Below are 128,503 nucleotides of genomic sequence, written 5' to 3' on the forward strand. Positions count from 1 at the left end.
TAGTCAAGATTCAAGGAGCTGTGTCTGTCAATGAACGTAATAGAAATATGGTGCTGGGAGAAATGTGTTAAAGGAGTCTATCCAAACCTTTTTTGGCTAAACTTCTCTGTTGGGTCATGGGAATGACCCAGAATCAACTGACAGTGGGCTAAAGTCAGCTGTCCTCACAGAGCTGCTCCAGGCTCTGGAAGGATCTTGACAATGATGGGATCCCCCCAGATGCCTGACCAATAACTGGTTTAGCCTTTCAGCCTACTGTTGAGAGCCTGAGCCAGCTGCTCCTGCCTACTCTTCAGCAAGAGCTGGATGAGCAGAGCACAGTGACTAACAGTCACTGCTCTCAGCTCTGAGTGAACTGAGCGATCAGTGGTTATGTGATTGCTCAGTTCTTGGGCTTAAAGCCGGCAGGGGACAGCTTGCAGCATCGCACCGATGCTGCAGCAGAGAGGTGAGAATCAGTTTTTTTCAATCCCACACTTCTCCAATAATAAATTAAATAAATATTAATAAAGTGAGCACTTTCTAGGGTTCATTATCTGGTTTGAGGTTGATCATGGTGATGAATCTCTACCATTAAACTGGCTGGTAACAAAGGGGCGCCCAGCAAGAAAAAGGCCAGGAGTTCAAAAAAACCTCTGTGTATTTCTATTTTTAGGAGCAGCTGAAATTAAATCCTATAATCTTGGTTAGCAACAAGTGAATTAAACTTTTGTTCCATACCAATCATGCAACCCAGGGTGAAGATTACCTCTACTGCCCGTCATAATGCTTCTGTAACAATTCTTAAGAGTTTGGAGCAAAAACTAAAACATTTACTTTAACTGCAGAACATGACTTATTTATCTGTTCGAATTGTCTATCTATTTATATTTTTAAAAAAATTGTCCATCGAAAGAACCCCACATGGTTTCTAAAAAAACTCTAAGACACGTAGTAAGAAACAACACTTGTATTTAAAAAAAAAAAAAAAAAGTCACTTTAGATCTTCAAATGACAGCTAGCATCGGCCTCCATCATACAGTCACAGCAAATCACTTGTGGAAAACAAATCACAAAAAAAAATATTTTTAAAAACTTTTTGTTTGTAAACTCTTCTGAGCTTATTCCATTAGGCAGTGCAAAAACCTTCCAGCAATAACAATCAGTTTTAATTATTACTGAAGTCTGAAGTTGTTGCACTGTCTAAATGTAAAAAAAAAAACAATTGTTTTCATAAAAATTACATAGAGGGTGAAAAGCTTTTCCTTTAAAAGTTTTACTTGACATAAATATTTTCCCATTTCACTATTTTTAGGTGAATTTGGCAACCATCCCATGGCGAGTGCAGACAGCTCCGGGTGACCACTCTGTGGTAAATTTGAGACGTTGCTTGATCGCCATTGTTTCCCTGAAGGTTAGCTGCTGTGGAACCTGTCTCCTTGCACTTCTCCCCTCCACAAATGAGCATGTATGGCGGAGTAGATCATTCATGTTCAAACAGTTCTGCCTGACAGTGACTGAATCATGCTTGAACACCTTAAAGCCCCCTCCATTTCTACTTGCACCTTTAGAGGGAATCTGTAAAAAGATGTGTGTAACCATTTCTTTTTAACATGTTTATCAGATGGATAAGATATTCAAGCGAATATTCTTTTGGAGCTAGCCATACTAGTGTGTAATGATAGTCGTTTAAATAAAGCCTACAGCTAAAAAGTCTATAAAGATTTGTTATAGACTACTCCATAGTTGTCCAATTAGTTCAATAAGTCATGTTTTGTTGTTTGCGTGACTTAAATACCATTTCTTTTACTCTGAATAGCAAGCACCTCTTTTAAATGTACAGTTCCAGCTCATGGGACCTCCAGCTCATGGGACCACTCGCACCTTGGCATCAGTGGCACTTTGTTTTTTTGTTTTTATCAGCCAGTAATCCAGAAGTCTGTATTCAGCCATGTGGCCTCCATGAAATGATAGAACGGTTTGTCAGTTTTATTTTGAATGAAGTGGAAAAATGCACTTGTTCAAAATGTTCTTGGCGTTCAGGCTTTGAAAGTCTCTTACATGCCATACAACAGCTTAACATTTCTGGTTCTTCTGATTTTCAAGTTCTTGTAATTTATTTCCCTACCACTTCCCTCTTTTGCTCCAGTCCTTAGGAGTAAAGTGCAGACATTTGGAATCTATCCTGAGAACCCTCTTCAGCATAGCTCTTTCGTGACCTTCTACAATGTCTTCTGAAAGTGTAAGAATGTACTGACCCTGCAAGAAAAATATATGCTCCGGTCATTGAGGAAAATAGTCATGCTAAGAAATACGTTACAATACAGTCGTGGTCAACTTACACGATACAAGTGGCCTTAAGTGCATTCCGGATATCACCAAAGGGCTGCACATAATATGCAGTGAGTATAATGCCAAAGAAAGTTGTCAGACTACAGACATGCAACAGAACAGAGAATGAAATTTACAGGCAAGTCAAAATTCTGTTTATCCTAATCATATAGTACAGGACACAGGCTGGATTATCAGACTCTGAGATGTACCCAAGCAATGAATCAGAGGAGTGGGCAACAAGAAGTGTCAATAGGCCCAACAAAAACAGGAAAAAAAGTCAAAGAACTAACTCAAGAGTGCTGCTGAGAAAACCTTGTGGCCAAAGGCTGCATCTGCAGAGGTCTGGACATCTACCTTATAGAACTTGGAGGAAGGCATGAACCAAAAACCAGGTGGTGGCCTGATTAGGCTGGTCAACAGAAGCTTGATGTCATAAAGCCCAGGAAACTCCAACAGATCATATAGTTTGCGCACATAGAGATAATGGTGATACATAAACTCTTGCGATTAGACGTCTTATTGATCTAGCAATTGTGGGCTTAAAAAGAGGGTATCCTTTATGAAACCCAGTTGGCATTACTAAAATAGAGTCTGTTTTTCGAACTGAGACAGTGGCTTTCGGATGAACCCTGACAGCTATGACCATGTCCAAGCAGTGGAGAGCAATTAACTTTGAGATGCATTGGAGCAGGGAGCAAAGAAGGAAGGACAATGCCCTCATTAAGGTGGAAGGCTGAACTCACCTTGGCTAGAGAGGTGGCTCTTCGATTCAAGACCACTTTATCCTTGTGAAGAATTAGGAAAGGAATGAAAGAGCGGCTAACTCAAACAAATCTGACAGATGTGACTTTGCAGGAGCAATCACCCAATGAGTTCAAAGGGTGGCTTCTGCACGGCAAAGAAAACCAAAACTGAGACCCCAAGGAAGCACAAGGTGCTGTAATAGTTGCTTGATCCATAAGAGCCTTTGAATGAAGGTTCTAAAGCGAAAGAGAGGCCAAAGGGTTCTGGAAACGGATGGATACCCCTGAAACCTGTCCCTTAAAGCGGAAGTAAACCCAGCCATTTAATAGTTTAAAAAAAAAAGAGAGTTAACATTCCTGGCATGCCCGAAATGCTAGCTGTCACATTGGTTGTGCTCTCAACCAAACTGTCAAATGGCCGGTGTCATAATGAATCACCTACAGCATCATGGCAGTTGCAGAATAAACAGAGGCAAAGATGGCAGCTTCCTTGGCTGAAAACGATAGGTAGGAGGGTTTACTTTCACTTTAAGAGTACCTAAAGCGATACTAAGCACACACTTTTGGATTTACATTGTCCTTTCAATTTCTGTAAGTGGATGATGACACTGTAAATATTTTAATTAAAAAAAAATCATCTAAGTATCTTTTTATCTAATCAATATACAATTGTCACATGACCCAGATCTTTCCCAGCCTGTCTGCAGGGAAACATAAGCAGGAGCAGCTTCTAGTCTTCTGCTACTGGTCACATGTTCAAAAAAAAAAAACAAAAAAAAAAACAGCATTTGGAATACAGAGTAAAAATAAATTATTTATATCAATAAAACGGTTATAAATTATCACACAAATATGTATTTGAAATCAAATTCTTTATTATTATTATTAACATGGTGTGGCCAGATTTTTGCCAGTCATAGGCACCCCTCCAGCCTGTGTCTTAGAAGGGAGGTGAAGCCTCAATTAATCTACATGTAATATCCTACATCCCATTGTGTTTAGCTGGTTAGTGGGCATAGAGGAGGGAGGGAGGGAGTTGGCTGTCGTTTACTACTGTGTATATGCCTACATGTGTGACTCTATAGTCACATGGGCTACTCAGATGTAATAGGGAGGACATACTCAGCATAGAAACTCACTGAAAACTGAGCATGTGCAGAATTGCCACCACAGCTGCAAAATCCCTAGCTGAACTGGGGATAAGAACAAAAGGTGGAGATAGAGAAGAGTAGGATCAACTAGGTTTTTTTTTTGCAGAATACAGAAAATTAATCTCATAGTGACTGAGTATGAACAGCATGTAATACAGCATTTATTGATAGTTTTTTATGATGTACGTTTAGTGACACGTTAAGGCCAAATGTGGGTCAAGTACTGACTGTAGGAAGAACAACTTTGAACTAGGCTACCATACAGAATCTCACAGAGGGATATATTTTTGATGGGAAGGTATTTTAAAGAGGCAAGTTTTTTTTCTTGGAAGAAAAACCTTGGCCTGGTCTAAAATACCCAGTCTTAAAAATATTTTAAAATGAGGGGAAGACTAAAAAGCAGACTTTTAAAGGCTGATTTCCTAGTTGAAGGCCTGAGGAATCTGTATAGTCTGAACATTTGCAAATAGTTTTTTTATGGGGATGAATCCCTCAGAAGAAGTCATCTAGATATGCCATGACCTGAATGCCCCAGGTTCTTAGGAGGAGCTTAGGGCAGCTGCAAACACCTTTGTGGAAACTCTGCAAACTGATAATAGTTTGAATGACAGCAGAACAAATTGAAAGTATTTGTCTATTACTGCGAAGCACAGCAAGCGCTGATGAGGTGGGTAGGGTAAATGGGAAAGTGTAGGTAGGCATCATGAATGTCTTCTGATGCAAGATATTCTCCTCCTTGTCTCAGAGATGCATTTACTGACCTAGGGGATTCCATGTGAAACTTTGTAACATAAAAAGGTAATTTTGGGGTTTTAGGTCCAGAATAGGACAAATACGCCTATTGGATTTTGGTACTGTGAACAGGTTTGGACAGAATCTTTTGCATTTTAAAGGAACCAGAATGACCACTCCCTGGGACAAGAAATGGTTCTGGGCAGCCTGCAAATATGACTTTTGGTGGGTTTGAGATAAGAAAAACCGTGAGGGGGCAGAGTTTGACACTCTATTTTGCACCCTTCATAAAGCAACTGAGTGAAGCCAAAGGTCAGGTATGTCTGGGACCCAGAGGGATGCAAACTGCAACAGACATCCCTTACTCTTAAGAGTGAGGGTGTCCCTTCATTGTGAAAAGGGCTTTGGGCAGACTTGGTGGACTGTGTGTTCAAAGTCTTGCGTCAAAGGAAGGGCTGAATTCTTGCTTTGAAAATGAAGGCTGGAAAGAGTTAAGTGATGTTCTTTGTTTAGAGGAGGTAAAAGCCCCCGAGCAAAGGGGTTTTGTAGCCTTCTGTTGTGGAAGAAGGGCTTTTCCTTCTGGGACCTCCTTTTTGAACTTGTCAAGCGCATCACCAAAGAGACTTGTTCCTTCAAAGCACATATGTGTGAGGCAACTTTTACAGCCAGCTTCATTCTGTGCATATGGACAGAAATGAGCCAATGTGGAAATTCGTGACATGACTTATTCTAGGGCATCAACACAGAATAGTGTAGCAGAAGGCAATGTGTGTTCATTTTTGCACCAGAACTTGGTCCTGGAACAAAGGATCCTGTTGATTGTTCATTTCCCTAGTCCAATTAGCTGCCATTTGATAAACCAAGATTGCAACTACAGAAGTACTTTATTCGTCATAAATTGCCCCTCCTATTTGTTCATAAATGAGGAATGCCTTCTTAGATTTTACAGGTCTCTTACTATTATCCAAAGAGGGATGGTGAGATGGACTCAAGTGTACCTATCCTGAGGTGTTTGCACACAACAGAAGTGACCATGTCTATATTAGAAAGCAGTTGCCCGGGTATCGTGTTTAGGAGCCTGAGGGCAAGGGATCATTCACAGCCTCCTCTAGCACTGATTCCAGGTCCTCCTCATTTTACGCCATTTCTACCGCTTCTAGAGTGAGTAGATTCACTTTTAACTTAGGTAGAGAAGGTGGACATAGTTGCAGAGAAATTCTCCTTGGCAAGATAGGCAGCTTGATGTGAGCTGATACTGCTAGAAATGGATGTAGAGCTCTGGTGCAAGGGGAGCAACGTCACAATGATTTTCCATCATTGCTATCAGTGAGGATATTCCCTTTTGGGGTACTCACGGCGTTGGGTGTGGAAATGGAGTAAGCACATCTATAGTAAGGTGAACAGTGACCAAGGTTTTGACTGTCTTGCAGCAAAGTCATTGTGGCTAATAGGCATGGGGAAGTGCCTGAGTATATTATAAGGTCTCTGGGCAGAAGTTATGGTAGAGGTGCCACCTGTGGTGTGATGTGATGTAACACCTAGTCATCCACCTGTGAATAAGCTCTGAATAGTGGAATTTTTACCACCAAGTGGAAAGTTTAATTGCTTGATAAGTGAATAAACTTAAAACTGCGGTGTCATGGATTTGATTCAGGTTTTAGGGGCTTTTGCCCAGGGTGTGCCAAGCAAAGCTTTTCCAGTGTCCAATCACCTGAAGGTCGTAACCTATTAACCCGAGGTCTATGAATATCACACTGTGTCCTGTACTGTGCGATTAAGATAATGACTTTGACAATCTCATGTTGCATGCCTGCAGTATCAGCAATATCCATTATTACAGATCTGAGGTTAAAAAAAAAAGAAAACGTCTTCTCACTATCTGCAGAGGCCCCAAGGGCTGTACAGTAAGTGTGCCAAAGGGCAGCAGGCTGACCACCTGGGCTTTGCATACTACCAGACTCCTGGGATAGATCTAGGCATCAGGGTACATGCAAATAATTTGCTAATATTAAGTATGAATAACTTAGCAATGGGCTAAGATGGAAGGATTTAAGTTTAGAGATTTACCTTGTAATAATTGATGAGATTTAGGTACTGCAGTGTAGATATAACATCTTCCTTCTTTATGCTGGTTATTTCACTAATTTCACTATAAATAAAAAAGCCCATATTAGTACATATAAACAATTTTTTCTCATTAGGGTAATTTCTGTATTATACTACATCACCTGTACACATCACTCTATGGCTTATAACGTTCATCATTACATCTTACTTAATAGTGATCTGTGGTCTTTCTCCAGTCTCAGTCTTCAGTTCCATGAGGATTTCCAAGATTGTCTGAGACCAGTAGCTACGGTAAGATAGAAGACCCAAATCCGAGAGTGGCTTCTCCGGCGTGCCCGTCTTTCCCTCTACTTTAGACAACTCATAACCTGCCAGAAGTAAGGAATTTAGTAAGTACATTTCAGATGAGTACACAAGACCCAATAGACTAAGAAGTGTTGTAGGCTACTTACTGAATTCTATAAGTAGTTTTCCATATCCTCTTCTTTGGTAAGGTGGTAAGGTAAGTATACAAGCCACGTTATAGTCCTCTGTAGACTCTTTCTCCTGGAAAGGTCAACAGAGTAGAGAGTGGTAAATGTTCTGTGTTACCCTAACTATTTTAGAGTACAGCTGAGCTTCTTGGTGCAAGGGGTTACTATTAGCACCACATCCCCAAAATAAACATGTACTGTGCCTAACTTTCTTATAATAGTGGGACTGTTAACAAACCAGAAAAAAAGGTTTTCAACTATATAGTAAAAGAAGTTACACTATATTACAGCTTCAAATAATAATTACACAAAAACATTATTAGAGGACAATTCCATTGTAATTGCCTTCTAACAATATGTATTTTGCACACATTTTAAAATTCAGGTTTATTTATCTTGTTTCTCAGCCACCCCTAACTACATAGGAAAGTGCCTGCAAATGCCACCCATAACTGTATAGCATTTTTACCTATTTGAAAAATCCACTTCATATACAACATTTAGAAACGGTAGAGCTGTGTCTAATAGATATAAAAATAAATACAGAGTAGCTAGTTACAGTAATCCAGTGGGATCAAAGCTGTACCTGCAGTATGGTATGGACACACCACTGTGCTGGGCTGCGGGGAGGAGACAGTAAGCACAAGCCAATTACCTCAATGTGGACAGGTGTTTAGGGATGCCTGAGGGATGGTAAAGCAGTGTTTCCAAACCTTTTTTCAGTCAAGGCACCCTTTACAATTATGCACAATCTCGAGGCACCCCAATTTAAAATGTAAAAAACAAAACAAATAGTTTTACATAACACAGCGACATCCCCACACGGGACACCCAACATTAGACATTATTTATTCTTCCAAAGCAAATACACCATTGCACACTGGTGCTGATTAGAGTATTCCAATGTTTCTCTTCTCCCTCAGTTTCTCTCCCTCACTCAACTAATATGACCTCAGTGCTGATGGAGAGGGGCTACCACAAGGATGGCGTGCAGGCTAGGCTTGTGACGGTATCAGATTTTCATGCTGCGATTAATTGATTAAGGTTTTGCCACGGTATACGGTATTATCACGGTATTCTATTATTAAATTTAAATTATTAAATTTCCACCTCACTTCAATTTCATTGCTGAATTTAGGGGCTTTGGTTCACTTATGCACATTATTATATAGTCTGGAACAAAAAATAACCCCTGAGGATTGGGACTTTCAACGGCAAGAACCAGGACTTGAGTATGAAAATATATAAATTTTATTACACGTATTACAAAGATGAAACATACATAATCACACATAAAATATATAATAAAAACAAGGTCATAGATACGTCTTGGAACCAAGAGGGTCTGAGGTGTCTGGATCGGACTAGACGCGTTTCGGTCCAATTGCCTTTCTCGATAGTCCAGAGAACACCAGAGCTCAGACAGATATGTAAAACCTCTGTGGAATCCAGGACGTGAGACCAAAGGGATGGGCCTTGGTGGATGAGAAAAAGGCCTTCAATTGTCTATGGCCGCAAGTAGTATACGCCAGTTTGGCTGGGTCTATGCAAGATAGGCTCAGAACAATTTATTAATGTTGTATGGGCTTCCAAAAGGAGATTTGAATGGTTATAAGCCAAATACACAGTGGTTTGGCAAATGACAGTGAGAAGAGAGCTCCACGATCAGAAATTCCCACGAGGATCTCCAAGGTAAGGTCAAAAACACACAGATCATCTGTGAATTAGTAGTAGAATGGAGGTGTCCCCCGATAGATATATATATATTGCCGCCATTACTCACACATACAGGGCTGTACAGGTCAACAGGGATGCAGTGCTGGATACGTCCCAGCACTATATATCTATCTCTTCTCACTTTCATTTGCCAAACCACTGTGTATTTGGCTTATAACCATTCAAATCTCCTTTTGGAAGCCCATACAACATTAATAAATTGTTCTGAGCCTATCTTGCATAGACCCAGCCAAACTGGCGTATACTACTTGCGGCCATAGACAATTGAAGGCCTTTTTCTCATCCACCAAGGCCCATCCCTTTGGTCTCACGTCCTGGATTCCACAGAGGTTTTACATATCTGTCTGAGCTCTGGTGTTCTCTGGACTATCGAGAAAGGCAATTGGACCGAAACGCGTCTAGTCCGATCCAGACACCTCAGACCCTCTTGGTTCCAAGACGTATCTATGACCTTGTTTTTATTATATATTTTATGTGTGATTATGTATGTTTCATCTTTGTAATACGTGTAATAAAATTTATATATTTTCATACTCAAGTCCTGGTTCTTGCCGTTGAAAGTCCCAATCCTCAGGGGTTATTTTTTGTTCCATATTCATTAGGGATGTTGGCAAGATTCCAGGTTTAAAACACAGAATCCGAATTTATCTTTTCTGATTATTATATAGTCAGTCAGTACAGACTCTGTGAACCAGGCCTAAAATAGGTCATCAAGCAGTGTATGGCCTAACTGGTGATAACTGGTCCTGGCACTCGGCTCCGATCCGATGGCCTGGTCATTAAGAGGGCAAATCCTTGTGGTCAAGAAGTGGTTAAACCTGAAGGAGGTGTTGTTTATAAATTACTTTACTATTGCTTTAGGCCTGGTTCACATGTATGCGGGTTGGTGGTTGACATGTATGCGGGTTGGTGGTTCACATGTATGCGGGTTGGCGGTTCACATGTATGCGGGTTGGCGGCCCACATTTGCACAGGCATAGCAGCCCATTGATTTGAACGGGCTGCTATGCCCTCATTTTCTGCAGAAAAAAGGTGCATGCAGCATTTTTTTAAAATTCAGTGGCCTTGAAATCCATCCTGCTTTTGCACCATGCGACTAACCTGCAGTTCCTGCTCTGGCAAGCTTTCTGCATTTTTTGTATACGTGGGCAAGGCATTTAAAAACAGTTTGCGTGTGCAGCAACGGCAGGTAAGTCGCATGGTGCAAAAGAAGGATGGATTTCATGGCCACTGCATTTTTTTAAATTCTGCATGCACCTTTTTTCAGCTGAAAACGCAAGCATAGCAGCTCAAGCCCATTCACATCAATGGGCTGCTATGCCTGTGCAAATGTGGGCCCCCAACCCGCATACATGTGAACCAGGCCTAAAGCAATAGTAAAGTCATTAATTGGTTAAACCTGCAGGAGGACCGGTGTTTTTATCTATTAATGACTTTACTATTGCTTTAGGCCTGGTTCACATGTATGCGGGTTGGGGGCCCACATTTGCACAGGCATAGCAGCCCATTGATGTGAATGGGCTTGAGCTGCTATGCCTGCGTTTTCAGCTGAAAAAAGGTGCATGCAGAATTTAAAAAAAATGCAGTGGCCATGAAATCCATCCTTCTTTTGCACCATGCGACTTACCTGCCGTTGCTGCACACACAAACTGTTTTTAAATGCCGTGCCCACGTATACAAAAACTGCAGAAAGCTTGCCAGAGCAGGAACTGCAGGTTAGTTGCATGGTGCAAAAGCAGGATGGATTTCAAGGCCACTGAATTTTAAAAAAATGCTGCATGCACCTTTTTTCTGCGGAAAATGAGGGCATAGCAGCCCGTTCAAATCAATGGGCTGCTATGCCTGTGCAAATGTGGGCCGCCAACCCGCATACATGTGAACCGCCAACCCGCATACATGTGAACCGCCAACCCGCATACATGTGAACTGCCAACCCGCATACATGTGAACCAGGCCTAAAGCAATAGTAAAGTCATTAATAGATAAAAACACCGGTCCTCCTGCAGGTTTAACCACTTCTGGATCGCAAGGATTTGCCCCTTTAAAGACCAGGCCATCGGATCAGAGCGCCAGGACCAGTCATCACCAGGTAGGCCAGACACTGCTTGATGGCTATATAATAATGTAATGTGGGCTGCTATGCGTGTGTGTGTGTGTATGTATATATAAATATATATATATATATATATATATATATATATATATATATACAGTGGGTACGGAAAGTATTCAGACCCCCTTAAATTTTTCACTCTTTGTTATATTGCAGCCATTTGCTAAAATCATTTAAGTTCATTCTTCTTCCTAATGAATGTACACATAGCACCCCATACTGACAGAAAAACACAGAATTGTTGACATTGTTGCAGATTTATTAAAAAAGAAAAACTGAAATATCACATGGTCCTAAGTATTCAGACCCTTTGCTCAGTATTTAGTAGAAGCCCCCTTTTGATCTAATACAGCCAGGAGTCTTTTTGGGAAAGATGCAACAAGTCTTTCACACCTGGATTTGGGGATCCTCTGCCATTCCTCCTTGCAGATCCTCTCCAGTTCTGTCAGGTTGGATGGTAAACGTTGGTGGACAGACATTTTTAGGTCTCTCCAGAGATGCTCAATTGGGTTTAAGTCAGGGCTCTGGCTGGGCCATTCAAGAACAGTCACGGAGTTGTTGTGAAGCCACTCCTTCGTTATTTTAGCTGTGTGCTTAGGGTCATTGTCTTGTTGGAAAGTAAACCTTCGGCCCAGTCTGAGGTCCAGAGCACTCTGGAGAAGGTTTTTGTCCAGGATATCCCTGTACTTGGCCGCATTCATCTTTCCCTCTATTGCAACCAGTCGTCCTGTCCCTGCAGCGGAAAAACACCCCCACAGCATGATGCTGCCACCACCATGCTTCACTGTTGGGACTGTATTGGACAGGTAATGAGCAGTGCCTGGTTTTCTCCACACATACCGCTTAGAATTAAGGCCAAAAAGTTCTATTTTGGTCTCATCAGACCAGAGAATCTTATTTCTCACCATCTTGGAGTCCTTCAGGTGTTTTTTAGAAAACTCCATGCGGGCTTTCATGTGTCTTACACTGAGGAGAGGCTTCCGTCGGGCCACTCTGCCATAAAGCCCCGACTGGTGGAGGGCTGCAGTGATGGTTGACTTTCTACAACTTTCTCCCATCTCCTGACTGCATCTCTGGAGCTCAGCCACAGTGATCTTTGGGTTCTTCTTTACCTCTCTCACCAAGGCTCTTCTCCCCCGATAGCTCAGTTTGGCCGGACGGCCAGCTCTAGGAAGGGTTCTGGTCGTCCCAAACGTCTTCCATTTGAGGATTATGGAGGCCACTGTGCTCTTAGGAACCTTAAGTGCAGCAGAAATCTTTTTGTAACCTTGGCCAGATCTGTGCCTTGCCACAATTCTGTCTCTGAGCTCTTCAGGCAGTTCCTTTGACCTCATGATTCTCATTTGCTCTGACATGCATTGTGATCTGGAAGGTCTTATATAGACAGGTGTGTGGCTTTCCTAATCAAGTCCAATCAGTATAATCAAACACAGCTGGACTCAAATGAAGGTGTAGAACCATCTCAAGGATGATCAGAAGAAATGGAAAGCACCTGAGTTAAATATATGAGTGTCACAGCAAAGGGTCTGAATACTTAGGACCATGTGATATTTCAGTTTTTCTTTTTTAATAAATCTGCAACAATGTCAACAATTCTGTGTTTTTCTGTCAGTATGGGGAGCTATGTGTACATTCATGAGAAGGAAGAATGAACTTAAATGATTTTAGCAAATGGCTGCAATATAACAAAGAGTGAAAAATTTAAGGGGGTCTGAATACTTTCCGTACCCACTGTATATATATATATATATATATTTTAGAGCTGCACGATTCTGGCCAAAATGAGAATCACGATTTTTTAGCTTGGAATAAAGATCACGATTCTCTCACGATTCTCTGTGTAACAAAAAAAAAATTGGGATAACTTTACTGTTACGTTTTTTCTTTTTTTTTATTCATTAAAGTCTATTAATTGCGTTTGAAAGACTGCTGCGCAAATACAGTGTGACATAAAATATTACAACAATCGCCATTTTTTTCTGTAGGGTCTCTGCTAAAAAAATATATAAAATGTTTGGGGGTTCTAAGTACTTTTCTAGCAAAAAAAAAAACTGATTTTAACTTGCAAACAACAAGTGTCAGAAAAAGGTCCAGTCTTTAAGAGGTTAAACTTCCTTTCTCCCTGGCAGAGGGAAGGAAAAGATACAATGTAATCATTTTTGTTTATAGTTACTGGGAGACTTAGGCTCCGTTCACATGTAGGCGTTTTGGGGCGTTTTTGGGGCGTTTTTCTGCTCTAGGATCAGCTCTCAAAACGCCCAACAAGACAAATCCTATTCATTTCAATGGCCCCTGTTCACATCTGAGCGTTTTGACGCTGTATACAAAACGCCCAACGCTCAAAAAAGTACATGAGCTTCTTTTTGGGCAGATTACAGGCGTTTTCCATTGATCTCTATTCAATCTAAAAACGCCTGCACAAAAATCGCGGTAAAAATCGCGGTAAAATACGCCGCAAAAATCGCGGTAAAAAACGCGCGAAAAACGCTACGCTCAGGTGTGAATGTAGCCTTAATGTTGAAAGGAGTTAGCTGTGTGAGTGAATGAGTCATCCAGCTCACTGAAATGTATCCATTCTAAAGTCAGGCAGACTTGACAGAGAAACTCGGTATTTTAAAAATGCCACAATAACAATACCGTGGCTATGCAATACCGCGATATATCGAATTACCGAAAAACGGCATATGTCTAGTGCAGGCACCCAACATTCCCCTTATTAACCGATGAAGTCATTGGTTGTTAAGACACCAGCAGTTGGACGGTTGCAATGATGCACAATGAAAGCCTGTGGCAGGCTTGATCCATCTGCTGGCTTGTATGCAATTTTTAGGCATTTTGCCAAGACACCCCTAAAATAACCCGAAGGCACCCTGGTTGAAAAAGGCTGTCCTAGAGGTTTTTATACTAAACTGTTAGGTTCAAGGAATCTAGCTACTCTTCTCCTAAGAGAAACCAGCTAGAGACACCTTGGGGATGTTGAGGTCGCTGGCACTGCCTTTACTCTCTCCTCCTGGAAGGAATACAGCCATTAAAGAATAATTATTACTTTTACCATATAGTTGGAAACATAATTATTACTTTTACCATATAGTTGGAAACATAATTATTACGTTTACCATATAGTTGAAAACATACTGTAGCAATTTAAAAGTCCCATCCTTATTAAGGGATTTAGTACAATAACCATTTTTGATTGCCTTGAGAAAAGGGTTATGGGAATTAATGCAAAAATCTTCTATTTTCATAGAATTCTAAGGGCTACACTTAAAAGTCAGGTCCACTGAGGTCCACAAAACCCAAAGGATGGAGTAAAAAGTGTGTCCAGCAAATGGAAGACAAAAAAAGAATGAAATACCTGGCAGAGTAAAATGTCTGCAAATCCTCATGAGATGTGGATCTCTGCACAATTTGATCCTACAATGTTATTTTTTTTATTTATCCAAGTCAATACTGCTTTGCATTTGTGCACCAAAAGGTTTGATCATTACGGCTGGTTTCACACTGTTGTGGTGCATTAATGTGTTCAATAAGGCAGCATAAAGCCCCAAATAAAGGTTCATGCAATTTTTTTGTAACAGTGCACCACAACGCATAGTAGTGTGTCACTGTGCTTGTAGTCTGCTGCAATGCATATGCATTGGCAAAGTGTGCTGGGGTTTAATTAAATAATGGCACCACAGTACTTCAATGGCACAGTGTGCGTTTTCACACACTGTTACATGTGCATTATTGCAAAGCAACAGGGTGAACCTACTCATAAGATGGCTTGATACTTTGAACCTTGACACCATTTTGGAAAAAACAAGGTGGAGATATCAAGTGGAATATCACTTCTCAAGTTAAATCAGATGATCTCCTCTGTCCAGCTGTGTTTAAACTATCTTAGCAGATCCTCCGAAACGTGGGTAGCGTTGTTCAGACTCCATTTACACTTGTGCACATTATAATGAGAGAGCACCACAATGCATGGGATATTTGCACTGTTATTCATTCTTAAAAGCACCCTAACTTACCTATACAATGTACAAAACAATGCATCTGCACCTCACCACACACCAACAGGTGTGAAAGCACTGTGCATTGTAGTAAGAGACATTTCCCAAAAAGAGTAAGGGTGCTTATTTTTTGTGTGTTGAGACTAGTTACTAATAAATATATTTTTATTTCTTTGCACTGGGGTTATGTTAAGTGACTACTTGAAATACTGATCTCTCTTTTCCCTAACAGCAGGTGGAGGCTTGTATTGGGAATCCTATACTATTGTATGTTCAAGAATTCTGCCTCGAAAATCATAAAATACACAAACAAATTACAGTTAAAGCATATTGTAAACATTTCTCTCATTATTAGCTAAAGGTAACCGCAGATAATAAAACATCTGAATATCTTTACAGCTTACAAGAATACCAACCTTCGAGAAGTAGCCAACAATATGGAAACCTTTTGAGTCGTATTCAGTCATAATATAAAAGAGGAAGGGATCTGTGTCATAATATAATGTTTTGTGGTCCAAAAAGCATTTTGCCAAAAGGCACAAATTCTGAGAATAACTCTGAAATTAAAGAAAACAGTTAACAGTAGATTAAAGACAGAAAGGAGGCAACAGTATATTTCACAGAAAAGTGACAGCCAGACTCAAAACCCGATTCCCCAGAGGGCTAAGAATTTCTTTAGCAACAAACCCTTGTTTAGTAACATATGACTTATGAAACGTCAAGAATGAATGAGTGTAGTGGTTGCGTGAGCAGAGCAATCACACACAGCTGCGTTGATTTTGTGACAGGAGCGCGTGGGGAAAATAACTGCATAACCCTGTAGTTGGGGGCGGGTGGGAGTGGGTTTGGGTGTGGAGGCTGTGCATGCCATCCATGCTGCATGTTACCCTAAATATGGGCGTAACATGAAACATGGTCTGAAAGCTGGGGTTAGCTTTTAAAGTGCATTTCCACCTTTGCAGCCAAATTGGGATAATACCTACTTTGTTACATGTTCTCATGCAAAATATTTTAAAAATGCTGCTAACTTTCTTAAAATACCTTGCTTTCCCTTCCATGTAATGTTAAGAAGGGGGATGGGGGAGTTAGGTTTGTCATAATTAACCCCTTCTGTACAGTGCTGGCAGATCTTTATCAGTTGTAACTAAGATTTGAACAGTATCTGTCCTAACAAAAGGTTTAAAGCCTCGTACACACTACTAGTTTCAACCCAGCGGGTTGAACAAAAAAAAAGTGACAGCTCAGGTTGGAGCCACTGTACTAACAATCTGATGTTAGTACAGTGATCTATCCCCTGCTGCGCTATTGTGTTCTGTAAGAGGGACGGCCCGCCACCACAACACTCTGGTCAGCGCTCTCAGCCGTTGACTGAGAAGCGCTAATCCGGAGCCGGTTGGCTGGCTTCTGTCCGACTGGCTGCTGTACACACAGGTGGAATGTCGGACAGTTTCTACAGAACAGGCTCATGCCGACAGACATTCGGCCCATGTGTACTAGACTTTAGGATCTCTAGACTTGGTGGTACATTATATGCTAATGCAAGTTTCCTCAGTGTGTCCACACCTCTAACTACACTTTGAAATTGTTCAGAACAGCTAGCAGTCCTATGTATAGACTTGCTACAAAGAAACAGCTAGAAAGGTAAAAAAAAAAAAAAAACTTTTAACAATTAATTTTAGGTATGCTTTGTGAATAGGAACACAAACATAGTGGGGGTTTCTTACATTTGATGGAAAAAATAAAATTTTATAGTCATTATCTGTCAAACTTGTAATTAAAAAATGGCACAAACTATACATTCTCTACTAACTGTCAGAGCTCTCTCTAAAATGACACTATGCCCAATCAGAATAAAATAAAATTAGCAAAAAAAACACCAGATGGTTGTCTTAAGGGCACGTACACATGGGCCGAATATCAGGCGGTATCAAGCCTTTAAGTAGGAAACCAGCCGACATTCGGTGTGTACAGTAGCCAGTCCAGCTTCTGTCTAAGTGGCATGACCAAAAAAGGTCTGCCAACTGGAGTCTGATCAGTGCTCTCAGCCAATGGCTAAAGAGTGCTGACCTGTGTATTCTGGCAGGAAAAGGGGGCAGTCCCCCTGTCAGAACACAATAGCTCAGCAGGGAGATCGCTATACTAACATAGAATTGTTAGTACAGGATCTCCTTCCAAGCTTTTTTTTTCGTGATGCTCAGATATGACTGAAACAACGGAAATTCAATGAATAAATGAGGTTGGCCAAGAACAGTTAGGCTAGATGATCCTGGAGGTGGCTCTACCTGACTTGCAGCTTCTAATGCACAATTTAAGAAACTTTCAGTTTGCAGTGAAATTAGAGTAAGCATTTTCAGTAGAGAAAAAAAGCCTGTACAACTGTGACAGACTGAAGGCAAGCCTGGAGAACATCTTGAAACAGAGAAATGACATAACGGGCTACCCCATATGACATTGTTTAAGTACACTGATTGAATGCTCAGGCCCACACACAGTCACATGGGGAGGTCATGTGCACCCTCATACCCAGAAGCCCTGCTCTGTTAGGTCTGGGGGAGCTATCTGAGGTTAGCGTCAAAACTGAAAATTACTGAAGAAAGCCCTGTAGTTTGGATTACCCATGTTTTCCTGCCATGTCCCTAAATACCCAGGCTGTTCCAAGTACATTCTGATCCTAGATTTACATAAATAAAATAGACCTGTACTTACCTTATTTTTACGTCCATCTATTTCAAAGAAGGAGATGGTCCCTTTCCTGTAAATTTCATTCCCTGGCGGATGTCTCAGGTTACATTTGGTCTTTGAAAGACAAAAGAAAGGATCAGCATTACTGCATAAAGGACAATGACTAATTTATAGTGGGAACAAAATCTTCTGCTATACGAAAAGAAAAAGTGGTATTGCCCACATCTACCAATAAGATTAAAAAGAAAACTGTAGGGTCTGGCACCTACAGACTTGGTAATAGAAAGGCTACTCAGGTAATCTAGAAAAGAAACAAAATTGTTTGGAAATGCGGTAAGTCGAAGCACTGTAAGTACTACTTGTTTGAATACTGGCTAATTTTACAACAAAAAGTTGTGTTTGTATTGATGTGAATGCACCTAAAAACTTGTAATGGATATTGGCATCTTAATAAACTTGTTACTTGATTTAAAAAAAAAAAAGAAAACTGTATGGTACTTTTTATTCTTTTAGGTTGTCTATGTTTTTAAAGTGGAACTTTACCCATAACATCTTGATAAAAATAATGTACCTTAGCAAGAATTATACATTCCACATTAAGGTCCCTTGCACATGGGCGTCATAATTTACTAATGTTTACTCAGGAACTTGAGACGCCCATGTGCAAGGGGCCAAAAACTGTGTGTAGAAAAACATGATTAATGTTGAGTATAGGCAAGCAAAGGTGCGTAAGCATATAGACAAGTAAAATTCTTCTTCATTGCCAGTGGTGTAATATACTCATTTATAATCACGTAAACATGCCGACAGACGAGTAAGCACGTGTATGTGAGTAAAATACTGCACTCAAATGTAAAATTTTCTATTTTTGTTTTTTTGCTTTGTGTGCAATGCTGTATTACTAATCTTTACTCAGCTGTGTGCAATGTTCAATAGACAAGAATGCATCTCCATTTCAGATCAGTAAAAAACTCCTGTGTGCAAGAGGCCTAATATTTATGCTACCAAAATTGGTGTGCTGTACATTGCCTCAAGCATTGTTCCTGTTTCTTCTTGCCTGAGGCTACCATTTTGCTGAAGATCAGAGCCCCTGAGCAGCAGTAAATCTTTAGACTCTCAGTGGATTGGCCTTTACAAATTTAGCACAATGTCTAAAAATAGAGATCAACTGAGCATGCGCAGCGCAGTGTGAGATGGATACTGGATTTACAACTTAAAATATTCAATAAGAAAGTGTTCACGTGTTTCAAGTACTGTAGCATGGAGAGGGGAAATTATTTATTCACTTAATACAGACACATGGAAACGCACGTCAGGTTCAGAGCGTGTAGAGGGAGACACTGAGTGAGCGTGGTGTAGGAGCAGACGGTCGGCTGTGCAAGGAAACCAGGACCGTGACACCCCACGGTGGTGGAGGAGACGGCAGGCGCGTGCTGAGGACCGGACACTGACAGCAGGCAGGTGGGAGAGAGACAGTGGGACTGTGAGTGGACGGAGGATCGGCTTGTGCAACCTTGCAGGGAACAAATTGGGGAGACAGCAAGTGCCCGGCTGATCAGCTGACCTAGAAAGCCGGCGGGGACCTGACAGGGTTGATGCAAGAGCGGGATTGAATGGAGGAGGCAGCAGGGGGCCCCCGAGGCTGACAGGTGAAGTGGTAGGCACAGTACAGGAAGGAGACAGGCTGACAGGGGGAGGCTGCAGGAGCCGACAAGCAGTTCAGGGGCAGCAAAGTAGGAGGACTGGGAGTACCTTAGAGACTGGGAGTACCTGTGCAGGGTAATTAGGTACTGCAGAGTAACTAGGTACTGCCGAATGACTGGGTACTGCCGAATGACTGGGTACTCAAGATAACCGAGGGGTACTCAAGATAACCGAGGGCTGCAGAGTAACCGAGTGCTGCAGAGTAACCGAGGGCTGCAGAGTAACTGAGGGCTGCAGAGTAACTGAGTACTTGAGTAGTGTGAATACCACAGTGTTGCGAGTACCTGAGTGTTGCAAGTACTTGCGTGGAGTGACTGCAGTGTTGTATACTACTGAATAACTGTGTGTGACTGAGGAGTAACTGTTTTCTGAGAAATAAGAGTCAGGAAGCTAGTAAACTGCTAATCAGAGTAAAAATCCCAATCCCCATTAGATTAGTGGGTACAATGCCCGGCGGGTGTGGAGATGCAACTCGGTGTACATATTGTGGCATGTATGCCTTCCTTGATCATCCGATCGAGAGTGAATACAGCTGCACAAAATGTAAGCATGTTGCTTCCTTGGAAGTTCAGGTCATGAATCTAGGGAAGAAACTGGCAACACTGAGAAGAAACCCTATACTTAAGGAGAGCTGGGAATATACTTGGCAGGTGCCAGCACAGAGGCGGGTGGAGATACAAGGGTGCAGGCACCAGAGCAGAGTAGTTGGGTGACAGTTAGGAAGGGAAAAGGGAAAAGAGTCAAGGAAGCTGGTCCTGGGCTGGAACATCCCAATAAATACGCCCTGTTGCGTGATGTTGGGGAAACCAGTCATGGACCAGCATTGCTGGAACAGAGCGACGCCCCTGTCAGGGGAAGAACTCCTCCAGTGAAGGCGGGAGCGAGGCTAAGGGTAAGGGAAGACAGGTTCTGGTGGTAGGGGACTCAATTATTAGAAGGACAAAGAGAGCATGTAGGTACTATAGATGACATGAATGGGATGACGCCCTGGGGTCGTGCAAAGCTGTGTCCCCTAGACTTTCTGACAGGCTCACCCAATTGTTCATCCTACACCGAGCATATCTGACCCCTATCGGCCAACAGAGATACCGCCCTGAGCTGTCACCTAATTGCCCAATGTGCCGGACGGCTGTGGGCACCTTTTTCCACCTCCTTTGGAGTTGTCCCCAGCTCCAGGGGTACTGGAAACAAATTGTTACATTCCTTCATGACAAAATGGGCTCCCCGGTACAGCTGGTCCCCAAACAATGCCTACTAGGTATATACCCAGATGAGGACATTGACAAAAGCCTACTTATTCTCCTGCAGACCACACTGTTTATAGCCCGGAAGTTAATTGCCCGACGGTGGATGCGCGATTCCCCGCCCACATTTGGTGCATGGAAGGCTGAGATCAATAATGTCCTACCGTACCATAAACTTATGTACAAAAACAGGGGAAATCCACCAAGATATGGGATAGGTGGGTCCAGAGTCCGGATACTGGGAGCTGAGACACCCCCTGTTAATGGTTGTGATCCCCGCAGGTGGATGTTTCTCCTTTGTGTGTTATGTGCTCGTTATGTGAAATGTTATGCCCTAATGACGCGCATTGTTTTGATTGTGTTTATATGCATGGTCCTAGTTGACACTTGTTGATTTTGTGTGTCCATTTCTGTAAACGATGTTCATCATCTATTTGTTTTTTTTGTCCAATAAACCCACTGGTTTGTAAAAAAAAAAAAAGGACAAAGAGCAATCTGTCAAAAAGACTGTAAGCGCCAAACTGTTTGTTGTTTACCGGGCGCTCTGGTTGGGAACATCACTGATCTGGTGGACAGATTATTGGGTGGGGCTGGGGAGGACCCAGCTGTCATGGTACACGTGGGTACCAATGACAAAGTTAGAGGGAGATGGAGAGCCCTAAAAAAACGATTTCAGGGACTTAGGAGCTAAATAAATGAGTAGGGCCTCCAAGGTAGTATTCTCAGAAATACTACCTGTACCTTGAGCCCCGCCAGAGAGGCAGCGAGAGATTAGAGAAGTTAACAAGTGGCTGAGGAGCTGGTGTAGTAAGGAGGGGCTCGAGTTCCTGGAGAACTGGGCCAACTTCTCAGTCGGCTACCGGCTCTTTAGTAGGGATGAACTCCACCTAAAAATGGGGAGGGTGCAGCTGTACTGGGAGAGAAGATGGCCGAAAAATTAGAGGGTCTTTTAAAATAGGCGATGAGTATGTAGATGTAGAATTAGCCAGCGGGGAGCAAGGTTCAGCGGGCATTATTGGAAGCATTAACGGTAGGGTGACCGGAGATCCAAAACACAAGGTAGGTAGACTGACAAATCAAAAGTGCAGCCTCATAACATCTGATGAGGATATAGTATGCAACCGGACAAAATTACAGATTTGTATACCAATGCTAGAAGTCTGACCAACAAGATGGGAGAACTGGAGCTGCTAATGTATAAGGATTTCGATTTTGTGGGAATTTTGGAGACTTAGATTGACAGCTCTCATGATTGGCTGGCAACCATTCAAGGGTATTCCTTTTATCTCAGAGATAGAGAGGGTAAAGAAAGAGGAGGAGTATGCCTGTATTTCAAGAACAACATGCAAGTGAATATGAGGGACGATATCACGAATGGAGCTAGGGAGGAGGTAGAATCCCTATGGGTAGAGCTTCAAAGGGAAGGTACTATGGGGAAGGTCATATTGGGCGTATGCTATGGGCCCCCTAACCAGAGGGGGGAGGGGGAGGCGGAGCTCCTATCACAGCCTGGAATGGCAGCAAGGATAGGAAATGTCATTATAATGGGGGATTTTAATTATCCGGATATAGACTGGGCATTAGGAACCGCACAATTATACAAGGCTCACCATTTCCTAAATATTTTATAGGACAATTTCATGGGTCAGATGGTGAACGCACCGACTAGAAACAATGCTTTACTAGACCTACTGATTACTAACAATACAGACATGATCACGGATGTAGAAATACGAGGCAACTTAAGAAACAGTGACCACAGGTCAATTAGTTTAATTAAAAATCATAGAAATAGGAAACACAAGGGCAATACAAGGACACTGAATTTCAAAAGAGCAAACTTCCCTAAACTGCGCTCTATGCTAGATGATATAAAATCGGATAAAATCCTAGGAACAAAGAATATGGAGGAAAAATGGGAGTGCTTTAAGAACATGCTAAATAAAGGTATTGGCCAGTGCATTCCACTGTGGAATACATTTAAAAGAGCTAAAATAAACCCTGGGTTGCTAAACACCAATGTAAAAATGCATATAAAAACTAAAGAAAAGGCCTTCAAAAAATAGGCTGAGGGGACATTGGCCGCATTCCAACATTACAAAGAATGCAATAAGAAATAAACATAAAAGTGAAGTCAGCGCCTTAAAATAAAATACTTAATCAGCAGCTTGCAAACGATGTGAATATACAAACATAAAAAACATGTGAAAAAATAGGTTGTTAGCGCAATAAGAAATGTAAGAGCGCAATCAAGGCAGCTAAAATAGAACACGACAGGCACATGGCGGAAGAGAGTAAAAAAAAAAAACCTCAAGAAATTCTTTAGGTATATAAATAGTAAGAAAGTGAGGCCAGAACACATTGGCCCCATAAAGGACGACAAAGGGAATCTATCTGTAAAGGAGAGAGAGAAGGCAAAAGGTGCTAAATAAATTATTCTCCTCGGTCTTCACAAGAGAATTGGGGGGCTACAGTAATCCAGCTTGTAATGTTAAAGTTAATAACACATCACAGGGAGCACCCGCATGGTTAACAAAAGACAGACTCAGAACTAGACTTAAAAAACTTAGATAAGTCACCGGGACCTGATGGCTTACACCCGAGGGTCCTTAAAGAACTCAGCCAGGTGATAGCCAAACCATTGTTCCTAATTTTTATGGATAGTCTACTAATGGGAATGGTACCAGCTGATTGGAAAAAAAGCCAACGTGGTACCAATATTTAAAATAGGGCCGAAATATATCCGTGGGTATTACAGGCTGGTTAGCCTAACATCAATAGTTTGTAAGATATTGGAGGGGATGATAAGGGACTATATACAACACATTAGTAATCAAAATGATATCAAGTTAGTAGAAATCAGCATGGATTCATGAAAAATTGCTCTTGGAAGACCAATCTATTAACCTTCTATGAAGAAGTGAGCTGCAATCTAGATAAAGGAAGGCCTGTGGATGTGGTGTATCTGGATTTTGCAAAGGCATTTGATACAGTTTCACACAACTGTTTACTGTACAAACTAAGGTACATAGGTATGGACCATAGAGCTGGCTTCAGGGGCGAGTCCTAAGGGTGGTGATAAATGGGGAGTGCTCGAAATGGTCTGGTGTGGAAAGTGGCGTCCCCCAAGGATCTGTCCTGGGATCAATCTCCATATTTACGGACAAAACTAAATGAGGCAGGGCAATCATTTTTACGCAGGATGTGGAAACCTTACAAGAAGGCTTGAACAAAATAATGGGGTGGGCATCTACATGGCATATGGGGTTTAATGTTGAAAAATGTAAGGTAATGCATTTGGGTGCCAGAAATACGAACACAAGTTGCTCACTAGGAGGAGAGCCTTAGGGGGAATCCAAGATGGAAAAGGACATGAGGGTCCTAGTAGACAACAAGCTCAGCAATTGCATGCAATGTCAAGCTGCTGCAAGCAAAGCCAACAGAATATTGGCATGTATTAAAAAGGGGATTCAATCCAGAGATAAAACGACAATTCTCCCACTCTACAAGACTCTGGTGCATCTCGAGTATGCCGTCCAGTTTTGCGCACCGGTCCTCAGGAAGGATGTGCTAGAACTGGAGAGAGTCCAGAGAAGGGCAACAAAACTAATAAAGGGACTAGAGGATCTCAGCTATGAGAAAAGACTAGAAGCATTGAATTTATTCTCTCTGGAGGAGAGACGCTTGAGAGGGAATATGATATTAATGTACAAATACCGTACTGGCGACCATAGCATAGGGAACAATCTATATAGCGAAAGGGAATATAAAAAGGACTCGTGGCTAAAATGAGAAGAAAAGCGGTTTAACCTTAAACTGAGTAAAGGGTTCTGTACCATTAGAGCAGTAAGGATGTGGAATTCTCTTCCACAAGCAGTGGTGTCAGGAGGGAGCTTTGATAGTTTCAAAAAAAACTATTATATGGGGACCTTAACGACCACAACATATAGGGGTATACAATGTACTATTGACATAGAAACACACACACATCAAAGGTTGAACTGGATGAACTGGTGTCTTTTCAACCTCACCAACTATGTAACTATTAGCATGCACCATTACAAATTTTTAATGTGCTGAATACCAACAGATGCCACAGCGCACATTAATATGTGTTGATGCTCACTGTGAAACAATGTGTTTTATGATGCATGTTGACGTGTTCATATGTTTTAAGACATGCTTTGAAGCGTTTCCATTAATATCAATGGAAGGTGAATGAAGGAAAATGCATAGGTATAAGAGACCACAGGAGAAGCCTGCCTTCAAGCCCTCCCTCTGAAAAATCTGAAGCAGAGATATGAGGTGATGAGTCACTGGATTATATTGTATTTTGTGTGTAAATTAATCTAATTTTTGAGTGATGTGGATAACAGACGTTATCAGCAAAGCAGATAGGGAGAGCCTGAAAAATGTTAAAACATAGTGTCTTTACCTGCTGACCAGAGAAAAAAGTATATTAGTTGTGTACATAATTAAGAAGTATACACAAAATTACAATATCTTTTGAAAAATAAGTAAATATGTAACTGGTTGCTAGCAGTAGCATACCTTTTGTTCATTACAGCTAGTGAGATTGTTTTAACTTACCAGGTGTCTCTGCAAACACTTAAGACTCTTGACATATTTGAGGCAGAATTCACATAAGTAAAGGACAGGTAGCACAGTCAACTCTTGAGGGTATGGAGAGAAGTACCAAGGCTTGAGGCGGTGACGTCCTAGCTCAATACATTCAATGTTCTTCATGCGAGTAATAATGTCATCGTGGCTGCGGTCAGACACCAAGCTTCCCGTCATTCGTGGAGCAGAAGGGATTCCATCTGAGCTATCCTGGGAGTCCTAAGGTATGCAAGACAGATTTTGATGGTAACCTAGCCTTCAAACAAACCATAGTTATTAAAATACATCTTTAAAATAAATGACAGTTGGGCAGATACTTAATTTATCATTAACATGTTACCCTAACAATAAATCCAAACAAGTCTGAATAAGCACTGTGTGACAATATTACCAATTGATAATTCCACACCACCAAAGTGACGCGATCAATTTATACAGTGCTTTTTAAAAAGTATGCATACTCCTTGAAATTTTCCACATTTTGTCATGTTACAACCAAAAACATAAATGTATTTTAATGGGATTTTATGTGATAGACCAACACAAAGCAGCACATAATTGTAAAGTGGGAGGAAAATGACAAATGGTTTTCAAACTTTTTTTCAAATACCTGAAAAGTGTGGCATACATTTGTATTTAGTCCCCCTGAGTCATTACTTTGTAGAACCACCTTTCACTGCAATTACAGCTGCAAGTCTTTTTTGGTATGTGTTTACAAGCTTTACACATCTAGAGAATTACATTTATACCCATTCTTCTTTGCAAAATGGCTCAAGCTCTGTCAGAATGGATAGAGAGATAGATTCTCAATTGGATGTAGGTCTGGGCTTTGACTGGGCCATTCTAACACATGGATATGCTTTCATCTAAACCATTCCATTGTAGTACTGGCTGTATGTGTAGGGTCGTTGTCCTGCTGGATGGCAAACCTCTGCCCCAGTCTCAAGTCTTTTTCAGACTCTAAAAGGTCTTCTTCTAAGATTGGGAGAGAATTTGAAGGCGCAAAGGCAATGTCTCTTACTAGAACAGCCAGCAGCCACAAAACAAGTGGCTCAACGCATGGAGGCAATGGGTTAAAAGTCTAAAAAGTACAAACACTAGGGCAACTGGTCCAGGTGCTGTAGCTGGCTCTGAAGATAAGACAAGGAGCTTGAGAAAGGAGTGCACATGCTCCATTGCAGCACAGCACATGCTCCGAAACGCATCGCACTGCATTCTGGTCCAGCTGATGTCACTCCGCTCCAATGCAGTCCTCCACGCTGCTATCCACCAAGGCTGCGAGAGACAACAGCCGACTTCCTCCTCCTCTCCACCGAAGTACACACAGCCGTCCATAAGGCGACTGTGCGTATCTATCCACCCTCTAGCATCCAGGACTTTTTGCCTAGGATGTGTTTGTTTTTATTGCTCATTCTAAGAGTCGCCCCTTAGGGGGGGCCATGTAAAAAACTTTACCAGTCCTACTACACTTAGGCTGGCCATACACTATACAATTTTCTTATTCCATTTCCTTTACCTTAAACTATGTAGTGCAAGGGCCTGCCTGACTGCATACAAATTGAAAGTGTTTAGGTTTGACCCTATATTACATGGTTTTGGTAAATCTAAAGGAAAGTTGAACAAGAAAATTGTATAGTGTATGGCCAGCCTTAGTGGCGCTTCTCCTTTTTGTTTATCCTTTCTTCTAAGATAGCCTTGTAATTGGCTCCATCCATCTTCCCATTAACTCTGACCAGGTTCCCTGTCCCTGCTGAAGAAAAGCATCCCCACAACATGATGCTGCCACCACCAGGTTTCATGGTGGGGATGGTGAGTTGATGGTACTCAAGGCCAGGCACTGCTCAACCCCTCGTTGGAGGAAAGCCAAGATCCAAGCCACAAAAAGGAATAAAGGGTGAACCCGGAGGGATTCACACCACGCAATGTACGTCTTTCACGTACGATGGTAAATCTTCCTAGAAGTAGATTTTCTAGCTTTTAACAGGGTAGGAATCACTGAGTCAGACAGCCCTCTGCCCTTCAGAACCTGGCCTTCAAGCCGTCCGTCAAAGCCAGCAACTGTAAAGCCGGATGGAAGATTGGTCCTTGGGACAGCAGATCTTCCCTGAGAGGGAGTCTCCAAGGAGCATCGGCGACCAGATCAACGTACCAAGACCGGCGAGGCCAGTCTGGAGCCACTAGGATGACCAGAATCCCTTCTCAGTAGTCTCAGCAGAAGCTGGAGAGAGAAAAGGCGCAAATCAGACAATACTGACTCCAAGGAGCTACTAAAGCGTCTGTAGCAAAAGCTAGAGGATCCCAACACCATGCCACAAACCTCTGAACCTTCCTGTTGAGGCAAGAGGCCAACAGATCCACCTCTGGAATACCCCACCAGAGACACAACTAATAAAACACCTCCAGATGAAGAGACTATTCTCCCTGGTCTAACGCCTGTGGACTGAGATAGTCCGCTTGCCAATTTTGCACCCCTGGAATGTGCACAACAGAGAGGGCTGGAACGAATCTTTCTGCCCAGCTTAGAATGCCAGCTACTTCCCGAGCTGCCAGGACAATTCTATGTGATTGACATAGGCCATGGCTATGGCATTATCCGACTGAATGTGCACCGGACACCCCTGGAGACGACTTGTCCAATGATCCAAAGTCTGATCGCTCGGAGCTCCAGTACATTGATCGGTAGTCTGGACTCTTCCTGAGACCAGACCCCCTGAGCACAATCGGTGCCAAGGACGCCTCCCCACCTGGGCAGGTGCACGCAAGTCCGAGGGAACTGAATTGCCTCCAGCAACTTTTGAAGTTTCTCCCGAGGAAGAAACACCAACAAGTCGGACAAAGACACTGCTCATAAAAGCAGATCATCCAGGTACCCCAGTCCTGCGACCCCCCACTGACGCAGTGATGCTAGAACCGTGGCCAACACTTTAGGGAAGACCCGAGGAGCGGAAGCAAGACCAAAGGGTAAAGCCACGAATTGATAATGCTCCTCGCCCACGGCAAAGCAGAGGAAACATTGATGGGCAACACATATTGGGATGTGAAGGTAGGCATCCTTAATTTCGATGGAGGCGAGGAAATCCCCCTGATGTAGGGATGCCACCACTGTGCGCATGGACTCCATGCAGAACTTCTGTACCCACACAAAGCCGTTTAGCGTCTTGAGGTCCAGTATTGGGCGTACCTTGCTTCCTGGGAACTCTAAACAGGTTTGAGTAAAAACCTTGAAAACATTCTGACTTTGGAACCAGATCACCCCTTGAAGTAACAAATCTTGCACCGCCCCATAGAGATCCTTAAAGCAATTTGGAGATAAGTGCTGGTTGGAAGGAAAGAACCTTTCCTGAGGATATGATCGAAACTCGATCTTGTAGCCAGAGTGAATGACTTAGTGGACCCGCTTGTCCTGGATCAGGCGTCCTTTCACGATGAAGGAATTTTTGTCCGCAGGTTTGGCAGCACCTGCTCGTGGTTTGCCCAACCGAGACTTTTTGGAACCCCCAGCGGAAGCCCCAAAGGGTTTGGATCCCTTGTCTTGAGACACTAATGGACGAAAAAGTCACTTACGAGCCAAAAAAGAGGGTCCCTGTCTGCGACGGGACTCTTTACCCCTGGAAGCCTGAGGAAGAAGAGAACTCTTTCCCCCTGTGAGGCCCTTGATGATGTCATCCAAGGAAGCGCCAAACAGTCGATCCCCCACGAATGGAAGATCAGACAAGGCCTTCTTAGAAGCCCCACAGTGACTGAAACTTTAGAGGGGCTTGGGGGGGGGGGGGGATGGGGAACCCGATTATCCCAGGGAGGGGCCCACGTCCACCCTAGAACTCTCCAGGGGTAGTTGGTGGACAGCTACATACCACACCAGGAACAGGGTGGGCCCCGCTCCGGACAGGACACTGCACCATCCTGATGTGGGTGCTGTCGGCCAGGGGGAAACGCTGCAACTCAGGCCAAAGCCAGTTCGTATGCGCCCTCGCGAGACGTTTAACTCGCAGACCATCACCCATTCCAGTGGGGCTATGTTGCGGCTGACCTAGCGCAGAGCTGCGGTCTGCAAGCGCTCGCTGGCTGGACTGGGGGGAGCCTAAGGATCTAGATTATCCAGTTCGTCAACCAGTCCAGCACTTGACTGTAGCTCTCACAGGAACAAAATAATAATAGAGGAAATAATTCCATGTAAAAAGAAAAAATTGCCAGGACCACAGATCCCAGCAGGAACTAGGTCCTTACTCCTGACTAGGCAAAAAAAAAAAAGGAATACCTATAGCAGGAAGTGGGAGTATACCCCCCAGGGACTGCCCCGCAGGCGTGTTCAAGCTTTTTCTCTGCCCAGTGTCCTACCCCTGTAGGGGGCAGTATAACCCTATGGTCAAGAAGATGAAGAACTGAGTCCGTCAATGAACATAAGAGAAACCCAGAATTTATAAATTGATGCTGTAGGTCTCGAAACCGAGTGGTGGGCTTGGTCTCCCTATTTTACAGGCGTACTATCAAGCTGCTCAAATAACTCAGCTTTTCTATACAACGGCCAAGGGATCCACACACCATTAGTGTCTCTATTGAAGCTCTCTCGTGCCACCCTTTTGCCATTGGGTCTCTAATGTGGCTTCCTAGCCAGTCTTTGCCCCCCTATTTTATGTCCTACCCTGTCCCATTCCCTAGCGGTTTGGGATGGAATAAAACATTGAAAACCGTCATCTCCACATACCCCACTGGCCCCCTTGTTTTGCAATACTGAGTTCCCTCCCAGATTGACTCCGATGCCATTTCTATGGTGACTTAATAAGGGGCTTTTGAGGATAGGTGACTACCTCAATGGCGACCAACCACACTCTTTACAATATTTTAAAGACACAATTACAAATGCCCTCTAGTGAAATATTTGAATATAATCAGCTTATGTCTTTTATACGATCTACTCTTAATTTGCTACAGAGACCCCCCTAACACTTATAAATGTTTAACTATCTTGTCAAACAAAAAGCCTCCTACAGGGACGGATATCTACGGTATATGCCAATCTTACTGATCTGACTACTAAACTCTCTTACATGTATAAATGGGAACGGAATTTGAATACTTCTGAATTATCTGACTGGCAAGATATTGCCTATGCACTATAAAACGCTCCTACGTTGGTATTTAGTCCCGACCAGAGTTGCGAAGATGCACTTATCTGCATCCCCCATTTTCTTTAGGCATTGTGGCCAGATGGCTACAATGTATCATGTTTGGTGGCAGTGCCCGGTAGTCACCAGATTCTGGATTCACATATTTAAATTAGATACATTCAGTGACAGGGGTAAAATCTGTAGATCCCTGGAACCAGCACATTTTCAAAAGCTTCCTGATGAGTTCCCCAGAAAAAAAATCGATAAAAGTCATCACATATATTTTTAGATTGGCAGCCAGAATAACTATTGCTAAATACTGGAAGCAGTCGATGGTTCCCCTTAAATACGCGAAGGCTAAACCTAACTGGATCATGGTTAATGATAAGACTTACCAGTATTCTGTGCAACTCTATTAAGAAATTCGATGCGACATGGGATCTATGGATACGATACTTATCTGTAACCTAATGAATTCCTGACTGACCCTTTTTTCCCTTTCCTTGCTCTACTCCCCTTTTCTTTCCCTCTTCCTCTTTCTTATAATCTTTTTTGTTTGTCCGATTTCTTCAATAATTGCAATATTCTGATGGAACATATAGTTCTACCCTGATGAGACTCATAGAATGTACAGTGGGGTTCCTTTTCCTGGTCCCTTTTTTTTCCCTTCCCCACCTTTTTTGCCTGTAACATAACCATTACCACATAATAAAATGGTTTGATGAGATATCATGTAGGCAATCCCTAGTGGATTAGACATGTACCCTTTGGCCATATCGATAATTCATATTTTACTACACGTTCTTGTTACACCTACTGGTATATCTACCGAAATTATTTAATGTTGAGATTTCCCTGTTTAATGTCAGAATATCCTATGTCAATAAATATTTTTAGGGAAACACATTCCTGTACTTGTATTCGATTTCACATTTGTTTGCACTAATGTTCAGTGGCGGCCGGTGCGTTGGGGGCACCGCCCCCCCTGTCCATGCGTCCGGCCCCCTAATCTACATGCGGGGCGCCAGACGCATGGAGTTTAATGGGGCTTTTTTTTTAATCACCTGATTAGAGCCAGAGGCTCTAATAGGCTTCAGCAAAGGGTGGACCCGGGGCGCAGTGCGCCCGAGTCCACCCATTGTGTGACAATAGCGACTGAAAATTCGCTATTGTCACACGGATCCTCCTCCTGGCCTATCAGGAAGCGGGTCCTTCTGCTTCCTGATTGGCCGAAAGGCAAACCCCATGCCATTGGCCGAGGAGGAGGCGGGAGGACTGAGGACTTGAGGAGACGCCGGGGCACTGAGGAGAAGCCGCCACTGCCTGAGGTAAGTGCACTGGTCAGGTGGGGGGGGGGGGGGACGCCTATGCTGGTCACTCTGCATTGAAAGGGGGCAGGCTGGCATCTCTGCATTGAAAGGGGGCAGGCTGGCATCTCTGCATTGAAAGGGGGCAGGCTGGCATCTCTGCATTGAAAGGGGGCAGGCTGGCATCTCTGCATTGAAAGGGGGCACGCTGGTCTCTGTGCATTGAAAGGGGGCACGCTGGTCTCTGTGCATTGAAAGGGGGCACGCTGGTCTCTGTGCATTGAAAGGGGGCACGCTGGTCTCTGTGCATTGAAAGGGGGCACGCTGGTCTCTGTGCATTGAAAGGGGGCACGCTGGTCTCTGTGCATTGAAAGGGGGCACGCTGGTCTCTGTGCATTGAAAGGGGGCACGCTGGTCTCTGTGCATTGAAAGGGGGCACGCTGGTCTCTGTGCATTGAAAGGGGGCACGCTGGTCTCTGTGCATTGAAAGGGGGCACGCTGGTCTCTGTGCATTGAAAGGGGGCACGCTGGTCTCTGTGCATTGAAGGGGGGCACGCTATACCTTGATTACTGAAGGCCCCTTTCACACTTTTGTGACCTCAAAGTCACGCAATTTTTTACAGCGTTTTTTGCCGCAAAAGCACTGCCTATTACATTTTTCTGTTTGAGCCCCCCCCCAAAAAAAATTTTGAGCACCAGCCGCCACTGCTAATGTTCAAAAATTATGCCTTATTCGGCATTGCATTATTACTTCAATAAAAATATTGAAATATAAAATATCATAAAACTTTTACATACTTTTTGAGGAGTATTCATAACCTCTCTCATGTGACAATAGTATTTTAAAAGTCAAGCTGTAATTCATTTACAGGACTGTCTTAAAGGTCATTATCAGTAAATCACAGGATTTTTCATGAGGCCAAATGGCAAAAAAAATGATTTATTACCTCATCAATCATGACCTCATCGGCACTCAGACAATTCGATTTCCTTTTTCGTCCAGGAGGTACAGCAGGGGCACTCGGCCGTCGTGCTGCCCCATTCTACAAGGAAGAACCAGAAGAGCCAGCAGGCACTTTATACATTTTCTGTGGTGTATGCATATATTAACTTAAAAAACATTTAAAAAATACGTCAGTAAGGGTGTCAAAAATGTACTTGAAGCCATCTCCAGCTAAAAATAACTTTCTATTTAGTTTTGGATATAGACTCGGTCAGGTTTTATTCCCATTTATTTCCGTTATAGATTATTCTGCTCACTCCCTGCCAGGGAAATCTGCCCTACAGCAACATAGACAAGAGCAAAGCTGAAGGAGAAGTTCATCTTTTCACAAAAAATATTAAATCCACATTTTTTTCCAAGTAAAAAAATGTGGATTTATTATTTTTTGTTGCAGGAGCCTGTAAAGCATTTCACCAGTGATCAGCAGATGCCATGCAGGTCTCCTGCAGACCTGTCAGTGTATCTGCTTCCACATACCTCATACGAGGAAGCCGATACATGCTGACAGGAAGAATGAATGAAATACCACAGCGCTCACAAAGCCGTAGTAGTTCACTGAAAACTACAAGCCAGCAGCCGCAAAGGCTGCCCGACCTTGTGGTTTTCCATTCACAGAGCGCTATGAATAAGTGACGCGGCCGAGTGGGCAGAGCCCCGCTAGTGGGTGAAGAACCCCCGTTAGCTGGCACATCGTGGGATCAGGGCATTCATAACATGTTACACCCTGAATATGTATGTCTATGGGAATGGTTGACCATTCTTCCAGAAGCACATTTGTGAGGTCAGGCACTGATGTTGGACATGAAGGCCTGGTTCGCAGTCTGGGCTCTAGTTCTAGGTGTTCTATTGGATTGAGGTCAGGATCAGTCGAGTTCCTCCACCCCAAACTCGCTCATCCATGTCTTTATGGACCTTGCTTTGTGCACTTGTTTAAATCATTTGGTGGAGGGGGATTATGGTGTGGGGTTGTTTTTCAGGGGTTGGACTAGGCCCCTGAGTTCCAGTGAAAAGAATCCTTAAGGCGTCAGCATACCAAGACATTTTAGTCCATTTCATGCTCCAAACAGTTTGGCGATGGCCCCTTCCTGTTCCAACATGACTGCGAACCAGTGCAAAAACAAGGTCCATAAAAGGGTATCAGGACAATATCCCCCGGAAAACATCCCCCTGGACATAATCCCTCCGGGACAACATCCCCTGGAGACAACATCCCCCGGGACAATATCTCCCCGGAAAACATCCCCCTGGACATAGGGTTAGGGTTAGAGGGGGGAGATTGTCTAGGGGGATATTGTCCAGGGAGGATATTATCCGGGGGGGATGTTGTCCTAGAACCCCATAAAGACATGAATGACCGAGTTTGGGGTGGAGGAACTTGACTGGCCTGCACAGATTCCTGACTTCAACTCAACAGAACACCTTTGGGATGAATTGGAGAGAAGGCCTGGCTCACAGTCTGCACTCTAACATCAGTGCCTGACCTCACAAATGCGCTTCTGGAAGAATGGTCAAACATTCCCATAGACACACTCCTAAACCTTGTGGACAGCCTTCCCAGGGGAGTTGAAGCTGTTATAGCTGAAAAGAGTGGGACAACTCAAAAATGAATCCAACAGACTAAGACTGGGATGCCATTAAACTTCACGTGCCTGTAAAAGGCAGGCGCCCCAATACTTTTATTAATATAAAAGATTGAGAAAAGATAAGAACTGAATTTATTCTCTCTTGAAAAGAGGAGATTAAGGGGGGATATGATCAACATGTATAAATACATAAGGGGTCCATATAGTGAACTTGGTGTTGTTCACTTTAAGGTCAACACAGAGGACAAGAGGGAAATCTTTACGTCTAGAGGAAAACAGAGTTCATCTCCAAATACGGAAAGGTTTCTTTACTGTAAGAGCTGTGAAAATGTGGAATAGACTCCCTCCAGAGGTGGTTCTGGCTAGCTCACTAGATTGCTTTAAAAAAGGTCTGCATTCTTTCCTGGGTGTACTTAATATACAGTAAGTGGGTACTAAAATTTTTTTTTTTTAGGTAAAGTTGATCCAGGGAATATCCGATTGCCTCTCGGGGGATCAGGAGGGAATTTTTTTCCCCTGCTGTAGCAAATTGGATCATGCTTTGCTGGGTTTTTTCGCCTTCCTCTGGATCAACATGCGGGTATGGGATTGTATGGTTGGGTTTTCAATACTTTTTTTTTTTGGTTGAACCAGATTGACTTGTGTCTTTTTTCAACCTGACTAACTATGCAACTATGTAATATAGTGTATAGTTAACAGTGTTTTGGTTTGTGATTAATCTGTCTGAAACAATACTTCAATGGTTACATTTCTGTTTGTATATTGGATATTTGCGGAGGAGGGATGGATGGATGGATGGATGATCATGGATGGATTTTACAGATTCACTTTGATAGGTGGATATACAGATGGACTTTTCTGTTGACACATTCACATGGGATCACATTTTAATCTTGTTTATTGCTTTTGTGTTTGAGATAATGCATACAATTTTATTTTGCATTTGAGAGAACACATATAGTTAATGCACAGCACAACAAGTAGACTGTTAGATCATTGAAGCACTTGTATTTTTGTGTTTTGAGTGCAGCCTATTTTTTGGCATTTATTGTTTCATTGCGAAGAGGGCACTTAGAGCAGTTTTTTTTTTTTTTAATTTCAAAGCTAATAAAGGGGCTGGAGGACCTCAGATATTGGAGGAAATACTACAAACATTAAAACGTATATTTCGCTGGGGAAGAGGTGCTTAGGAGTGGATATGATCTTAATATACAAATCTTTAAATGAGGACTTTGGCACTGGGACACGTGGTCACACAGTGAAGTTGGATGAGAAGCGACTGAATCCTAAAATGTGTAAGGGTTTCTTTACTGGTAGAGTGGGAAGGATGTGGAATTCCTTTCCACAAGTTGGTGAGGTCAGAGGGGAGATTAGATAAATAAAAAAAAAAACTTTTAGATTGCGTTTCTTAGGGAACCATGTACAAGGATATTGGTAGGGCAGTAAAATCACACACACACACACACACACACACACACACACACACACACAATCTTTATTCAACCTTACCAACTATGTAACTGAAAAACAGGAAGTTGAACACATGATTATGTTTGAAGCAGGTTATACACTTCCAAAACTAGTAGATAGTCCCAAAAATAATTTGAAAAACAATGGTATTTCTAGAAAAGGAAAAACTTTACAAAAAAAAAAAGAAAAAAGACATGTGAGGGGTGTTAGTGGAATTACTGTTCATGGGGGTGGAAGTTTGGGAGAGGCTTCAAGTAGAACTTAAGGCAAAACTTTTTTTTTCATTTTGGATAAAGTAAGGGAGGGTTAGAAGCCATGTCAAGTTTTTTTCTACTATGTGTGTCCTTTACCTTCCGTTCCTGTCTCGTAGCCAAAACAGGAAGTGAGAGGAAATCCCTGCAAATTCAGGGAATTCCTTGGGGCCCCAGGTCACCTGAACTAGTTTCCCCTTTGGAAGATTTCTCTTCTATTACTTTTCTGAGGACAACCCAACATTTGGCATTTTCTTTTACTTTTACTTACAATGGTAAACTGGACAAATAAAAGGGGGTACAGACAACAATATAAACTGACATGTGTTCTAATCCCTCTCCACACTATCCAAAACTATAAAAATGTTTTGCCTTTAGTTAAATTTTAGGGAACACACTGATGCAAGGTACATTAGAGAGGAGCTCCAGTCCTTTTTGTGTTTATTAAAAGTTAGCAGGTACAAAAACTGTAAGTGCTGACTTTTAGTAAACACACTCTTACCTGGTCCAGAATCCAGCGATGTGCTAACCCGAGCATTCCCTTCCCACGTGTTTCTCTCCCTGGCCCAACATTTTATCTGTGGGCACCCCGCTGTGACTTGTAACTTGCAGCTTTACAGCCGGGTGCCCACTGCGCATGTGCAAGATGTGCTATGCTCGGTGATTGGGCCTGCAGTCTTCTGGGACCTGTGAAATGTCCCAGAAGACTGCAAGGAGGGAGAGGGAGGGGGAGAGGAGAACTTCCAGTCAGATTGCATAGGCGATACTGAGTGGAAGTGGGTACCTGTTGAAAGCAGATCCTCTCCAACACCCAAAAAAAAAAAAGAGCCATTTGTTGAAGAGGAGAGGGGATGGAGGCCTTAAAGCGGCACTTCCCTTTTTGGGTGGAGCTTCGCTATAAATCTTGCAGGACCACATTCATTTTAATGATTTTCCCAGTATAGACAGGAAAATTCCTACAGGTTTTTTTAATTCCTTTTTATAGAACACTAAAAATACTGTGTAGAAGATTGATATGACTATGTAAAAATAACTAGTAGAAAACATTAGTGTTTCATATAACTTATACCACGTGCAATCATTGCAATATCAGCCAGTTTTACCAGTACAGTAAATAACAGCTGTGCACGCTAGCAGAAAAAAGGGAATTTGTGTATGTGTCATGAAGTGTGAATGTGATATGTACCATGAAATATAAGCTAGGCTATGTTTGTGGCCAGAAATGGATTAAATAAACCAGATGATTTCCTGCTTGAAAATTAATCATAAATTGGTATATTATAATCTGGAAGAAATTTATTAAAAAAGGACAACTCCTTGCTTTTCTCCCCAAAAAATGTGCTAGCAAATACATTAAAAATAATCACACACACCATTCCCAAGTGTACAAAAGAGGAAACTTGAGAAATACTTAAATTGACCTTTAAAACAAGGAAAATAAAAAAACTGACAAGCAATTACACGCAAACATTTATAAAGGTAGTGAAACGGTAACATAACCAAAACTGCTTGTCGCCGTATATTTTACCTGTGGAAAGACTGAGGCCTGAGTGGTTTCTACCACTGGTGGAACTGGAGTGGCTGGTGATACAATTTCTACTTTCCGTTTCTGATGAAAGAGCAAAGTAACTTGTAAACCATTAAAAAGAAAAAAAATACAAACAAGGAAAGTTGATCTTACGGAGAATACTGAAATCAGGGAAACAGACATGAATGGAAGTACGGGAGACAATATCTTACTGGAACAGGGAGAGATTTTCCTCCTCCCGCAGGAGCTGCAACTGGAGGTAGAATGAGTTCAGGAATCTTCCTCTGTGGAAAAGGAATGACATAGGCTTATCACCTCTCCCTAATACAGTGGGAGGGTCACACTTACGGAATTTAATTTATTTATCATTGCTGCGTGAAGAGACAATAAAAATCTCTTCTTAATGTATGTCACTGTGTCAGGGACAGAGGTTCAGAAATAATCTGCCTGTGTCATTATATTTTAAGACTGACACTTATGCACACAATCACCACCTGCCTGAGACAGGGGTAGCAAAGCAGCCCTTTAAACCAGACACAGATGAAAAACTTAAGCTGGATTACCAAGTATTACATGATTTTCTAATGTTGAAAACTAAAGTTCCCCACACAGACTAGATGACTTTTCCAATAAACAATATAAAATTATATAGACAGGTTAAGAATCCAGCATCAAGTCAGGTGAAAATACACAAGTTACACTGTGGGGATCTGTGGGGGTTTTATTCTGAAGCACAAAATTAGTTGCATATAACAGGCATCAATATCGAGTTGATAATGATTAAAAGGGGTTGTTACCCAAAAAAAAAAAAAAAGAAAAGACAGATCTTGTTTCCTTTTAGTAGGTTAAACAGCACAGTGCTTGTGTTGTCTAACCTGCCCCTCTGGAAACTGTAAAAAAAAACCTGGCTGATCCTGCCAGTTCCCGCCCTCCCCTCTGTAAACTGACCACAGTTTATAATGGCTGCTGAGCCTTGACACCGTGGTCAGTTTACGCTGTCTCTCCTCTTTACTCTATCCCGTCCTCTCCCCCCCTTCCTGCCTTTCAGCTTGGGAATCTATGTCTCTGTCTCTGCTGCCCCCCCTGCTGTGCTGTTGTTAGTAACAAATGAAAATGTTACTGTCAGCCTCTCGGTTTTAAGCTCCCATCCTGCACTGTATAAGAGTTTGTTAGAAACAAAGCCTCTAAATACTTTTTTGTGCTGTATCTTCACCCCGGTCACGTGATTCCTGACCGCTCTGCTACTACGATCCAGGGCTGCAGCGGGAGGGGCCGAGCAGCCAGCTCGGCAGACACGTTACTGCTGACGTCAGAGGGAGAGCTTGGCTCCTCCTGCTGTAGCCTTGGATCAGAGTAGCAGAGTGGCCGGGAGTCCTGTGACTGGCCTGAAGATACAGCACAAAAATGTGTTTAGAGGCATTGATTCTAACAAACACTTATACAGTGCAGGATGGCAGCCTAAAATAGGGGGGCTGGTAGCAAAGCATATTTTAGGGTTACAAACCCTTTAGGGCTCAGACACTTTAGCTTTGTTTTTATTTTTTTAACACTTTTACCCTGAAGCTAATAATGGTATCTTTAACAATATAGGCAGAGATTATTAGTGAAAACCAAATGTCGCAAAAATCAGCAGATCTACAGATATAGGCAGCGAAAGTTATACCTACAGTATCCCACAAAAGTGAGTACACCCTTCACATTTTTGTAAATATATTATATCTTTTAATGTGACAACAGTGAAAAAAATGACACTTTGCTACAATGTAAAGTAGTGAGTGTACAGCTTGTATAACAGTGTAAATTTTCTGTCCCCTCAAAATAACAACACACAGCCATTAAAGTGTAAACTGTTGGCAACAAAAGTCAGTACACCCCTAGGTGAAAATGTCAAAATTGGGCCCAATTAGCCATTTTCCCTCCCCGTTGTCATGTAACTCAGGTTTCAGGTGTGAATGGGGAGCAGGTGTGTTAAATTTGGTGTTATCGCTCTCATACTGGTCAATGGAAGTTCAACATGGCACCTCATGGCAAAGAACTCTGAGGATCTGAAAAAAGAATTGTTGCTCTACATAAAGATGGCCTAGGCTATAAGGATTGCCAAGACCCTGAAACTGAGCTGCAGCAAATGGCCAAGACCATACAGCAGTTTAACAGGACAGTTTCCACTCAGAACAGGCCTCGCCATGGTCGACCAAAGAAGTTGAGTGCATGTGTTTAGAGTCATATCCAGAGGTTGTCTTTGGGAAAATAGATGTATGAGTGCTGTCAGCATTGCTGCAGAGTTCGAAGGGGTGGGAGGACAGCCTGTCACTGCATCAAATGGGTCTGCATGGCTATCATCCCAGAAGCAAGCCTCTTCTAAAGATGATGCACAAGAAAGCCTGCAAACAGTTTGCTAAAGACAATCAGACTAAGGACATGAATTACTGGAACCAGTCCTGTGGTCTATTGAGACCAAGATAAACTTATTTGGTCCAGATGGTGTCAAGCGTGTGTGGCGGCAACCAGGTGAGGAGTATAAAGACAAGTGTGTCTTGCCTACAGTCAAGCATGGCGGTGGAAGTGTCATGGTCTGGGGCTGCATGAGTGCTGCCAGCACTGGGGAGCTACAGTTCATTGAAGGAATCATGAATGCCAATATGTACTGTGACATACTGAAGCAGAGCATGATCCCCTCCCTTCCACGACTGGGCTGCTGGGCAGTATTCCAATATGATGACGACCCCAAACACACCTCTAAGATGGCCACTGCCTTGCTAAAGAGGCTGAGGGTAAAGGTGATGGACTGGCCAAGCATGTCTCCAGACCTAAACCCTATTGAGCATCTGTGGGGCATCCTCAAACGGAAGGTGGAGGAGTGCAAGGTCTCTAACATCCACCAGCTCCGTTATGTCATCATGAAGGAGTGGAAAAGGACTCCAGTGGCAACCTGTGATGCTCTGGTGAACTCCATGCCCGAGAGGGTTAAGGCAGTGCTGGAAAAAAATGGTGGCCACACAAAATATTTACACTTTGTGCCCAATTTGGACATTTCACTTAGGGGTGTACTCACTTTTGTTGCCAGCAGTTTAGACATTAATGTCTGTGTGTTGAGTTATTTTGGGGGACAGCAAATTTACACTGTTATACAAGCTGTAAACTCACTACTTTATATTGTAGCAAAGTGTAATTTCTTCAGTGCCGGTTCACACTACTGCAGGTGCGCTGATCGCATGTAATTCGGAGCGCACTGCTCCTTCATTAAATGCGATCTCCTGCGCAGATGCAAATTCCACAAATTCCACAATTCCACAAAGTGTATGGCTGAAATTCGCACTGCACCCGCACAAAAGACGCACAGGACCCTTTTTTTCAGCCGCATCAGGATCGGATCGCACAGTGGTTCACACTTGTGCGATCCGATCCTGTGCAAACTGTCAGATCGCACTGCGATATGCGATCAAACTGGGGGTGTCGTTAACATTTAATTGACACCCCCTGCGTATCGCATATGGCAGTGTGAACTGCCTCTTGTGCGGATGCGATGCGGGAACAGGCTGCGAATTCGCAGCCTTCCCGCATCGCACAAGTGTGAACCGGCACTCAGTGTTGTCACATGAAAAGATAAAATAAAAAAAAAAATAAAAAAATGAAAAATAATTTTTACTTGTGGTTTGCACCAAAAATATTTTTATGCTCAATTCAATTTGCTGTCAGCGTGAAGAAAAGAAAGCTGTTAACCGGCTTCAGTTAGAGGGACATCCGTCCCCTTAGTGCCCACGATTGCTGCTAATCAGTGCCCACCAATGCCACCTATCAGTGCCTCCCGATCAGTGCTACCTCTCCGTGCCTACCTGATAAGTGCCCATCAGTGCCTACCTGATAAGTGCCCATCAGTGCCTACCTGATAAGTGCCCATCAGTGCCTACCTGATCAGTTCCCACCAGTGGAGTAAAATGACCTGCTTGCACAATTTTATAACAAAATATGAAAAACGTTTTGTTTTTTTTAATCAAAATTTGCGTTTTTTTTTTTTTTTGTTTGTTTTGCAAAAAATTAAAAACCCACTGGTGTTTAAATATCACCAAAAGAAAGCTCTATTTGTGTGAAAAAAAATGATAAACTGGATTTTTGTCTTACCGTAAAATCCTTTTCTCTGATGTTCATTGACGGACACAGCTTCATATCTTCATTCGACAGATTGGTTATGCTGCTCTTCCTAGGAGTAGGACACTAGGCGAAAAAGGTTTAACAAAAGTTAACAAAGCTTACCTATGCCTATAGGGCAATCCCAGGTGGTATACTCCCACTTCCCACCCTAGGATCTCAGTTTTGTAACAAGCAGTGTCAGAAAATACATAACCCAACTCAACAGAGGGGTGGGTACTGTGTCAGTCAAAGAACATCAGAGAAAAGGATTCTACGGTAAGACAAAAATCCAGATTTTTCTTTAGTTCATTGATGGACACAGCTTCATATCTTCATTTGACAGATGGGACGTCCCAAAGCCGTATCAGCGTGAGGGGTGGGTAAAAAAACACAGCAATAAACAAATTCCCAACAAGGGCTAAACTAAGCTGACCAGGTAAACCGAGAGCTCAACCAGGAACAAATGGAGCTCACCTAACAAAAAAAATACACCTTTAAAGAGGACTAATCCTCTCCAACAGCGGCCTGCAAACTCTTGCGGCCAAAAGGAAGCATCCGCGGATGCCAACACATCCACCTTATAAAATTTTGTGAAAATGTGCGCGGCCTTGCAAACCTGCACCACTGACGCCTGATGACCAAAGGCCTAAGAGGCACTGAGCGCCCGAGTAGAATGCGCCTTGACAGGGAAAGGAGGAACCTGACCCTTGATGAAATAGGCCTGAACCACCATCTGTCTGATCCCTCTGTAAATGGTTGCAGCAGACACGGCCTTACAGGGTCCATCCTGTAAGATTTACCCTGTCGAAGCGCTGGAGAGCGAAGCCCCCGAATCCGGGGCCCTCTCATACCCCGGCTCAACAGGATCAGATTGTGTAGAAACTGTGGATTCTTGCCCCACATGGAAAGAATCTCTCTTTGCAGAGGTCTCGTGTGGACAGATTTTTGAATCTCGTCCCATGGGAGGAACACCCTGGCTGAGGCAGAGTCCAGAACAGACCCAATTAGTCAACTAGGTGGACGGAACCAGAGCCAATAACTGGAAATTTAATTTCCAACCAAACTTCTGCAGAGTCCCCACAGCAATCTCCTGGTTGCCCTTTACAGCAGTCAGAGACTCTGCTCGCAGAAGATGATCATCCAGGTACTCCAGTATCGCAATTCCCCACTGACACAACAATGCCAACACTTGCGAAAAATCTGAGGGGTTGAGGCGAGACCTCTTGATGATGCTCCCCGCCCACAGCAAGTGGAGGAAGCGCAGATGACCGACATATATTGGAATCTGAAAGTAAGCGTCCTTACTATCGATAGAGGCCAGAAGATTCCCCTGATGTAAGGATGCCACTACCGTACGAATGGACTCCATTCGAAAAATCTGTACGTACATAAAGAAGTTCAGAGCTTGAGGTCCAAGATTGGACCAACCTCACTTGCCTTCCTGGGACCTGCAAACATAAAACAAACCTTCCAATTCTGAGACGGGAACAATCACCCCTAGTACTAGCAAGTCTTGCACCGCCCCAAAGAGACCTCGCAGGTGGTCTGGGGATAAGCGCAGGTTGGAAGGAAAGTACCTCTCTGGAGGAGACCGAAAACTCGATCTTGTAGCCAGACCGACTCAGTTCTTGGACCCACCTGTCTTGAATCAGGGAGCCCCACAGGTCCAGAAAGAAACGAAGAGGTCCTCCCCCACCCCAGATAAGGGTGAGAACGCCCCTTCAGACAGAAGGGGCATTTGTCTGCAAGTCTGGAAGGACCCGCTCTCGGCATACCAGACCAGGTCCTCCAAAAAACGATTCCCCACAAAGGGAAGATTCACATAAAGCCTTCTGGAAAGTCTGGTCCGCAGACCAGCATTTTAGCCATATCCGGCTCTGAAGGGTCACGGACAGCCCAGAGACTAATGCCCCGTACACACGCATCGATTATTGGCCAGGAATTTTCGGCCAACGTCCAATAGGCCGATTTTCGGCTTGTTAGTATGATGCTTTCGACAACCGACTCCGACTTTTCGGCCGAATAAAATCTGGTTTGCAGGCTATAAAATTTTTGTTGGCCGTCAACACAACGACCGATTTTCCGTCAATCAGTACAGATTTCGGCAGACAAAAATCTGATGAGCAAGACTGGGCATGCTCAGAGAAGAAAAAACACACAGAAAGTAAACCAGCACATGACATCACTTCTGAAGTAGATTTTTGTTGGCCGAGAAAATTTGTGTGCAGTCTAGAGCACATTTCAACCAACACAACAACACTGGACAAAAGTCGGCCGATAATCGTTGCGTGTGTACGAGGCATAAGGGAGCCGCATCCAGGAAGGCATCACAGACGAACTGCAACCCCTAGACCAGTGATGGCGAACCTTGGCACCCCAGATCTTTTGGAACTACGTTTCCCATGATGCTCATGCACTCTGCAGTGTAGTTGAGCATCATGGGAAATGTAGTTCCAAAACATCTGGGGTGCCAAGGTTCCCCATCACTGCCCTAGACCAACTAGTCCTCTAACTCCGCAAAGGCAGGAGGAATCTGTTCCCCCCTCCGGAACCTGTTGCAAAAAAAAAAAAAAAAAAAAAAAAAAAAAAAAAAAAACAACTTTGACCATTTGGGAAAGTCAGGGACACTATGCTATGGTGAACACCGGCCTAAGGACCGAACCGGCCACAGTAACCATGTAGAGGACCAAAGTCTCGGCTCTCCTGCAAAATAATTTTTTAAAACCGGAGATTCCTCCAATGGAATTAGGGTGGATTTATACAGCCTGGAGACCTGAGAGTCCACCACAGGTGGGACTGGCCACGTACTCCACAAAGGATACCGTCCATCTAAATGCTTAGGCACCGCCACATTGCATTTAGAACAACTCCAGTGACTCGTGACAATTTTGTCACAGTAGGCGGGAAAAAGGAAATACCTTTGCCGCTTTAGAGGATCTGCGGGCCCTGAGGGGACTGGCGTCTCTGACGCAGCAGCAGCTGCATCCCCCGCGTTCCTGCACCGATACAATCAGTGCAACCTCACCGTCAGAGCACCCGAAGTGCGTGGATGCAGACCCAGTAGAGTCGCTATATGCCAAGCTCACCCTGAGAACATAACAAGCAGGAGAAGTCGCCGACCACAGTCCCGCAAGAAGACGCCGGCTAAAGGTCCACAAAAGGACCACCTATTAGACCTAAGGGCCCCCCTCCATAGAGGGCATAATAGGACTTAGCCCCCTAGAGGGGGGAGAAGGGGCCCGCTATGACACAGATGCACAGGCAGAGTACCCTCAACCACACAATAGTGGCTATTGCACTTCGCTAAAAAAAGCAGAGCCCCCACGGCACCCCCCCCCCCCCTTCAACAGCCTGGTCAACAGCTTGGACAACTTGGCCAGCAGCTCAGACAGCCAGTAGGCCACGCCGCGGCCTAAATTTTGGGCCCGATCTGGCCACATAAGTTGCGAGTCCGCCAGCAGCTCTGTTAGCTTCGTCAGCCCCTCGGAAAGCCGCGAGTAGGGCGCAAAGCCGCGGCCTAAATTTGAGGCGCACATCCATCGGCAGTACCATCTGCTATATAAGCAGCTCAGACAGCCGTGGTCTAAATTTTCGGCCTGATCCAGCCACGTGAGGCGCAGACCAGGGCTACACGTCCTCGCAAAGGGGGTTTAACTCGCCGTCCAGTCCCCGTCCAGTGGGACTATGTCGCGGCTGACCTAGCGCGGAGCTGAGGCCTGCGCACGCTCGCTGGCCAAACTGGGAAGACCGAAAGGATCTAGGATATCCAGTCTGTCGCCCAGTCCGGCAATTGATTGTCGTTCTCACAGGAACAGGAAATAATAAAAGAAGAAGAAATAATTCAGTATAAAAAAAGGAAAAATGTCAGGACCAGAGATCCCAGCAAGGAACTAGGTCCTTACTCCTGACTAGGCAGAAAAAAAATTAGACCCTAGAGCAGGAAGTGGGAGTATACCACCTGGGACTGCCCCATAGGCGTAGTTAAGATTTTTTAAATTTTGTTAACCCCTTTCCACCTAGTGTCCTACTCCTAGAAAGAGTAGCAAAACCCATCTGTCAAATGAAGATATGAAGCCGTGCCCATCAATGAGCGAAAGAGAAATTTAATTTTGGTACAGTGTTGCATGACCATGCAATTGTCATTCAAAGTGTGAGAGAGCTGACAGGTAAAAATTGGCCTGGTCAGGAAGGGGGTATAAGTGCCTAGTAAGCAAACGGTTAAGCCACTATGAGATTCGTTTTCTATATTACGAAAAAAAACAAAAAAAAAAAAAAAACAGGTTGATCCTCCTGCTCTCTCTCTATTGACTGAGTAAATGAGAGCCAGCCTGGTGGTGACCAATTACAAATATCAATTTTGGAACAGGTTGACCTAATAATGTTTTTTTTTTTTTTTTTATTACAAATGGCTTCAATTAGTGCAAGGCAAGTTTTGAACCCTTGATCTGATCCTCTAGAATTATATGCATATTTTTTTCAGGTGTGTCCAGTTTTTAAGGACTGCTTTTTCAATCAAAGCAACAGTGCACATTTGGCACATACACAGAGATTACTCACCACTTCTCTCTCTGGCGAGCTAGGCCTCGACCCAGAAAGCCCATTCTTGGTTGGAGTCTTTGCCTCTTTTTTTGGAAACTGGATTTTTTTCAAGTCTAAACGGTCATAAGTAACCCACTCATCTAGCCGCTTATTAACTGTAAGAATAAACAAATATTTAACATTTTTGCTTAATACAGCTCTATCTTTTCATACATTCTGCTACAACATACAGTGCCTTGCAAAAGTATTCACTCCCTTGACTTTTTACCCATTTTGTTACATTACAGCCTTAAGTTCAATGTTTTGGTAATCTGAATTTTATGTGATGGACCAGAACACTAGTCTAAGTTGGTGAAGTGAAATGAGAAAAATATATACATAAAACTATTTTTTAGAAATGGAAAACACAAAATGTATTCACCCCCTTTGTTATATAGCCCATAAAAAGCTCTGGTGCAACCAATTACCTTCATTTCACTAATTATGTGACTTCTGATGTCCACCTGTGTGCAATCTAAATGTCACATGATCTGTCATTACATATACACACACCTTTTTTGAAAGGCCCCAGAGGCTGCAACACCTAAGCAAGAGGCACCACTAACCAAACACTGCAATGAAGACCAAGGAACTCTCCAAACAAGTAAGGGACAATGTTGTTGAGAAGAAAAAGTCAGGGAGGTGGCACACTCCGGTCTATATGATTTCTTATAGCCAACTGTCTAAATCCCCTATGTCTGATTGTGCTGCTGTTGTATTATAGTACTTTGTTTTTTCTCAATAAAGAAATTAAAAAAAACAAAGTACAAGTCAGGGTTAGGTTATAAAAAAGTATAGGAAAGGTGTATTGTGCTAACCATGTAAAAAAAAAGCTGCCAGCACTAAACAACTGAAATTACAGGTCGTGAAAAAAAATATGTAAAAAATAAGTGCAGCGCTAGATGTGATAAGTGAAATAAACATATTCACGAAAACAATCATAATCATAAATCACATAAATACATAATGAACTGAAGTCCATAAAGTGTGGTATGTGACACATATAGTGAAACAACTGGTTGTGACATCAATGAAGTCCCATAAATAATTAAATGAAAATACACAGTCCCAACGAGTGAAGAAATAATCCAGCTCAGGATAAATCAGATCCCGTCACCAGATGGAATAGATAAAAATGGGCGCTCACCAGATGATATGGACCTGTAATGTCATATGACATACAGATCAAACAGGCTTCACAGATAATCAAACAGGCTTCACAGATAAACTCCAAGATTCCTCCTTAGGATGACCATGGATGTTGTTCCGGGCTCACAATGAATGGAGGAGGAGGAAGTATGAATCCCTCATTTACCATAACACATAGAAGCCAAAAGAAAAAGGCACATAGTGTAAAACTGCTTAAACGAAAATTTAATTAAAAAAAAAAAAAAAAAAAAGTGTGCACTTACAAACATCCAATGGTAAACCAGCAGTACAATCAAGGCAATTGGTCTACAGGGAGATTCTGACACGTTTCGTCTTAGTAGACATTATCAAAACGATATTGCTTGAATAAAAATAAAATATAAAAAAATATCCAAATCTTTGGTGATCCCCAGGAGCACCATCTATTTTATCACAACCAAATGGAAAGAACATGGCACAACAGCAAACCTGCCAAGAGACAGCCGCCAACCAAAACTCACGGACGAGGGAAGGAGGGCATTAATCAGTGAGGCAGCACAGAAACCTAAGGTAACCCTGGAGGAGCTGCAGAGTTACACAGCAGAGACTTGAGTATCTGTACATAGGAGGACAATAAGCCATACACTCCATAGGCTTTATGGCAGAGTGGCCAGAAGAAAGCCATTATTTTCAGCAAAAAACAAATTGGATCTACCCTGATTCCCCGGGGCGCAAGGGTCCTGACAGGGACAAAGGGTTTACAATGGGTCTGGCAGACCCCCTTCTTCTAGGCAGCCAAAGTCACCCCGAATACTAGGTTGAGGGGCTCTCCTGAAGAGAGACCCCCCAGGGACAGGGGAGGAAAAAAACAGAAGGCCACACATCCTCCCCCTAGACTTCAGGGCAAGCCAGAGGACTCACATCCTCCATCCATGAGAAAAAAAAAAAAAAAACACACACATAAGTGAAAAGTGACAAACGTGGGAGAGAAATAAATTTTAAAAAATAAGTGGCCGTGCCAAATGTGCAGTGGCCTAGTCCCTGAGGCCTGGCAGACAAAAATTGCCCCCGGACTTAGCCAAAAGGCTAGGCCCTAAAAGGCGCAGTGCAGAAGAAGTGTTTGGATACTGCGACCATGTGCGGGTTCACACATTGGGGTCCCACACCCAAGTGTTACAAAGAGCACCTCTGGGACGACCACTCCCAGAGGGCACAGACACCGCGGACTCTCTGCCTTCCCAGCCCTTGGCCAGACAAGGTAGCACACTCAAACCAGGAGGTAATGGACCCTTCCAGCTTTCTCTGACAGGACTTACTCCCTACCCTGAATTACACTCAGGCGCTCCGGTTTCAGTCCCTGCTGATACTAACCTTCCAGGCCCCAACACTCCGGCAGGTATGCATAGCCGCCACACAACCTTAGTCAGGTCAGATGACCGCACAGCGCCCTCTCTAATGATTACACTACACGAGCAGAGCCTGCAGGGTTAACAACCCTACTCCTCCCCTCCTGCTCTGAGCCGAGCAGGGAATGGGGGTGGCAGAGAGATCAGAGCGTGCAGCTCCAGCTCTCATGGTCATGTGCTGTGTCTGTCAGACATGGCAGAACAAAGAACTGTGCTCCTAATTAACAGAGGATATTGTGCCCCTTTTGTGAATTAGGAGCAGCCTTTGCTCCATTTTTATGTTCAGAAGAGCAATGCAAGCATGGTGCATGGTTATTCCTCCCATTGAGTAGCTGTTGATAATTACGGATTTCATAGTGATCACCTGAGAAAGCACTGTTGCTAGAATACTGCTCTGTCATAAAAATCTGTCTCCCTCTGCCTTGTTTATACCATAAAATACTGCCACACAGTTTGACATTTGTTATGTAGAGGTACTGGAGCTTCCAATTTAACAGATAGGACCATGCAGAGAAACACATGCAAACTGCCGATGCAGCCCAGTAATGCATTACAAAATGCAAACAGTGCATGAAAAATGTCTGGTATGAATGATTCCCTAATGTCAAGGGGCAGAGAAAGACAGACCACTACACTGTTTCCCAGCACCTTCGGTAGTATAAAGAGTTTCATCCAGTATATTTATCTGTTCAACATGTAAATGACAAAAATTTTCAAACTATACTAATTCTTATGTGAAGAGAAATTTTGTTTCATACAGCTGACATCCTATTTTACCCAATTTAAGAACACTTTAGCCAGCTTCTAATAAACAAAAAACAGACAAATCTACAACAATTATTAGTACACAGTGAATCAGCTCCCCCAGGAAACTGCAAAACATAACTTGTAATTTAAAGCGGAGTTCCACCCTCAAAATGAACTTTTACCCATCCGTTTGCTCTAAATTACCTGAAAAAAGAATTATATAATTAAAAATAGTTTTTTTGATTCACTTACCTTGTTTTTAAAGAAAATATACTAACCTTACTTACTCTTCCTCCCTCTGCAGACACGTTCGCCGACGTCACATCCTGCTTGCATTAACTCCTGGGAGATGAGCGTCATCGATCTCAGGAGTCAATGCGCCTGGCACCGGGGCCCTGCTCGTCACTTCCGGTGCAGGCGCGTCATCCCTGCACAGCTTCTGGGCCTGCACCGGAAGTGATGAGCAGGGCCGGTGCAGGGCATTCTGGGACTTCGACGTCACCGAAGAGGACTCTCCGGCTTCAGCTGCCCACACCTGAGACGGCAGTGCTGGACAAGACATTTTCAAGGTAAGTATTTCTTTTAAAAGGCAAGTGAAACGGGACAGTTCAGAGGCTATCGTTGCTTAAATACACTAGCCCTGACTGTCCCGGGGGTATTTTTATCTAAAAAAAAAAAATTTCAGGGTGGAACTCCGCTTTAAGTTTTTGAAGGCATTTAAAATATACAATACAAATTCTACTAAATCGCGAAAATAATATTTTATGAATAGATAGTTTACTTACAGTCAATGTAGTGAACGTAGAACAGTTTCTTTGCAGTCAAGTCTTTAACACTCAGGATTTCTGCCAGTGCTAAAAAGAATACGGAAAATAGCATCATTAAATAAAGGGCATATTGTCATTCATCTATAGAATCCTAGTGAGATCATTTTCTAAAATAATTAAATATAACCACAGCATATAAAAATATCCTCATAACTTACAGCTGGATTTTGATTTGTACATTATATATTTTCAGATTTAGAGTATATCACACATTATGCCTTTATTTAAAAATAATGAATAATAAACATGAGAATATCAGAATCACGTACGCCACTCCACTTCATTGTCTTGATTCTTGCGAAGGACAGGTAATCGACATCCTTCCACAATCTCTGGCTGAAAGAATTAAAGCAGCAGGTGTTAATACGCAAATCTATCTTTAATATATCTACAATAGATCTTTTTTTAGCTACAAATTTAAAATGGTGTTATTAAAAAAAAAGTCCACTTAGAAAATAATTGCTAACTCAAAACTCTATAAACAATTACTTGAAAAAGTCAGTTGTAAAAATTACATAAAAGTTGTTGAATATGTTAAAGAGGAAAACACACTCAAACTAGTTTAAAAAATCGCCGTCCTTGGTGTATGTAAACCCCAAATGTATTTTTTATTATTTCTGGCATTATGTGTGAGTTTTGTTAAAGTGGATCTTTAGGCTACCAAATAAAAAAAAAAAACACGCAACATTTTTAATGTAGAAGAGGCATGCTTTGTCTCTTCTGCATTAAAGTTTTTCTTTTTTTTTTTTTAATTCTTTAACAAGAAAGTGTTCGACACACCATATCCAAACATGTGCTTTAGTAAGAACACAATACAGAAAATGATCAAACAGAAAAGTTGCGATGCAACATGATAAAAAAGATTGTGCATAAGAGGCATAATATACACTAATATAGCTGCTGCCTTGCAATTACCAGCCTGCGCTTTCAATGATTTTATTTGGCTGTTGGGCTGCCTATGAGGTCTGCAGAGGGCATGCGTGGACCTCATAGGAAGCCCAATGGCCAACAGCAAGCTGCAAACGTGGTGTTAACTGTGACGTTACATTACAAGACAAGACAATTTGGGGCATACAGTTTTTGCCTTTGGCTACCTCCCAATCCCCCAATTTTTTTTTTGTGGTCATGACCTGACTTATTGTTAGGGCTGCACGATTTTGGAAAAAAAATGAGAACAACAAGCTTAGAATAAAGATCACGATTCTCGGCGTAACATCAGCTTTTACATCATACAAAATAAAATTGGGCTAACTTTACTGTTTAGTTTTTTCTTTTATTTCATTAAAGTGTATTTTTTCCCCAAAAACTGCGTTTAAAAGACTTTTGCGCAAATACAGCGTGAAATAAAAGATTGCAACAATCGCCATTTTATTCTCTAGGGTCTCTGCTTTAAAAAAAAAAAAAAAAAAAACTTGTAAGCAACAAGTGTCAGAAAAAGGCTTAGCCTTTAAAAGGTTAAACTGCCCTCACTTACAGATGGAAGTTCATTCCTTTGATCTAAAAGAATGAAAAGATACATTGTGTTTATAGTTCTCTTGCAGTCTTAAAGCGGTTGTAAACCCTAAAAAAAAAAAAAAAAAAAAAAAAAAAAAAAAAAACCTGCAAGACAAAGGCATAATGAGCTAGTATGCACCGCATACTAGCCCATTATGTGTAACTTACCTTAGAACGAAGCCCCTACACGGACCCCCGGACATCGCTGCGGGCGCTGCCATGATCCCTCGCCGTCTCTTCCGGGTTCGGCGGCTCCGGCGCGGTGATTGGCCGGAAGAGACGGCTCCGGCGCGATGATTGGCCGGAGCCGCGCCGATGCGCGCGGGAGTGATTTTCCGGCAAGCTCCCGGCAAACGAATTGAAGGTCCCCCCGGACCTTCAGAGCGCATGCGCCGCTCGCGCGAGCGGCTGCAAGCACTGTAAATATCTCCTAAACCATGCCGGTTTAGGAGATATTATTTGCACCTACAGGTAAGCCTTATTATAGGCTTACCTGTAGGTAAAAGTGTCAAAAAGCGGGATACTACCGCTTTAAAGCGGTTGTATCTCTAAAAAAAAAAACGTGCAGGACAATGGAATAATGTGCTGGTATGCATCGCATACCAGCACATTATGAAATACCTTAGAACGAAGCCCCGACACAGTCGCCTGGACACCACTGAGGCAAATGACCTGTTCCTTCGCCGTCTCTTCTGGGTTTGGCAGCGCTGTGAGTGGCCGGAGCCGCGATGACTTCACTCCCGCACATGCGCGTGGGAGCTCACTATCTGGCAAAAAGCTCTGAAGGTCCGGCAAGATACGCCAGACCTTCAGAGTGCATGCGCCGCTGGTGTCAGAGACTATGGGATTTGCAAGAGCAGTGAAAATGACTGCAACTAAAGTGCCCTGCTTGTTGCAAACAAACAGAACTTAGGTTGAAAAGAAAAGGTTCAGCAGCTCAGAAGACATCACAAGGTGTCAAAAAATCACTCTAAAACAGTTCATGAAAAATAGATTGCAGGACCATTAGGCACTGGACGTGTATGGGTAAATGGTATTGCATGGCTTAATTGTAGAAAGGTTAAAATTGTTCCCACAGAATATTTCCCAGTGCAAAAGCCCCTTACCTTGTGCCAGGTTAAGCATAACCTCCTTGTGGAATGATAGACTTTGCAGTGTATACATCCCTTTTAAACGCAGTGACTAAGTAGAGTGGTAAACTAATCCTTGGGGTAGAAGATCATGTTGATTTGGAAGAAACCACAGGGTATCTGGGCCAGTTTGGAGCTGTAAGAATCACCAGAATACCCTCTATCTTATTTCGCAGAGTTGACCAGGAGGGAGTTTATGGAAGAGAAGGCATTGATCAGGCTGTACTGATTCCGCAAAGCATCCACTGCTTCTGCTAAAGGATCTTTGCATCTGGAGACAAACTGGTTGGTTTGTTGTTGAACCTGGAAGCCAGGAGATCAGCATTTGGCAACCCCCACCTGTGACACAGGTCATGGAAAACTTCCTAGTATCGGGATCATTCTTCAAGGTCCAGATGCTGACAGTTGAGTTGGTTCATCTGCCAACTGTCCACAGCTGTAATAAGAGTGGTGGGCAAGGGTGAGAATGTAGAGTTCTCTTCAGGCTGGAATCCTTTCTATCTCTCTTGCTGCACCAAGATTTCTGGTAGAAAGTTGACATATGCCACTACTGTGACACTGTCTGACTAGATCCTGATCAGATGGCCCTGCAGTCGGGATGACCATTGTTGCAGAGACAAGCAAATTGCTCAGAGCTCCAGAATATTGATCAAGAGATGAGATTCTTCTGGCAACTCAAGTCCTCTCCACCAACAATATGCCAAGGATTCATCCTTAGCCCTTGAGGCTGGCATCTGTTGTGAGGATCTTCCAAAACAGAAGGAGGAAGAATTTACCCATCTCCAGAACTGAAATCCAGAGCCACCAGGCCAGAGATAACCTTGTCCCTATTATCAGAAGTATCAGCTTGCCTGAAGACTGAACCGATTTGCCCCACGACAGAATATTGTGTTAAAGGGGTTTGAAATGGAACTGAGCTAACAGAACTGCCTCAAAAGAAGCAGAACTCTCAAGCAGAATCACATAGTCGGGCAGCTCTTAGGCTGTAGAACCCGAGTCCGAGATAAAAGAGTCAGAAGTTTCTCTTGGGGAAGAAAAGCCCTATACTGAGCTGTATCAGGATAAGACCCAGATACTCCAAGCAATGTGGCAGTTCTAGCACTGATTTCTGAAAGTTCAGGATCCAACTGAACCTTTTATACCTGTAGGTCCAGACTGTCCACATCAGATGGTTAGTTAAAAATCCTTTTGACTATTCACTCAATTAGGAGATTGTCCAGGTATCCCAACCATCAGGATACTTTTGGAGCGCAGTAAGGCTTGCATGGAAGCTAACAACTTGATAAACACGCAGGGTGTAGAAGCCAGAGCAAATGGTAGGGCCACAAACTGCAACTCTTTAGTGTTAAGACAAAAACGCAGGTAGTGTTGAAGTGCTGGAAAGATGGAATCGTGCAAGTATGCATCCTTGATTTCAAAAAAGACTAGAAAGTCTCCCTGATGGAGGGAGGCTATGACAGATCTGGGGGATTTGGACTTGAGTGAAGACATTTAAAGCTTTCAGATCCAAGAAGGGGTGGATGCCCCATTGTAGTTTTGCAACAGTGACAACATTAAAGGAAGAACCTTAAAATCTTTCTGCCGCCAGAACAAAGGTGATAACTGCTTGGTTCAAAAGATTTGCAAAAGCACCATGGAAGTCTGATATTGTGTGTGAAGATACAGGCTGGTTAACAACATGAAGTGGGATGGGGCAGCAATACATTACCTTGAAGCTCCTGGAAACCACATATCTTATGCAGGCATCCAAGATGTCTGGGTGTCAACATAACTCACATGCAATTTAATTTTTTTTTTTTAATTTCCACCTTGGAGCTTCCTCTTTTCATTGTCCCTGGTCACACTGCTATATTCAGATTCTCCCTGTGCCCCTGGAACTTATGCAGTCCTGTGTGAGTCTCTGTAATGTGCCTGGTCCTGCTCTGTACTACATCTCTACATGCAGCTTTTGAGTGCTGCACACACAGCAAAAGCCACACCTATCTCTCTCTACAGCAGTGACTGACAGTCGCTCGGATTCCCTCTCACACTGGCTGTGTGTGCAACGCTCTGAATGGCTGCAGAGTTGTATTACAGTAGAGAACTATATAGCAGCACAGCCAGGGGACAATTGACATAGGAAGCGCTAAGAATTGCATAGGAGGTATAGCATAATTGTAAACAAGACATTCTGCCTTGTCTACGCTTAAGGGATGCACTGGAAATATCTGCCAATGTAGCCCCAGTGCATCTGGTGTGAACAAACCCTGAAAGAAGTACTATACTCATCTGTACTCCAGCTCTGTATTGTCACAGAGCTCCTGCACCAGTTGCTGACACCTTTGGCTGTTTTTTTTTGGCCGTCATGATGTGACTCCCACAAATTAGCGAGGGTTCATTCCATCTCGGAAGATGCTGAAATTGTACACCAAACTGCACAGCGGACAGGCAGGTAAGAAACTTTAATGCAAAACAAACATAGGGATTGATTTACTAAAATTGGAGAGGGCAAAATCTGGTGCATTTGAGCATGGTAGCCAATCAGCTTCTAACTTTAGCTTGTTCAGTAAGACTTTCATAATTAAACTGGAAGCTGATTGGTTTTTACGCAGAGCTGCACCAGAATTTGCAATCTCCAGATTTAGCAAATCAAACCCATCGTATATCTCTTCTGCAGGTAAAACCCTGCCTGCCTGTAATTTTTTCTTTTCTTTTTTTAATTAGGGCTCTACTTTAAGCTCACCATACTTGGTATAATCCCAATGCACAATCTCTTTTAGCGTTGATTCACACTGGTGTGATTTGTCATGCAATTTGACAGTTCCAAATCGCATCACAAGAAAACGGAATTTTTGTAAAATCTTACCTGTAAAATTCCTTTCTCTGAGTCCTCCGACAGTCGCCGCCTCTTCATATTCGTCACATATGGGGTATTAGACTTTGCTCCGAAGGAGTAGCTAGGCAACAGAATATGTTAACAATAAAGCTTTAACATATCCCACCCTCAAGGGGTGGTCCCCTCAGTCAATACCCTCCTACTTCCTGCAACCATATCTCAGTTTTAGTGGAATAGCAGTAGAGTATACATTCAAACCCCAAAAGAGGGGCGGGGGCGGCGACTGTCGGAGGACTCAGAGAAAGGAATTTTACAGGTAAGATTTTACAAAAATTCCGTTTTCTCTTACGTTCTCCGACAGTCGCCGCCTCTTCATATTCGTCACATATGGGGACGTCCCAAAGCAGTGCAAACATGAGGGGTGGGAAACGCATCCGCGCCGAAAGGCAACGCAGTCTCCACATCAAAGAAAGGAACCTTACCAAAGGAAGGAAACCAGCTGGGCAACAGCAAGAATAAGTGCTCAACAGGAGCAACAACCCAGGAAAAGACAAAAACCCCAGGGGATACAAAAAACTATCCCAACAGCCAGGATTCCCCAACAAGGGACCCTAGGGAACAGCCGCACTAAGAACCTTGCGGCCAAAGGAAGCATCCGCCGATGCCTGAACATCTACTTTGTAGAATTTTGTGAAAGTGTGCACGGTCGACCAAGTCGCCGCCTTACACACCTGGGCTACAGAAGCCCCATGACGGCAGGCCCAAGACGTACTCAGAGATCTAGTAGAGTGCGCCTTCACAGGCACAGGGGGAACCTTCCCCTGCAAGGCATAGGCCTGTTCAATGGTCTGCCTGATCCATTTGGCGATGGTAGAGGCCGAAGCCGCCATGCCCTTCCGAGGACCCTCTGGAAGAACAAACAAGGAGTCCGTCTTACGAAAAGACTCAGTCGATTTAAGGTAAACCCTTATCGCCCGAACAACATCCAGAGAGTGCAATCTCATCTCCTTTGGATGTTTAGGCTTCGTGCACAACGAAGGCAAAACAATATCCTCGTTAAGATGGAATTCCGAAACTCGTTTCGGCAGAAAAGAAGGATTAGGTCGCAAGACCACCTTATCCAAATGAACAACCAGGTACGGAGACTTGCAGGACAAAGCCGCCAGTTCCGACACTCTGCGAGCCGAAGTGATCGCCACCAAAAAGGCGACCTTTTTGGACAACATAGACAACGAGATCTCCCTGATCTGTTCAAAAGGAGCACGTTGTAACACAGATAGAACGAGATTCAAGTCCCAAGGGGGCAAAGGATCCCTCCTAGGAGGAACCAGATGCCGCACACCCTGAATAAAGGTGCCAACCAAGGAGTTGGAAGCCACGGGACGTTGAAACAGAACGGCCAGCGCAGACACCTGACCCTTTATCGTAGCCAGCGCCAAACGCTGATCGACACCCGTCTGAAGGAAAGACAGCACACGGGAAACCGAGTACGTGCGGGGTGAAAACCCCCTGGACTCACACCAGGCAAAATAGGCCTTCCAAGTACGGTAATAAACCTTCCCCGAGGAAGACTTCCTCGCGTTGATCAAAGTATGAACGACCTCTGGAGAGAGACCCTTCTCCTTCAGGACCTCGGTCTCAACAGCCAGGCCGTCAAAGCCAGCGACTGTAAAGCAGGATGGTAAATCGGTCCTTGAGACAGTAGATCGTCTCGAAGAGGCAGACGCCAAGGGGCGTCGACCGCCAGATTCACGAGGTCTGCGTACCAGGACCGGCGAGGCCAGTCCGGTGCCACAAGAATCACCGTGCTGCGTTCCGAGTGTAACCTGCGAAGGAACCTGGACAGCAACTGAATCGGTGGAAACGCGTACATCAGCCTGTACTGAAGCCACGGGGCCACTAACACGTCCGACGCGTCTGCCCGAGGGTCGCGCGTCCGTGCCACGAACCTCTTCACCTTGTAGTTGAGGCGAGACGCGAACAGGTCCACATCTGGAAGACCCCACTTCGCGCACAACATCTGGAAGACAGCCGGGTGGAGAGACCATTCCCCCTGATCCAGGGTCTGGCGACTGAGATAGTCCGCCTGCCAGTTCTCCACTCCCGGAATGTGAACCGCCGTTATCGCCGGGACATGAGTCTCGGCCCAAGATAGAATGTCGGCCACTTCTCGAGCCGCTCGGGCACTCCTGGTGCCCCCTTGGTGGTTGATGTAGGCCACCGCCGTGGCATTGTCCGTCTGCACCCGAACCGGGCAGCCCTGCAGCCGGTCCGTCCAGCGATGAAGACAGAGCCTTATCGCACGCAATTCCAGAATGTTGATCGGGAGGGAAGACTCCCCCTCCGACCAGGTCCCCTGGGCGGACAGAACGCCCAGAACACCACCCCAGCCCGACAGGCTGGCATCCGTGGTGATTACCGTCCACGAGATCGGACGAAACGACTTGCCCCCGGACACCAACGGGGACTGGAGCCACCACAGAAGGTTTTCCCTGGTGCGATGACTCAACGAGATCTGAAGGTCCAGAGATTGAGGTCGCCCGTCCCACCTGGACAGGATCTCCGCTTGGAGACCCCGCGTGTGAAACTGCGCGAAAGGAATCGCCTCGAAGGCCGAGACCATCAATCCCAGACATCTCATACTCGTCCGCAGAGACGAGTGTGGAACGTCCCTGAGGGACCTGACTTCCTCCTGAAGAGTCCTGAGTTTGTCTTCCGGCAGGAAGACCTTCGCCTGCACCGAGTCCAGTATCATTCCCAGATAGGGGAGACGAACCGACGGACTCAGTGTCGACTTTGGAACATTTATCGTCCAACCAAACTCCTGCAGAGTTTGCATTGTGACAGACAGGTCCTCCTCCAGACCCTGTCTGGTCGCAGACCGAACCAGAATGTCGTCCAGATACCCCAGGACAGAAATGCCCTGGGCCCTCAATAATGCCAGAACCGGTGCAAGCACCTTGGTGAAGACCCGCGGAGCCGAGGCGAGACCAAAGGGCAACGCCACGAACTGGTAGTGATCCTCCGCAATGGCAAATCGAAGGTATCTCTGATGACCCTCGAATATGGGGATGTGAAGGTACGCATCCTTCAAATCGATGGAGGCCATGAATTCCCCCGGAACGAGGGCAGCCACCACCGAGCGCAGGGATTCCATGTGGAACTTGCGAACCCGCACAGAGCGGTTCAGAGCCTTCAAGTCCAGAATCGGACGAACCTTGCCCTCCTTCCTGGGCACGGTGAACAGATTGGAATAAAACCCCCGAAATCTGCCCCGATGAGGCACCGGAACCACCACTCCCTGAGCCCTCAGGTCCCGCACCGCCAGGTGCAGATCCCGCAGGCGCTCTGGAGACAGTTGAAGATTTGATGGAAAAAATCTGCTCTCCGGCCGAGAGAGAAACTCGATCTTGTAACCAGATCGAACGATTTCCAGAACCCATCTGTCCCGCACACGGGCCAACCAGGGCTGAAGAAAACCGAGCAAGCGTCCCCCCACCCCAAAACTGGGTGAGGGCGCCCCTTCAGGCCGAACTGTTATGGGCTGCAGGTCCGGATTGGCCGGACTTCTGTTTCCCAGACCAGGGCTTCTTCTGAGAGCCTTGGCCTTTGAACGGTTTGCCCTTGTAGTGCGGCCGAAAGGCACGAAAGGACCCCTGAGGGGGCCGAAAATTAGCATGCTTCTTCCCAGAAGCCCCCTTAGCCTTGGGGAAATGGGGCAAGAGAGTGCTCTTACCCCCGGTGATCCCCTTAATCAACACATCCAGGGACTCCCCAAAAAGGCGAGACCCATCATAAGGCAGATTGGTCCACCGACCAACATTTCAACCAAACCAGGCGGCGAGACAACACCGCCACGCTGTGCACACGTGCAGCCAACGGAATCAGGTCCAGGTCCGCATCACACAGATACATGACACCCTGGTGGATCTGATCCACCATATCCAGGGTCGCCGCCGAGGCCGAATCGGCCACTAGGACGCGCCTAAGCATCTGCGTCCAACTTGCGATCGCCTGGGCCGCCATGAGAGAAGCAAACAGAGCCTTAAGCATAGAACCCGTAACAGAATAAGTATGACGGGCAAGAGACTCCAGCCTCCTATCCGTGGCATCACGGAAAACAGGGGAACCCTCTGCAGGAATCGCAGTGGCTTTGTTCAAAACCGCAATTGCATGATCCACTGGCGGAGGCACACACCACCGTTCATCAGTGGCAGGCGAGAAAGGATAACGCAGCTTGAATTTACTTGGTACCGCAAAAGGCTTGCGCAGATCGCGCCATTGATCCTTAACAGCGCGCTGAAAATCAGCATTGCAGGGAAAAACCTGCGGCGTCCTGCGTTTCCTCTGCGTCCCATAAGCCGCCAAGGCAGCGGGGGGACACACTTCGTCCTGCAAACGTAGCGTCTGCTTAATGGAAGCAATCAACTCATCCATGATTGCAAGCTCTTCAGGCGAGCCAGGGGGAGAATTATCAACCCCCTCAACTTCAGCCTCTACCTCAGACCCCACTAGATCAAGAGAGGAGCGGGACCCCGATAAGGAGGTCCCTGCCAGAACAGCCCCATCACCTTCACCCTCAAAATCAGAGGACAGAGCAACTCTGGGCCGTTTAGTAGATTGAGCAGCCACCAGCATTTGCACCTGGGCAGCAAGGCCAGCCACAATAGTGGCTAAATCCCCCCCTGGGGGGGAAACAGCGGTCCCCTGGCTTTCCACCAATACTGTAGGAAACTTGCCCTCCTGAGAATCCATTGCCCCTGTAATGCCAGACAACCAAGGGTTAACTGCCCCCTTTTAGCAAGCGCGGCAAGCGCAGCCCACCGCACCACACTCAGGCACAATGAGACCCCCACAGGGAATATACAAACTGAATACAGGCAATGGATAGCAAGAACAGAAGGATAAAACCTGAGGAGACCCCGCTGCTGCTGCTGCCTCGATCGGTGTTCCTGGAGAGAGGAAGTGATGCTGCCAGGGCGCTCTATGTAAGCCTATGGAGGCTACAAGAAAATGGCCGCCGTGCACGTAAACCATGCGGCCGGAGCGGGCGCCGGTAAAATGGCGTCGTTTGGCGCCGAAAACGCCGCTCCACAGTGCATAAAAGCACACATATTACATCCCAATATAAGGATACATGTTAGATCGCCGCAGCGATCGCTGTATATGCCCAAACATGCCAAGAAAAAACATGCCCCACAGCACACAGCTTCTCACACTGCCCAGCCTGACACACACAGTGTCATACAGCTCCCCCCCCCCCCCTTGCAGCCCACAGCATGCAGCCGAGAGATAGGGAGACAAGCAGTGTGATTAAAGGCAGGTTACACAGTCCCAGACTGAGACCCCCCCCAGACAGACAGGTCCCCACATAAATACACTTACCTCACATGGCGTGGGGAACCCGCACAGGCGAACAAGCCGCTGCACATGAGGCAGGGAGAGTCGCAATTCAAGACGCACACAATGGAGGTTAAGAAACCGCACAGCGTCCGGTGAGGTAGCCACCTCACCAATCATCCCTGCACCGAACAGGGATGGGTCGTTCACTGTGCCAGGAGCGTTACCTGGCTGAACGCTTGATGGCAGACTGGGAAGCCACTGACCCACGACCTGCGACCAGGGGGATCAGCCCGAGACCCAGTCCGCATGATCCATGATCCTCTTCGTCCGAAGAACTAACTAATGCTGACAAAAATAACAGCTAAGTAAAGATAGAGAGAAAACTCAAACAAAATATTAAAAAGAAGAAAGAGTCTGGGACAGAAAGTCCCAGCACAGAGAGAGCCAGCCACTCCTGACAAGCTAGACATTAAAACTGAGATATGGTTGCAGGAAGTAGGAGGGTATTGACTGAGGGGACCACCCCTTGAGGGTGGGATATGTTAAAGCTTTATTGTTAACATATTCTGTTGCCTAGCTACTCCTTCGGAGCAAAGTCTAATACCCCATATGTGACGAATATGAAGAGGCGGCGACTGTCGGAGGACGTAAGAGAAACACCTCATTGCCGTTGTTCTGTGGAATAATGCAGATCCTCGGATAATGCCCCCGACGATCTGCACATTTGCAGTAGTGACGTCATTTTTTTTTTTTCCAGCAAAGCGTGGAAGCGAGTGGTGTGTTGCAGTAATCAATAGAACACTGGCCAGAATGGATACAACACTTCCAAATTGAGAGAATCCTCATAGCGAGAGCATGAGAGCAGAGTGCGAAGTTCTGAAGTATAACAAACCAGGCGAACACTGGGCGGCAACGGTTCATGTGTCATCACTCAACCAGTCCTATTATATATTGAGCTCCATCACCGTGTATATACAAAATAATAGTAATAAGGAGGACCCTATAAACAGCAAACACACCTCGCAGAGAGAGCTGATCCTCAGATTCTGTCCCAGTACTTTGTGATCGTCGGATAATGCCTCCGACGATCGGTGCATGCGCAGTGTTGACCTCATGCCAGCTAATCAGCTGGAGTGACGTCACTACTGCACATGCGCCGATCGCATTATCCAACTATCTGCATTATTTGACTGAACACTGGCAATGGAAATGTTCAAATTGCCGTGACTTATGTTGCAGCGACTTTGAAAAAGTTTCCTGCACTACTTTTTTTCCAAATTCATTGCAACTTGCATTGACTTCTGTTAAATAAAGTCACAAGCCACAATTAAATTGGAGATGCACACTGATCTGCAGCTTTGAAATCGCACCATTTCAAAACCACACGTGTGAACCAGGGATTAGATCCACCAACTATGTAGTGCAACGGCTTGCCTGATTTCATACAAAGTGATTGGATACATTAAGTGGGTCCTCATATTACAGAGTTTTGGTAAATCAAAAGTTGATTCTACAAAGACTTCATGTTCAGATTGCAATGTGTATAACAAAAAAACAAAGAGGGCACACCGGCCAAGCGCATTATCCTCAATAATGGCTTTATTAAATTGAAAAAAAATATATCTACTCACAAACAATGGTTATAAAACAGCATATCCAGTCCAAACATCAGGAACAATCTGTGTCGGTACCCACTGTTCTTAACTACCTCCCACCCGGCCATTGTACATATACGGCCGGGCGGGAGTCTCGTCCTTCTGAATGGACGTTCCGGAACGTCCTTCAGAAGGAGAGAGATCGCGCCGCCGCGGGCACGCGCAGCGGCGCGATCTCGATGTGCCTGTGTCCCTCGGACACAGAGCGGCATCATTCGGCAGGAGGGCCCTGTGATTGGCCCTCCTGATCACATGACGGCTGTGTCCAATAACAGCCGCCATGTAATGTAAATAGAGCCGTTGTAACGGCTTCGATCTCTTCTCCTCCTGACAGATCCTGTCAGTGAGGAGAAGATCAGAGGATCGGTGCTGCTGCGGGGGTGATCAGTGAGTATTTCTAATTACTCACTGATCACAGGGGGGGTTTGTGCTGGTAATCAGAACATTGATTACCAGTGCAGCCCTGGGGGGGGAGAGGGGTGCCACTAAGCCACCAGGGATGCCCACCCATGACCACCAGGGATGCCCACTATGGCCACCAGGGATGGCAAGCAGGGCTCAGAGAGCCCCCCAGTGCCCTCCCTATCAGTGTTGCCCACCAATGGCATCTATCAGTGCTGCCCACCAGTGCCATTATTGCCATCTATCAGTGCCGCCCACCAGTGCCCATTATTGCCCACCAGTGCTGCCTATCAGTGCCCATCAGTGCCCCCCATCAGTGCCGATCAGTGCCACCCATCAGTGCCGATCAGTGCCGATCATTGCCGCCCAACAGTGCCACTATCAGTGCCCATCAGTGCCGCCAATCAGTGCCCATCAGTGCTGCCTATCACTGCCCATCAGCGCTGCCTATCAGTGCCCACCAATGCTGCATATCAGTGCTATCTATCAGTGCCACATATCAGTGCCCATCAGTGCTGCATATCAGTGCTACCTATCAGTGCCCATCAGTGCTGCATATCAGTGCCACCCCATCAGTGCCACCCCATCAGTGTCTCCTCATCAGTGCCTGTCAGTGCGGCATCATCAGTGCTCATCAGTGCAGGAAAAAACATATCTATTTACAAAATTTTATAACCTAAACAAAAAACTTTTTTTTTTTTTTCAAACTTTTCAGTCTTTTTTTATTTGTGCACCAAAAAAGAAAAAACCTGACGGTGATCAAATACCACCAAAAGAAAGCTCTATTTGTGGGGAAAAATGACACAAATTTGGTTTAGGTACAGTGTTGCATGACCGCGCAATTGTCATTCAAATTGCGACAGCGCTAAAAGCTGAAAATTGGTCTGGGAAGGAAGGGGGTTTAAGTGCCCTGTATTGAGGTGGTTAATGAATGATGGCTGACGAGTCATCATCCTTCCTCAGAGCCAGGCTCTGAGGAAGAGGCTAAGCCTCAAAACGCGTCAGCCATCATCCATTAAGGACAGTGGGTACCGACACAGATTGTTCCTGATGTTTGGATTGGATATGCTGTTTTATAACCATTGTTTGTGAGTAGATTTTTTTTTAATTATTTAAGAAAGCTTTTATTGAGGATAATGCATTAGGCCAGTGCGCCCTCTGTTCGCTTTTTTATTTGCAGTACCTTCAGACTACCCCGGTCTTATAGGGCAGCAAGGCCCCAGCCATTTGGGATGCCAAGTAGGGCTGAACGATGGTCGATGTGATATCGACTATCGTTCTGCGGGCGTGGGCGATATTCATATCGCCGAAGACACGATATTTAGCACAGGGAGAAGTCGGGACTCGGGGGAGGAGAAGGACTCACATCCGTTTTGCTTTTGGTTGTGATCGGAACTCCAGCCCGATGCAATCCAGCCCTCCCAGCTCTGCCTCTAGTCTCCAGCCGACCATTACTCCGCCCTGCTCCGCCCATTGTCTCTCCTGGCTGCATGGGGGGCACGCACGCTCTGGTTCTGAGTGCAGGAGTAAGGTGCTACAGCATTGCAATTTTGTCTTGGTGCAATGTGTATAACCCTTAGAGATATATCTCACTGCCCTGTGCTGGAACTCCACTGGAGATCTGGATCCCTGTGAGAGCATAGTGATCCAACACGCTCCCAACAATGAGCTCCAATCAACAACACCCTTCCTGATAGGTATGCACCGATCCAACTTTTTTGGACCCGATATCTAGCGTTGTGAAATCGCCGATACCGGAACCGATCTGGAGCTACACACAAAGCAAGCAGCTGCAGTACAGAGCAAAGCCGCTGCTTCATGTGTATGGCTCCTCCATTCACAGGCGGAGTGCATCTGATATCACTCCGCCTGTGAGCCGGACCTATACAGGAAGTAGCGGCTCCCATCCCATACTACTACTGCCCCTAGTAAGGGATGGCTGAGCCGATCGGTCAATGTTACCGATCCATCTAAAATGGCCATATCGGCGCCGATATCCGATCCGAATATCGGATCGGTGCATCCCTACTTCCTGAGCAGCATTGTTGACTGGATGTGCTGAGGGCATGTCGAAACGCTGCGCACTGTATGAACATTTTTATTCTTTCACTGCTCTATACAATACTAGAGCGTATGCCTGTGGAGGGCTGGGTTTACCTGCACAGACACAGATGTTGCTCTGGTGAATGAATGTACACCCTCATGACTGTCAGATTGGGACGATCGTCTGTGCAGCTGCTGCATCCCAACTGACATCAATGGGACTCCCTGCACAAGGATGCAAGTAATACCTGTTCAGGTAAACACAGCCCTCCAGGTAAACACAGCCCTCCATTAGGCATACGCTTCACTACGCCCATGTCAACAAAGCCTAGAAAAAAGTTGTCTTTTGATATATATTCATTAATTTTAAAAAATTGTCATTTATTCAACATTTCTCATCACTGGGAAACCCAGCAGGCACAGCCCATTGTCTTACAGCACACAGTGACTGCTTCCTTCCCCAGGTTACAGCACTGAAAGCAGCCCCAGCTGACTGATAATGGATATGAGTGAGATGAAAACACAGGCCTCGAACAGTCCTTGATTAATGAAACAGAAGCAGCACGGCTACAATGTGTGAGGAATTCTCCCCTCTCCATTAATTGTAAACTGAAAATAAGAAACACTGAACGTTAGCGATAATTAAACCTGTACACAGAGATACTACCAATAATAAACCCTCACCTCCGCCATGTTGATTCTACGGCTTCTTCCGTCTCCCTTCCCCGCCGACTCCGCCTCTTCCCCCCGACCACTGAGCCTTAGGTTACCTTCACCGCGCCTGCCAGGTGCAAGTCTTCTATTTTCTGCAAAATACGTTGGATTTCCAAATCATACCGGTCACACCAAATCATACCGAAACGATTATGGTTACTTTTGGAACGCTAGCTAAAATCAGGCACTGTACAAGACAGCTTCGAAGGCCATACAGAGAGGGCCCACACAGTGCCGTGCAACCGGAAGTGACGGGTAGGTTTTTCTCACGGGTAGGTAATTCTCAAGGAACAGGCCCTTCTGCTCTCTTGGAACGCAAGGCCTGGAACGCAAGCTGCGCTTGACTGCAAGGAATAGACTAACATTACAGGAAGTGTTTGGTTGCGTTCATCATGAACAATCGATTCAGTTATTAATTGCTTTTATTTCGTCTAAAAAATAAAGTAATCTGTTATATCTGTATCGTTATACCGATATAGTTATGTTTGAATATACTGTATGCTTGTAAAAGCATTAGTGACAAGGAGGAGTCGGAGCGCCCCCTGGTGTCTGCAGTTGCTTATGAGTGCCTGCTCCAAGCATTTCAAATATTTAGAGTTATTTGTATATATTTAGCCAAAAGTCTTTAATTTCTTATAGACAGTGTAGGCATACCTATCAACTTTTTTGAGATAGCAACAAGGGACACCTATTAGCAAAAGTATGCAGGCATGGGACCCCCACCACACCCCCTTAAGGCTCGGTTCACACTTATGCGATGCGGGAAGGCTGCGAATTCGCAGCCTGTTCCCGCATCGCAAACGCACCCTTGGCAGTTCACACTGCCATATGCGATACGCTGGGGGTGTCAATGTAATCTTAACGACACCCCCAGTTTGATCGCATATCGCAGTGCGATCTTACAGTTCGCACAGGATCGGATCGCACAAGTGTGAACCACTGTGCGATTCGATCCTGATGCGGCTCAAAAAAAGGGTCCTGTGCGTCTTTGCTGCGGGTGCGGTGCGAATTTAGCCATACAAAGTGTATGGTTGAATTCGCACCGCACACCCGATCGCATGTAATGAAGGAGCAATGCGCTCCGATATTATATGCGATCGCCGCAGCCGCACATATGTGAACCGGCACTAAAGGAGAATTATTTTCTTTAAAAAAGGTGCTTTTTTTGCCACTACTATTCCTTAACCACTTCAGCCCCAGAAGGGTTTACCCTCTTAAAGACCAGGCCATTTTTTGTGATACGGCACTGCATTGCTTTAACCACTTTACCACCGGAGGATTTTCCTGCTAAAAGACCAGGGTTTTTTTTGCGATTTTTTACTGCGTAACTTTAACGGACAATTGCGCGGTCGTGCGACGCTGTACCTAAACGAATTTCACGTCCTTTTTTTCCCACAAACAGAGCTTTCTTTTGGTGGTATTTGATCACCTGTGCGATTTTTTGATCACGCGCTATAAACAAAAAAAGAGCGTAATTTTTGCAAAAATAACAATATTTTTCACTTTTTTTATATGAAATTCCCCCCAAAAAAATGTAAAAATCAAAATTTTTTAACATTTTCGGCCAATTTGTTTTACGCTACCTATGTTTGGTAAAAAAAAATCTCAAAAAGTGTATTTTGATTGGTTTGCGCAAAAGTTATCGCGTTTACTAACAAAGGGAAAGATTTTTGTCATTTTTGGTGTTTTTTTTTTTAACGAGTAATGGCGGCGATCTGCGATTTTTTTGCGGTACTGCGACATTGCGGCGGACAGATCGGACCCTTGACTGACATTTTTGACACTTTTGGGGGCACCAGTGACATTACTGCAGTAATCAGTGCTATATATATGCACTGTTACTGCAAAAATGACACTGGGAGGAAAGGGGTTAACTGTATTGGACAGGGAGGGGTTAAGTGTGTCCTAGGGGCGTGCTTCTAACTGTAGTGGGACATTGCTATTGGTGTAAAAACAAAGATCAACGGTTCTACATAGTAGAACCGTCTGATCTTAATTTTTACACAGGGAGAACTGACAGGCGGCTTGTTTACATAAGCCGCTCTGTCTTTCTCCCGCTGTACCGGCGATCGTAGTGTGACCGGCGGACATCGGGTCCGCCAGTCACACTCCCGCACTCCTCCGTGAACGATCCGAGGCGGGCGCGCGCCTCGGCGGGCGCGCGCTCGCCCGCTATTGGCTCTAGAAGGAGTGACAGGCGAGCGACGTAGACCTACGTCACTCTGCCTGGCCGGGGCCGACTGCCGCAGTAAATATACTGTGAGCAGTCGGCAACCGGTTAATGACAATTGTGTGGTCGTGCGACACTGTACCCAAATACAACTGATCTCCTTTTTTCCCACAAATAGAGCTTTTTTTTATGATATTTAATCACCTCTGCGGCTTTTATTTTTTTGAGCTGTAAACAAAAAAAAGACTAACAATTTTGAAAAAACAAAAATAAGAATATTTTTAACATTCTGCTATAAAACATTCCCAATAAAAAAAATGTAAAAAATTAAATTTCTTTATCAGTTTAGGCCAATTTGTATTCTCTTACATAGTTTTGGTAAAAAAAAAAAAAAAATCCCAAAAAGCGTATATTAATTGGTTTGCGCAAATGTTACAGCATTTACAAACTATGGGATAGATTTATGGACTATTTTTTTACTGTTTTTATTAGTAATGGCGGCAATCAATGACATTGCGGCGGACAAATCTGACACCAACTTTCTCACGTTTGCCACAGCGCTAGATTTGAGCCAATCACGTAAATGTAATATAGTGAATTAGGCCCTAAGTGACAGTTTTTGGGGACCAGTGTCATCAATACTTTGATCAGTGCTAAATAATATGCACTGTTACTGTATCAATGACACTGGCAGGGAAGGGGTTAACATCAGGGGCAATCAAGGGGTTAAGTGTGCTCTTAAGTAATGTTTTCTAACTGTGGGGGGACTGGACAGACTGCAGTAAGAGAGAGATCTGTCTTCCTGATTACTAGGAACACACAATCTCTTCCTTCCTGTCTGACAGAACAGTCAGTCTTCTTGACAATCGCAGGAGGCCGGCACAGGTCGAGGCTGCCAGTCCCATGAACTAGCTCCGGCTGTGTCTAATCAGAGTGGGAGGGTGGCTCCAGCGGCATGCACACGCCCCCTAGAGCCTTAAAGCTAAATCACGTACAGTTTATGTATGGTAGGCAGTCCTTAAGTGGTTAATACTGGCTTTTGACTTTTATAAATGCATCAGTTTAGACATTGGATGAAAGGTTTAGCACCTTAAAACCCTTTATGAAAGGTAAATATTGCTTATATTGATGTAGCACCCTCCTAGGTAGGTGCTAGTGAGAAAGTATAGTTTTGAGCTCTGTCTGCTTACCAGAGGAGTTGCAGGTAAATCTGTATTGTTCTCTGCCTACCAGAGAGCAGGATCTGTTAGTGAGGTCTGCTCAGTGTGCTCAGTATGCGATTTATTCAGTCTGGATAGTGTTTCACGCTGGTCCAATAGGGAGGTATGTTGGACAGTGGGAGGAAACCTGACGAATGGGTGCATAGGTTTTTGATACAGTGCTGATGATTAGCAGAGGGCAGGTCACCTCGGTGCTTTCTGGGATACTGTATAAAAGCCAGGAGCACATGTGCTGAGGGGTCTTTCGTTGGAGAGCGGAGTCCCAGAGGGAGGGGGCGGCTACCTCCTCCTCTGTAGAGGTGCCATGCGGATGCTGGAGGTCGTCCTGAGGGCCAGAGGAGCAGTTGAGAGGAGCTGAACCCAGAGGTCCAGGGAAGCTGACTGAGAGGGGAGACACTGGAGACCCTGTGGCTGCAATATCATGAGTACAGGGTCTCGTGGCCTGACCTGACGGGGGCCACCCCTGCTCATAGGATATTTATTGGAGGGGTGTTAGCAGAGAGAGAGAGAGAGAGGATACTAGGGAGAGTGTCCTGAAGATAAAAGTTTGTCCACCAAGTCGTCTTGAAGGTACCAAGAGACTTAATTCCTATTCATCCAAAGTGTCAGGATGGATAGACAGCCTGGCTGTTCCACATCTAAGAGCAAAGTAGAGAAGATAAAAGTCCTCAATACTGTGAATAGTTAAATGGAGTATCCCACTATTTCCTTCTCCTATCCCCATTAAAAAATAAACAACAAAACAACCAAATACCCCTGGACTGATTATTGAAGTGTGAGCCAAGAGGAGATGAGAGGTTGCATTTGCATATGGCCGTGTGCTTAGGGTGACCCCGTGTCCCGGATCGCCCGGGACAGTCCCGCATTTGGAGAGTCTGTCCCGGGTCCCGGTCACCCTCATTCCCGGACAATGCAGTGTCCCGGAATGATCTGAGCCCGTGTGCCGCCGTCCGCTGCTGTGCTGTGACAGATAGTCACTTCCTTATACTATGCGATCGCCGAATCAGATCGGCATCGCAAAGTACTGTCCAGTGTGTGTGGCTCCTCCCCTGCCTTGCTGCACGCAGTGCGCGGCCGAGCCACGTGACGACGGTGACGTCAGCCGGAGCCGGGATCTCTACTGTGCGGCGCCTCAGCCTGCTGTAACTGACTGTCTGTAATCCAACGGCTGTTATTATCAGCATTTAAGAGGACAAAATGTAAGTTTAACTTTTTAATGGATGTCTGCCTATTCTTTCCTTTGTGTTCAGGGCAGCAAATATTTATTGCTTAGAAACTTAGAAAGTTGGACTTGTAAAACGTGTAGTAAGTTAGTTACAACATGGAATTTGAGGCAGGAAATGGAAATGTAAGATAAAAAAAAAAAAGATAAATGGAGAGAGGCTCAGGCAACATATAAGCAATGTACAGTATATGTAGATGTTAGGGCAAGTCTGGAATATTGTTTTTGGCATTAGGAAAAAATAAATAAAGGTGCTTTGAACTGGACTTCTCCAGTGAAAATTTAGCTAATGATTAAAATAAAATAAATAAAATCTGAACTCCAGGTGAAAATCAATTTTGACTTAGACTGTCACTCTTTTTACAGCTTTGTAAAACAAAATAAAAAACTCTTGCAATGTGCAAGAAGTGACAAGAAATACACATTTAGGCATTAGTGTTAAAACAAAAGATACTGAGCTTGTGCCATATAGTCTAATATGGAAAAGTTTGATATTTTCAGATAATTTACTGTATTGTTAGTATTATGTTTATTTTCAAGAATACATTGTAGAGTAATATATTGGTCATTTATACATTAAGAAATATGTGGAATTGTTTTGCAGTCTGTTATTTATGGTTGGTAAAGTATTCATATTTTGTAAAAGTTCCTGCTCATTAACCACTTGCCGACTGCGCACAGTATATTTACTGCGGCAGTCGGCCCCGGCCAGGCAGAGTGACGTAGGTCTACGTCGCTCGCCTGTCACTCCTTCTAGAGCCAATAGCGGGCGAGGCGCGCTCCCGCCTCGGCTCGTTCACGGAGGAGTGCGGGAGTGTGACTGGCGGACCCGATGTCCGCCGGTCACACTACGATCGCCGGTACAGCGGGAGAAAGACAGAGCGGCTTATGTAAACAAGCCGCCTGTCAGTTCTCCCTGTGTAAAAATGAAGATCAGACGGTTCTACTATGTAGAACCGTTGATCTTTTTTTTTACACCAATAGCAATGTCCCACTACAGTTAGAAGCACGCCCCTAGGACACACTTAACCCCTCCCTGTCCAATACAGTTAACCCCTTCCCTGCCAGTGTCATTTTTGCAGTAACAGTGCATATATATATAGCACTGATTACTGCAGTAATGTCACTGGTACCCCCAAAAGTGTCAAAAATGTCAGTCAAGGGTCCGATCTGTCCGCCGCAATGTCGCAGTACCGCAAAAAAAATCACAGATCGCCGCCATTACTCGTTAAAAAAAAAAAAAAAAACACCAAAAATGACAAAAATCTTTCCCTTTGTTAGTAAACGCGATAACTTTTGCGCAAACCAATCAAAATACGCTTTTTGCGATTTTTTTTTTACCAAACATAGGTAGCGTAAAACAAATTGGCCGAAAATGTTAAAAAAATTTGATTTTAAACTTTTTTTGGGGGGAATTTCATATAAAAAAAAGTGAAAAATATTGTTATTTTTGCAAAAATTACTCTCTTTTTTTGTTTATAGCGCGTGATCAAAAAATCGCACAGGTGATCAAATACCACCAAAAGAAAGCTCTGTTTGTGGGAAAAAAAGGACGTGAAATTCGTTTAGGTACAGCGTCGCACGACCGCGCAATTGTCCGTTAAAGTCACGCAGTAAAAAATCGCAAAAAACCCCCTGGTCTTTTAGCAGGAAAATCCTCCGGTGGTAAAGTGGTTAAGAAAAAAAAAAAAATTTAAAAAACTGTTCTTTAATGCAACTTGTTTTGTTTTCTATTTCTTCAGAGATATCTAAGTAGCCAGTTAAAGTGTGCAGAAATACTGAAAAATGCACAGACAGATATGTTTTTGCCAGTCTCACGTATAAGTTTGACGAAATGCACTTGGGAAAGTAAGTGTCCCTGAATGGCAGTTAGGAAATGCGGTCACCCTACGTGTGCTGGTAACTCGGGGGACCCGCGAAGTGAATGTCTAGCAGCTCTTATGGGGGCAGTGCTACATTGATATATTATACCTATAACTATATCGATCAGATCAAAATTAAGGAACAAATGAGGAGGAAGGAGGGACAGAGGGACTTTGTTTCAAATCAGGGACAGACCTCGAAATCAGGGACAGTTGGGAGCTATGCAATGTACTGACTTGGATAGAAATAGTTCTTGATGGATTCTGTTCAACATTTTCACAGCTCTTTCTGTGAAGAAACATTTCTGTATGTGGAGGTTAAAGCTGGGCACACAAGGCCTGAATGTCAAGAGACATTTGCCAGTAAAAAAAAAAAAAACATGCAACATTCAGCCCATGTGTATGTCAGTCTGTGTGACAGAAGCCGGCCATTTGGCCAGCTTTTGTTGGAGGTGCATGCTGGAAAACTAGCATCTGACCGACTTCTGATCAGCGCTCTCAGCCAATGGGGGAGAGTGCTGATCGGAGTGTTCATAGTAGCTTAGTGGGGGAGATTGCTGTACTTACTGGCTGTCAGTTTTTTTTTGTTCAACCCGCTGGGTTGAATGGAAAAAAACGTATCGTGTGTACCAGGCTTAAATCTTGTATCCTCAAGACATAAAAAGTGCTCCCTTGTCCTTTGTAATGACTCTAAAGTGAATAACTCTACACAAAGTTCACTTGGATCACTCAGGTATTTATACATGTTGATCATATCCCCATATCTTCTCTTGTCAAGAGAGAATAAATTCATTTCAGCTAATCTTTCCTCATAGCTGAGGCCTCTCTCTCCCTCTCTCTCGTCTCTCTCTCTCTCCTCTCTCTCCCTTATTTCTCTCTCCCTTTTTAATACGTATAGACCAAGTATATTGCTTGCTTTCTTGTTAAAAGAGGAGATCCTGTTTCCAAAGCAGAGAGATTCAGGTTTGTATTTGCAACGTCTTCTTGTTATCAGCATTTGAAGATATGCAGATCATGCAACAGGTATTTTGTTGGAACAAGGCTCTAGACCAGGGATCTCCAAACTACGACCCTGCAGCTGTTACGTTTTTATAATAGTAGACAATGATGGCATCAGGTTTTTGTTGGATTTCATTGAGAGCTGGGCCTCAAGGAATTTGTCATCTGTGATAGGGTGTTCCCAAGGCTGGGACAAGGCGTGGGCAGGAGGGGGGGCTGCCCTGGGGGCTGGTATCATGTGAAGTGAGGGGGAGGGCCCAAGGAGAGATCCTGATGGTACAAATGCTACTAGCTGACAGGAGTAGTGACAGCAGCATCACTACTCCTGTCAGCTTAGTATGGGCAGTGACAAGCCAGATCTCTAGAGGAGAAGAGAGCCAGGAGGTGCGGGCTGTGCTCTTATCCCTTTTTATCTCCACACTACAACTGCTGCAGTTATCCAGATTGGGATTATCAGATCAGGACTGTGCAGGATTTGTTTACCCTTACCCAGTGGCGGCTGGTGCTCAAAATTTTTGGGGGGGCGCAAAAAGAAAAATGTAATAGGTATTGCTTCGCGTCAAAAAACGCAGTAAAAAATTGCGTGACTTTGAAGTCATGGTACAGGCATGGCACAGGTGATGGTATAGGCATGGCATAGGTGATGGTACAGGCATGGCACAGGTGATGGTATAGGCATGGCATAGGTGATGGTACAGGCATGGCACAGGTGATGGTATAGGCATGTCACAGGTCATGGTACAGGAGATGGTATATGCCCCCTTTCAATGCAGTGACCAGCGTACATGCCCCCTTTCAATGCAGAGACCAGTGTACATGCCCCCTTCAATGCAGAGTTCAGCGTGCGTGCCCCCTTCAATGCAATGAACATTGTGCTGTGCCCCCTTCAATGCAATAAACACTGTGCTATGCCCCCTTCAATGCAATAAACACTGTGCTGTGCCCCCACAATGCAGAGTTCAGCGTGCATGCCCCCTTCAATGCAACTGTGCTGTGCCCCCTTCAATGCAATGAACAATGTGCTGTGCCCCCTTCAATGCAATAAACACTGTGCTGTGCCCCCTTCAATGCAATAAACACTGTGCTATGCCCCCTTCAATGCAATGAACACTGTGCTGTGCCCCAACAATGCAGAGTTCAGCGTGCATGCCCCCTTCAATGAAACACTGTGCTGTGCCCCCTTCAATGCAATAAACACTGTGCTGTGCCCCCTTCAATGCAATAAACACTGTGCTGTGCCCCCTTCAATGCAATGAACACTGTGCTGTGCCCCCACAATGCAATGAACACTGTGCTGTGCCCCCTTCAATGCAATAAACACTGTGCTGTGCCCCCTTCAATGCAATAAACACTGTGCTGTGCCCCCTTCAATGCAATGAACTCTGTGCTGTGCCCCAACAATGCAGAGTTCAGCGTGCATGCCCCCTTTAATGCAACTGTGCCCCCTTCAATGCAATGAACACTGTGCTGTGCCCCCACAATGCAGAGTTCAGCGTGCATGCCCCCTTCAATGCAACTGTGCTGTGCCCCCTTCAATGCAATAAACACTGTGCAGAGTTCAGCGTGCGTGCCCCCTTCAATGCAACTGTTCCGTGCCCCCATCAATGCAGAGTTCAGCGTGCGAGCCCCTTTCAATGCAGAGCGCCACAGCATTGTCCGCAATCACTGCAGAGCGCCACAGCATTGTCCCCAATCACTGCAAAGCGCCACAGCATTGTCCCCAATGATTGCAGAGTGCCACAGCATTGTACCCCAGTGATTGCAGAGCGCCACAGCATTGTCCCCCAATGATTGCAGAGCGCCACAGCATTGTCCCCCAATGATTGCAGAGCGCCACAGCATTGTCCCCCAATGATTGCAGAGTGCCCACAGCATTGTCCCCCAATGATTGCAGAGCGCCACAGCATTGTCCCCCAATGATTGCAGAGTGCCAGCATTGTCCCCCAATGATTGCAGAGTGCCACAGCTTTGTCCCCCAATGATTGCAGAGTGCCAGCATTGTCCCCCAATGATTGCAGAGTGCCAGCATTGCCCCCCAATGATTGCAGAGTGCCACAGCATTGTACCCCAATGATTGCAGAGCGTCACAGCATTGTCCCCCAATTATTGCAGAGCGCCACAGCATTGTCCCCCAATGATTGCAGAGCGCCACAGCATTGCCCCCCAATGATTGCAGAGCGTCACAGAATTGTCCCCCAATGATTGCAGAGCGCCACAGCTTTGTCCCCCAATGATTGCAGAGTGCCAGCATTGCCCCCCAATGATTGCAGAGCGCCAGCATTGTCCCCCAATGATTGCAGAGCGCCACAGCATTGTCCCCCAATGATTGCAGAGCGCCACAGCATTGTCCCCCAATGATTGCAGAGTGCCAGCATTGTCCCCCAATGATTGCAGAGCGCCAGCATTGTCCCCCAATGATTGCAGAGCGCCAGCATTGTCCCCCAATGATTGCAGAGTGCCAGCATTGTCCCCCAATGATTGCAGAGTGCCAGCATTGTCCCCCAATGATTGCAGAGCGTCACAGCATTGTCCCCCAATGATTGCAGAGCGTCACAGCATTGTCCCCCAATTATTGCAGAGCGTCACAGCATTGTCCCCCAATTATTGCAGAGCGCCACAGCATTGTCCCCCAATGATTGTAGAGCGCCACAGCATTGTCCCCCAATGATTGCAGAGCGTCACAGAATTGTCCCCCAATGATTGCAGAGCACCACAGCTTTGTCCCCCAATGATTGCAGAGTGCCAGCATTGCCCCCCAATGATTGCAGAGCGCCAGCATTGTCCCCCAATGATTGCAGAGCGCCACAGCATTGTCCCCCAATGATTGCAGAGCGCCACAGCATTGTCCCCCAATGATTGCAGAGTGCCAGCATTGTCCCCCAATGATTGCAGAGCGCCAGCATTGTCCCCCAATGATTGCAGAGTGCCAGCATTGTCCCCCAATGATTGCAGAGTGCCAGCATTGTCCCCCAATGATTGCAGAGCGCCAGCTTTGTCCCCCAATGATTGCAGAGCGCCAGCTTTGTCCCCCAATGATTGCAGAGCGCCAGCATTGTCCCCCAATGATTGCAGAGTGCCAGAATTGTCCCCCAATGATTGCAGAGTGCCAGCATTGTCCCCCAATGATTGCAGAGCACCAGCATGGTCCCCCAATGATTGCAGAGTGCCAGCGTGCGTGCTCCCTTCAAACTTACCTGGCGGCGGGGCAGCTCAGCTTCTTCCTCCTCTTCTGCGGCGGGTCCTTCTCCCTCGTCTCGGCGGCGGGAACCGGCGGGCGGCCTGCTCCCTTCAAACTTACCTGGCGGCGGTGCGGCTCAGCTTCTTCCTCCTCTTCTGCGGCGGGTCCTTCTCCCTCGTCTCGGCGGCGGGAACCGGCGGGCGGCCTCTCCTTTTCTCTGAGCGGCGATGACGGTGAGTGACTGACGCACGCACCGGCACCGCCCCCATTGCGACGTCAGCGATATCCTGGATGATGATTGGTCCAGGCTGTAGACTGGACCAATCACAGCCAGGATATCAGAAAGTGGGGGTGTCCAACCGCAAAGACTTGCGCCCAGGATACCCCCCTACCCCCCAGAAGGCAGCCAATTGGCGCCTCTTCTGGGACGTAACCCCACCCCCCCCCCCCCCCCCCAGCCACCAGTTCCTTCAGGCAAGGCCGGCGAACCCAATTTTTTTTTTTTTGGACAACTTTATTTGTTCGTTTTTGTTTTTTTTTTTTTTTTTTAGGGGTAGGGGGCGGCGCCCTGGCGCCCCCTATGCACGGGCCGCCACTGCCCTTACCCCATCTCCTAAAAAAGAATGTGGGTAGGGAGCAGGTAAGCAAACTCTCTAAAGTCCCGATATGATAGCCAGTGTGTCTCCAAGCAGCGATCGCATAGTCTTGCAGCAGCGCAGCCACATCTTTGCTCACCGGCTGCCTACCAGAAGGATTAGAAGTCATCTTTCCTAGGCTCCTTCTCAATTCTGAAAAAGGAAAAAAAGAGCGCTGGAATTAGTCTAACTGAATAGAACACCATTTATTGAAAACAAGTACTCTTACATCTGGGGTATAGGAAGATAAGCATGAAGACAGCCTCGGAGACACCATGGGCATAAAAAAGGCACAACCAGATGGCACAGCATCACATGCAGCAGATGGTGAAGCTAACAGCAGACACTCTAGTTTAAAAACGAATGGGTAGAGTGGTGGAGTGCAGGGGAAGGACGCCACCTGATTGATGATGTTGGGGGAGGGTGGGACCAGAGCAGCTGTCAAACGTCAGCCAATGGGATGGATGCAAGGCAGGCCGATACGTTTCTGGGGCTCCGCCCCTTTCACAGGCCTTTAGGGATTTGTGCTGGGATCTAAAGTTTGACAGCTGCTCCAGTCCCGCCCACCTCTGACATCACCACTTAGCTTTGACAAGTTGACGTTCTTCCAGTGCAAGGACAAGAGGGTTAGTGCTAGGTGGTGGGATGGGGGGGGATATGCAGGGGTTGTTGTAATGAGAGGGGAAATTTGGGGGGTGACAGGGGTAAGATTTGCCATCGGAGGGGAAATTTGGGGGGATTTGTGCTAGAGGGGGAATTTAGGGGGTAACAGGGTAAGATTTGCTCTAGGAGGGGACATTTGTTCTGGGAGGGGGGATTTAGGGGGTAACGGGGGTAAGATTTGTTCTAGCTGGGGAAATTTGGGGGGCGGGGGGGGTGGTTAGGGGAATTTATACTGGGACGAGGGGGGATTTTATGCGTGCAGATTAGTGTACTTTTTTTTGGGGGGGTGCGGTTCGACATATTTGCTCTGGGCGCTAGATGACCTTGTCCTGTTGCTGGGTGTTCCATTCTTCCTCTTGCTCATTTGCTGCGAACACAGGGCGCTGAAGGATCTACATTTTTGCTGAAGCTGAACACAAACAAGTCACAAGGAGACACTATACTTTGTATTGGGATCGCCACACCAACAGACAGCCTCGATTCTGAAGAGATGAGATGTATATTCCCATGCTCAACCACATTGATATCTGGTAAGCGGCTTACACACACACCTTGGGTGAAGCTGCATGGGGAGTGAGTAGCTGTATTTTCAATCCACTCACGTATATATCTGTTTATCTGGTAAGAAGAACAGCTTGTCGGTGGTGGGGATCGTTTCACGTGGTGGTCATACACAATTTATCGAGTTACAGGAATCACAATTCGTTTCAAGTCACTTCAAAGTTTATTTATTTGCACGTTGTCACAAGAGAATGGACTTTTGATTTTTTCACCATATTTACAATTGTATGCATTGTTTATATATTTGTGGAATTTAAGTTTAGCGCACCAACCTTTTTTTACATCATGTTCCATTGTCTTGCTGTTGGCTCCTAGAGGGTGGGAAGACCCAAGTCTCTAAGACAGGCTTGAAGGAAAGGAACGGCTGGGGGTTGAATGTTGAACAATTTCAAGTAGTAGTGAATCCTGAAACATTGCACTATATCCTATACTTTAAAGGGTCTGTTGCCAGACATGGGTGGGTGGGTGGGGGATTCTCACCTCTTCTGAAGGAGAGTTTAACTGGTGTGTGGTCAACAAGGGTGATGAGTTTGATAGAGAAGGATAGCTCTAGTGGGAGACTGTGGTATTGAATGAAGAAGTAGTCAATACACAAGTATGAAGAGTGGGTCCCAGGACCCATTTGTTTTATAAAAGAAACTCAGATGTCTCTCCTCATAGAGAGTTAAAGTCATAGATCAAGGTACTATGAAAGTGCCTTTCCACCTCCAAATTAAACCGTACTGGAAGATGGTACATAATATTCTACAAACACTGTTAGATTCAGAGCTTCTGTTTACTCCCAAGTTATTTCTACTGGGATTATCATCCTCAAAACTTTCTAAACTTCAGAAAAAGCTGTTAAGACATGGTATTACAGCAGCGATTTGCCTCATTGCCCTTAACTGGAGAAAAAGGGAACCTTCCTCTCAGACCTCTTTATATGTGAGAATGAAGTATGTGGAATTATTGGAACTGCTTACACCTAGACTTAGCGATACTGTGGAAAAACATAATGCTATCTGGGAAGTTTGGCATGTCTGTGACTCGGCACTTCTTTAGATTTTTGATTATATAATTGACTGAGCAACTGCTAGGTTTCAGCTATGCAGAACAAGGGCTCTGTATCTCTTTTTCTTTCTTGCTCTCGTTTTTTCTTTTTTGGTCTCTTTTGGGCTCCAATTGATTCTATACTTCTAGTGGATATTATGCCTGGTTCTTTTTAACTTCACGACTTATTATTGTTTAAATATCTATCTATCTTGAAATCTAAATTTTTTAATGCGCCCCATCCCTCTCATCCCCAAACGTATATGTAAGTCACACCCGCAAATGTAAACAGTGTTCAAGCCACACATGTAAGGTATTGCCGTAATCTTTAGAGCAAAATAATTCTAGCACAAGAACTCCACTGTAACTCTAAACAGGTAACCGTTAAAATGTTTTAAAGCGTCGCCTATGGGGATTTTTATGTATCATAGTTTGTCGCTTCTCCACGAGTGTTCGCAATTTTAAAGCATACCATGTTAGGTATCTATTTATGCAGCGTGACATCATCTTGCACATTATTAAAAAAATTGGGATACCTTTACTGTTTAGTTTTTTTTTTAACTCATTGAAGTGTATTTTTTCTAAAAAAAAATTGCATTTGAAAGACTAAAATAGAATAAAAAAAGAATACAATATACATATATATAATGTTTGGGGGGTTCTAAGTAATTTTCTAGCAAAAAATACAGATTTTAAATTGTAAGCAACAAAGCTCCGAAGTAGGCCTGGTCTTCAAGTGGTTAACCACTTGTCAACCGGGCCAAAGCTAAATGACGGCTACAGCGCGGTCAGCTTATTCTGGGAGGGCGTATAATGAAGTCCTCCCAGAATCACGCCTCCTGCACAACCCCTGGGGTGTGCACACAGAAGTGTCTGTGTTTGCCGGGTCCACGGGACCCCGGCCCATCACGGGTCGTGGTAAAGGGCCAATGACAGTGGCCCGTCCCTCTGTCCAATGACAGAGCGATCAGTTGTCAACAAATTGGTGCATGTCAGGTTCAGTTCTCTCCTCTCCTCGCATGCTGTACACAGCGATCGGGACAACATGCGAAGAGAGGAGAGAGACCACAGCAGTGCTCACCCCTGCCTCCTCCATGCCTCATTCATGCCTCAATCGTGCCTCAATCATACCTCAATCATGCCCATGCGTGCCTCAATCATGACCATCCATGCCTCAATCATGCCAATCTGTGCATCAATTATGCCCATCCATGCCTCAATCATGCCCATCTGTGCCTAAGTCATGCCAATCTGTGCCTCATCTGTGCCTCAATCATGCCCATTCGTGTTCAAAAACTCATAATGCCTCCTAGCTTATGTGTTGGGGTGTTTGCTTTCCAAAATGATTTTTTTTTTGTAGGGGTTTCCATTGTCCTGGTGCTCCAGGACCTTCAAAATGTGATAGCTTGTCAGGAAATTATATGTGTAATTTATGCTCCTAGAACGCCTGGAGGTGCTACTTAGATGTTGGGTCTCTGTATGTGGCCAGGCTATGTAAAAGTCTCACACATTTGGTATCGCCATACTCAGGATGAGTAGCAGAATGTATTTTGGGGTGTAGTTGTAAGTATGCCTGTACATTGTGTGAGAAATAACTTGGTAATATGACAATTTTGTGAAAAAAAAATTTTTTCATTTTGCAAAGATTTGTGGGGAAAAAATTACAACTTTGAAAAACTCACCATGCCTCTTACTAAATACCTTGGAATGTCTACTTTGCAAAAGGGGGTCATTTGGTGGTATTTGTACTTTCCTGGCTTGTTTAGTGTCTCAAGAAATGAGATAGGCCGTCAGTACATCAGGTGTGATCAATTTTCAATGATTAGCACCATAGCTTGTAGACTCTATAACCTTCACAAAGACCAAATAATATAAACTTATTTGGGTTATTTTTACCAAAGATATATAGCAGTATACCTTTTAGCCAAAATTTATGAAGAAAAATTACTAAATTTGCAAAATTTTGAAACCGAAATGAAATAAAATGCATTTTCTTGTTACAAAAGTCTTTTATCTTTTATAGCGCAAAAAATAAAAAAACCCAATGATGATTCAATACCACCAAAAGAAAGCTCTATTTGTGTGAAAAAAAAAGGACAACAGTTTCATATGGGTACAGTGTTGCATGACTAATTAATTGTCATTCAAAATGTGAGAGTACTGAAAGCTGAAAATTGGTCTGGTTAGGAAGGGGGTTTAAGTGCCCAATGGGTAAGTGGTTAAGGTAGATGTTTCAGGGCACTGCTGAGGCACACTTGCATTTCTAGATGTTTCCTATGACATAACAAATTTTAACTTTTTTACTTCAGTTCCACTAAAAAGCTAAGCTGGACCTGAGATAACAGTCACCAAAAGGTCAGCTTAGGCCACAGTCCTACGCCTAAAGCCTTACGCACATGGTTGTTTAGCTTCTAAACATGAGATACCTGCATTTTCTTGGAGCCTGCTGCAAAATGTTATGAGAGGCTGAAAGCTGTGCAGCTGGATGGGTCTGGACCGGACACTGAATGGTATTAACGTTTAGGGCAGTATGCATCAGGGGATGAATGCCCAGAATGCCCATGAATGCCCAGAATGCAAGAAGTGTGCATGAGGCCTATAGGATGCCCCTAGCCACCCCCATCCCACATGTAGACGATAAGCTGGTGCTCCACTGTGATCCTCACTCCTCTACCTAGAAAATACAAGCTTACAGTTGTTTGCCACCACTTTGCCACCACCTGCTGTCATTTTAACCTGAGTGGGATTGGATTGTGCATGAAGTTTACAGCCAGCTTTTGTTTTAACAGTTTATGAGAGTTTTCTGTTGGTGGTTATGTTTTATGTGATATTGCAGGTAGTTGAGCAACATTTCTAATCCTCAGACTACTGTTATTACATGCCAACCTTAAAACTCTTAGATAAGAAAAATATCTGTTTGTCTGTCTAGTTATCTATCAGTAGTGTTTATGCCTCTGCCTCTTCTCAGTATCCTAGAAATACCTGCTCCAGCCTCTGCAAGTCACCACACCCTTTCTTCCTCGGGCTACCACTCCCCCTATCAACCTCACCTTCTTGTTATCCTTAAATCTCTCAGCATTTCATTGCTACAAGTAACCTCCCTAATTCCTACTTCATTCTGTTATTTGTCTAGATTTGTCTCTCGTGAGAAAAAACATGACTGGCCTTCTTATACATGAGCCTTTTTTCACATTGCAGTACCACAAAAAGGGAAACTGCCAATTATCGATGTGTTAGGGAAATTTTTCTCTGCTTGTAAAGTATGGATATATATTAATCTACATTTCGAAATATGGTTATAATGAGAATAAGTGCTCCTATTTTAAATAGATTCAGACAATGCATCAGGTACCTACATCCTAGAATAGTGAACTATAAAATAAAAAATGATACAGTGGCAACAGGATTTGTCTTGGTACCATCAAGGATATTACAACGTAGTTAAAAAACATATAAACTTTATTACATATTCCAATTATGACAAACAACCTATTTAAGTTTTTCCCTCTGTAATTGGCTATACTAGCGCCTACATAATGCCTATATTCATTAAATTGAGATGGAGAAAAATAGATATATAGTGTTAACCAGTTCTCTACATGTTTCGTGGATAACCTACTTCCTCAGGAGTTCAGTATGGGAATGAGTTTCTGTAAAAAAAAAAAAAAACATAGTAGTGGTAACAGCCGGTAATTATGCAAAATTAAATGCAAAGTTTATGTGTATTTGGTGAACATAGTGACCAACCAAGCACTCGCCCAAGACGCTGGATGGAGTAAGTTAGACAGAGGCCACATGGAGGCACCCAATCAATCCCCCCCGGGTTGAGAAATATGGGTTGATATCTAACGCAGACTTTCAAAATGGAAGTTTGCAAGCTGCTATTTCCAACTTGTTTTAAAGGTACAGGTTGTTGGCCTGTCTTTCTTAAGCAACCTTCCTTCATTTGCAAGTTACTAACCTGAAAGAAGCAAATGGGACATGCTTGTGTGGAGACAATGACTAAGCAGCGAAGAATAAGGATGACAACTTGGGGTTCTACACCCACAAAAATAAACCAGCAGTGGCACCTTCCATTTTCCTTTAAGATTTGTTGAATTTTATGAAGGTGTATTTTGTATAAAAGTTTTGAGAGACACGATCTGGTAGTAACTGCTACCAGTCCCTTACTCTTCATTGAAAGCTTCACCATAGCATGGTTGTTATCTACAGGCTTTCAAGCACAAAAACACTAGGCTTTCAAGCACACAAATGTCTTCCATTTCAAAAGGCATTAAAAGCATGATTGCCTTTTACTTACGATGAATAGACACAGAAGGCACTTTTTGCATTAGAAAAGGTTAGCTGTGTCCCTGCTTAGTACTTTAGAAATATGTCATGCTAAAAAAATTTTTTTTAGATTGAGTAGAGTGGGGAAAGAGTTATAATTTCATAAAGGGGCTGTATTAAAAAATCACTTTTTTATGTTGTGACTAATGCATTGCTCTGAACCAAGATTTTGATTAGGCGATGATGCTTTTGCCTTTGAAGAGTCCTGATGGAGGTACCATCCACCTGGTGTTTGACTACATCACTCATTGAAAATTGGCTATGATAATGTCTGCAGTGCACTACATGCTGTGCAAATATGGGAAAGGAAAAGAAAAAATTTGGGCTGGACATATACTTTAAAGCATAACTCCACTTTTGTTGAGGGAAAAAAAAAAAACATTTCCCTCTGGGTGATCTATGTACATTACAAGGATTTTAACAAACTTTGTTGCAGATTCCAACCTAAAGAAATCACTGTTTGTTCCTCTGTACCCCTGTGCAAAGTGAGTATAATGGGAGTGGTTTTATAATTATCAACTAGCTGCAGCTGCAAAGCTGTAATGAGGAAAGTGCGGGGTCTGCATCCCTTTAGATGGGATTTCCTTTGGGAGTACATCACCAAAAATGGCATTTTTGTTGCAGGGGATGCCAAAAAAATCTGACTTGCATCTTAGTGCAGACTTCTGAGAAAATCAGTGAGCCAATCACACAAGCAGGAAATGATGTTTCTGGGGGGCGTTCTGTACACATACTGTGTACAGAACACCTCAAGGTAGCCATATTTTATTGCATTTTACAAAAAACGATGGAGCTGCAGATTGAAAATGAAAGGTAATTTTTTATAGCAATTTCAATTACAATATAACTTGTGTCGCAATTGTTTATGCTATATTAGTATTTTTTTTTTCATTTGCTATTTTTTTTCCTATGAAAGTGGAGTTACTCTTTAATGATTATTTAGGATTTTAGTTTTAGTATAATATTAGTAACAGGGGGTAAAACAAAATAGGACACTTTGTATTAAATATTATTGGTAATATTGGTTACCACTAGCTAAGCACTAAGTCCTTTAAAACATGAAGGAGCCAAAACTTGGTTCAAGCTCAGTTTAACTTAGTGGCTCCTATGCTTTTAATAAAATTGAGTAGAAGGCTATTTGATTCTCAGGTCTGCCTTGCAAAAATTTCCATGACACCCTTTTTTTTAGCAGAGAAACCACTGCTTAAAAGGAACTGGGAAGTTTGATGGGGGGAGTGTCATGATGCGCTAAATGCTTCTGCTGTTTTTGACACTTCCCCGCTGCCTACTTACCCACATTTGTTACTTTCCCACAGCCATCAATAACATTTAAACATGTCCTGGAGAATGGCATTTGGAATTTCAAGACTTATTGGTAGCTATTAGGAAATAATGACTATGTTTCTTAACACTTTATTTCACAAGAACTAGCATGATCCCAAATAATAACTACATAGTTTGTAATGCACAAAAGAAGGAAAACATGAAATGAGACGAAAAACAGTTGTATTGTTAAAATCCAATCCAGGAAAGCTAAACGGACCTAAATATGCCAGTCTAACTAGTACTCATACAGGGTGGAGTTAGGTAACTGATACTAGTTATCCGCAAACAATAACAGGAGCTAATAACTGTTCCCAGTTTCATGTTCATACAGGAGCAGTCAAATGAAACCAGTTATTCTCTTAATTATCACCACCCTGTAATTATAACAGGTCTACCCATTATATTTTGAAATACACCCTGCACTCCTCAATAAATTTCACATAGAATTTGTGTGCTCTGTTGCTTAAACACCTTAAAGTGACAGGTATGTATGTGTCCATGTGTTAGGAAAAAGTGATCTGTGTTATTATATCAGCATATTACAAAGGGGTGAGACATGTCCACTACATGTGTTCTATTGTAATATCAAGAAATAAAAGTTGTCTGTATGAGCAACCTGGAGCAAGTATGCAGATCATGGTTGTTTTGATCCTGTGAATCAAAGTATTGAGACCAGCAATGGCAGTCTCCATATTCCTCCCCATAAAGCTTTACTTGGACATTAACAAACAACACACTTCTTAGAATAAGGCCCCTTTCACACTCTCCGTCCGTCGGACGGAGTCCGTTTTTCTCAGCGGGGGATCGATCCACCGATCCCCCGCTGAGCAGGAGGAGGACAGCCGTGTCTCCGCGCTGTGTGCGGAGACACAGCTGTCAGTTCCCCATGCATCTCTATGGGGGAAATCGGATGGGAACGGACAGTCGGTCCGTTGTCATCCGATCTGATCCGCTGGACGGATGGAAAATAGGGTTTCCATCCGTCCAGATTTGACAGATCGGATGTCAGCGGACATGTCTCCGCTGACATCCGATGCCCCATAGGGATGCATGAGGGGACCATTCAGATCCACCAAAGAAACGGACAGGCGGATCTGAATGGTCCGCCTGTGCGAAAGAGCCCTAAAGCAGAACTAAACTCCCAAAATGAAGTTAGTTTCATTTCAGCGCTTCCTCCCTCTGCTAGCAGAATTGCAGGGATTTTTTTTCCTATCTATTTTGTTAATTTTTTTTTGCTCTGCCTCCAGCCTAGGGCAGAATGGCATGTACCTGGTCCTGCAGCCTACTGGGATACTTACATCACAACTCCCAAAAGATTGCAGAATCAGCACAAAGAGTGGCCGGGGAGTATTGTGGAGGGCGATCTGGGGGGGAATGGGAGGGGGGGGCAGGTTCCATAGGTCATTAGAGTTGACTCCCTGCACCCAGAAAGAAGTTCAAGATGGCAGCACAGGACTCACTGTGTCACACAAGAATCATGGATCACAGTGGGACGATGCTGGAATCACTGTGTAGTTGAGCATGTGCTTTGAAGAGCACTACAGCACTGCAGGTACTGTAAGTGGGAAAAAAGCATGGGGGGCTTGAGAACCGATTTAATGTCACACATTGCACTTCTGACCAGAGGTGCTGCTAGTGCTGGGCACCCAGGACAAATGCCCCATATCTCCTACAGAGTGGCCTGGGTTCCCTGCACCGCAATCCCAGTCACTGCAGAATCCTGCATTTTTCCCTGCTGGTTTCCTGTCACAGCAATTCACGAAGTGACAATTCACAAACTTAAGGGAGAGCCTAGAACTCTTTCTGATCCCTGCACTGTTTATTTTGTACTCCTGACCCCTACGTGCATTATATACACCTGCTCTTTGCATTTTTTGTGTTTTACATATTCCTGTGTGAATTATGTAGTCTTAAACCCAGCACTGACCACAACACTCTGTGCATTACAGACTCCTGCACTATATACACTATATTGTACATACATCTGACCAAAGTGTTCATTGTCTCACTAATTGCTGGTTGCTAAGCTGTCCCTGTCTATTAGTTCTTAGATCACTTGCCATTTTTTCAATTAAATGGAGGGAGAGGAAAGGTGGGGCAGTGGCGTTCCGTTCTCCACCTTGTCCAACCAGAGAACCTTTGGCATTAATTGAAAAAATGCAAAGCATTCTCTGAATGGCGTCCATGCTGAGTGGACTACAGTGGCGGCTGGTGCTCAAAATTTTTTTTTGGGGGGGGGGGCGCAAACAGAAAAATGTAATAGGCATTGCTTTGCGGCAAAAAAATTGCGTGACTTTGAGGTCGCAAAAGTGTGAAAGGGGCCTTCAGTAATTAAGGTATAGTGTGCCCCCTTTCAATGCAGAGAGACCAGCGTGCCCCCTTTCAAAGCAGAGAGACCAGCGGGCCCCCTTTCAATGCAGAGAGACCAGCGTGCCCCCTTTCAATGCAAAGCGACAAGGGTGCCCCCTTTCAATGCACAGTGACCAGCGTGCCCCCTTTCAATGCACAGTGACCAGCGTACATGCCCCCTTCAATGCAGAGACCAGCGTGCGTGCCCCCTTCAATGCAGTGACCAGTGTACATGCCCCCTTCAATGCAGTGACCAGTGTATGCCCCCTTCAATGCAGTGACCAGCATACATGCCCCCTTCAATGCAGTGACCAGCGTGCGTGCCCCCTTCAATGCAGTGACCAGCGTGGGTGCCCCCTTCAATGCAGTGACCAGCGTATGTGCCCCCTTCAATGCAGTAACCAGCGTGCGTGCCCCCTTCAATGCAGTGACCAGCGTACGTCCCCCCTTCAATGCAGAGACCAGCGTGCATGCCCCCTTCAATGCAGTGACCAGCGTACATGCCCCCTTCAATGCAGTGTGGCCCCGAGACCAGTGCACTTACCTGGAGCAGCAGCGGCTTCTCCTCAGTCCCCCGGCACGTCTCCTCGAGTCCTCCCGCTCCCGCCTCCTCCTTGGGCAATGGCATGGGGTTTGCCTTGCGGCCATTCAGGAGTCAGGTATTAGACCCGCTCCCTGATTGGCCAGGAGGAGGATCCGTGTGACAATAGCGAATTTTCATTACCAGAGGGATTGCAATTAAACCTAGTGAGGTCTGCTCAATGTGCTCTGAGGCAGACAGAGCCAAAAGCTATACTCTCTCACTTAGCACCCACCTAGGAGGGTGCTACACTCACCCCCCCCCCCCACACCACAAAACGAGCTATGTCCTCACTGGCCCTGGGCAGCCGCCCCTACAAAAATTATTTTACACAAACTTTTCATGGAGTATCCCAGAAACTTGGAAAACAGGAAAAGGGAAGTAAGAAATATACAGGGCCATGGGGCATACCCCATATGTGGCCAGTAGATAAAAAAATTAAGTGGAAAAATATATGACTCTGCAGTACAAATATTCACACATTTATATACACATAGCAGGTGCAATTAAATCAATGCAACCCCCCGCCAAACAAAAATTTGCCTGGACAGGTAAACATCACCCTGTCTAGCTAAATACAGTATCTACATTGCATGGAAATTTGCATTAAGAAGTGGACTACCCGGAAATCCTAAGCAAGCACGCAAAGGAATCAAGTTAAGAATAGGTGAATGCATGGTTACTTACTCACAGTGAGACTGCCCTCTCCTCAGAGGTGACATTCTCACCACATTTATCTCTAACTACAACATTCTCATTTCCAGCCCCCTAAGGGCACGTTCCATTGTTATTCCTGAAACAGATAACAATTAAACCCTGCCAATCTGATTATCTAACACTTCCATATAAGTTCTTTCGGAGAACCATATTGTTGACTGAATAATAGGTATAGTCCCTCTGCAACATTAAGGGCACTGAGTCTCTCCTATTATAGTCGGACCCACAAGTTCAGAAGGAAGAAATGTGGAGTCCACCCGATGGGTGTTCACAGTGTCCTCTCCTTCCGTAACACAGAGGCAACATCTCTTCTTCTGTGACAAGCTATTTTGCTGGAGCCTAAACAACTTGTCTACTTGTGAGTTTTGCAAGTCTCTTCAAGGGGTCCTTCACTCTAACACCCCCCTTCCCGAAAGAGACCATGGGTCACTACCTCCTCTCCCAAGGCAACAACTCACACAACATTCTTTCAACCGGCCCACTGGCCTAACAGGATCTTCACAAAGTGTCCCTTGAGCAAAGTATCTTTGTAAAGAAGTCCTCTTCTTCTGTACTACAACCTTTTTTGGCCCAAATTTCTTCACAAAGTGTCCTTTAACTTGTTCCAATGAGTGATCGTGGCCCGTTGGCGCAAAGGATCCTGACAAAACATTCAGTAAGATGACTTCTTGTAGCAACTGAAGCATAGAACTAAGTGACTACTAAAGTTCTCTGAACAGCTCTGGGGTGTGGACCGGATGTTGCTGGGTCTCTTGCTCTTCTATGCCAGGAAAACCATAGTTCTTCATTGGTGGCGTCGGACCCCACCCACGGTACTGCAGTGGAAGCAATTGGTGAACTCAGTTCTTCCTCTATATAAAGATACGTATGCACATAGAGGCTGTCCAAGAAAATACGATAGAGTTTGGGCCAAGTGGCTCTCTAACTCCTCCACAGCTGCGAGTGGCTGATATGGGTCTCACCCCTTGCCCCCGGGCACCTGGTGACTCTTAACTCGGCCATTCAAGAGCTTTTCTCTTGCTTCCGGGATATAAGAGGTTCTCTAGTTGCCCCCCTGCAGACAGTCTGTCCCACGGGGTAACTGCTACAGCCCTTTATGTTGTTTATTTTGCCTAATGCTTCTTCTTTGGACCCCCTGCGCGGGTGACATGCCTTATTTTCTGTCATTCTGGGAAGCTAAGTTGTGACCCAATGCACCACTGTTTGTTGTTGTGTTTTTTTCTTGTTTTAAAAATTAATAAAAAGATTAAAAAAAAAAAAAAAGTTCTCTGAACAGAAAGTCTTTGTGGGTTAGAGGGTTGGCCCTCATTTGGTGATACTATGCAGTGGTAGCAGTTCTGCTGGTTCCCAATCCTTCTTGCAAGGATAGAAGGGATAGGGGAATGTGGAAATAGGGCTTTCAGCCCCCACATCAGCAACTTGAACTTTTCTTTGGGCTCTCCAGCCCAAAAGAAACTTCCATACAGTCTATGTGGATGGCCCGCCCCAAATTCCAGTTTGCCTTCACAGAGCGAAAGGTGTCCCACAACTCAGGCCTCTCCTTGTTTCGATACGGTTTAAGAAAGTATAAAAACTCCCAAATCGCCTTGTCGCACCACTCTTCTCACTTGGCATCAACTTGCTGTATGATCTCCTCAGGAACGTAGGGGTAGCCATACCCATACTCCAGGGCCACCTTTCTCTGTATTAGGCACTGGCATCTTAGGAACCTAGGAAGGGTCTGTATATTCTGTATATTGTATAGGGTCTCCTCCCTGCTGATGAGCTCCGCATAGGCCTCTTTCTGATCGCGAGCCCGGGTGTAGGTACGAGGTGGGGACAAATCTGGGACCCTCGTAGCATGGGCTTCACAGAACCCCAAGTTGTTGGCACACTGCATGCGCACCACAGCCTCCTTTGTTTCCTCATCAAGTGAACTGGGACTTGCAGAGCTGCTCCTCTCCTTTGTTCCCCAGCTCCATTCTGTCTCCTCTTCAGACTTCCACACATCTATTCCTTCTTCCAAGGACCAAAATCAATGCTGGAAGCAGGGCAACCCTATATCAATGGCTCTAGCCTCCCCTTCACTAGACACAATGGAGGCCTCTCTCCCAGGACCCAATTGATTCCCCTCTGCCTTAGCAAAAGTTAGAGGTTCCTCCTGTGCAGGTATTGCTGGCCCTTCTCCTGGCCGCAACTCGGCCTGCACCATCTGGGTACATCTCACCTCCGAGATATGACTCTCCCTGGCCTGGCATATGGCAGTGTAGGTCTGCACCACTGGCCCCAATCTTTAGAAGTGCTCTCAGCACTCCTCTTCCTCCGTCCACAGGGATCCTCATAGGCACCAGCAATTCTTGGGTGAATCCTGTCTCCCAGCTCACACTCCGCTTCCTGGGCCGACAATCACTCTGCACCTCCTGCAAAAGCATGTCACCACAGTGCCCACACTGACTCCATGCCCGCAGCCGCATGGACACGTTCAAGCATCGGCTACATACCAGCCCAAGATGCTCTTTGTCCCCTTCACTGCACAGCACCAGTCTTCCAATGGGCATCAATCCAACTCCTGTGTCCTGCAGGACCGACTCTGGTGATTCCATTAACTCTCCAGGCACTCCGCCAACACATGGGAGAGCCCCTGTGCTCCGGCTCACTCCGGCATCTGCTTCTCAGCTACACCCGATGGCGGAAGTGATGTCTCAGCTCTCTTTCTCCACTCAGATTGGCAGTTTGTGGGTGGCAACTCCGCCCACGACTCCAGACTAGCTCACTTTGTGTCGGTGGCTCCTCCTGTTAGGCTGAACTCTTCAGCGCACGCTTTTCCGCGCAGTGCAGTAACCTCTTCGCTGCTGCTACAACTCTGCTTAGCCAGCACGAATGTCACTGCGTTGCAGATTGTGTTCACCGACACACACACATCTGCCCTTTCTGTCTGTACCTGGGCCTCAGCTGCACTTCTTTCTTTCCAAGCTAACTGACCTCCCATAATGTTTAGGAAAATTGTCTTGCTGTCATGAATTGCACGGTCAATACTTTTTTTCACAGTACATGTACAGACATGACCCCCAACACCCCAATCCCTGTGTCCCGGGTCACTGCTCTCTTCATCCACACTTGCACCAATTACTGTAAAGCAGACACAGTCCTTCTGTGCAATACACTACATTTCTCCTCCATCAACTCTCCAACATTTTACTTGGAAAAACATACTATTTCTTGGGTAAAAGTCAGTTCATTGCCCATGGCAACCACCGTTACAAATGTGACATGTCAGCACACTTTCACTGATCACTGTAGAGCAGACATTCCTTTCTTCACTGACACTCCAGCACATTACTTGTGAAAGCATAGTATTATTTGACGGGACTGCTCAGCCGTTGCCGTTAGCAACCGATGCTGTAACTCAGGAGTGCATCCCAGACAAGCCCCCAAATGTAGCACTGCCCCCTTGGGAACTGCCAGATTTCACACTTACGGGTCCCCCTGAGTTACAATTAGCAACCTTGACATGTCTCTCACTTTTCCTCTTTGGCTCGTCCAATAATCAGTCCAGGGGTATGTAGTTGTTTTTGAGTTTTATTATAAATTAGGGTTGGGAGAAGGGAATAGTGGGATAGTTCGAATTAACTATGCACAATATTGGAGGACTTTTATCTCTCAGTACAGCCAGGCTGTTGATCCCCCTTGCCACTGTGGTGAATTAAGCTTCAAGTCACTTTCCTAAGATGACTTGATGAACTAAGGTTATTTTCAGGACACTCTCCTCAGTATCCTCTTTCTTAACTGCCGACTACCGTCCACTGACTATCCCACTCTTGGGGTGGCCCCCCTCAGGTCAGGCCCCTCCACACTGGCCCCTATACTCACGATACTGTTTTTCAAGGGTCTCCAGTGTCTCCCCCTCAGTCGGCTCTCCTGGAACTCTGGGGTCAGTGTTTCAAAATATGCTGTATACCAGGGGTGTCCAGGACGGCTATGAATGCGGCCCAACACAAAATCGTAAACTTACTAAAAAGCATTGATTTTTTTTTTAAATATTGCATTTACACTTAAATTGATTGTAAAGTCTCTTTTTTTTTTTCTTTTTTTTTTAAATAACAAACATGTTATGCTTACCTGCCCTCGGGAGGACCGGCGTGCAAAAGCAGGTCCTCAAAACTCGAAGGGTCTGCCAGGATATCCGATAGAGAAGGCAGTGTACGGAGATAAGAAAAGGACCTGTTGCCTCTGTAACCATCCATCGTGAGTTGAAAAGATTCCCGAGATAGGACCGCAGCCATCAGTGATGGATCAGCGCAGAGGACTTGGGCAAGGCGTCTGTGATCGTCTTTACTCCATGGGCCAAACCTCTTCCCACTAGAAGCTGGCAGGAAGGCCGGGGTTCCAAAAAAGGGGGTCATGGGGCCCTGCGATTTACATAGGTTGCCGGATGTGCTCAGTGGGTCCCAAATCTGAAGAGTCTAGGTAGATTTTTTTTATCTGAATGCATTCTATGCATTCAGATAAAAAGCCTTCTGTGTGTAGGAGCCGCCCCAGCACCCCCTAATATTTACCTGAGCCCCATTTACCTGAGCCCCATCTCTATCCAGCAGTGTCCACGAGTCCCTTGGCTTTCATTCTCATTATTACTTCCCCCCCTTTTTTTTCATATTATTTAGTGCAGGAATTCTTTGGTTTATTTTTTGCCATTTTTCAAGCCTGATCCAATGGCATGAATACTTTTGAAGCCACTTAACTGGAACTGGAAGTGTGCAAATCAGGAATTATTTTTTCACTGTGACTTCACCTGCTGAATATTTGTTTCAGGTCTGTCCCTAAGGGTGCATTGCAACTAGAAAATCCAGAAGACAGTATTTTCAGGAGAAGGCCAGTAATAGCAGCCTCCATGTTTCTCCTAAACATAGAAACATAGAATGTGTCGGCAGATAAGAACCATTTGGCCCATCTAGTCTGCCCAATATATCTGAATCCTATGAATAGTCCCTGGCCCTATCTTATATGAAGGATAGCCTTATGCCTATCCCATGCATGCTTAAACTCCTTCACTGTATTTGCAGCTACCACTTCTGCAGGAAGGTTATTCCATGCATCCACTACTCTCTCAGTAAAGTAATACTTCCTCATATTACTTTTAAACCTAAAGGGGTTGTAAAAGGCAGAAGGTTTTTTGTATCTTAATGCATTCTATGCATTAATATAGCCCCCCCCCCCCCCCAATACTTACCTGACTCTGATCTCTATCCAGCGATGTCCACGAGTGCCTAGGCCACCCGGGACTCTCCCTCCTGATTGGCTAAGACAGATCCGTGGTGCCATTGGCCCCCACTCCTGTCAATCAAACTTAGTTAGCCAAAAAGGAGAGATAGGGGGCGGGGGGCCGAATCGAGGATCCAAGTTTTAAAGGATATACAGAGCTGCAGCTCGGCTCAGGTGCCCCCATAGCAAGCTGCTTGCTTTGGGGGCACTCAACAACAGGGAGGGGCCAGGAGCGCCGAAGAGGGACCCGAGAGGAGGAGAATCTGGGCTGCTCTGTGCAAAACCAATACACAGAGCAGGTAAGTATAACATGTTTGTTATTTTAATAATAAAAAAAAAGAGACTTTACAATCACTTCAGTTCAGCTTGAAGCTAAGTATACATTTACTGGACATTTTATTAGGTACACCTTGCTAGTACCCGGTTGGACCCCCTTTTGCCTTCAGAACTTCCTTAATTCTTCGTGGCATAGATTCAACAAAGTGTTGGAAACATTCCTCAGAGATTTTGGTACATATTGACATGACAGCATCAGGCAGTTGCTGCAGATTTCTCGGCTTCACATCCATGATGCGAATCTTCGGTTCCAATACATCCCAAAAGTGCTCTATTGGATTGAGATCTGGTGACTGTGGAGGCCATTGGAGTACAGTGACCTCATTGTCATGTTCACTAAACCACTTTGAGATGATTTGAGCTTTGTGACATGGTGCATTATCCTGCTGGAAGGAGCCATCAGAAGATGGGTACACTGTATTCATAAAGGGATGGAAATGGTTAGCAACAATACTCAGGTAGTGCCTTAGTAATTGGTACTAAGGGGCCCAAAGTATGCCATGCAAATATCCTTCACACCATTACACTTACCACCAGCCTGAACCGTTGATACAAGGCAGGATGAATCCATGCTTTCATGTAGTTTATGCCAAATTCAGACCATACCATCTGAATGTCGCAGCTGAAATCGAGACTCATTAGACCAGGCACCTATATTCCAATATTCTATTGTCCAATAATGGTGAGCATGTGCAATCTGTAACCTCAGTTTCCTGTTCTCAGTTGACAGGAGTGGCATCCGGTGTGGTCTTCTGCTGCTGCAGCCCATCTGCTTCCAGGTTCGATGTGTTGTGCATTGAGAGATGGTATTCTGCAAACCTTGGTTGTAACAAGCGGTTATTTGAATTACTGTTGCCTTTCTATCATCTCGAACCAGTCTGCCCATTCTCCTCTGACCTCTGTCCTCTGGAAGGCATTTTTGTCCACACAATATAAACCTTTGAGAATATCATCTTTGATGAAACGCGTCAGGTCACGGCGTGCTGACGTCACCTACACGTTGCTGTCCACGAGGGACGGGCGAGCGGAGCCGTCCGGCCGGCGGCTTCCTTTCCTCTTCGCATTAGATCTTCTGTTTGTCTGTAAGTGCATTACTATTTTATTAATAAATACATCCGTGGGTTTTACACTATGGCGTTTTCCATATTTTGTATCATCTATGGTTGATCCAATACCGTCCATCTGAGTTCCCTATCTGAGTGAGGAGACACAACGGATCGGTTCCATACACATCCCTCCTGCCTCCTTATCATCGGGAGTCGGTAAGGGTGTTTTATCCATCAGAGGTGTTTCCCCCACTTGCTTGCTTGTTCAGACCACACCTATCCAGTCTTATATAAGCTCTCCATATTCATCCTTGTGGTAAGCTGCTGTCCTATTGGGGTGATCCCCCTTCTCCCCCCTTTTTGGTGTATCTGCTATTTTTCATCTATATTTTGGTAAGGAGTACCTATTGGGGTTCTGTGGCATCCTTTATCACATTTTTCACTACGGGAGCAGTGGTGTTCTCAATGCACTTTGGGTGTCCTTTCTTTACATATATAATTTTTTTTTGGTTTTACGCTATGGCGGTGTATTTTTTTGTATCACACATGTTACCACTCCATTGAGGGATCCGCGTCGGAACCTGGTAGTCCACCTGGACCTCATCCCTAGGACGTATTTTGAACATGTTGATGGGCCTTTGTTTATTTTATTTCCGGTAAGCGGTACCTGCACAAGTTACCCGTTTTTGTTTCCATATTCTGGACATTATTCGGATTCTTCACTATTTCACCATACAGTCAACCTGTATACATCATCCACAGCGCAACTTATTTTATATTGGACATTTTTTGGGTGCTAGTCTCACTTGAGGTTGCTGCTTTTATTTTATTCTTGGATTAGCGCAATTGTTTTCCCCTTTTTTTCTATTTTTGTCCACACACCTGCCGCTCACTGGATATTTTCTCTTATTCGGACCATTCTTTGTAAATCCTAGAGATGGTTGTGCGTAAAAATCCCAGTAGATCAGCAGTTTTTTAAATACTTAGACCAGCCCGTATGGCACCAACAACCATGCCAAGCTCAAAGTCACTTAAAGCCTCTTTTTTCGCTATTCTGATGCTCGGTTTGAACTTCAGCAAGTCATCTTCACCACGTAAGATACCTAAATGCAGTGAGTTGCTGCCATGTGATTGGCTGATTAACAATTTGTGTTTACCAAGCAATTAAACAGGTGAACCTAATAAAGTGGCCGGTGAGTGTATGTGAACACAGTATAAGTAAAGCACATAGTAATAAAAAAATTATTTCTGTACACTAACTGCATTTATTTTTTCAATACAGGCGATTTGTCTTTTTTTTTTTTTTACTTTTATTTGGTGGTCACACGATGCACAGCCATCCTTATGTTCCCTCTTCTGCATATTGGTGGACATGTTTTTACAAAGCTGTTGGGCAGGTTGTCATCACACAGAGCAGAGAAATACTTTTCCTTTCTGTGTATAATATGCTCCATAAGGGTGACGCCGTGTTCCAGGAGATTGTTTCTGTCTGTAGTTTGTCAGCCAGGCTCCTGCTGGAAGCTGCTGTCAATCATCAAGGAAGGGCCAGACATGGGGTGTGGTGTTCAAACAGACTTCGGAAGTTACAGGAATGCTGTGTATTGGTAGGACATTCTGTAAGTCCAAGAGCAAAGAAGCAATACCTAAACTGACCACGCCAGCACAAATTTGCTTCCATGCTTTATGTGGTCAGATTTCAACAGGAACAAGGGGGATTGGCAGGATCACTGGTTATTTCTGCTAAAGAAAGAAAAGAAGACATTAACCTTGACACAGAGACACATATATTAAATAATACATTTTAGAATAACACACACTTTTACCTTTCCTTTCCTCAAGACATGTAGACACATTGGTACCTTCATAAAACCTCCATGAGCGGCTTCACAAACGCTATTTTTTCTCAAAAATGTGTAGGCTCAACAGATTAACCGCTTGCCGACCGCCGCACGACTATTTACTGCGGCGGTCAGCCCCTCACAGGCAAAGCGGCGTAGCCCTAGGCTCTAGGGAGCGAGCGCGCGCTGCCGGAGGCGCGCTCCCGCGCGGTTACGGACCCCCCCCCCGCGCGTGTGCCCGGTGGACCCGATGTCCGCCGGGCACTCGCGATCGTCCATTACACTGGAAGAAAGGCAGGCGGCTAATGTAAACAAAGCCGCCTGTCATTCTTCCCTGTGTAAGAATGGAGATCAGACGGTTCTACTATGTAGGACCGTTGATCTCTGTTCTTACATTAGTAGCCACAGCCAATCACAGTAAGAAGCACGCCCCTAGGACACACTTAACCCCTCCCTCTCCAATACAGTTAACTCCTTCACTGCCAGTGTCATTTTTGCAGTAACAGTGCATAGCACTGATTACTGCAGTAATGTCACTGGTAACCCCAAAAGTGTCAAAAATGTCAGTCAAGGGTCCAATCTGTCCGCCGCAATGTCGCAGTCCCGCAAAAAAAATCGCAGATCGCCGCCATTACTCGTTTAAAAAAAAACAACAAAAATGACAAAAATCTTTTACTTTGTTAGTAAACGTGATAACTGTTGCGCAAACCAATCAAAATACGCTTTTTGCGATTTTTTTTTACCAAACATATGTAGCATAAAACAAATTGGCCGAAAATGTTAAAAAATTTTGATTTTTACATTTTTTTTGGGGAATTTCATATAAAAAAATGTGAAAAATATTGTTATTTTTTGCAAAATTGACGCTCTTTTTTTGTTTATAGCGCATGATCAAAAAATTGCACAGGTGATCAAATACCAGCAAAAGAAAGCTCTGTTTGTGGGGAAAAAAAGGTACAGCGTCGCACGACCGCGCAATTGTCCGTTAAAGTCACGCAGTGCTGAATCGCAAAATAGGCCCTGGTCAGAAGGGGGTAAAATCTTCCGGGGCTTCAGTGGTTAAACATCACTCTTACTGTCCAAAGTCAACAGTTAAGCCCTCCTGTCCACCTGTAACCACTCCTTCTGGAAACTGCCCTCAAGAAATTACTGACAAGTCTGTCACTGTAAGACATTGGTGTGTTTGACAGGTTGACAACTACAATTGTAAGCCTAACATCCCCTTTTATGTTATGAGAGATAGGGAGACCCCAATGGGGGAATAACTGGGTCTTGAGGTAGAGACTGAAGCAGAGGTGTAGCCTCAGTCTGCTCACGCCAAGGTGTCCGGTATGAGGGCACCTAAGTTCCCTAAACCCCAGCCAAGGCTTTCTTTGTCTATTCACTTGTCTATATGGGGGCTGGTCTCAACCGGAGAAACTTTTTCCTCCTTCAAAACAATTTACGTACAATATCCTATTGGGGAAAGTTTCTATGGTAAGTGGGCACTTCCTGTCGTAGATCCTGCCCCCCATGGAGGACAATTCCATGTTCAAGAATAAGACATTGTGTTATTTGTTCATGAAGATTGCACAATAAACAGAGCAAGGACTTGCCATGGTGTGCAGCTGTTTCTTTTGGGATTGTAAGTCTTCCATCACACCTGGAAGTACTATTTTTCTTGGTACAAGGTAAGGAACTTTCATCCCAGAAAGTACACCATAGGACATATTCTGTTTTTCTAATAGTTCGAGCTGGATCAGCATCTGGCCTCCAGTACCATCAAGGAAAAAATCTCAGCCTTGGCTGTTCTATTTCAAAGGCCTGTTGCCTGTCTAGTTGCAGGCCTTTGTTCAGGACATAAATATCTGTAGCTCACATTTTCCCTCATGTCTGATCTCCTGTTTGAACCCTAATCATGTTCTCTTGGCTTTGCAGAAGCCACCTAGGAATTAGGAATTTTTCATTGTCAGACCTTACCCATAGATGTTCTTTCTTGATCAAATCCCCAGTATAGAACAAGACACAGGTCCCTCTCCTCTCCCAGCTAGCTTTAGTTTTGTAGCAATAGGGAGATTATAAGAACAGACTGGAGGCATATGATATAGCAAGGGTATATGATATAGTACACCACTCAATGAAAAAACCTTGTGCTTGATTGTGATAACAATAGGACTGCTGCACCTTATAAAACCTGAATACCGGATCTAAAACAATATATAGCAAAAAAAAAAAAATGCGCTGTCTCTTTAACCGGTTGCCGACTGCGCACAGTATATCTACTGCGGCAGTCAGCCCCGGCCAGGCAGAGTGACGTAGGTCTACGTCGCTCGCCTGTCACTGCTATTAGAGCCAATAGCGGGCGAGCACGCACCCGCTGAGGCGCGCGCCCGCTGAGGCTTGTTCAGGGAGGAGTGCGGGCGTGTGACCGGCGGACCCGATGTCCGCCGGTCACTCGCCGATCGTCGGTACAGCGGGAGAAAGGCAGAGCGGCTTATGTAAACAAGCCGCCTGTCATTCTCCCCTGTGTAAAAATGGAGATCAGATGGTTCTACTATGTAGAACCGTTGATCTTTGTTTTTACACCAATAGCATTGTCCCACTACAGTTAGAATCACGCCCCTAGGACACACTTAACCCCTCCCTGTCCAATACAGTTAACCCCTTCCCTGCCAGTGTCATTTTTGCAGTAACAGTGCATATATGTATAGCACTGATTACTGCAGTAATGTCACTGGTACCCCCAAAAGTGTCAAAAATGTCAGTCAAGGGTCCGATCTGTCCGCCGCAATGTCGCAGTACGGCAAAAAAAATCGCAGATCGCCGCCATTACTCGTTAAAAAAAAAAACACCAAAAATGACAAAAATCTTTCCCTTTGATAGTAAACGCGATAACTTTTGTGCAAACCAATCAAAATACGCTTTTTGCGATTTTTTTTTTACCAAACATATGTAGCATAAAACAATTTGGCCGAAAATGTTAAAAAATTTTGATTTTTACATTTTTTTGGGGGGAATTTCATATAAAAAAAAGTGAAAAATATTGTTATTTTTGCAAAAATTACGCTATTTTTTTTGTTTATAGCACATGATCAAAAAATCGCACAGGTGATCAAATACCACCAAAAGAAAGCTCTGTTTGTGGAAAAAAAAGGACGTGAAATTAGTTTAGGTACAGCGTCGCACGACCGCGCAATTGTCCGTTAAAGTCACGCAGTAAAAAATCGCAAAAAACCCCCTGGTCAGGAAGGGGGTAAAATCTTCCGGGGCTTAAGTGGTTAAATGACCATCAGCTCTTGGAAGATTAAATAAACTTCCACAATTAAACATATGAGAAATACCAAATCATAACAAGCATTTAAAATTAATATAAATCAATAAATAAATGGAAAAAAATCATAAATTACTATTGAATAATACAAATAAAGTGCAATTGATCTCTGTTGTTTGAGAAAATTGTGGTCCGGTAAGAGACCTCATTGTCTTAACCACTTTAAGACCGGAAGGATTTGCCTCCTTAATGACCAGGATCTATTTTGCGATTCGGCACTGCTTTACTTTAACGGACAATTGCGCGGTCGTGCGACGCTGTACCTAAATAAAATTGATTTCCTTTTTTTCCCACAAATAGAGCTTTCTTTTGGTGGTATTTGATCACCTGTGCGATTTTTAAAAAGAGTGACAATTTTGAAAAAAAAAAAATATTTTTCACATTCTGCTATATGACATTCTCAGAAAAAAAAAATTAAAAATCTAAATTTTTAACATTTTAGGCCAATTTGTTTTCTGCTACATATTTTTGGTAAAAAAAAAATCGCAAAGCTATCGCGTCTACTAAATACCGGAAAGATTTATGTCATTTTTAATGTTTTTTTTTTTTACTAGTAATGGTGGTGATCTGCGATTTTTTTTGCGGGACTGCGACATTGCGGTGGACAGATCGGACCCCAGACTGACATTTTTGACACTTTTGGGGGTACCAGTGACATTACTACAGTAATCAGTGCTATAAATATGCACTGTTACTGTAATAATGACACTGGCAGGGAAGGGGTTAACAGTATAGTTGATCAAGGGGTTAAATGTGACCCTAGGGGAGTGATTCTAACTGTATGGGGGTTGGACTTGTGAAATGATCACAGAGACATGCGATCCTATATAGCAGGATCACAGGAGCTCTGTGATCATTTCAGGGAGAAGGACGGTTGGCTGTGTTTACAATAGCCGACCGTCCTCTCTCAACGGGGAGCAATCGTGGGTGTCAGGCGGCAATCGGAGCCATCTGACACCCGCATCGGCTTCCCCGCTGACGATCGGGGGTGGGCACGCGCTCGCCCCATAGCTCCTTCCAGGCGAGCGACGTATCCCTACGTCGCTTTGCCTGTATAAGCCAGCCTGCCGCAGTAAATATACAGGAGGTGGTCGGCAACTGGTTAAAAGCAATTTAAACACTGGAGCACTTTTATCCTTGGAGTACAGAGCACTTTTATATGCAGATGGATAGACTTTGTATGATCAACTATTGATTTTTTTTATTAAGAGTGATTTATGAAGTCTTTTTTTTGGTTATTTATATACATAATTCTTTCATATTATTTTGATTCACTAATTTGCACATTTTTGGTGTGTTGTAATAATCAGTAGTAATTTATTTATTGTTTTTTGCTTTGGCATTATGTAGCACCCCTTCTAGATAGGTGCTAGGTAAAAGCCTAGTTTTTGGCTCTGCCTGCTCATCAGGAAATTCTGTAGCAGGTTTTCCAGGCATTGGGCCTGAGGTGGGTCTGCCATGGTTACCGGTAACCCCTTCAGCCCATTTAAGCTGAATACCCAAGTGGGAGATTGGAGACAATAACCATTCCAGCATCTTTAGTTTGTTTTGTTTATTTGATATTGGGGATGGGAGAAGGGAATGAGTGGGATACTCCTCTGGCTCAACTAGGTACAAATGGGACACTTTGCAGAAAAATGCCTTTCAGCGCTGTCTTGCCGACCAACGCTTGCTGGCGCTTGAAAAACACTGACTTGCGGTACTGTACTTAAACTTGACTTCTGACACTCTGGTTAGCTCAAAAGTACTGGAAACAGCTCCCTCCAGTCCTTCCTGACTGAGGTAGCTCCTTGTAACTGCTTGTGCTGCTGCAACTCTCAACGCTGTACACGGCACACTGCACACTGTACACTTTAACTCTTTAGGGCCCAACCACTGGCCCCCCCCTTTACACTTCAGGGTCCTCTCACTAGGCACCCCCTCTACACTTCAGGGTCCACTCACTAGGCACCCCCTTTACACTTCAGGGTGCTCTCACTAGGCACCCCCTCTACACTTCAGGGTCAATACTGGCACCCCCTTTACACTTGCTCCTGCACCGGCTAGCTAGCTCCTGGATCCCTTGGACCTTCACCAGAGTGGTCCCCTCTTACTAGGCAGACCCCCAGGGGCAGTTTGCAGTATTCACAAACTGGGAATGCTTTCCTGAAACTGGACCCCTCTCAGCTCCGCTGGTCCTCAGCACACCGGATCCTCTCTGCAGCTGAGGTCAGCCCTCTGTCACCTCAGGCAAGCCGCCTAGGACACCCAATCCTGCTGACAGGAGGAGAGACAGTCGTACTCTCCTTCCTGGGACTCTGCTTCCCGCCAAAGACGCTGCGTCATGCATTCCCCTCAAACTTATACCCACTCCTAGAATCCTGTGTGGCAGAATCTGCCTTTCTGGGGTAGATACAGGCCTGAATGTGTCATTGGCTGGGTTTCCTCCACTGCCCAATTAGAACCCTATCATTTAGCACAGTGGGGAGACTCCCCAGTCTCCACAGCCACACCTGGGATACATGTCAGCCCAGCTGAAAATCATGGCCCTGCTGTTAGGCAGCCAAGGCTCACTATACTTTGCTAGCACCTATCTTGTAGGGTGCTACACCAGTTTTGCTTGTTGCATGTGTCCATGTGTGATTTACTTGGTCTGAGGGAGTGCCCCCACTGTATCCAATAGGGGGGCCTGTTGGACAGTGGAGGAAACCCAGTCAGTGACACACAGGCTTTTGTGACAGTCCCAGTGGGAGGGCACAACTGCAGTGCATCCTGGGATTGATCATAAAATCCGGGGGCACATGTGACATGGTGTCTTTGGGTGGAAAGTCAGATCCCAGGAGGAGGGTGACGGCTGTCTCTCCTCCTGTCAGAGTGGAAAGCAGTCACAGGCAGTTGGCCCTAGTGGACCAGAAGTGTGAGGCTAAGCTGTGACGTCTAGTGGGAACTGACAGTGGAGCAGTGGCAGAGATTCTTGCGAAAAACAGTGTCCGTGAGTACCAGGGATCTTGCCAGGGGTCTGTCCAGGAACGGGACCACTCCAGTGAGGGTCAGTAGACAAGAGCCAGCATACACAGTGAGTAAGAAAGGGGGTGCCAAGTTAGAGAAGAGAAACTCAACTCATAGTTCACCTTTTAAAAGTTTCACCTCAGTGGCAAAGTGAAGCAGCGGCCTTGCCGCACACACCACAGATAGTTGTCCTTAAGTTTGTGCATAGTTACTAGTTGGAGTATCCCACTCATCCCTTCTCCCATCCCAATTCAAAATAAAACACAAAAAAAACAAATCCCTTGGACTGTTCATTTACTGAGCGATAGATTTAAAGCTTAAAGCGGAGTTCCAGCCTAACCGCACACTCACCTGTCCCACGGTCCAGCGATGCGCCGTCTTCTCCCTCTCTGCTCTGCGGCGCCGGCATCACTGATGTGGGCACCCGGCTGTGACAGTTTACGGCTTCACAGCCGGGTACGCACTGCGCATGCGCGAGTTGCGCTATGCGTCGTGATTGGCTGGCAATCTTCTGGGACCTCTGACATGTCCCAGAAGATTGGAGGGAGGGAGAGAGGAGAACTTCCGCTCAGGGCGCCGCGGCGCTCCGAGCGGAAGTGGGAGCGGGTACCTGTCAAAACTAGGTACCCGCTCCCCCCCCCCCCCCCAAAAAAAAATGACATGCCAAATGTGGCATGTCAGGGGGTTAGGACTATTTAAAGCGGAAGTTCCACTTTTGGGTGGAACTCCGCTTTAAGTTTAACTGTCTGTTGTCATGGGTAACCCAGGGGAATCCGTTCTCAGCAGCTCCCAAGGGGACAGTGCTACAATTATATCTACAAGTGAGCACCAAGATTTGTGCCTACATAGGAGGTGGAGAAACAAGGTCTGCTGAGGCAACCTTATTATTGCTGCAGCAAAGGTCTACAGCATGGGTGTCCAACCTTTTGGCTTCTCTGGGCCACATTGAGTGTAGAGAAATTTTCTCGGGCCGCATATAAAATATATACTATAGTTAAGGTATATAAGTAATAAAATGCCGCCGTGCCCCCCCCCCCCCCTAATTTAACTAATTTAACACAACTAGAGGATGATCAAATAAAATGGAATCGGTATACAGAGGTTTACTTGTTCTGAGAGATATTAAAGGAACACTCTAACCACCATGACCATGTCAGTGATTTGAAGTGGTCATGGTGGTAGGAGTCAGAAACACTGCACATGCTCGCCTCCTCCCCTACGAGGCAGCCTCTGCCCACCGTTAGTTGGAAGCCGCTATGGCCGTGCCCCCGACCCGACTTCCTTCCTCCCCAGCAAAAAAAAAAAAATTGTCAGGGGTCAGTGGGCCACATTGCCTGTGGTGCCGGGCCACATGCGGCCCCCGGGCCGCAGGTTGGACATGCCTGGTCTACAGCTTCCCTCAGTTTAAAGGCTGGTACACATGATCAGAATACAACTTCAGAAGCGAGGTGTTGAATTGTTTTGTAATGTAATCCTTGGTTTTGAGCATGTGTAGCCTTGCTCTTACGATTTCTTTTTTTTTTTTTGGACAAAAACTTTACTAATTAAATGAAAATCAGAAGTTGTGTTTACTTACAATAAAATTTTGTAGCCTGCACCTTCAAGTTTTGTCATCCGAAAAGTCAGAATCAGCTGTAGAAAGCCCTATCTTAATGATCAGCTGATCATCAAATTGTTCGTCGTACGAAATGTTACTTCTGATTTTCTTATCATGTGTAAGGGCCTTAACTGTGAGTGCCACACACTTTTTTGTATATTTTTGTTTAACCCACAACAGTAAAATCAGTCTGTATATGCAGTAAAGCATACTTATTGGGTTACTCGTCTGCATAGTGCAAAAAGGCTGTTTGATCCTGCCTTCTCTGATCCTCTCCTTATTTCGCTGTCCCCAATCCATCTCCTGATAGTACAGTCCATTGAAAGCACTCTGCACATGCTCAGTTTGGTGTGTGTTGCTAGAGTTTTTTTTTTTCTTTTTTTTTTGGGAGAGTGCATGTGATCAGCATAGGGCCAATCAGCACTGTCCAGACAGAGGATCAGGGGTCCTGCAGCCTCATAGGTCAATCAGGGTAGAATGAAAAACTCCTCCTACAAGCTTTAACCAGACACTGATAGAAGTCAATAGACTGCTATATACTGCTGATGAGAAAAGGTATTTAGCAGTTTATATTTACTAAACGAATTGCATTTCCATGTTCTGTGTACCGTGGGAGACCAGATAGTGAATGCAATGTCCTGGGTTTAGTAACTCTTTATTGCAGAAAAAAGAGGCATTCAAAGGTTAGGAGCAACACAGTAAACTCCAGTGCATAATGTTACAGAGAAATTGTAAAATCCAGGGGCCTACCAATATGAAAAATCTAGTCAGAAATTATTCTTGAGGAAATTATATTAATATACAAACAAACGGGCAATCAAATGCCCATAGATCCATTGTCTGTATTTTTATAGGGCAAGGAAAGATTGACAGCCACCATCCATTCCTGAACTGTAGGTGGAGAGGCCTAAAGCCATTTCCTAGCTATCAACAATCTGGCCATAGAGAGTGTCACCTGCCAGAAAATGTGATTATGTCTTAATGTCTTGATCTGGAAGCAAACCCAGCAAGCACTATTTAGGGCATAGGGTTAATGGGAACTGAACTACCTGCGACCAGTAGCCTTGGATGATAGGGCATGAACATAATAGATGGTAGAAGGAGTCGCTAGGGTTACCACATCTAGGGCAGAAGAGATTGTGGTGCTGTCGGTACCTAGATAGGCAGATGGAAGGTAAGTAGGTTCTCTGTAGTATATTTAGCTGGGTAAGTCTGTCAGATAGCTTAGGGGAAACTAGCTTACAGGATGCAAGCCAAGAACATCCTTCCACTCCTTGTCCTCCAGCTCCCTCACATCTGCCACCCAAGGAGTTTTCAACTGCAAGGCTAATTTGGTCGGCGCTGGTTGGAGAAGGCTGTTAGAAAAAATGGATGTCAACTTTTTTGAGTCCGTGTCCAGGACTATATCCAATAGCTGGAGAGAAGTTAGGCTGGGGACAAAGTCCCCAAATTGGTCATGAAATGAGTGACGGAGCTGGAGATACCAAAAGAACATAGAGTTGAGTAAGTTAAATTCCGACATAGAGTTCCACCCATTTTAGTGACTTTAGATGTACGTAATCCCCTTTAAAACGACTTTTACCAATGGAAAGTTTTTTTTTTGCTCGTAAATACCTTATTTTCTGCTTTATTTATCCTCTTCTCACTTCCGGGTCCGGTCGGCGATTACGTCATTCGGCGATTCGCAGTGTGTGCTGGGATGTATCTCAGGCCATGAAATCTCACATTATTACACAGGAGATGAGCTGTACTACGTGCTCTTCCCCGCCTCCGCCCCGCCTCCTCTCAGTGAGCTGTACTGTATGTATTGTATTGAGGCCATGCTCCGCCCCGCCTCCTCTCAGTGAGCAAGGACTGGAAGCATTATATCCTATATTATATAGTGTGGTGGTGATTTGATTGGAGGAGATCTTTGTTTTATACCTTGTAGCCCTTCCTATGAGAATAGGAGGGCCACATGATCTGGTGAGTTGCCACTCCCCTCATTGAGCACCTGGGTGAAGGATTTGTGTGGTGGTGACCCTTTAATTTCACAAATTTATCCAAAGCAGTGGAGATTTTAAGAGACTTTACACATGATATTTAAAGAGACTTTATACATTTAATACTATTGTGTGTGGAGGAATATCATTACTGTATCGTTCTATCAGCGCTACTGTTACTAGTTTTGGTTCATTTCGGACGTTCTCTGGTAATTTTTTAACATATGTACAATTTTTAAGTAGCTGCGGTAGGTCTGCAATTGGACACATTTAACCATCAATTAATCAGCGTGTGCGCAGGGGATATAATTTATTTATCAATTGTTGGTATTTATTTTATATTTTTCCATTATATCCTCACTGAGCTCACTAAAAGGAGGCGGGGCGGAGGCGGGGCAGAGCACGCAGTACAGCTCATCTTCTGTGTAATAATGTGAGATTTCATGGCCTGAGATACATCCCAGCACACACTGCGAATCGCCGAATGACGTAATCGCCGACCAGACCTGGAAGTGAGAAGAGGATAAAAAAAGCAGAAAATAAGGTATTTACGAGCAAAAAAAAAAAAAAAAAAACGTTCCATTGGTAAAAGTTGTTTTAAAGGGGATTACATACATCTATGTAATCCAATTTATTAAAAATGGGTGGAACTCCACTTTAAGGTCCTGAAATAACCTAATATCATTACTGGTGAAAAATTGGGAAAAGTATATAACCCCAAAAGCATTCCGCAGTGGGAAATTAGTTATGGTGATTAGTTCTGACAAGCATGAGTTACCCCACAGGGGTGTGTGGGCATGTGTAAAAGGGGCTTTCCACTTTTTTTTAGAAAGACAAAAAAGGGTAATGGCACAATCGTATGCACCATTTTTCGATCGACAAAACGTTCAGCTTTCCACTTGTCTATTCCCTGCCTTATGTAACATATCTCTTTTGTTTGCAGGAGACATTACTGAAATACATTACAAGATGACAGTGCTATGTGCCAGATACAAATACTATGTAAGTGTGTGTCACTGTTTTCACACCACAAACTCACACACCCTTCTAACAGGCTCATGCACATACTCCTTACCAGAGCTACCTGATTCTCATGTGGCAATGTGTATGCAGGTCAGGGTGTGGGTCCTTTTTTCTCCCACCCAGAAGCCATGTCCCCACCTTACCAATCTTCATCTCCTCCCTGAAGCGTTTCCACCTCACTCCAAGCAGTTTACAAACCGGTTGAACAAGTCAAAAGAAGAAGATGACAAAAAATAATAATACAGAGGTGGATCCTCCCCCCACCGTTATTTCACAACTGGTGCCTTTTCTGCAGACACTCATACCTCATCTATGCACGTTTGATCTTTGGAAGAAGTCAAAGAGGAGATTGGAGAACAATTCATAAAGATTTTGGCAATATACCTCCCACCACCGAAGCTTAAATTGAATTGGATTTTACATCAGTCCCATATTGACCTTTAGAATACTTACATCTGTTTGTACAGAAAGTTTGGATCAAGCATCTTTGAACCTGGTAGAAAATATGGAATTGAATTTCACCTGGTCTCTTTTCATTGCATTTCACCTATGACTAAGAGGCATGGTCAACCTAAATGTCCAGTCAAGATACACAGAAGGGATTTAGGTTATGAAACTGTAATCTAGAAGACTACCTGGGAAATATTCAGCCAAAATACATTTCCGGACTTTTCTATCTTTTGATTTGACACTTTCAATCACAAGCAAGTTCACAGTATTGGATTATGTTAAAAACTCTTTACAATTTTTTATAAAGAGAAACCGCTTTTTATGCACAGATTTTGGAGGATAATGGACTAGACAGATTGCGTTGTACAACATTTGAAACTTGAAATTTACTTGTATGGATTGAAAACATTTGGATTATCTGACCCAAAAACAGATCTCAGGTGTGAAAACATAAAGCCTCTACTAGTAAAGTACAGTAAAGAAGCTACAACTGTCAGCGAGTCAGATTACCAGATACAACAAGAGATCTCAAGGTGGACAAAATGCCCCGGGCATTTCTGGTGAAGAAGTCCAGCCTGAAATTAGGAAAGAGAAACTGGGGAGAAGTGCCTGATGAGGACAGAGGAGAACTGTATATTCCAGGTGAATCATCCATCTTCATCTCATTGAACATTAGGATCCCATAGCTTGAAGTACATCATTTCTTAATTGGTCCCAGTTACCTTTAATGGTACAGGTCACTGGTAAAGGCTTTTGTTGGTGGCTTGTTAAGACACTTATGTCTTAGCAATGATATATTAACCTCCCTGGCGGTATGATTCTTTCGGATTTTAGGTGCTGAAAGCGGCACCATTATTTTGCATGTAATTCTTGAGAATGAGCAGCCCAAACTAACAATTTACACATTTTTTTTTTTTTTACTGTGCGTTCTTCGCGTTCTTCTTTATAACATCTTGGGTATGATAAAGTTTGAAACACAAAATCATAAATTTTAATATAATAAAAAACTATAAATAAGTTAAAGTATGTATGTATGTATACATATATATATATATATATATATATATATATATATATATATCTATATATATATATATATATATACATATACATATATATACATATATATATATATATATATATATATATATATATATATATATATATACGTATATGTATATATATATATATATATAATATATATATATATATATATATACAGTATATATATATATATATGTGTATACATACATACTTTAACTTATTTAAAGTTTTTTATTATATTAAAATTAAAAAAAGTACAGTAAAACTGCAGGAAAGGGCACTTGGGGGCAAAGTAATGTGATTTTTTTTTATTTTGAATAGTATCAGTGTGTTTGGTGCTTTTTACATTTGAATTTGCCGCCGGTTCCACCCCCCTGCGAACGTCACGTCGCAGGAGACGGAAGCCGGGGCACGGAGACGATCGGGAGGAAGATCCGCCGCCGCATACCACTCGCATACATCGCTGGATCCCGGTGACAAGGTAAGTAACCTCTTTTACAGGATCCAGCGATGCTTCTGGCGGTACCCTGAGTGTGGCTCGGGGTTACCGCTTTTGGCTCTGAAATTTAACCCCGAGCCACGCTTGGGAATACCGCTAAGGAGGTTAATCACTAAAGCTAGTAACTGCAATAAGTGTTTGACAGTTACACTATGTACAAACAAACAGCCGGATATTCACACTTTCACTATCACATGATTGTTAAAATTAAAGTAACACTAAACCCTAGTCTAAAATAAATCTATTTAAGTATTATTATTATTATCATTATTATTATACAGGATTTATATATAGTGCCAACAGTTTGCGCAGCGCTTAACAATAGCTAGAGAGCAGGAGGTATTGGGAGGACCGAAGAGAGCGGCTTGGTTGATATTTTGAGATCAGGTTAGTGATGTAGCTGGGGGCAGAGTGGTGGATGGCTTTGTAAATTATTGTATGTATTCAAAACCAAAAAAAAGTATCTTCTACTGCTCTCAGCCTCTTCCAAATCTCCAAGTTCTTTTTGCATCTGTGATCAGGCTCTTTGAGGGTGGCTACGTTTGTTCTCTGGGGTCCCACCGTAAGTAGCCACCCTCTCTTGATCGCACCTGAGATGGACTAGGAACTTCGGGATTTGTATTGTGCATGGAGTAGTGCACAATACTGCAACTAATGTGCACTGCTTGTTCCAAAAACAATGGAGAGAGGGGAAAAGGAGTGGTTAAGGAGCTCACAGAGGATGTTACAAGGGGCAGAAAAACACAGCAAGAAAGGATTTAATGAAAGATAGATTACGGGACTATTACGTAGTGGATGTGTATGGATTATTTTTGGAGAATATTGTTTAGTGTGACTAGACATCAACATCTCTGTGATGGACTAGTTTATAAGGGTACTGTTGTGTAATGTTGTCTTCTGATAACTGTATGGAGTTACTGCATCAATTATAGTATTCAGTGTTTGATTTCTTTCTTTTTGTGACCTTTATATGCAGTCTAAGCTGTTAAGAAAAAAGTGTTTTAGCAACTGGTTGTGTGATTTTACTGTGGAAAGGTGACTACTGTAACACTGTTGGCAGTGTTAGGGCAGCTGCACATTGCTGTGCTGTGGGTTGGCGCAGCACGGGTGTATCCATAGTTTTCACGTATTTTATCCACGGTTTTAACCGCAGTCCTATAGACTTTCTATTAGGTCCCCCATTTTTGCTGCATTTTCCAAAGCACAACAAAAGTACTGCATGCTGCATCTTTGGTGTGCTTTCAGAAAAAGCACCAAAAATGCACGACCTAATAGAAAGTCTATAAGAATATTGCTAAAACCAGGGGTAAAACGCGTGAAAACTGTGGATACATTCGCGCTGCTGTCAAACCACGGCACAGCATTGTGAAACCAGCCTTATACTTTGATCCAACCCCTGTTACTGTTACTTTTTCTGAACAGCCTAGGGCCTCTTTCACATGGCCGCTCCGGTGTTTTTCTCCGCTGCGGTCCTTTTTTTTTTTTCACGGAGCGGATGACACTTGTGTCATCCGCTCCATATGTCCGCATATCATCCCATCCGTTTGCGGATGATATACGGACATAATGTAAGTCTATGGGCATTGCGGATGTCAGCGGATGACACCGCTGACATCCGATTTTGCTTCCTTTCCGTTTTTTGAACGGAGGAAAAATAGGGTTCTGTTCCATTCCAAAAAACGGAACAGAACCGAAAGGAAGAAAATCGGATGTCAGCGGATGGTATTCTGCTGACATCCGCAATGCCATAGACTTACATTATGTCTGTAAATCATGCACAAAAAAATAGGATGATTTGCGGACATACGGAGCGGCCGTGTGAAAGAGGCCTAGCTTGCATGCAAATGAAAATAAAAAATCGAAATAAAAAGCTGGTGAAAAAAGCAATTTATGTTAATTCTTAATATTATCCTACCTTTTCTGATAAGTGTACATTGAAAGCAGATTAAATGAGTTCCTGCACTTTGTACAGTATGTTTTCATTGCACTTTTCCCTACCTAATTAAAGTCCACTTTCTCCTTTCAAATGTGGATTTGTGGAAATCACTAAAGGGTCTAAGTTTAAAGCTGAATTCCAGCTATGCATAAATGTGCATGTTTGCATTCATCCACCTATACATGGGTCATACCTGTGGACGCTGAATATTACTATAACGATTGCCATTAACGTCCGAGTCTCATGCCAAGCATCTGCCCTCCTGCTTAGTGAACACAGGAGGTCGCTCACTTGGCACAAGCGCCATTCAGAGAATACTTTAAATTTTCTTATATGAATGCAAAGCATTCTCTGATTGGATGAGGTAACGATCATGACGACACAATCTCACCTCTCCACCTTATCCAATCAGAGAATGCTTTTCATGCAATGAGAGAATGCAAACCATTTTCTGAATGGTGCCCTTGCCAAGTGAGTGACCTCCTGTCTAAGCAGAAAAGCAGGTGCTCGGCACAAGACCCAGAAGCCAGCAGCATGCACTATAGCAGTGGTTTTTACTACAGTGATTTCCAGTTTCCACGGGAATGGGCCAGATATGATACATACATACTTACCATGGTCCGAACTGGACAAATGTAACTATGTAAAAATATGTATATCTGGAATTCAGCTGGGTGGATGTCTGAAGAATTATTCCAGGCACAACAAATGACCGTATTGTTTGTAACATGACTATCTCCATTGATTGTAAGCACCATCTAGTGGTCATAATGTAATGCAGTCATTTTTTTGGTTGAGGTATTTCAGGAGGATACAGTATTATGGACACTTGAGAGAGATGGGCTGTGCCCCGCAGAAGCACTAACATTTAATCTACATTGGAAAAGTGCTCCTGTCGTAAGTCCTGCTGAGTGCACCTGCTGCCTACTGCATACTATACATTGAGGCAACTAGATAGAGCTGATTATCATAGGAGATAATTATACTACAAATAACACTGGGATTAATTATTGTGCTTGTGCAAATCTGCACAGCACATTTTTTCTACACAGAGCCCTAAATCTTCACTCTTCTGAGTTAGGACCACTGCTGCTATTCGATGGATACCCCTTCACATGCTAGGCGTTGCAGGTCCTCCCACTGATCACTACCGAGGTGACACAATGCTTAGGGGACACACTATGGGGTTTATTTACTAAAGCCGGAGAGTGCAAAATCAGGCTCACTTCTGCATAGAATTATAAACCATTCAGCTTCCAGATTTTATTGCCAGAGCCTATATAAACAAGCTGACATTAGAAGCTGATTAGTTTCTTTGCAAAAGTGAGTCTGATTTTTCACTCTCCAGCTTTAGTAAAAAAAAACTCATATGTTACACACAAGGATGTATCAGATAGCAGTGTTGTTTTTACAGTAAAACCTTGGATTGCGAACATACCGTATATACTCGAGTATAAGCCGAGTTTTTCAGCATGTTTTTTCATGCTGAAAATGCCCCCCTCGGCTTATACTCGAGTCACTGGCTTCACTGTCTTTTTAAAAATGACGCCGCTCTGCGCCGACGTGTCACTGCGCATGTGCCGCATGCCCGGGAATAGCTGAACATGTTCGGGCTTTCCCAAGCATCGGCGCGCATTTGCAGTGACATATTGAGGCCGGGTGGCAAGATTTTTAAATCGAAGGCGCCTCACCGACAGGTAAGTGAGACTCCTCCGCAGCCCCTGCATTTCCTCATGCAGTGCTGGGGGCATTTTACAGGACATTCTCCTGTACCATGCCCGCAGCACTGCATCTCCTGTGCCATGCCTGTACATACTGTGCCATGCCTGTACTTACTGTGCCATGCCTATACCTACTGTGCCCTGCCTATACCTACTGTGCCATGCCTGCACATACTGTGCAATGCCTGTACATACTGTGCCATGCCTATACTTACTGTGCCATGCCTATACCATCACCTGTGCTATGCCTATACCATCACCTGTGCCATGCCTATACCATCTCCTGTACCATGACCTGTGCTATGCCTGTACCATGACCTATACCATGCCTGTACCATGACCTGTGCCATGCCTGTACCATGACCTGTGACATGCCTGTACCATCACCTGTGCCATGCCTGTACCATCACCTTTGCCCTGACCTGTGCCATGCCCTTACCATGACCTGTGCAATGCCTATACTATGACCTGGGCCATCTCCTGTACCATGCCCGCAGCCCCTGTTTTGTGTCTCGTGGTGGTCCAGTTGGGTCCAGTAGCTGCTGCATTTCCCACCCTAGGCTTATACTCGAGTCAATACGTTTTCCCACTTTTTTGTGGTAAAATTAGGGGTCTAGGTTTATATTCGGGTCGACTTATACTTGAGTATATACGGTAATTCGTTCCGTAAACATGCTTGCAATCCAAAGCACTCTTATATCAGTTTTGAAATAATGGAGACTCAGACAATTCGTTCCACAACAACTTATTCATAAATCCTTTAGTTTATAGTCCGTATAAAAAGATTATAGCAATGTGAAGTTTTTTTTTATAGTTTTTATGTGATCTTTTATATGTTTTGTTTATAATTACTTAAATAATACATTAAGTCTCGGTTCACACTAGGTCGACTAATGAATGTCTATGCAAGTCACTCCGAGGTCGCCCCGAAGTAGTACAGGACCCTTTTTCTAAGTCGGAGCGACTTGTGTCGCTCCTATTAGAATGGGTCCTGTAGCACTGCACGGACCGCGACTTGTCAGGCTGACAAGTCGCCTGACAAGTCTCGGTAGTGTGAATGGACACTAAGTTGCCATTTTCCCTTTCTGCATATTCATATTTTTCTATATACAGTAAAATCTTGGATCAAGAGCATAACTTGTTCCAGAAACATGCTTGTAATCCAAAGCACTCGTATATCAAAGTGAATTTCCCAAAAAGAAAAAATTGAAACACCATTTATTCAAAAGGCCTTCGGCTTATAGTCCATATAAAAAGATTATAGGTTGATGGTAATAGGTTGTGTAACCATAAAATGTCCATCCACAAGTGGCAGCCTCCATGCAGGAATCCGGGGTAAAGCTGTCCACATAGACCACCCTCCTCACCGCTGTTGGTCTGAAATCGTGACTGGAAAGACTACTCTGCAGTAGAGCGATCTGAAAGCGAACCCTAAAGTGCTTGTGGAGCGCAGTGTGGAAGGGATGATTTTGATGGCCACGCGGAGGATGGTCTATGTGGACAGCTTTACCCCGGATTCCTGCATACTTAGATGTTTTACTTATCAACCATGTGAGTTGCTAAATATTTTACCTTCATTAAATGTAACCATATTGCTACACTTAGAGGCGTCTTTCTCCTCTTTTATATTCAGTTATGACATGATGCTACCGCGTTTCCCTGAAAATAGGACCTACTGTTATTTTCGGGGAGGGCTGCAATATAAATCTTACCCCAAAAATTAGCCATAGTTTAGTGTTTGTAACATCCAAGAATCCACTTTTATACTGTTTTATATAATGTCCAGTGTGTGTGTGTCTGTAATCTAATAGTGTGAAATATCTTCGGTACAGCGCCGCTCGGCGCTCAGCTGATTCCCCACTCTGCTCTTCTCCTCTTCTCATAGCTGTCAGAGGGGGATCTCAGCCCCTCCCCTCTGTAGTGTTTAGAGCGGGTCACAGAAGCGCCGAGCATTATATTATAATAGTCTGAAATACCTTCGTTACAGCACTCGGCGCTTCCGTGACCCCAAGCTGTCAGCGGGGGAGAAGAGAAGGTAGAGCAGCGGGAAATCAGCTGAGCGCTGAGCGGCGCTGTACCGAAGGTATTTCACACTATTATAATATAATGCTCGGCGCTTCTGTGACCCGCTCTGATAGGAGGGGCTGAGATACCCTATTGACAGCTAGGAGAAGAGAAGGGGAGGAGAGCAGAGCGGGAGATTAACTGAGCGGCACTGTACCAAAGGTATTTCACACTATTAGATTACAGAAACAAACTGGACATTATTTAACAGTCATAAAGTGGATTCTAGCAGTTTACCAACACTAAACTAGGTTCACACAGGGGTATCCTGACAGGCAGGGAGGGAGAGAAGAGAGTACATTATACATAAGACACCAATGAAAATAAGCCCTACTGTGTCTTTTGGTGCCAAAATTATTATAAGACCCAGGCTTATTTTCGGGGAAACACGGTACTTGTATATCAAGACATCGCTCGTTTATCAAGTCAAAATTTATTAAAAAATGTTGCTTGTCTTGCAAAACTCTCTCAAACCTAGTTATTCTCAATCCAAGGTTTTAGTGTAACTCTAAACAGGGAGAAGATTTCACCTTTTATTTTAACAGGTTAAAGTAATTTCAAAGGTAATTTTCAATATTTTAAAATCTGAAGCTTTCATTAAAATACCTGGTGATCCCTGCCGCTCAGCATGAATGCCATTTACAGAATGCTTTGCATTTTCTGCATGAATGAATGCAAAACCTACTCTGATTGAATGGGGAGGGGAGGTAGGGTGGTGAAGTCTTCCTCTCCACCTCATCCAGTCAGAGAACAATTTTGCATCTTTTCAGCCTGTGTTGAGCAGCTCACTTCCTGTGTTCAGAATTCAGCAGACCAGCTGCTTGGCCCAGGACACCGGAGAAAATGGGGATCACTGGGGTAGTGGTCTCTCTACTTCAGTGATTTCCAGTTTCCAGGGGCATTGGCCAGGTACAGTAAATGCATAGTTACATAGTTACATTGGCCCAGCATGTATAAAATATCCATACCTGGAATTCCTCTTTAACCTAAAGTCAATTCATTGAAAGTAGACTTTCTACTGGTTTTAATGGGAAACTGCATTGAGCTCATTGCTTCTTGCCTTAACCACTTTCAGACCGGAAGTTTTGGCTGCTCAATGACCAGGCCCTATTTTGGGATTCGCACTGCGTGACTTTAACGGACAATTGCGCAGTCATGCGATGCTGTACCTAAACAAAATTGACGTCCTTTTTTTCCTACAAATAGAGCTTTCTTTTGGTGGTATTTGATCACCTGTGCGATTTTTATTTTTTGAGCTATAAACAAAAAAATAGCTACAATTTTGAAAAAAAAACGATATTTTTCACATTCTTTTATATAAAATTCTAAAAAAAGAAAATGTAAAAATCGAAATTTTTTTACATTTTAGGCCAATTTGTTTTCTGCTACATATTTTTGGTAAAAAAAAAAAATCACAATAAGCGTATTTTGATTGGTTTGCGCCAAAGTTATTGCGTTTACTAACTACGGGAAAGATTTATGTGATTTTTATTGTTTTTTTTTTTTCTACTAGTAATGGTGGCGATCTGTGATTTTTTTGCGGGACTGCGACATTGCGGCGGACAGATCGGACCCCCAGCTGACATTTTTGACACTTTTGGGGGTACCAGTGACATTACTACAGTAATCAGTGCTATAAATATGCACTGATACTGTTATAACGGCACTGACAGGGAAGGGGTTAACCCTGTGGGTGATCAAGGAGTTAAATGTGACCCTAGGGGCGTGATTCTAACTGTGGGGGGGCGTGGCTTGTGAAGTCATCACAGAGACATGTGATCCTCTATAGCAGGATCCCATGACATCTGTGATAACTTCAGGGAGAAGTACGGACAGCTGTGTTTACATCAGCTGTCTGTCCTTCTCTGTCAGCGGCGGGAGATCCCGAGTGGCTGGCGGCCATCGGAGCCGCCTGTCACACGCACTAGCTTCCCCGCTGACGAGCAGGGGCGGGAGCGTGCCTCCAGCGGCGTGTGATCGCCCCTAGCTCCTCCCAGGCGAGCGCCGTACATGTACGGGCTTTTGCCTGGGAGAGCCAGCCTGCCGCAGTACATCTGCTGTGGCTGGGGCTAAAGTGGTTAAAGTCCTTTCACATTGGAGTGCTTAAAAACGTAGTATGCGTTTTGCAAAAATGCATATTGAGTTTTAAAGGTGTTTTCATTTTTGTTATGTTCTCTAGATTACTGACTCCCAGCATGCACCTGTGAAACTTGGACAAGTGACTTACAAAATACACCACAAATGCACCAGAGGTGCATTTTTTATGTGTTTTTGTTGCATTCCCATTGAATTACAAAGAAAGGTATGTTTTTAGTGCTCTTTCGAAAAGCGCACCAAAGATGCAGTATGTAGGACTTTTCAAAATGCGGCGCAGAACAGTTACATGAGATTTAAAGGGGCATAACAGTTACAGAGGATTTAAAGGGGCATAATTCTTATGTGTTTTTTTTTTTAACGCTGGAATGGTGAGTTTTAGTGCGGCAAAAGGGCTCCAGTGTGTTTATTGTATAAACCTGTTAATGTTTATTCAACACGGTTAAAGCGGAGCTCCACCCAAAATGGGAAGCTCCACTTTAAGAACTCCTCCCCCCCAAACATGCCACATTTGGCATGTCACTTTTGGGGGGGGGGGGGCAGGTACCTAGTTTTGACAGGTACCTGCTCCCACTTTCCCTTGAGCCACCTAGGCGGCTCAAGTGGAAGTTCTCCTTTCCCCCTCATTTCTTGCAATTTTCTGGGACACATCACAGGTCCCAGAAGATTGCCCGACCAATGAGGAGGTGCTGCGTGGCTTGCGCATGTGCAGTGCGCACCCGGCTGAAAAGCCGCAAACTGTCACAGTCAGGTGCATCGAGCGGAAGTTCTCCCCCTCCCTCCCTGCAATCTTCTGGGACACGTCACAGGTCCCAGAAGATTGCTCGACCAGTAGGGAGGCACTGCATGGCTCGTGCGTGCGCAGTGCGCACCCGGCTGTGAATCTGCAAGCTCTCACAGCCAGGTGCTCACACTTACAATGCTGGTGCCACGGAGAGGAGAGGAGAGGAGAGGAGAGGTAGAGAACTGAGCAGGCGGTTGCGTCGCTGGACCCCGGGACAGGTCAGTGTGTTTATTTAAAGTCAGCAGCTAAACTTTTTGTATCCGCTGACTTTTAATAAACACAAAAATTAATGGAACTCCGCTTTAAAATGAAGAAATTGAAATAATGGTTGTGTGATTTATTGAATGGAGAATTTATCTAAAAGCATTTGTCAAGAAGAATAGGACTGTAACATTATCTATTCTTATATTCTGCTAACTAGGAATGCGAAAAGTAATGTAGATGCAGGGCTTTTTTTCAGCAGGAACGTGGTTCCGGCACCTCTAGCACTGAATGTAATAGCAAAGGGTGTGCTGGAACTGCTATTGATGCTGGCTGCTGGGGGATCTATTCTTACTGATGAGAATCTGTTTTTGTTTGAAGGTCTATTGTTGCAAGTGGGGGGTATATTGTTGCTGGGGAGTCTTATGTTGCTGGTAGGGATCTACTGTTGAGAGAGAGGTCTAATATTGCTGGGTTCTGGAGGGTCTATTGATGCTGGCTGCTGGGAGATCTGTTGTTGCTGCTGGGGGGATCTAATGTTGCTGGGTGTGGTATTTGTTGTGGGTGGTCCATTGTTTCTGTGTGGGGGGGGGGGACTATTGTTGCTGGGGTGAGGTTCATTGTTGCTGGGATGAGGTTCATTGTGGCTGGGGTGAGGTCCATTGTTGCTAAGGGAGTCTATTGTTGTGTGAGGGATCTATTGTTGCTGGGGTGGGGTCTGTTAATGCTGGGGAGATCTATTGTTGCTGGCTGCTGGGGATCTAGTTTAAAGCTTTACTTGTTCTTAGACAAGAACAAATCCCATACAAATTATTTAGCACCACAAAATGATACTTGGGGAAGTACTGGGAGGTGGTTAGGGGTGGAACCAAAGGGCGGTGCTCAAGGGGGGGGCGGAGACAAGGGGGACGCAGAAGGGGGGAGTTCCTTCACCTATTTTCTCAGAAAAAAAGCCCTGTGTAGATGCATATTCAGCCTGTTAGGGATCATTCAGATGGCAGATTAGTGTTGTCCTCTGGCAGTCAAATATTTGCTTTTCATTTCTGAAATGAGAGTGCTCCTCTCTAGTCAGACACTGATTAGGTCATTTTGGCTGCATGCACAGGGGCCTATTAAAAATCTCATCTATATTTGATCTTTCTGCCAGGAGCTGGTAGAAAAACACAGCGTATTAAAAGCTTGCTTAAAAAAAAAAAGGTTACTTTGGTACGTAATTGTGCATTTTATGAGTGTATGGTGTTTAGAAGCATTTGCACATACTGTAAACTCATTCTATTGGCTAGAATGTTTATTTTACCCGCTATAATAAATGTACACGTTCATTTGCATTTAAGGGCATATGTGTATATATTATGCCTGTCTCTGACTGCAGGTTTAGGACTTTTTTTTTTTTAATGGCTCTGGACATTGCTTTAAAACACAAAACTAAATGCCATGGTATTCATAGACACATCAGCTAAATGAAAACTGCATTCAGAGGCATAAAAAAAAGAAAAATGCCTTTAAAAGAAACATTTTTCTGCTGTGTGCACGAGGCCTTTGTCTTTGGTAGCACACATTATTTATTTCTCCACCAGCATGCTTTGCACACTATATTATTCATTATTTTAGCAAATATAAATGGATAAATGCCTTTTCTCATTACCAGTATATAGCAACCTTGTGACTTGTATCAGTTCCGAGTATATCCAATCTAAAAAAGATAGGGCGTGCGGTTCTCTGCCCGCCCAGCCACGTTATTTATTCACAGTGTTCTGTGAATGGGAAAACTACAAGTACCAACAGTCTTTGCGGCTGTTAGTTTGTGGTTCTCAATAAACTACCAGGGTGCTGTTAATCGCTCTTGGTGGTTCATTACGCTTCCTGTCAGTGTGTAACTGCCTTCCCATATCAGAGGTACGTGCAGACAGCTACACAGACAGTCTGCAGGACCGGGGCATTACACTCACAAACTGCTGATCGTGGGTGCAATGCTTTACAGATCTTATCCATTAAGAAAGGAATTAATTTGTGCCGACCCCATATTTTCATGATCCAGGTCATGTCAATGCTTTTTAAAATCAAAAGAAACAAGAGAAGGGCGCACCGACCTAGTGCAATACCATAAGATATGTATTAACAAATTGTTAAAACAACATATATTCTACTCACAAGAGTACGCTATAAACAAGCGAAAAGGAGGGAAAGTCCCTTCAGCTGTCCAGAAACCACAGGACCGTGATGCTTAGTTGTGACAGGCAAGCTGGAAGGTGTCCATATGGCTAACGCGTTTCGAGGGAGAACCCACTTCCTCAGAGCAGACAAGGGTTCTCCCTAGAAACACGTTAGCCATATGGACACATTCAAGCTTGCCTGTCACAACTAAGCATCACGGTCCTGTGGTCTCTGGACAGCTGAAGGGACTCTCCCTCTTTTTCGCTTGTTTATAGCGTACTCTTGTGAGTAGAATATATGTTAATTTAATGATTTGTCAATAAATATCTTATGGTATTGCAATAGGTCGGTGCGCCCTTCTCTTGTTTATTTTGCTTTCAGTTTGTGTGGATACCCATCATCCCGAGAGGGCAGCAAGACCTTTGATGCATATGATACAGCCAATGCCTCTCGGGCCTACATGCACCTTTTGAGCACAGGGGATATTTACTTGTCTTTAATGCTTTTTAAAATGTTGTGTCTTTAAACAGAAAAAATAGGTAAATCCTTATACAGACCACCTTAAAGTAAACTAAGTCTGACAGAGAAAACCCTGCAGGCGAGGAAAATGGGAATTTTAGTGTGCCCAAGACAACAAAGGAACAACAAATCATAAAAAATATATACATTTTATTGAAAACAAGATGGTAAAATCGACAAATAGAAATACAGTAAATAAAAGGTGTATCATATAACAAGGCACATCCTAAAGTACGTTGGATCGACCCGTTTCGCCCACAGTTTGGGCTTCTTCAGGATCCGGATGTATGCCAAACTTGTCCATGAATATATATATATATACACCCTGAATAAAAACAGAATTTAAATCTCCAAACCACAAACTCAGAGTAATAGACTGGAAAATAATTGATTGGTCCAACCAGGGATGAATACAATCAAATGTTAAGCACAGATAAATTTAAAACTCAGTAAGCCTAAAGCTTACAAACACAGCCGAGGATATAGGATATATGCAAATGTTTCAGTTCGTCATACAGCTTGCTCACTTTGTGTTAACAGTCTCCATATTTATTTTCCATCTGCAGTGACCTTTCAGTATGTTGCCCGAAAGGAAGTTGAACCAGAGTATCAAAATGAGGTGGCTCTGGATTTGTCTCTTCATCACATTCGCTGCCTGGCAGAACCTTCCCCTTATCGAGAGACAGAGAGGAACAGCATTCAATTACCTGAAATGCAAGACCAAAGGCTTTCAACGCAGGTAAGAAGGGAATCAATGTGCCTCTATTTTAGAATGGGGCTGAGCAGGTTGTTTGGGAACAGACCAACTCCCACAGTAGTATAAGCATTTCTTCACCTGTATATTTCTAGTTTTTCATAATGCATCAAGGTGGTATTGAGGAATTGTGAATGTCCATAGTGTACTTTTTTTTTATCCTTCTTGAATTCTTGCAGAGCATCCATGTGCAAACATATTCACCTGAAAATAAGTTCTCTCTGTTCCTCTTAGCTCAACCTTCTTTGTCACTGCAGTTTTAGATCACCAGGGGAAAGTTGAAGCCCATCAGCTTACACTGTAGAGTATCAGTGACTTTAAGTTGTAGCAGTGTCTAAGTTCCACAGCTGATCACCTGGGCACAGAAAACTCACATTGACTTGAACAAGCCTGGACTCTTCCACACACAGCAGGCTTTGTGGGCAACAATCTCTGTCAGGAAGTACACACTTTACCTTGTATTATCTTATGGCTCCACTCATCAACATTCCCTGGGCCACAAGCCCTATCTTCACAAGCCTTCCATTTGCATTTGTTGTTTGGGACAGATTCCTTTTAGTAAAGAAACCCAGTTATATAAGCATGCAAAGAATGCCTGTCAACCCCTTACATACTGTAGCCTTGCATTTTGTGCCAACTATTGTTTCTTAACAAAGGTACACATCAAGGTACCACCACCATAGGTTTATAGTCTTATGCCTCGTTTCCACTGAGCGGAACGGTTCGGGTCGGTACAGTTTGGAAGGGTTAGAATGGTCCAGTCTATTCAGGTGAGCGTTTCCACTGCAAGTCGGGCCACCAGGGACCATGCAGGGTTTACACCAATTGAGGTGTTTGTTTTCCTCTTTCATTTGACGTGAGCATTGAAGTTTTCCTGTCCGCCAATCAGTGGAATGTATCGTGTGACGCCAGTAGCTCCGCCCTAACCGTACCGTTCCATTTCCTATGGCCCTACATCTGAAGCAGGACCAGGAATGGTGCGGTTTGGTTCGGTTGTATGGGCCACTTTCATAATGGAAACACTCAAATTAGCGTACTGTACCCAACCGACCCGAACCGATCCGCTCAGTGGAAACGAGGTATTAGTCAGGGCTGGTGCTAGACTATTTTGCACTTTAGGCAAGACCAGCTACTTGCAACCCCCTGCTGGCATGCACAGGCCGGTACATCGGGAAGGATCTGTCCACCGCTTCTCCGTTCTCTGCTCTGTTCAGGAACCGTTACCAGTGAATGCCTTGCTTTGGCACCACGTCCTGCCCCCCTCCCTGCGTGCCACTGGCCGGCCACGCTTGCTGTCCTGCCCCTTGTATGAAGGACACGATTGCCAATGGCAACCAGAGGCTGTCAATCTTCCATGGCCATCACTGGCGTGTGGCTGTTAATCAGCGAGAGAAGCGTAGGCGTGGCCAAAGCCTCCTCCCTTGAGTGACTGTACTGTAGGCAAGTACTGGTGAGGAGGAGAGGAGCCTGAATGACAAGTGATGTGAAAGTAAGGAGAGCAAAGAGGAAAAAATGTATAGCGCAGGACAGAGATTTCCGAATGCCCATAGTCTGTCAATGATTTATAAATTCCATGGAGGGGGCACACACACTTCAGGCTGCTTGTATTTAGAGGCAGACACAAACTAAATACTGTGCAAATGAAGAAAAGAAAGATGCAATGGGCATCTGAGTGTAGCAGTAAATAAACAAAATTTATTGCGCTAAGTAAGCAACTTACAAGATAAAGGTGATAAAAGGCTCATCAATATTCTGCTGTCAAGGGCATCTGGTCTGCAGACTCCTGCCATAGGTGGTAAAATGAAAATCAGAGGTTTCATATGGAGCGACCCCAGCTGGGAATCAAAGCCTTGGGGAACAGTGAAGGAGGTGGATGTGACATCACGGATGATATGTTGTGGGCGTGGCCTATACTGTGTCATCGATGATGTCACATCCGCCTCCTTCTGCTGTCCAAGGAAGGCTTTGATTCCCAGCTGGAGCCACACCATATGAACATTCTAATGTTCATTTCACCACCTGCGGTGGGAGTCTGCTGTCAAGATACCCTTAACAGTTGAAAATTGATGAGCCTTTTATCACCTTTATATTAGGAGAGCAAAAAGAACCTGTCATCAAGAAAGTAGAGAAACCAGCGACTGTGGCTGCACCCTAGGTGGCTGCCTAGTTCACCTAGCGGTAGCGCTTGCCCTGGTCTTGGTACATTTACATTATAAGTGTTGCCTTGAATTTGATTTTGCTCTCTCCAGTTTTAGTAAATCGACCCGTGTACCTTTTTTTTTTCTTTTAAGCCAAAATATACTTAAGCCTAAGGTTTGGAATGGATATACAACTCTACCTGTGTCTCAAGTGTAATTGTAAATTTATAAACCAAATCCAGGTTAGAAAGGCCTTAAAGGCTTTTGTCAACTTTTGCAATGTTACACCCATATTCAGGGTGTAACATGTTACAAATGCACCAGCCTCCCACACCCTGCAATCCCCCTTTTGGCAGCGAGTGGAAGACCAATCTAAAAAAGATAAGCCGAGCGGTGCGGTACTCTGCCCGCCCAGCCACATCATTCATTCACAGTGTTCTGTGAATGGGAAAACTACAAGTGCCAAAAGTCTTTGCGGCTGTTTGCTTGTAGTTCTCATTGAACTACCACGGCGCTGTTGATCACTCTTGGTGGTTCATTGAGCTTCCTGTCAGTGTGTAACTGCCTTCCTATAAAAGAGGTACACGCAGACAGCTACACAGACAGTTTGCCGGACCATAGCTTTACACTCACAATCTGCTGATCGTGGGTGCAATGCTTTACAGATCCCTAACAAAAAATAATAAATGCAGATTTTTCTACGTGCAAAAAAATGTGCATGTATTATTTTTTTTTGTAAAAGTGAACTTATCCTTTAACCACTTCCAGACCGCCTGCCACAATTTTACGTTGCTACTTTGACGGTAAATATCAGTGTCATAACCCCGGTATTTTCTTACAGGGCGGGCGGTCCTCTTTCACATAAAAGTGGTCCCAGCGGCAGATTCGCTGCGGGATCACTTTTATGGGTGGTGGGAGAGGTGCCCCCTCCCACTGTTTCTCAGTCATTTTCCCTGCTTACCGGAGCAGTTGGTAGCAGGGAAAACGATCCAGTCCTTTCAGGTCCTAGGCAGGAATTCGAGTGAGGGCAAGATGGCCCCTACTCGACTCTATGGCCTTGGAGGACCGGACCGACGTCATACATCGCTTCCTCCCAATGACTTTTAAGGGCCCATTTTTTTCATGCTGAAAAAATGTCATTTTTTTTTTTTTTTTGCTTTTAAGTGTAGAAGTGATATCTGAGGTCTTTTTGACCCTAGATATCCCATTAAAGAGGGCCTGTCCTACTTATTTCTATTACAAGGGATGTTTACATTCTTTGTAATAGGAATAAAAGTGATCAAAACATTTTTTTTAAAGGGACAGTGTAAAAAAATAAAATAAAAGGTAAAATAAATAAGAAAAAAACAAACAAAAACAATTTAAAGAGCCCCATCCCTCCGAGCTCATGCGCAGAAGCGAACGCATACACAAGCCGCATCCACATATGTAAACGTCGTTCAAACCACACATGTGAGGTATCGCCGCAATCATTAGAGCAAGAGCAATACTTCTAGCCCTAGACCTCCTCTGTAACACTGTAAACTGGTAACCTGTAGAAAGTTTGAAAGCGTCGCCTATGGAGATTTATAAGTACCAATGTTTGTCGCCATTTCACGAGCATGCGCAATTTTGAAGCATGACATGTTGGGTAACTATTTACTCGGTGTAACATCTTTCATATTGTAGAAAAACTATTGCAATGATCTTCATTTTATTCTCTAGGGTCTCTGCTTAAAAATATATAATGTTTGGGGGTTCTAAGTAATATTCTAGAAAAAAATACTGATTTAAACTTGTAAACAACAGATGTGTGTATATATATATATATATATATATATATATATATATATATATATGCGCCCCCCCCCAACCTCCAGAGGTGGGGACCCCCAGAGACAGGGAGGGCCGACATTCCTCCTCAGGGTGCAGATTGATACATATTCATAACCTGGCTCACTGTAATTCATCACACTAATGCCAAAGGTAACAGTGCCACCTACTGACAAAAGGGAGAAACACAGCCAAACCAGGATTAGGAGAAAATCCAAAGATCACAAAGACTACAAATCAGCCAGGCTAGCTATCACCTAGCACAGCAAAATTTATTAGCAACCCTGCTTAGGACAAGGGTGCTACATTCTCCCCCTGCCAAGGAGACGACGTCCTCGGAATCTGAAAAAAAACATATGCTCTCTATCCTAAAAGTGGATGTCCTGGCAAAATGTGGATAGGGAAGGGTAAGAGGAAAGAATAAACTTTGAAGTACAAATATGTGTGGCATTCCACACGAAAGCAGATGAAGAAAGCAATAGGCAAATTACATTATATCCTAACTATCTTTTTACCTAATACTATACGATAAGGTAATGTAAAGCAACATTATCATACCAGTTTAAGGCACTATCTCTCCTCATCCGAGAAAGACGCTTTATGTATAAGAATTTGGCAACACACTATAGTATAATCTACTATTAAAGCAATATGCACACAAAATAGACATTTATATATACATTTGAAATGTTGCCTATCCTCAGCCGAAGAAAGACAAGAATGTATAAGGTAAGCTTACATTAGCATATCTTAAATCACTGTACATAGAAATACCAACATTATGAAAAAGGTCCCACTCCCTAGAGAGTAACACCATCTTTCAAAAGCATTTCAACACATTTTAAAAGTATGGTTCACTTGGCAAACCATAATTGATGCACAGAATTTACTGATTACTCAGATTGGCACGCTCACGCCATCTGGTGGCAGCAAGACAGAGAAAGTTTGCATGCAGACATTTTCAGCCCATAGGTATCAGATTGCAGGTAAAAGACTTGCCCATTTGCTATAGCACAGCAAACCTGACTAGCTAGCTAAACATCTCATTGTTTCTGTCACACCAAAGTCCAGCAGGTACTTTTCCTTGAACTTGAAGAACACGAAACTCAAGCGTGATATTAATGGGGGTGATCTATCACAGACCCCTATTAGTAGCAACAACTTTTCTGTTGGATCCCCGATCCCAGGGACTTAAGCCCCGTACACACGTACTGATCGTCGGCCGAACAATCGGCCGTCTTTTGTCCAGGGCTGTCGTGTCTGTTGAAAACTGCAAAAGACTGCACACAAATTTTGTCGGCCAACAACAGCTGACTGCAGAAGTGATGTCATGTGATGGTTAACTTTCCTTGTCTTTTTTCTTTACTGAGCATGCCCAGTCTTGCTAATCTGCTGTCTGTCGGCCGAAATCTGTACTGACTGGCGAACAATCGGCCGTTCTGGTGTTGGCCAACAAAAATTTTAATGCCTGCACACCCGATTCTGTTCGGCCGAAAATGCGCTGTCGGCTGTCGGAAGCATCATACTAACAAGCCTACAATCGGCCGATCGGTCGGCGGCCGAATATTTACGTCCGACAATCGTTGCGTGTGCAAGGGGCTTAACACTTGGGCTGTATGTGTGGCTACTTTCAAACAAGCAACACAGTCACACAAGTAACAAGCAACACAGCCACACAAGTATGCAAGTGACTGTAATCATGATGAACTCTTGTGATCCATCTTCCGGAGCAACAAAGTCCATCTGCATATATAAGCACATCCTAACCTCTTTATGGCAGGAAACTAAGACTACTTTCCTCACTTAATAATGACAGGACACACTGACAATCCAGAGCAACAGGTCAGCATTTTCAGGGCACTTCCTGCAACTGCTGGTATCAGGAGAACAATCCAACAGCA

The 128,503-nt window shown here is 44.2% G+C and overlaps 2 protein-coding genes across 3 annotated transcripts in view; one reads left to right on the plus strand and one right to left on the minus strand.

Annotated features, from left to right (window-relative positions):
* Positions 1–2,098: 2,098 nt before the first annotated feature.
* KAT5 (lysine acetyltransferase 5) lies at positions 2,099–66,271 on the minus strand. 2 transcript variants are annotated; one of them, XM_082270695.1, is made up of 14 exons: positions 66,205–66,271; positions 50,908–50,974; positions 50,597–50,665; positions 46,510–46,646; positions 38,037–38,108; positions 37,825–37,905; positions 32,937–33,032; positions 25,545–25,793; positions 18,031–18,120; positions 15,741–15,881; positions 7,459–7,552; positions 7,215–7,374; positions 7,007–7,088; positions 2,099–2,238 (listed from the first exon to the last, which is right to left on the minus strand). In XM_082270695.1, exons 1-14 carry the CDS (start codon positions 66,211–66,213, stop codon positions 2,104–2,106), a joined length of 1,482 nt encoding a protein of 493 aa, XP_082126821.1. In that variant the 5' UTR covers positions 66,214–66,271; the 3' UTR covers positions 2,099–2,103. The 2 variants fall into 2 exon arrangements, with proteins under 2 accessions (XP_082126821.1, XP_082126822.1); XM_082270696.1 differs by lacking the exon at positions 38,037–38,108.
* Positions 66,272–109,287: 43,016 nt separating this feature from the next.
* OVOL1 (ovo like transcriptional repressor 1) overlaps positions 109,288–128,503 on the plus strand; it is a 60,816-nt gene continuing 41,600 nt past the window's right edge. Inside the window, exons 1-2 of the mRNA XM_082270888.1 lie at positions 109,288–109,524; positions 122,465–122,637. Coding sequence (XP_082127014.1) covers positions 109,425–109,524; positions 122,465–122,637 — 273 coding nt within the window. The 5' untranslated portion in view covers positions 109,288–109,424. The remainder of the gene's footprint in view (positions 109,525–122,464; positions 122,638–128,503) is intronic.

This window comes from Pelophylax lessonae (genome assembly GCF_965119305.1).
Source record: "Pelophylax lessonae genome assembly, chromosome: 10".
NCBI lineage: Eukaryota > Metazoa > Chordata > Amphibia > Anura > Ranidae > Pelophylax > Pelophylax lessonae.

Excerpts from the sequence above, each read along its gene's own strand:
- KAT5 (XM_082270695.1), bottom strand. Across the intron at positions 7,089-7,214 it reads AGACCACAGATCACTATTAA|TGAAATTAGTGAAATAACCA; the intron begins GTAAGATGTAAT and ends TTTTATTTATAG. Across the intron at positions 2,239-7,006 it reads ATCTCATCAATTATTACAAG|GGTCAGTACATTCTTACACT; the intron begins GTAAATCTCTAA and ends TTTTTCTTGCAG.